Source organism: Balaenoptera acutorostrata, chromosome 7, assembly GCF_949987535.1.
Source record: "Balaenoptera acutorostrata chromosome 7, mBalAcu1.1, whole genome shotgun sequence".
NCBI classification, from domain to species: domain Eukaryota; kingdom Metazoa; phylum Chordata; class Mammalia; order Artiodactyla; family Balaenopteridae; genus Balaenoptera; species Balaenoptera acutorostrata.
In genome coordinates, this window is record NC_080070.1 from 46,572,168 (window position 1) to 46,716,346 (window position 144,179).

Sequence of the window (144,179 nt, forward strand, 5' to 3'; positions counted from 1 at the left end):
AGTAGTGTTTTTAGGGATAACTTCTCAAACAAACTATTTGAACTTGTATCCTTGTTTCAGGATCTAACTCTGAGATAACTCAAACTAAAAGAGTTTCACAGATTAGGTTTCCAAGGAAGCAGATTCTGAAATGGAGATTTAGAATTTATTAAGAGGTACTCTTGTAATTAACATCTGTGAGATAAGAAAGCAGGATTGGACAGAGGGAGGAGTTGGGCTGTAGTTACAACAAAAGTCTCAAGTAACCCCATGGAGAGCTCTGAAGCTGGAGTGACTCTTGAGAGTTGTCCCAAGTTGAGGTGAGGGGGCTTGGCTTACATTCCTTCATATCAACCAGTCATTAGATGCACATTTAATCTTAATTACCTCCTGTAACATCCTATCTCCAAATACAGTCACACTGGGGGTTAGGGCTTCAAGATATGAATTTTGGGGGATACAATTCATCTTATAATGTGTGTCTTTATGAAGAGAGTGTTATATGATGTAGTGCACTATGACTTTACATAGACATATCTATAAGTATGCCTCACCTTGAGCATAAGTGAAGAGAAATCCCTAAACCTTGTTTTATACAAAGCAAGGCAGTGCTCCTTAATTTATTTCAATAAGCATTTATAGAGAAGTGACTATGAGCAATATACTGTTATCAGATGTGAAAGATACAAAAGTGAATAAGATTAAGTTAGAAGTTCTTACTGTAATTTTAAATGACTTGAATATTTTACAAAAGGACACGCAAAATATTCTTGCAAACTAAAGCTTTTCAGAATGCAGACCACTCAACCAGAAGAAAGGAAACCTATTACCTTTCTAAATTTCAAAGAGCATCCCTATTTAAATAAAGAGTTTTCAGGGGAAGCAAATGTATGATTCATTGCTCTGCGGTTATTCAGATTAAATGAATAGTAGAGAGTTGTTTTCTGAAACAAAATACCAGAGCATACACATAAAGTGACCAAGTGCCAGACAAATATCCTACTCTACCACTTGTATACCCAGCTCTGGAGCCTCCACTGTGGACTGAAGAAGCAGCAGAGGGGTTGGTGGAGGTTGAGGCTGTAGAGAACAGATAAGTGGTAAGACTGGGCAGGAATGAGAGTTGAACAGGGCAGGGAACCTCCCCCTGTAACTCATCAATGTTATGCACTCATTAAAGCAATGGGAAGTTCGCAAGATTCAACAGTTTTCAACAGTTCAAGAAAACTGTGTCAGTGGATAATAAAAAATAAAAGTAAATTTTATTTTATTCATAGGAATTGCTAACAGAGCAATGCAGTTGACAAATGCCTACCCATTTCCATAGAAGAATACAGATGGTCCAATGTAGAAACATGTAACTTTTTTTGAATGGGTAAATACTTGGCTTTTGGGAAAGAAAGTGCTGGACACCTATTATATTCCTTAAGTCCTAGAAATTATATACTTATAAAATATCCCAAAATATTTATTTTAAAAAAGAAAAATATAGATGTTCTATGACTCTGGTACACTGTCATTAGCAAATAAGTAATTATTGAATGATAATGGGAATGAAGAAAATGTAGGTGCATTTGGGAAGTAGGTGCATTTCTTTCACTTCCATTTTCCTGGTGAATGAATTCAGAGAAGGACTGGCTCTGGCTGTTAGAGTGGATTACCAACATTGGATAGCACTGAACTCTTGAAGTACCCAAATGGGAAAAGTCTTCAATTTGATTCTAATGATTAGAAATCATTCGTGACATGGAAGTCTCTTTCTTTACATAATTGGGTTGACTCAGAGAGGGAGCATCTCATACTAAACTTCTGGTCTACTAATGTTTGAAAATTAGACTATTAGAACCTGAGTCTTGGGTTAGAGAAAGGTGCTACCAATATTTTGGCTTCTGTTCACATTGTCTCATTTTCAAGAAAGACGATTTGACATCATTTCAAATAATCTACAGTCCCTACAAATTATGGCTGTTCTTTGTTGTTCAAATTAAAATTTGAAATTAGATATGCAACCCACCATCTCACAATAAAACATTTTGAAAATTTTCTTCTCAAAAAAACTTTTATCCTTTAATCTCTGCACAAATGTCCTATTTTATGACCTCTGTTATACCACAGAAATTATTTCTCAACAAGAAAAAACAGTTATATTAGACCAGATTTTCAAGTCATTAGGACATATTCTGATTTTATTTTTTCTACTTTAGCAAAATTATTTTCTTTTGAAGAAAAGATGATTCTGGACCTGCAGACAAAAATGCATATATAAGGGAATATCTGTTAAACAAAATCTAATGGGATTTTGTGGAAATGTTTTCCTGTGGACTGAAAGATGGATATCCTTATATAAATCTACATAGCCTATGCATATGCTGTGGTTCAGAGCAACCTTCAAGGTTTTATCCTTTTGTCTCCTTTGTGCAACCTGGGTCTTCACTCATGCATAACGAAACCAAGGAAAATATATAACCTGAGTTTCCAAGTACTGTTTCTCAACTCAGTTTTCTCTATTCACACCTTTGGCTTTGAATATTGAAATGAAATCTGGATGGAATAAAATTAGTACAGGAAGGGACCCCTGTCCTTTGATGTAAAAGAGGTTAAATTGTTCCCTTGCCAACTTTTAAATTAGAAAATGATCAGGTGGTGTGATTTTTATTTTTTTTCTTCTTTTTCATTGAAATGGAATGACTCTAACCCCGAGCTGGGTTTCACAATTAAAAGGTTTTCTATGTTATTAACTTTGTACAAATATTTATTGCAATGATCTCTGATTTCAGATATGTAGTCTGGATTTTCCTGAATAAAGTCAACTTGGATAGGTTAACTTTGAAAAAAAGAGAATGCAGGATCTTGGAACTTGAAGACAGAACAACGAGATTCCCCAGAAAATCATTCAGGGACTGCAAAGGAACTCTTGCCATTATTCTTGGGCAATGCGACAAGCAGTAGTAAGCTAAGAGTTGCTAGGATGGTAGGTTCCTGAGGAGTCTTTGCGGAAGAAGTCATCTCTTTACATGAAAGCAACTCAGAACCTGCCTTTGACTGCAAGAGTCATTTGTCATTAACATAGTACAGTGCTTTTCAAACTTTTATATAGAATGAGATTTTTTTAAAGGAAAATCTCTGCTAAAGCTAAATTGATAATGCAGACAGAAGCAGTGTTACTTTGGTTGATTTGGGCCTATCAGTGGGCTCCACATAAGCCCCAAGGCTTGGCAGAGCCATAATGGTGAACCACTGGCAAAACATGGAATCAGAGAGTCAACTCAATCCCTTACTAGTTGTTGGAACTTAGACAATTTATAGTCTTTTTGAGCATGTGTGTGCACATGCATGCGTGCGTGTGTGTGTATTAATTTTTGCCTCTCAGGAGTGTTGTGAAGATAAGTGATAATGCACAGAAAGTGCTCAGCCCAGTACCTTGCATGTAAGTAGATATTCAAAAATGGCCACTACTCTTATTATCATCATCATCATCATCATCATAATCATAATGAGCCATACTCTGTATGGAATCATACAGGAACCATGTTCCAGGCTTGCTCTAAAGGGCTATATATGCATTAAGCCTTGTAATGTACAGGTGATGACACTGAGGCTTAGAAAGGTTAAGTAGTTTATCCAACACAGATAGTGGAGTTGGATTTAAGCTTCTGGATTTAACTCTAGAGCTTGAGTCCTTAACCCCAGTGTACAGTTGCTTCTCATTAATAATACGGCACAGGACTCAGTGTGTACCTGTGGAGATCATTCTCTCCATCTTAGCTTTCTCCTATTCAAATGGGGAATACTTCCCTTAGCACTGAGAGGCTCAAATGAGGGAAAGTCTGTCGTGTCACACGCAAAAGACTTCTATTTTTTATATGGCAACTTATATGGTCAGTTCCTTTTATGCAGTTTGATTATGTGAAATAACAACCATCAAATCTTCATTTGCATCTGTTTTGTGTGGAAGCAAGTCAGGTCAAAAACAGGTCTGAACTTTATCAACACTCCAAACTCCAAGATGGAACTTATTTAGCTTTAAGCTAGGTTCTCAGAAAAAAAAAAAGTTTTCCATGTCTAATGAACAGTTTTGCTGTGGGCTGCTTTTGAGAATAAGAGATTGTCATACAAGTACTTGGCATGGGGCATTGTGTATCACACAGAAATAAAAAGATAGATACTGAGTGAGATGTGGAAGCAAGTCTTCCAGCTGAAACTATCTTGTGGAGAGTAGAAAATGCTGGACGGGAATTCTGGAGAGAGCTGGGAACTGGGCTTCTAGAGTGAGTGTGTATATTGAGAAAGATGGTGTGGAGAGAGAAAAAGAAGAGAATTGAGGACAGAAGAGGGATGTCCACACTCCAAGTAAGTATAGTCAACAGAGGGAAACTGCAGGGTGGTCTGAAGGGTAGGAGGGCTCCCATGAAGCCGAAGGCTTTCTGAAGAACAAGGAGGATGAAGAAGGGAAATAGGCTATGAGATGGGTTCTAGTAATGGGTAGTTTCAAAAGAAATAGCTTCTTAGTTTCCTTGCTGGAAAGTAACCACCACTGGCCCATCTTATATAAATTATGCACTTCCTTCAAGGAGTTACTTTTCCACGAAGTTTTTCTGACTGTTCCATTCTTCATGCATTCCCCCCTCCTGAGAATTCCTGTAGCACTTAGAAACTGCCCGTGCATTCAGCCCTGGTGTACACCACCCCGCATTTCACTGGCGAAGGGGGGTGGAGGGCTCACAAGCCTCCCCAGCTGGATGGAAGCAACTTGACAGCTTTGCTTCTCCCTTCAGGGATTACACCAACTGCCTTGTAATGGGAGCTCCTGCACAGCTGTAAGTCCCCAATGGTACCTTCTCCACAAGGCAGTCAGCGTGATTTTTAAATGTAAAGCAGATCACAGGACAACCCTGCTTAAAACCTACAATGGCTTTCCGTCACACTTGGGAAAAACTTAGGCTCTCGGACTCCAGCCTACAGTTATCCCAAAGCCCCACCTCTCAGACTTCCACTCCCCCATCACTCACCCACGCAGCAATGCTGGCTGTTTCTGTCTCAGAGCCTTTACACTTCCCATTCCTTCTGCTTTAAATGTTCTTTCCCCAGAATTTCACATGGCTTCCTCTTCCTCACCATTCGCGTCTCACCCAAATAGCTTCCCTTTTGCAAGGCCGACCACTCTGATGAACGTGGTAAGCTTTTCACCCCACATCACTCTCTACAGTAGCATCACACGGTCTTCGCCATGGTGAGGAACTGACATGATCTTATTTACTTGTTTGTTGGTGCGGTGGTTGTTTCTCACTCTTCATCCGATGCTTTGTGAGTAGGAGTTCTGTCTTGTTCACAGCTCTGTCTCCAGCACAAGAGGAGCTGCTGACACCTAGTGGGTGCTTCTTCAATAAGTCTGGCTCGCCGACCAACTCAAGGCTTTTGGACAGTCTGCTACCTCTGAGGCCTGGATCTTCCTTCCTCCTTCAGGCCCTTCTGATACCCTGATCTAAATCAGACTCCCTGTTATTCTCTCTTTCATAAAACCCTGTTATTTCCTTCAAAGCCCTTTCACAGTTTTCAAATTCATACCTATTTATGTGTTTACATTCTGTCTCCCCCAACAGACTGTAAGTTTCAGCAGGGCAAAGACTGTACACCATATATACCTTGAGGGATATATATTATATACATCTTGGCCACTGCACCCTATGCCTGGCACATAGTAGGTGCTCACTTATTCTGTATCAAATGAGTATTAAAATATTCCTCCCAGGTTTAACCATAGAGTAGAATATTACAAAGAATAGCTGAGGAAGGATTGATACATTCTTCTCCTTAGGGAAAATTTAGATATTCTTGCTCTGGCTAGAATGTGCTTTTACATTTTGTAGAAAGGTCAACAAACCTGCCCTGACCTAGAGGAAGACATCTGTATCCTTTTCTCCAATAGGACAATTTGACAGAGAGGCTGGATCTGATTCTGCCCAGGCTGGAGGAGACATCCTGGTGCTACTCCCCAAGGTGGATGGAGGAAAGGCAGCTAAATGGGTCACATTGGAGCATGGAACCCGCTGGCCATCACTGGGAGGAAAGGCAGCCCCAGGGGCCATGGAGGGGTGGATCTTAGCACATGAAGTCTGGGCATTCTTTTCTTCGGTCCAGTTATACTGATGCAGATTTGTGTAGTGTTCAGGTGGTTCCCCTGTGAGAAGCTCAAGCTGCTAAAAGGAAAACAAGGACAAAAAGTGTGGACAAGTTCCCATATTTACACCGAGCAGCTAACTCAGACTTGTGGGAAAGGCACTGATGGGTGTGAGTTCTCTAGACTGGGCTCTGTGCGATGGCAACAGATCCTGGCAGTGACTTAGCCCATATTAGGTCAAAAGCTGTGTTTCTTGTTCTCATTCGGAAAATGGGCTACTAATACTTATCTCTTGTTTACAGGGCAGAGGAAAAGATGGGCACGAGGGTTAGGTGACCCAAGTTCTAGTCCTGAATCACCATCAGCTAGCTGTGCGGCCTTGAGCAAACCAATGTGCTTTTCTGGGCTTCAATTTCTTTATACCTAAAATGAACGTGTTGGCACCTAATCTTAGCATCTGGAATGACTGTACAATCAGGTTTCTCACTTAACGCACCCCTGCTACGATGGGCAGGATCTAGTGAAACCCCACACCCCATCGCCAGTACCAATGGCATCCCTTCTCGAATTTGCTGAGCCTGGTCTCCTAGTTGAAACTCTAGCTCCTCCAACTCCTGCTGCAGGGCTTCACGTAAAGTTTGCAGTTGTTCAGCCTCCTCCCTGCAGGTAAATAATAGAAAACAACCAAATTTCACAAGCACCTCCAGGTGCAATCTTCCATTGTCCCTCTCAAAATGTAGGTCACTCCTTTGACGGGTCTTAAAAGAGAAAGTCACCATCTTTATTTGTATCAGTTGCAGGCATAGGTTTATTAGGAGGGCAGGTTTCCTTTTTTCTTTTTTTTTAAACAACTCTGTTGCAGGATAATTTACATACCATAAAGTTTACCTATTCTAAGAGTACAATTCAATGATTGTTAGTAAATCTGCCAAGTGTGTAACTACCACCACCATTCAATTTTGGAACACTTCCATCTCACCAATAAGAAACATTGTGTTCCTTTATAAATTAACCCCTATTCCTACTCCCAGCCCCAGGCAATGACTAATCCACTTTTGGGACAAATACTTTTAATCTATGTGAAAATAGTGCAGATTTCCAAAACTCTAACAACCGCCAATATTCGCATTTGCGTGAGCCCCATTCACATTGATTAAAGATATCCTGCTGGCTAGTCCCCTCTTCCCAGCTGCTGCCTATTTTCTGACATCAAATAGCCCTGGCCTTGAAGAGTAAGTGTTGCTATCCAGCAAAGGGCTCTCACAGACTCCCACTGAGAAAGTAAGAATGGGAACAGGAAAGCAAAGGGAAAGCTGGCCAATTTCTCATTAGCCCTGCTCCCTGGTGCTCATCTGTCCTGCCCTGATTACCTTTTCTTGCTCCAGGTGTGTGGGCTGGTACTTACTTTTATGGCTCCCTTAGATAATTACCTTTTCTCCTCTGACATGTCCCTGGAAAAGGGTGCCTGTTGTTCTCTAAGGTGCTGCTCAATTTCTTCTAAATGCTTCTGGAAACTCTGGCATACCGTCTTCATTGTTTCCATCTCATGGACTGTGCACTGAGAACAATTAGAAAGAGCTGAGAAGGAAGGTCTTTCTGAATCACTGCAAGAGTTCACCGCAGTGGCACCTGCCTTCCCACCCGGGCTTCCCTGTTCGCAACGCAGCCCTGCGGCTAATGTGTCAGAAAGAGAACAGGGAAAGCCCAGCCTTTGGCTTCGTCAAGCAACTAGAGGTAGTATGTGGCTGGGACAGGAGGGCAGCCATTGTTGGATGGTCCTTGGCGACATTATGTCCCAGAGACAAGAAAGGCGCTCTGGAAGACTAGGGGGAGGTAGGGTGCAAGGATGTAGACAGGAGAGGAGGAGGGAAGGGCCAGAACAGTGCAAGCCTGTGCTTAGAATTGTTGAGTTTTTTTTGTTTGTTTTTTTTTTAAAGGAATTCCTTTATTTTTATTTATTTATTTATTTACTTATGGCTGTGTTGGGTCTTCATTTCTGTGCGAGGGCTTCCTCTAGTTGCGGCGAGCGGGGGCCACTCTTCATCGCGGTGCGCAGGCCTCTCACTATCGCGGCCTCTCTTGTTGCGGAGCACAGGCTCCAGACGCACAGGCTCAGTAGTTGTGGCTCACAGGCCTAGTTTCTCCGTGGCATGTGGGATCCTCCCAGACCAGGGCTCGAACCCGTGTCCCCCGCATCCGCAGGCAGACTCTCAACCACTGCGCCACCAGGGAAGCCCAGAATTGTTGAGTTTTGTTTAATCTTGTTTAACTTTGGTGCTGAGTACTGCCTCACTCTGAATCTCAACAACACTGAACACGTTTGTTCGGATGGTATGTGTTTGATTAGAGAAAGGCTGCTTAGAATCATTTTTCTTAGTCTTGGCTTTGCTTAACCACAGTCTCTGGTGGTTGAAATCTGTAGGATCAGCCCCACCCAGCGAACAAGCCCATTCAGAGTGAGGTAGGCATAGATTAGGCATCGCATCCTCCACGGACTGGAATCTCAAACTGAACTCTCTGTCCTCCCAATCCTGCTTCCCATTGTTCCTGATGTGAATCATTCTTTAAATCTTACTTTCTCTGTACGACAATGCTGTTGCCTTGGTTTCCTTATTTAAATATCTTCTTGCAGCCACCAAGCCTGGTCTATTTGTCAGGCACTCTGCTGGTTTGCTGAGTTCTTACCAGCTATCCTCTTTGTTTTCTAGCCCTTGTTGGATCATGCTTTGAATAGATCCATGATCCAGAACCCCAGAATCTCTACCCATCTGACTTTGAGTAATATTAATGCTGGCTGGACCCTAATGCTAGATCTACCGGGTCCTCCATTTTAAACCCCTCCCTGATGAGTGTGTAGTGTCTGGTCGTTGCCTACTCACTCTCTCCCTCCTGTATTCATAATAACAGAATTCTAATATCTTAGGGGCCCTGAGCATCTAACTAAAACCCTACATTTCCCAGTATCCCTTGCAGATAGGATGGCAATGAGATGGAAGTGGAGATGGTGAAGTGGGGCTTCTGGGAAACTCTTTAAAGGAAAAATTTCAATGGCAGGCCGCTTTTAACCTTTTCTTCTTCTTCCTCCTTCAGTGGAGACCAATCTTTCAACTATGTTAATTCCTCCCACCTCTTTTTCTAGGAAGTCCCAGATTTCTTACCTTTCACCCCCAAACCACATGGCCATGCTCTTAGCAACCAGATGGCTATTTTTACTGGTATTGTCATAATGGAAATACTGTCCTAAGAGTGGTATTTTGATATTGAAACTCTCCATCATTTTGCTTTGAGAGTTCGGTTTTGATTCTATCCTCATTTTTATACATGAACAACATTTTACAGAGCAAAACTCTCCAATTATTGTTGCTTCAGTGTAAGTGCATTTGAACCAGTTAGAGGAGTATTTGAAGGTTATTGATGTCGGCAACAGTGCTTGAAAGGTGACTACCGTTATGGTTCTTAAAACTAGAAAAGATCATACAGACCATGGAGGACTTCTTTTTATAGATAAGTGTTCTGACACAAATAATTAACTAACTTGTCTGAGGTCAAAACATGGTAGATTTCAAACCCAATTCTCCCGATTCATTTCTTTTCTTCTCAAGATCTAGCTGAGTCACAGCGGGGAATACAGTGTAGCTAGTCATACGGAGAAGTTATTTGTCCCTAAGGAATGAGCCGATTGGTCTTAGTAGATTCTTACAAGGTGACCAAGTTCTAGGGACAGTGAGGTCAGGGCCATGGAAATATGGTGCTCAAGTAGGCTGAACGCTATAAACATTGAATTTTATGCTTCATCTAGATATTTTGAGGTAACCCTTTGTGATTGGAAGGCATGGGGGCTGGGATTTAGGAATAACTGACGGTGTATAGCTCCCTGTGAAGGGAGCGATGTGGAAGATTCTGATATGCTGCCATCTCCCGGTCATTTGGAAACACTGAAACTATCAATACATTTCTGCTTTAGAACAGATACAGAAGTTTCAGAAAAAAAGGAAACCTTAGGCAAGCAAACAAAAAAGAGACTGTTTTGAACTCTTTTTTTTCCAATATAAGGGCTAGGTTATAACTCAAATACAATGCAAGGTCTACTCTACTGACCCAACCTGGGCCTTAAAACAAACTTTATTTTCAACAGTAAGAGCAACAATATTGACCCTTCACTTTTGAATTGGCTCATATTACTTTTTAAAATTTGTATGATTTTCTTTTTCTTTAAATCTAAATCATAAACATTATAGATGGATCTTCTAATATCCAAAACTCTTATTTCATATACATCTCATTTTCTTTTCTGGAAAGATTTTATTTCGAATTAACAAATTATTGTGAAGAAATCACTTATTTATAAGAAATTAATCATATCAGCAAACCATTATCATAGATAACCCACGAGAGCACACCCTCTCTGTGACTTTCTTCTGAAGTTTTAAACACCGTTTTGGTTTTTTATACTTTATTATTTTAAACAAAATATAAAACCAAATATGGTTTAATTTATATTTCCTTATAAAATTTATCTTAAAAATGTAAATTAGAAAAATAATATTTTTTCCAGGATATGTTAGATCAATAATCTGGTTTTCATCATGGAAATTGGAGTACCTAACTGTAGGATTTAATATTTTTCCCCTTATAGCCTCTTAAAATGTCACCTTCTCCAGCTGTCTTTCATCCCTAACATTTTCCTACATGAACTATATATATGGTCAAGTAAATGTTTATTCCCTTAGAGCTGAGTTTTTCAACTTTGACATTGTTGACATTTTAGGTCAGATAATCCTTTGTTGTGAGGGGATGTCCTATGTATTGTAGGATGTTTAGCACCATCTCTGACCTCCACCCACTAAATGCCAGTAGCACCTACCCCAGTTATGACAACTGAACATGTCTCCAAACATTGCCAAATGTCACCACGGGTGGGGTAAAATTATCCCCAATTGAAAACCACTGCATTTACAATCTCTCAACTAACATCAATGATGATGATGACTCCTACTATTCTCCAGGATTTGAACCCCGGTCTTTTTACTCCAAAGGACCCCAGCTATACATTAGCTTTTGTTCGTTTCTCCCACTGAAACTTAGCATAATATTATACCTAGAATTGATCTCAACACCTTCTTTTACTAGTTCAACCCTTATTTTATCTTTCGTATAATCGTTTTCTATATTTATATTACGTTTGTATAGATTTCTATATCTTGAAGGACCATGTAGTAATTTGCCTTATCTTTCAAATAATCACTTTCTCATGTTACTAGTACACTTACATAGATTTAGATATTTTAAAGTTGGACACATCTTTGGAGTGGATTGTCCAAGAATTTGGTGCCAGCTAAGTTTGAATGTGACTCTGGACTTAGGAGTTGTGGGAAGTTGGAAAATTAAACTCTCTCAGTTCTTGCTTCTTCGTCTGTAAAAGAGGGAGGACTTGGCACATTTATGGCATGGATGAAAATGGGGGTTATTTGGCACAGCATAAATAAAGTGCTTGGTATAGCACTCAGTAAATATTTGTGGAATTAACAGAATGGGAAGGTACACAGAAGGCACCAAATAGTAGGCACCCAGGAAATTATAGTTGCCCTTCATTCTCCTTTGTTTTTTTTTTACTTTTGGGTTTGTTTGTTTGTTTGTTTGTTTGTTTATTTATGGCTGTGTTGGGTCTTCGTTTCTGTGCGAGGGCTTTCTCTAGTTGCGGCAAGTGGGGGCCACTCTTCATCGCGGTGCGCGGGCCTCTCACTATCGCGGCCTCTCCTGTTGCGGAGCACAGGCTCCAGACGCGCAGGCTCAGTAGTTGTGGCTCACGGGCCCAGTTGCTCTGCGGCATGTGGGATCTTCCCAGACCAGGGCTCGAACCCGTGTCCCCTGCATTGGCAGGCAGATTCTCAACCACTGCGCCACCAGGGAAGCCCTCATTGAACTGTCTTGCTTCTGTTCCCAGTCCTGGTTCTGCCGTGGTAACAGGGTCACACGTAGTGCATTCTGAAGTTGCTTCTCTAGAATCCATTCCCAAGACCACAGCACTCTGAGCAGCTGTTGCCAGTTTGGAGAACATGTGGATTGTCACGGACTTGGAGCTAACAGCGTTTACCTTAGCATCTGGAGGAAGGTTTCCCATCTCAGATTCTGCTGTAGGTGGTATTTGACCCAAAGCACTACACCTTGGCCTCACTTGGGGAGTATCGCCAGCCACTTAATCTAGATGGGGAATGGACTTTCCAGATGTTTGGACAAGGTCGCCTGTGTAGGGCATGGCTTCACTGGGCTTGGGGACGTGCTGTGGGACACTTTTTTTGCATCAGTAAGGCGTTGTTAATATCAGGACAGAGTTTACCGCCTTCTGTTCCTCTTGGGGCCTCCGAGTCAACATGAAAGGACTTGTCTTGAGCACGATCAATTCCAGGTGACCTCTGAGACTCACAGTGGTGGCTTTGCACATATACTGCCCCAGCTCGCTCAGGCCTCAGGAACCCATCCTTCACTTCTGTGATGTGCATCACCATAAGACCCAGAGGGCAATCATATTTGGAGGTAACCGTGCCTACAATGGCCTCATATTCAGTCTGGGGCACAGGCGGATGCTGCCACAGATGGCTGTTTTTCCTCGGGGGTTCTCCCCCAGGGGTGGTCTTATCAAGGGCCAGATCTTGGGTCAACAGCTCTGGGGGCCCGTCCATGGCCTCAGACTGAGACTCTTTCTCTACCACAGAGGTTGAGGCTTTTTCTTCCAAGACACTCCAGTCTTGACTTGAAAAGGATGTCCTCACAGGAATCAGACTCCTGTGACTCTTGCTGACAGTCCTGGGATGACTGTAAGCTGTGGCTCTGATTCCTTGGCTTTCTATATCCATTCTCAGCAGGACTCTGGTAGCTTGACAAGCAGGGTATCTGTGGGAGAAATGGGAATAAAGGCAAATGGGTCAGAAAGGTGGGGGAGGTACTAGGTTTAAGAAATGCTGTGTCTTCCTTTTTTTTATCATTATCATTGACTTAGGAATCAGGAGACAAGGGTTACAAACTCAGGTTTGTGTAAGTTTACTACTTTACCTGGGACCTTCTTTCTACGAGACTCAGTTTCCTTCCTTAGAAAAATCAAAAGAAAATAAAAAGGAAACAAACACTAAGCTTTCTGTACTTGTCCACTGTGACTCCATTGTCCCCCATCTCTTGGGTGCCTATGGCGTGTCTTCTAAGCATTGGTTGCACTTTCCAACTGTGGTGACGCACTTTCATCTTATCTTTCCTTCTGCTCCTATTCCGATCCTCAAGGGGCCCTCTACCTGCAGGGGTGGTGGTTCCTCCAGGAACCCGCTGCTGTCAGCCTGGCAGCTGTTTGCTCTGTCGCCATGGCACCTGCAGAAAGATAAAGAGGCCTGAGGTCAGTAAAGTGAAAACAGACCGCCAGCAGGACTGGGGTCAAACACTCTCTGTGTCTGACACACTACAGATCCTCAGTAGATGTCCACTGTGTGGAAGTGTAAGTGAATAAGGGAATTTCAAGGATTTTTTTCTCAGTTATCAGAGGGTCCATGTAAAATTGAGTCACTGGTTTCCTGTTACAAGGAGTAAAACATGAAACAAAGGAAGAGGAATTAACATCTCTTAAGACTAAATAACAATCTGATTGTGAGATGCATCGTCACTAAGGGGAAGAAAATCCAGAAGGAAATGCATATGCCTTAAATGCCACACTGAAAAAACAATAAACACCACAATTTATATATCTGTGTATATGTATTGCAATGGACAGAATGTTATATTCCCCTTCCACCATACTATGTAAACATTAGGAGACCCAAAGATTCAACAGAAGGGTTGAAACTTGCTGAAGATGGACGAAACAGACTTTGCAACCTCTCACTTTTTCTATATTTGTTTTGGTGCAAGATTTGTGCCACAAGCTGTGAAGGACTCCCAGTACATCATTATTCTTTAAAATTTCCAGATAATGTCTAAGCAATTACTATTCTGGAATATAAGCTTCATATAAAACGGTTGCTCTTCCCTTTCTTGTAACTCTGCAATGAAATTATACATTAGAGCACTAGAACAAAATTATAGGTTAAAGCCCATTCATTCGTATGCTGGTAGGTTCAAGTCAATCTGGTCCAAATGAAAATAAACAACCACAAACATAAAGCGTCCCTAAAAAGTAGAGAGAGTGATTTCCTCTAAAAGGGATATAGTTATTATAACTGTTACCTTTAGTTAACTGTACTTTGTAAAGCACAAAAAACCAAAAACAAACAAAAATAACCTCTGAAACTCATTTAAGTGAATTTGTGAAGAAACCAGATTGTGAAAACTTCTCTTTGATGGTGAGATCAAATGGTGGAATTGGGCATATTTCTCTCAGGAGTAGAGCCTTATTTATCTTGTGTTTTAGAAGCCAAATACATGTATCTGAATCATTTTGAGCAAGTCACCAGGAAAATGTGGTCCAATTTACAGATGGTTTCGTTTCTTCCGGAGGCTAAAAATCTTTCCTGCCTATAAACCACCTTTCTGACAACTCGATAATAAACTCTCAAAATTGGGTTTGCAAATTCTTTTTTTTAAATAATTAATTAATTAATTAATTTTGGGCTGCATTGGATCTTCATTGCTGTGCGCAGGCTTTCTCTAGTTGCGGTGAGCAGGGGCTACTTTTCTTTGCGGTGCGCAGACTTATTGTGGTGGCTTCTCTTGTTTTGGAGCACGGGCTCTAGAGCGCAGGCTCAGTAGTTGTGGCACATGGGTTTAGTTGCTCTGTGGTATGTGGGATCTTCCCAGACCAGGGCTCGAATCCGTGTCCCCTGCATTGGCAGGCGAATTCTTAATCACTGCGCCACCAGGGAAGTCCCGGGTTTGCAAATTCTGACTATTCTCTTAGGGTTGTAGGAATTACATGATACAAAGGATAAGAAATCGCCTAGTCCAGGATGGCTATGATAGATGATTAAGCAAATAGACAAATACAAATGTGCATCGTTTAGCACTCCCACACCCTCACACCTAATATGTAATATGAAGGTTGGCATGACTTAGGGGAAGATGATATGGCCTCTGGCAAGAGTAATGGACTTAGTACCTGCACACCCAGGCCAACCCACCCCAGTTCCTGAAACTATCAAGGCCAAGACAGGTAGAACTTCAGAAGCCTCATCACCTCCAATAGGATTTTGTCTCTGCACTTAATATGCACAAGGAGCCATAGCTCTTCCTTACTCCACTAGATTGGGGCCTTGACTTACCCCTACCAGTCCCTTTCCCCTAGCTAGATCTTATTATTCAAACCCTTACCTACTGGGTGGATCCTCTACCAAACCACCACGAATCCCCTCGTGAGTTTGTCATGCCCCTTAGACTGCTGATTCCCCGACTCTGCCACTCCCGTAGCTCAGGGGGTTAATCTCTCTATAATGTATGCTACTAAGATCCAGTTTGCTCCCATAGCTGAGTCATCTAGAGAATCTGGGACCAAGTCTGCTGGGTTAAGATTCTGACTCTCCTACTTACTAGTTGTGTGGTCTTGGGCATGCCACTTACACTCTCTGAGTCTGTTTCCTCATGGGGAAAAGAATAAATATGCTGATGATGTTGTTTGTGGGGTTGTGAAGAGGATAATATCCAATAATATATACGTGAAGAATTTATGTACATGGAAAAGATGATGTAATTATATATACATTTTTACTGCAGAACATCATCTTAATATTATATCATCTATCAGAATTCAATCATTACTAATGTTATTAAATATCATTAATGAGTGTCATTATTAATATTAATATTTATTAGAAATTACCTTTTCCAGCACAGGACTGTCCTCACAGAGTTAAGATTTTACCCTTCCAATTAGGTAGACCCTGCCCTGGGAAGGTTTGCTTCGCCATCTCAAGGGTGTGAAACATTTCTGCCTGGGAGGAGAGTGATGCTGCAGGCACTTTGTCCAAATAGTCACCAGGTGGCAGCATTACACCAACCACAGCACAGAGGAGTCAGGGCCCTGACAAGAGTCTCTGGAATGGCTTAAAGCAGTAAGAGAAGTCAACCTGAAGGGTTGCTTTTCTGAGTTAGTGGTAAAAGCTCTGACTCCTAAGTGGGAAATTTTTACTTAATGTAGTCTGAGTTCCTAGAGGCTCAGGAAAAAAAAAAAAAGTGTGTGGAATTGAAACATAAACGAGGGGAGGGAGAAAAAGAAAAGGAATCTTTAAGGGTGTGGTGTATGCTGGAGTTGTGCAGAACAAAAGAAATGGTTCAACCTTAGGCTGTTTGGGGTTCCCATCTTCACTGAGCTATTCTGCTCTACCTCTTTGCCAAGTTCTTCTCTCTTCCATCCTCCAATGGCAGAAAATTCTGTGACAGCTCCGTGGTGAAGTTACATCTCAGGGGCAAATTATCTTCGAATTGGACTGGACATTACAGATTATGCAAACTCAAATGCCTTCAGGAGCTGGGCAGGTCGCATAGATATGTGAAGCAGCAAGATTCAAGACAGTAGGGAGCCGTGTGAATAGTTTGGACTCCAGAGTGTGTGTTCCCCCCAAAGACATTTAAAAAAATTCATTTGTAGAACAAACAAAACCTCTCTATGGGTCAGTCAGTCCCCCATGTTGGAAGCCTGCATGGTGCATCCTACCATCCAGGGCAGGAGTACCTTCCAGAACATTCCTTATAGATGGTCATCTAGCTGGTGCTTGCCCACTTGTGGTGACAGAGACCTACTCTTGTGTACTCAGAGGGTATCATACCTTTTAGAAAATGCCTTTTTATATTGAGCCAAACCTACTTTAGCACTTTCCGTCTGTTGCTCATAGCTCACTCCGTGGAGTAATACTGGACATGTCTAACCCATTTTCCTCCGGACAGCTCTCTTGTACTCTCCAGGCCTTTTCTCCTCACCTTAAATCTCCCCAGATCCCCTTAAATCAGCCCTCAGAGGGCAGGGTCTCCAGGCCATTTGTGTTTTGTATTTTGGAATAAGCACTTACTTAATAATGTTTGCTGTAAAACTCGGCGCCCAGAATTAGATTCCGTGATTGAGACATGGTCTTACCATCATGGAGTGGAGCAGGGCACCCTTTTTCCTTCTTCTTGATATTTCTCTTCTGTACACACAGTCTAAGGTTAGTCTAGTCAGAAGCTGTGTTTGCAGTGTTGGGTTGTACTGAGATCAGTCTCTATTTTGTAGTCTCACAAAATTGACCTAGCTAGTTTGGGACCATGTTTTCATCCAGTCAAGGATGATTTTGACCTTCATTCTGAAAGCTATTTGTGTCATCTATGGATTTGAAACACATTCTTGCTGTGGGCCAAGTCACAGTTAATATTCTGAAGAGAACAGGCCATGAGACAGAGCCGGGCAGGTTGCTCTACTGCAAACCCCCATTCTTCCACTTGATGCATGTTCACTGGCCCTGCAGGGCCCTGCACTGCTCCAGAAACTCCATGGACACAACAACAAAAGTACCTGGCCTCACACAGCTTATATTTTATCTTGACTGAATTCTAGAACTCAAGAAAGGCTGACAATATTTGTGATTGTGGCAGGTACACCTGAAGAGATTTAATTTTTTCTTCTATGCCAGCAGGCTGGAAGCAGAGGAGCTTCTATCCCATAAAGATTTCTACATAAGGAGTTGATAACTTCCATTAGCACCCTGCTGACATTTTTGTTTCAATCTCTTTCTTACAACCTGGAAATCCTTACTTTTCCTTTTTCCTTTTTCCTCCTACTCCCCTCCCTCTCCCTCACCTCCTCCCTCTTTTTTTTGTTTTTTGTTTATTGCTCCAGGTTTAGCAATTTCTCCTTTGTTCTTTAGTCAGAATAATCTTCCTTCATCATTACAAAAAAAAATAGCTGCTTCTCTAAAATCAGCTTCTTTTTGGCTTAATACCATTAGTTATTTTTTAGCATTGGAGAAGTAATACATAGCAGTGAAAAAAATTTGGAGAGTGAAAAAACATAAAAAAGAAAATAAAAATTACATATAATCTAACCATACAGGAAAGTTACTATAATATATATCTACTTCAATCCAGTACATTTTCTTTGTGCACATGTATATGTATGTTTTATAAAATAATCATCCTAACATACACAGTATATATTCTGCTTCTTTTCACATAATATATTGTGAATTTTTCTCTATAAAAAATTCCTTGTAATTTGTGTGTGTGTTCATATGTGTGTATTTGTAAGCACATGAATTTCTTTTTCAGATTTTGGTATAATGATTGTGCCACTTGTATAAAAAAATAACTAGATAGGTTTCTCTTTTTTTTTTCCTATGCTCTCAAGCAGTGTAGAAAGCTTAGGTAGTATCATGTCCTTAAACTTTTTAAAGTGCTCAGCCATAAAACCACTGATCATGGTGCATCTTAAAAGATGAATTCTTTGACAACTTTTAATTTCTACAATAGTTATTGACATTTTGGACTCCTGTTTCTTGAATTAATGGAAATACTTTCTTTTTCTTACTTATTTTCTAATGTTGTCAGTCAAATAAATCATTTGTTTTCATTCTACAGTCTCTAAAAAGAGCAAAGACTAAGTTTCTGCCTCTTGTCATAGCTTTGGCTTTATTTCATAAATTTTTGTATGTACTATTTTTTTTCTTGAATTATAATAATAATTCAAGAAAAATAATAATAATGTTGGAATTCCTGTTTTCTTTTTGTTTACTTTAGCACACTTTTTGGTATATTTTTGCCCATTCATTTTTAACTTTTCTATGATTCTTTATTTTAAATGTCGTTAAATTATTTTAATGACCTTTGAGTCTTTTCCTTTGTTAGATCCATTTATTATACCTATAACCATTTTCATAAAATATGAGCTTGGTCTTATTGTTCGTAATTTTATGTTATCTACTTTTATAATTGTGATTGATGTAGTAAGCATATGGCATACTTGATGCAAATCTTCTCTCTCTCTTTTTTTTTAAATAGGCATCACTAATAGTCCATGCTGGTCTTTTCTGCTGAGCTGAGATTCAGCCTCAGAATATTTATCAGTTCAACATTACTGAAGGCTAATACTAATCAATGAGAATTGGGACATAGTTATAATCTATCTGCTATTCTTGTTGTATTAATAAAGACCATAACTTCACATTTAAGCTGACCTGATTTCGAACTGTGTCATAAATAGCTATCTCAGAGACTTAATCGAGGATTAAAGGAGATAATGTAAAACACTTAGCCTAGTGCCTGGCACTCAATATTTGTTAGTATCATTAATATGATTAATTTTCAATGATTATTCTTTTGCCAGGTGGACTATATTTTCTTAGGTTGCTTTTTTCCTCTGGTAATTCATAAGGCATACAGTGTGTTTTTAAATTTAATTAGTGGTAACTTTAAAAGTTCAAACATATTTCACACTGCGATTTTCAACATCAAGAATTATACATGTCTATTGACTGCCCAATTAATCAGTATTTGTTGATAATTTTATTTTCTTCTGCATTCAGCTTTCTTTGATATGATCTAGGATTTTAGATCTAGAATGTTGTTGTTAAATTATTTTTTTCATGTGCCTTCTTTTTAAGAATTTTCATGACATTTGGATTACGTCTGTATAATTTACACTTCCTTCTACTTTGCCTTGCTCGTCCTTTTAAACAGCATTTCCTCATTTAGTAGGCTGGTGTATATCTTTGAGAAAGAAAATGTGGGTACTCTACTTCCTGAGAGTTTGCTTATCTGAAATGTTGCTTCACAATTATATGACAACTTAAAAAGGTATAAAATTCTTGAGTTGCAAAATATCTACTTTAAAATGAAACTGATGTGCTCTTATCCTCTGGTTTCTGCTGAGAGGTGAGTGTGAAAAACCTTCTCTATTGGTCTCATGGTCTGACCATATTTTAAAATATACATAATTCACATTGCTTCCTCTGGCATCTTTTCATATCATTTTTTTTTAGAAGCTGTCATGTAACACACTACCTAAACAATAGTTGAAAAGGACATTTTAGAGTAATCAGAGGGAGTGACTTATGTTTCTGTGCTCCCTCCTCCCCCGACAAGCTATGTTTCTACCCATAACGAGTAGAGGCCAGTGCACCTGGAGCTAAGTGGCATAAAGTAATCAGGGGATCCATCATGAAGAATCTTGGAATGAAACAAAGTAATTTTAATCAATTAAATTATTTCTGAAACAGAACATTTATATGAATCTATAAAGATTATATTGTTTCAATACACATATCTTCTTTGTGTACATAGATACTTATTTATTAGATATTCTTGAGAAAAAAAGAAGGGGTACAGAGCCAATTTTGAATTGTAAACCTGCATTCATCATTCGGGAAGAATGTAATGAAAAATTTTCATTTGGAACCAGTGCTTATCTCATATTTGAAAATAGGAGAATAGAAGTTTCTAGGACTAAATGAACAACGTCGCCATGACCATTTGAGACAATAGGTGGATTACAAATTTTGTGATACCAATTTCTTTGAAGTTTTAATTTCTGTACTGATTCAACTACCATAGTTTTGAAGACCACGGGTCCAAATGTTTTTTCTCTTGCGAAGCTGTCTGGGAGCAACATTATCCTTGCTTGACTTAACCAGCTGATGGGCAGCTGATTATGCCAACTGCTCAGACAGCAAGAGGCAACAGTCCATTTACATGGTAGCCTACTTCATCAAAAGTAACAATTTAAGTATCCAAATTGGATCTATTTTTCTTACAATTATAAGTAAAAACTGTTTATTAAAAATACAATTCTTAAAAATGTAATAATCCAGGATGAAAAAGGAAAAAAAAGTTTGGAGACACCAAGCTGGAGAACTAAAATTTTCATCAAGAATCAGGCTTATGATTTTCATCTACCTACGTTCTAGGGGACAGATGTAGGACTGGTGGCCGCATCAGGGGCAAAGGGGAAACTCTCAGGGAAGCCACTTGTGTGTTGGTTAGTCTCCATTTGCCCTTCCTTACTTTCACTGCCGCTACTCCAGTCGTTTTTTGCCCTGTCTTTCCTCCAGGTTTTCACTTGTGTTCAGTCAATGGGAGGCACTGGTAGAGATTGAAGGGCAGGAGAAAGAACACTGAGTACTTACTTACCACCACTTCCTTAGGGGTACTATTTGAAAATAGCTGCACTCCCTTATGGTGAGATCTCCAGGTAAAGTGTTTTCCTTCTAAAGCTTCCACTTTTACCAGGCTCCAGTAACATGATTCTTTCCCACTGTTTTTTCAGACCTAGGAGTAGTAATGGCTTTCTGCTCTTCCTAGCCTAGCAGTGCTTCCCCATCTCTTATTGGTTCCTTGAATTCAGCCCATCTCAGTAAATAGTTCCTTTTCAAACCTCTCTTCAGTTAAACTTTTTTGAATATGCTGTTGCTTTTCTGTCTGAGTGAAACATCCAGGACAATCACCCAGATAACTAAAAATGCTTTGCCATGGCTAATCTAGTATTCTCATAGCATTGTATCTTTTTATTGTATTTAAAATTTTTTAAAATATTTATTTATTTATTTATCTGGCCATGCTGTGTGTGCGATCTTACTTCCCTGACCAGGGATCAAACCTGGGCCCTCGGCAGTGAGAGCACAGAGCCCTAACCACTGGGCAGCCAGGGAATTCCCAGTAACTTTAAATTTTAATCCTAATTAATCTCCTTTTTTTTTTTTTTTTTTTTAAAAAGGAGGCTTGGGTTTTTAGGGACCTTAATCCACTGAAGCTTGTTGGAAAGATGGACAGAGGATTGAGACCCTGCCCTCCATATCTGTCATATTTAATCCCTTTCACCTCTTTGCCTTGTTCATTTTGATTTTTCTCTAAAGAATGTCTTTCATGTCACTTTTTTTTTTTGCACTACCAGTGTTATTTTTTACTACTTCAAAATCATTTTAAATTCTGGTAAAAATTATTTTATATATTCTCATTCATTTACTTGACAACTATATTACTGATTGGCTACTTTGTGCCAGGCATTGGATGAATAATGGAGTCATTATTACAGACCTGATGCACAGTCCAGGCTTTGAGGAACTTGTCTAGTCGACAGGGCACAGATTATGGGTAAAATAGATGGTAAAGAAAAATGCTAAAAGTGCCTTTTATTTATTTATTTATTTATTTTTAAATTTTTATTTATTTATTTATTTAGTTATGGCTGTGTTGGGTCTTCGTTTCTGTGCGAGGGCTTTCTCTAGTTGTGGCAAGCGGGGTCCACTCTTCATCGCGGTGCGCGGGCCTCTCACTATCGCGGCCTCTCTTGTTGCAGAGCACAGGCTCCAGACGCGCAGGCTCAGTAATTGTGGCTCACGGGCCTAGTTGCTCCGTGGCATGTGGGATCTTCCCAGACCAGGGCTCGAACCCATGTCCCCTGCATTGGCAGGCAGATTCTCAACCACTGCACCACCAGGGAAGCCCCCTAAAAGTGCCTTTTAATTTAATTTGATAGCAATAAAAAATACCCCAGAAGATCTTTTTCAACATGTTTTAGAAACACATAATTTACAAGACATGCCTCCTAAGCAATGAAATAAAATAATTTTAAAGCTGATGACTAGCCACCGTCTAGAAAAAAGCTTGCTGTATTTATTTATTCATTTCCAGAAATATTTATCTATTGAGTGCTTACTGTGAGTTAGGCAGTGTTCTAGATTCAGGGGATACAATGGTGAATAAGATTGTGTCTCTCCTCGGCAGAAGTTCAGTCAAATGTTCTGAGAATGAACTCTGAGGATGTTGGTAGCCCTTACAAAGAGTAAAATAGCCTTATAACAGTCTTTGTACACTTTAAAAACTAAGTTCTTTTAGCTGGGGCTCCAGCAGCACTGGCTCCTCTTTAAAGCATGGTTTCACTGACATGTGTAAACTATTTGGATTCAAATGCTAAAAACTACTCAGAAGAGAAATCCTGAGTACCTACTACAGGGGGAAAAATCAAGTGAAGATGTTGTATGCAGTTTTGTGATATTCATGATAGCAAAGGGAAGCATGATAACAAATGAGAAATATAATCACGGATCTATAAATAGTGAAACGCAAACACAAGTATATTAGAAAAACTTATTTCTACCTAGTAGCACCAGATAAGTGATGGCAATTGAAGTATGATTAATGGTAGTGCTCAGAACGAGGTTACACACCCAAACTTAAAGCATGATTGTGGTCACAAGGTGGCCTATTTCAAATTGACTTTTCAAAAGGAATTATATATCTGGCTTAATTTCAAACAAGCAATTTTAATATCTTTTGTCACACAAAGTATATTCCATTGCTTTATGTGATGTTATCATTCTTTTTTCTGGTCTTTGCTCTTACAAAAGGAAAACCAGAAGATGCACAGCAGTAACAGATTTTGAGGCTGAATTCTTTTTTTCTTAGAAGGACATGTTTTTGCCAAGTTTGCAACCCACTTGAACTTCTGTTTGTTCTTTGATTTTAGAATAAACTTGGGTTCCTTTTAACATTGGGAAAATTACAGATTTTGCCATAGATAAAGAAGTCTAACAAAGTTCACTCAAGATTTTTATCATCACCAAGTATCTGTAGATAAAGAACCTTCTTAATACAATCATTGTAGCTGAATCTGAAATATAGTGTCTTAATTTAAGGTGAAACCATTTTATTTTCAATTAAGCATTCATAAAATAACTTTGTAAAGGAAATATTTTTTAAAAGACATTCTAAGAAAAGCTTACTCTAATTTTTAACTGTTTGAAGAAGAGCTTGCCTTATTTAAAAAACTACTTTATCATTTGTTTCCCCAACAAACATGAGTGTTTGCTCTGTGCTAGGCACTGAGGTAAATTCTGGGGACTGAAAAGAAATCAGACATTATTCATGCCATCAAAATGCTATTACCTGCTTAAATTTACCTTTACACATATTGTTTAAACAAAGAATAATTTGGGAACATGTTACAGAGAGAGCTGGTTAATCATAAAATAATCAGAATTGAAGATTCAGAACTGAGAGTCTTGGGTCTGGATTTGTCACTAATCATCACTGGCATTGGAACGAGTCACTAACCTTGTGGGCCTTTCTTTCCTCATATGTAAAGTATGAGGCTTGACCTAGAAATGGAGTCATTAAGCCTTCCATTTTATAATGACAACAATTTGATTGCCTGAAATAACCATAACCTCATGCCCACCCCTAGATGTCTGAGCATGCATATTGGCTCAACATGGTCCACCAAAGCCTACCAAGACATGGAGAGGGTAACTTGCATGTATTTATAGACAAAGAAAAGGAGGGAAGACTAAATCTATTTTTTAAAATACATAAATTATTATGGTTAATATATACATATTACAGGTAACATGGGCATATTTTAGAAACTATAAGAAGATGAAGGTGAACAGGGAGTCAGAGAGGAGAGCAGAGAGGGTTTCCTCTCTCAGACATTCTACAAGGTGGTGAGCAATCAGGTTTCACAGAGTGAATCCTGAAAGGCTTTGTGTTACCCACTCCCTCATGACACATGTGATAAAACATTTTATCTGCTTTGGCTTCTAATGAAGTGCAATCTGCACCAGCAAAACTCATTTTTTTAAAAAATATTTTTTCTTTTCTTTTTTTTTATTTTTAATTTATTTATGGCTGTGTTGGGTCTTCGTTTCTGTGCGAGGGCTTTCTCTAGTTGTGACAAGCGGGGGCCACTCTTCATCGCGGTGCGCGGGCCTCTCACTATCACGGTCTCTCATTGCAGAGCACAGGCTCCAGACGCGCAGGCTCAGTAGTTGTGGCTCACGGGCCCAGTTGCTCCGCGGCATGTGGGATCTTCCCAGACCAGGGCTCGAACCCGTGTCCCCTGCATTGGCAGGCAGATTCTCAACCACTGCGCCACCAGGGAAGCCCGCAAAACTCATTTTATAATAAAGTTACATCCCGATAGGTTATTTGCAGCACAGAATTTGGGTAGGGCATTCCAACTGGAGTCAGAGAAATCTGGGTTTCGTCCTGATGCCAACACTTGCCAGTTGGGTGAACTTGAGCAAGTTACTTAACTTTTATGAGTCTTGGTTTCCTCATTCACAAATTAGAAATAACTGTAGGTAAGTCTTTATACTCAACTATAATTATGGGGTACTACGTTGTAACCAAATTAAGGAAGGGAAGTTTCTGAAATCTGCCTTTGGCCTTTCTTGACTCCCTTTTACTTTCTTGGCTCAAAGCCTTTTCTAACATCATCTCTACCTTCTCCAAGGAAAAAGGAGGACCCCACTTAGAAGCATTTTGTCTTGGAATTAGGCTATGGATCAGCGAAGAAACAAATATTTGTGAAACTTGGGTACAGCGAGTTGGCAAGACCCAGATGCCTCTAGCAGTGTCGTGTATCAGAAGCAAAGGGCATGAGAGGGATCCCCCCAAAGAATAACGTAAACTTGCCTTCCTTCCATTTCCCCATAAACAGCCCTATTATTTGTTATGAGATACTGGTCATACTGGGAAGAGGGGCAAATTGGGTGGTGATTGGAGAGATACACATAAAACAGAAAAGTTCTTACATTTGGGGAAATGGTTCCACCTTTGGTCTGGATACAGACTTCAGAGTCCTTGCTCCCATAACACTAATGGGTACCAAGAAGGCATATGAGTCCTAAAGGTCTGTGAGCCAGCTGGCTTCTGTCTTCTCCAGGATTCCTTAGGATCCCAGGGAGGCCACAACTACCAGGAACTGTCAGAAGAGCATGTACAATTTCTCTAACAACAGTAAATATGGTGCTTCTAAAATTATTTCCCCACCATTTCCCTTGCTACAAATAGAAAAGGAGCTTTATTTTCTTTCCCTACAGTGATTTTTGTTAGAAGTAAATTTAAGCACCTTTCTTCTGAAGTTAAATATTCTTTTCTGAAATTCAAATATTTTATCTTCGCTCTGTCAACCAAGTTTACTGAATTTATTTTAGGTCCCTAAAGCACTGTGGGAGCAGGAATAGGGCACAAACATAAACCAGAAAATTACAAGAGAATATGGTGATTTTTTTACTTAGAAGATGGGACATTGAATTATTTGTAAGGTAAGGGACTTGTCTAAAGAGTGACTGTTAATGGAGACCAATCAGAATATGTTTCCTCTGAAATAAGTTCGTCTAAACTCTGTTCTTTCCACTTACAGTGAAGTTTTCTTCACAAAAAGCAAGACGATTTTGATTTTATACTGATACACATTTTCTTTTAAGTAAACTGTTGGAGATATTTGGTTATATCTCAATGCCCCTCTTGTGTAACTTAGAAATGCTTAATATTGCATGGAGGTATGATACCTCGGCACTCTGAAACTTAAGGCTAATTTTATTATAGGTTATCAATGAAATACTTGCTATTGAGAAACTCCTTTACGTAAATCATCCTCTCTGCACAGGTCTATCACTTTTTAATTGTTGGTGTTGTCTCCATTCTAATTAGAGTAGTGCTTCAAATCTACTGAGGTTATAGGAGTAATAATAGGATTTTCCCTTCTCTAGGCTTTTCTTCCTGAAGGATGCCAAGTGCTTTAAAAATTGAATAAGTTGATAGACAAATTATACTGGGATGAGCACACCTACCAAGGATGTGCAACCATCTCCAGGGTAGCCCCCTGTAGCTGTTTACTACCTCCCAGTGGTGCCTAGGAGCAGTTGATTAAAAAGGAAAGAAGAATGCCACTTGGAATATAAGCAACAGGGGGTTTGAGGAAGAGCAGATATAATTATCTAGATTGGAATGTGACCAGGACAACCACACCATATATGCAAACTACTAAGATTAAAATAATTCCTTTTATTGATGGAGTAATCAGATTTGGAAAGGCAAAAAGTAGGCAGGAGAGGTTTGGGAGTCTGACAGTTGTTTGAAAGACAAGCTAGTGTTTTTATGCTGCCAACATATGCATTTTAGAAACCTTTTTGGTCTTGTGTTTTTTGTCTCATTCACTTGTACTAATCCTCAGGCTGTTTCTTGCTTTGGGCACAGAGGAAATCAGAAAAAATCCATTGAAAACTATTCTCCCAGCTATCTAAGGAATCTACTGTGTGATTTAAGGCACTAGCTATTTTCAAAGCTGAAATAACAGATAGTGCCTGTGGAATCAGAGAAGATGAAAAATTGGACCTTTGTCAGTGTGTGGAAGGGGTGTGTTAAAAAGTGTATTACCTCCTTCTGTCCCTAGTCCCACTTCACACTCCCCTACTGTTTTTCCTGGGAACACTTCCTAATAAATCACTTTAACACGAACCTTTTACCAAGGGCTGTTTCTGGGGAACACAGTCTAAGATAAATGGTAGGGATGATTCATAAATGAACTCTAGAACATAATGTTAAAAAAATCTAATTATTGAAAGTCCAATATACGTAAATATTCATCACAGGCCCTGAAGGGCTAATCATAAATAGAATAAATGAAAAAGAAGTAAATTAACAATAATTTACATTAAAAAAACCAAGAAAGAGCCACAATTGAAAACCATGATCAATTCAAGGTAATGTTACTAATATGTTGATAACAAACCATAATTCTTGAAAACTGTAAAAATTCCAAAAATTTACATGTTTGTATGTACAGTAGGCATCTTATAACGTTGTCAAAGCATTGTGTAGCGGCCTGGCCTCGTTATAGAAAACTGAATTAGAATTCTCAGTAAACTCTCATGTACCACTTGAATGAGCCCTTAATTAGTCACTTAGTATGTTACTAGTAATAGTCTGGATCATATCTGAAAATGAAAGTCTGTTCAATTACACATACTTTCCTTTTAAGAATCAATGAAAAGACTTCCATTTTTTAATCAGTTAATGTCTCATTTTTCTTAAGAGAGTACTAAGGACTATCTATTGATAATCACTTATCATGTCTTCATATCTTTGTCCATAGAAATGACAGAAGAGAATTTACAAATGACTTTCAAGATGAATCCACAGTAATAACTACAGTACTAATAGCCACTATTTATTGCTCACCACTACTGTTTGTGATGTTCTGTACACATTGTTTCTGATCCTTACAACTGCCAAGTTGGGTAGATTTCATCAGGCCCATCATAAAAAATGGAAACATTGGGGTTTGCGGGCCTCAAATAACTTACCATAGGTCACACAAACAATGTGACCTGACCTTATGTTCATGCTTTTTCCATTAAAGCACACATATCAAATCTTTGGTATTTCACCAGTCAGTCCTGTATCCATGTCCAAAGAAGAAAGGAGAAAATATTGGCATTTATTTTCTAAGGGCTAAATTCTGGATTATGGTAATTTCTAGAGTTTTGCTAATCAATATATACTTTCCAGAAGCCACTCTTATGCTCCTTAAGGAAATTAATATAAAATTAAGCTGAACTAAGTAACATTCTCAAGCTTACAGCTTAGAGTTTAAAAAGAAATATGTTTAGTCTCTTGGCTGATGGTGATACAAAACATCAGCAGTGGACCTGAAGTGAGGTCCAGTGTTTATTCCTGCCATTCTACTTCAGGGAATAAGAAACAACATTCCAGGGTTCCTTGTGATTTGAAAGTATAAATGGAATTTCTGCGTCAGGAGTTTTCTCAGTGATTGTTTCTGAAATAGGTTTCAAAAAAAACGAGCAATGAATATTCTAAAATCAGATGACAAGGGTGTCCAACCCCTCCTCCTCAGAGAATCTTTCCTAACCATCTAATAAAATATAACTCCCTGTGCCAGGACATTCTATACTCCATTACTCCATTTTATTTTTTCATAACCTTTAAAAACATCTAAGATTACCTTATTAGTTAATTAATTATATAAATGTGTATTTATTGAACACCCATTATGTATCAGGATCTGGGTATGTTCTAAGGAACTGGGCATACAGTATTGTACAAAACAGAGAAAATAACTCTATTCATGAGATATGTACACCTATTAATTGTATGTCATCTCTTCCTTTTGTGGAGACTTTGTTATTTATAGCTCTGGACACATAATAGGTACTCAATAAATATTTGCTAAATTACTAGAAAAAGTATAAATCTGCAAACTTGCATGCAGTTATTTTTTAAAATAAGTTATTGAGCTAAAGTTGAGTCTCTCTTCCCTTCCATACCCTGCTCCCCATCAAAAACAAAGATAACTAGCCCTGGTCTTCTCTTATAAAGCATAATTTTATTGGAAATATTTATGAACTGACCTCTCCATCCCCCTTACTTTAGATGCTTAAGAAAATACTGGAGGTTATGTAGGTATTTTAAGCATTGGATGGTTTGGACTAAATAACAATCTGAAAGTCCATGGTACCTGGAGTCGAAGACACTGGATGGTATAACGAAGAGGTCTCTAAATTTTAATACAGATGACCTGAATCCAACTTCCAACCTTGGTGCATACTAATTGGTTGTTTTGTGGCAAGTCACTTAACTTCTCTGAGCCAAAGTTTAGCATCTGAAAAATGGGGATAAGCCTAACTGCTTAAGCTACTATACTGGTGACTGTAAGGAAAAAACTTATAAGCTAGAAAAATATGAAGCTCTTATTAATGGCAAGAATAACACAAATGTAACTTAATGTCATGAGAAGCCATCTCTCGAATTCAGGAAGGTTCAGAATGCTGTCGGGTATACAACATAAATATAAACATAACCACTGAATCTAGCTTTACACGGAAACAAAACAGACTGCTGATCATATGGGGATTTAAAAGAAGGATGGTCTTAACCAAGAATATCTTTCCTTCTGGTGTGTCTTACTACCTGATATTCTACTAGTAGAAATGTTTCAATCCATTGTTACTGAATAATAAAACAAATGTAGACTCTGGACTAAAATGGTAGAATGAACACATAAAATTTTTTTCTTTGCAAATATCTTGCTAAAACTGTAGTAAAGAAATTTGTTCATATAGTAGCATCTTGGACATGGAATTGTTAAACCATCTTTGAGAAAGGTACACCAGGACTTGTTCATTAGGTTGGCATCAGAGGGGCAGAAGGAAGTATAAAAGGGAGGGAAGTATGTGGATGTGTTCCTATTTATATTTTGATGATAACCATTGATGTGTGTGCCTCTCTTAGCTGTATTATAGGAATATATTGTTAAGTAATTCAAGGGAAACATACCTCCTTGCTAATACTTTAATAGTTTAGATTGGATAATGAATCCTCTTTAAAAAAAAAAAAGAAATTTGTTTTATTACAAAGACATAAAAGGAGAGAAGTACTTCTGGAATAATGGAAAAATAGCCTGCCAAACCCCATTTCTACATAAAAGCAACAAGAACACTGGCAAAAATTGTCAAAATTAACTTTTTCAGAACTCTAGAAATTAACTCAAGGCTTGCAACAACCTAAGGAGCATTTATTCAAGGAAAAAAAAAAAGCTGGATATAAATAAGAACAGTGAACTTCGTGGCATTTTAACTTACCCTAATCCCATTATCCTTTCCCCAGCTCTGCATGAGCCTTGAAAACAAGCAGCCTTGGAACAACAATAGCTGTGAAAATCAGAAGACTTAGCAGTGAGTGGTAGAAGCAGAAAAAGTGTGAACCTCCCAGAAAAGCCCATCCCTGGAGAACTGTCACTAGTTGACCTGGCTGGCAGCTCTCTGGCAAAACCCCATTCACTAAGCTTGTCTTTATTTGATCTGACTCACAGGTCCTTAAGTGAGGAAAGCCACATCTTCAGGGTATTTGTCAAAAACAACCAATGATAATTGTTTAACATTGCAGCTACCTGAGATGGCGATACCACTTGGGGCAAACATGAAGCTGATTAATACCCGCAGAAGACTTTGAAAAGCTCCAGTATATTCCTATGGATCTAGAAGGTTGTACACATGTGCAAGGTTGTGTGCATGACAGGAAAGATCTGAGGAGACCCCAATCTTTCACCTCTGGCTGACCTTGAGGCTCTGAACAAGGAGGAAGCGAAGGCTAGGCTGAGTTGTATATAGTTGGAGCACTGAAGCTGTGCTCCAACATATGCACAGAAACCATCAGCAGTGCGTGGGAGACTTATTTGTTCAAGGCACTTAAAAAAAAATCTGCCCAATCATTAACTGACCACTAAGCTATCTGAGTAGAGACTTCAGTGACTGCACATGGCAAAGAAGACAGACTTCACAGAATTAATCCAGGGAAGTCACTTTAAAACCAACCAACCAACCAACCAGAAACAACAATAAACTATCATAACAATAAACCATAGGGAAACTCAGTAAGATTAACAGTTAACTTCCCATCAGAGACCATGAAGACCAGAGGCTGTGGGGTGACATTGTCAAAGCACTGAAAGAGAAAAGAATGCCAACCGAGAAATTCTATATTCAGCAAAACTGTCCTTCAAAAATAAAAGACAATTTAAGACATTCCCAGATAAACAAAATTGAGAGAATTTATCACTAGCAGACCTGCCCAATGATAAAAACTAATGGAAGTCCTTCAAGTTGAAGTGAAAAAACACTAGAGGGTTGGTGATGCTAAGATATCCTAAAGTGACAACTGTGCATCAGGCATTAAACGCCACCATCTTGTTGATTAGAAAGGCACACTAAGAGCGGAGTTTTGTTTTCTGATTATATATATTTTTAATCTAATGAAATCACTGGAGGATGTTCTCTGAAAAAAAAAGGGGTACCCAAAGAAATAAATGAGTTCTAGGAAAAGGATAATCCAACCCGAAAAGATGTAGGAAAAAGAAGGTGAAGGAAAATCCCTGAGGATGACAGTTTCATAGCAGGCTTAGAAATCATTCTATCCAGAGGAAAAAAAAAGGATGGAAATTACCATAAGAGTAGATGCCAAGAGTAAATTGAAATTATTAGATTTGTCAGTTTACCTGGAGTAAAAATTTATTTTATGAAAAAATATATTGAGAAGGTATTGGAAAGTGTAGGAAGAGCTGGTAATGTACATAAAAGAAAATAAACAAAAAGAAAAAAATACCTTGCCCAAAATATCTTGGTCCATTCTTCTATTCAATATCTCCATGTAAGCTTTCAATTTCTCTGATAAAATCCCAGTTGATATATTATTTGATATTAATGTTTGAAAATAATAGTCTGATGGGCATAAAATTTTTTTATTCTTCTAAATTCAAAGCTTTTTATCATTATCAAGTCAGGTCAACAGAAGTCCATACTACTGCACTACATTATCTTTGCAAAAATTTATTTAAGTGACGTTGATTTTATTTAAGCCTTTAGAGCCTGGCCATCATAAGTTTCTCCATCTCTCTCTTTCTCTAGCTCTCTCTTTCTCTCTCATATCATTGCTCTATGAAGACATTTAGATAGGGGCTTGATTTTGTCTTTTTATCAAAGGCAGGAATACAGCTCCTGAGAAATCTTTGTTGTCTCATTCATCCACTGAAGAAATACTTTCTGAGCTTTGAATAGGTGTCAGATCCCCCACTAGATTACCAAGGTATGCATGTCAGTGTCTTTGGACTGCTAGGAAATCACAATTTATTCACTTTATCGTTAACAAAGAGCAAATACTGGTTTTTGAAATAGTCATATTTTTCAGGAGGCAAGAATTTATACTAATAATATTACCTATTAATAAAATAAGAACAATAATGATAGAAACAGAACTTTGAATTTCCCTGTAGACTCTGCATATTTTTAAAAGAAAGTCATTTAATGAAAATAGAATATTTACAAGTTCATATCATGTTATTTATATTTTATAAAATAAAATTTAAATCCTATTGGTTAGTGCATCAGACCATGACCAAGGTTAAACCTGTGCAATTGCCATGCAGGTGGGCAAATTGCACATGCTGAAGGAAATAGACCATGTCAGATATCATCCTTGAAGTCTGTGTGGGCACCAGAAGCAGACTACAGTTGGCAGCAGAAGAAACCAATCAAATTCTCAGCTGCTCTGGCTCTGTGCCACTCTCTAACCTCTCTTCCCAGGGAGAAGAACCAGCCTCACCTCTGGTTTCAACTTTCCCAGGGAAAACTAAGAGGGGAAAATGCCAACTCTCTTTCCAAAGTGAGGAGAACAGCCAGAATAAGATCAGATATGGAAGGAAAAGCCCTAATATTCAAAGCCTCTTCTAGTACCAGTTTCCTTTTCACTTGCTCAGACTTTTCTAGAGCCTTGTGCTTACCATACAGGATAATGTTTGCTACACAAGACAAGTACTGGGATATTTCTTCCAGCAGATTCCTGAAAAGAAGGTGGGAAGCTATGATTTTCCCCTTGCACTCCCCTAAGCCATCGATCTTCATATCAACTTCATACTACCTGGGACTTTTGGCAAAACACAAACTCCCTTATTAATGGCCTAGTTTCTTGATGCAATATTCACCTTGAATGGTTTTATACTAGCACTTGGCCAGTAATTAAAGGAACCTAGAAAGGAGTGGGGGAAAAGTGGTGGGGCTGAGCTGGGGCAAGAATAGGGGATAAATCATGTGATAAAAAACATCTGAAACACGTTCTCTTTACCTTCCCTTTCTTCCTCTTTTGTGGCTTCTATCAACCACCTTGGCCGCACCCTTCATTCCTTCCATAATCACCTCTCCAGGCTCAAAAAAGGGCCTGTGAGAGACTGATTTTCTAATCCTCTTCCAAAACAACCTGTTAGGCTAAAACAAAATAAAGGATTCCTGGTTTCATATCTGATATAAGCTATCCTCTGAACAAACCCTGAAACACATCTCTTGTTAAGCAAAAAATTAATTTTTATAAGGGGCATAGAAGATCATGCTCTTGTTTATTTTCATCTAGCATAGTTCTGTGGGGATTTATATAATAATAACTGTTATTATTATTAAGCCTGAATTTAAATAAACTGAACCCCTAGTTAAATCATAAACTTTGGTTTGCTCCCCCTTTTTTGGTGTGGTTCATTTCAACCATATTAATATACTTTGATTTTAATATTCCCTTAGAAGTACAACAGTGTTTTCTCTGTTGAATTATAAATCTAATTCTACCTACATTTTAATATTAGGGTGGTATCTTGACTATTCTAACATAACATTAAAATTTTTGTTAGGGAAATAGAGAATGTTTTGGCAAGAATAAAAGTTTTTGGATCAGACAGATCTGTGAATCCTAGCTCAGTCACTCAATAGCTGGGTTACCTGGATCCAATTATTTAGCCTCGCTCAGCCTCAGTTTCCTCTTCTGTAAAATGGGGGTAAAATCCACTAATTCCTGTGGTTGTTTTAAGGATGAGTTAAGAATGTAAAGTGCTGTGTGTGATGCCTGGCCTATAGACTACTCAGTACAGGTTTACCCCCATTCTTTAAGCCCATTTCCCATGCTAAGTGCTCCACGGATGTGATGCCAACCCCCAATCAAGACATGACTGCAAAGATGTACGCAAAGAATCCGTAAAAGAAATACCAATTTAGTTAGAGACATATGCTTTGCACCAGCTAATTATAATTCAAGGCAAACTGTGTTCAGGCCTATGGTAAAGGCATATCAAAATTTATGGGAGCGCTGAAGAAGGGGTACTCCAGGGAAGAGGGTTCTTGGAGGAGATGATAGAAGAGGCAATAGCTGAACTGAGACCTTGAGGATGGATGACTTCTGGCATGTAGAAAAATAAACTGGAAGTGGATTCCATGAAAAGGGAGCAAGGCAACTACAAAGATGTAAAAGTGGGAAGTGCTGAGGGATGCAGAGCAACCCAAATACGTGCAGTTTGGGCTGTGGGAAAGGAAGTGAGACTGTCAGGATGTACTGAGGCCAGAATGGGAAAGACCTTGAATTAAATCCTAAGGATATATCCAAGTATAGACAATTAGGAGAAATGATATTTAAAAAACAATCATGAACGAACACTAGAGCATTCTTATGGAAGTAAAAGCTCCCAAACAAGTGTAGGGTTATAGCTATAGAACTTAGCATCAAGCAACTGCCCCTTTTATTCGATAGTGGATAATACCAGCCTTCATGCTATTGGAACATACTCAGTCAATTAAGAAAAGCACTGATTGCCGGCTGCAAAATATCCCCATGGTGCCAAAATGTCTGTGGAGTGGGTGGGGAGGGGGGAGGGAAGGTGTGATAATTAAAAGAATTGTTACTTGCAATGTCACAGGAGCCAATGTGTTAACTCTGCCTGCTGGAAGCTAGACTGCTCCCAGCCGCCACGGGGAGGGAGGACGTGGCTTGATCCCTGGCACCACTCGTTGGGACAAGATGAATCACAAATGTGTTAATAGTGAGGTGCCACGGCATAATGTGGCAGATGGAGGTGGTTACATCTCTGATTGATGGCCTCCTGGCCAAGACAGGGGTTTTCCAGAAGGCGAACGTCTCCAAATTGGTGTTGGAGCTCTAGGGATCAGCAGGTCTTTATTTTGGTCAACGTGGACCTGACATTCTTGACTTTATGACGTGTGGCTTCCCCAAGACACAGGCAGCCAGAAACAGTACGTGGATGAGGAAAGATGTGATGAGGGTGTGATATATGGAAGAAAGTTTTGCCCTGGACTAAGCGTGGCTGTTAATGAATCTGTGTATGCACTGGAAATAAGGGGCTGGAGTGGGGGTGAGGAGATGCACTAGACACCCTGCCCGTGAACGAACTCAATAACTAGAGAGAGGAAAGGAAAGAAAAAGAAGAGGAAGAGCAGGGAGGAAATGCTTCCCAGCCTCAGACACCAAATCCCCACAGCAGATGAACCCGCATGCCAGGCTGAGGACACCAGGCAGAACTACAGAGCAGAGTAATGCTGGGTGACCTTCCCGCCTGTTCCGTTCCTTTCCATTCACCCCAACTATAACCACCCAGCCCTTTGTTGTTGTTGATTTTTCTCCCCAATGCAAGCTTCCGACTATAAACAGCCAACTACAAGGGCAATAACTGTGGCATCCTACCGGGAGCTAACGCAGCCTCTCATGCAGGCGCTGGGTCCTAATACAGGACAGTGAATAAAGCTTCATTACAGAACAATGGAGTTAGCTGCCAGAGCCTACAGATTTGAATAAACAACAAATAAGCAACATCTGCTCCAGCATATGTGTATGGTAAAAAAAAAAGTCACAAAATAAAAGAATTTGTAAATGCCAAAAGCAACACGAAACTGGCAGTGCTACTGTAGAGTGAATTTTTAATTGCACATGCAAAGAGGCAGGCTGTGGGTATTAGTTTCACATATGTCTTGTTGCTGCCAACCTGGGAGTATAGATGAATTTAATTAAATAAGGATTATCCCTTCTCCCCAGTACAATTACTTATTTATAACAATGATAAAATTGCCTAATAAAAATTGTAATATCTCAAAAACAAGCCTAGAAAACACCCTGCTTTCTGTGTAAGTCGTTCAGGGCTGTTTGAGTTTGAGTGTGTCTTTTAAAATTAAGTCTTTGCCTACTGCCAACGAAGAAAACAACAAACAGTAACCCTTATCATAAAGCCCGCTGCAGTTAAACAGCCAAAGATGGTATTATGGAGAAATATAAAGAAGACACAGAGCAGCATGGGAATTGGCTTTCGTGGGGTGTGCAGAAAATCAAGCAATTGGACTCAAATTGAGGCCAGGCGACTGAGCCAAGGGACAGAGCCACTGAGACCTGTGCTCCACCAGTGTATTGGTCCCAACCTGTCTTGTGAACAGGCAGTCTCAAGTGATCAGTTCCCTTCATTCTGGCTACCCTTTTCCCTGGGCACTAATTCCCCCAAAACAAGTGACACTACCTAGGCCAAGCAAACAACCAAAGAGGTGGGCACTCCTGCCCCTCTTCTCATTGCCAATGGAGTCCATTTTTACCTTCAAGTTAGCAAATCACACCATCGGGGAGGTCAGTGGTGATAATCCAGGTATGAAGCCATAAACACCAAAGTAGATTCATGTGTAGGAGGTTATTATAGAAATCAGTATCTTCTGAGTCTCATGATCTAAGTTTGTTTTATATTTGAGCAATGTTGTTGTTTCAATAGACTTTCTGCACTAGGGTTTAAGGCAAGCGCTAAGAGCTCGTCACAGGGATTCTGTCAATGCCAATTTAGAAGGCAACAAGAAACAAACGACAGTCAGGGGCTCTGAGATGTGTGGCCATGGGCAACCACACAATCTCTGTACATCAGTTTCCTCATCTGTGCAATGGGAATGATAATGATAGAATCCACCTCCAAGGGAGGATTCAATGAATTAATAGATGGAAAGTGTCTGGAAGTGTGCCTGACACAGAGCACTCAAATGTTGCCAAGAAGTTACAATGATGCTTTATCAAGGCACTTAAATCTGTACCTGGCTGTTTCCGGGATGTTAGCAGCTTTCAATTCATCTTTTGCTTTTTCTTCTTGATACTTACCACAATTGTACATTAATAATTAATTAGTTTCTCCTAAATCTTGTATGCTCCAAGAGACTAGGCTCTGTTTGGCTTCCATCTGTAACCCCAGCACCTAGAACAGGTTCTTGTATGTATAAGTGATCATTGAATATTTGTTGAATGAATTAATTCAGTATGGAAGGAGGACAAGATCCTGGCTTGAATTTTGGTCCTTCCCTTGGCCAGCTGTGTAAACTTAGTCAAGTTAATTTATTGATGTCTTATCTCTAAAGAGGAAAGAATAGTGTGATCATTACATTAAGTAATATAATTAAAACTGCTTGGGACACTACAAATCTGTGTATTGATGTAAATTGTTAATTAACAAGGAAATGCTCCTTCATAATAATTGTAATTGATTGGAGTATAAAGTTCAGCAACAGATTTCACATATATTCTGATAAACCAACTTTCTGAGAGACGCTGCTGAAATGTGTGTAAAAGTGAAGTAAATTGTCTACATTACTTAGTACTAAATGCAACATGAATAAAATGAAGGAGCAATTCACAGATTTGAAAGGTATGTACAAATTGGATAAATTCCTAATTTACAAATATTGAAATCTATGACAGTAAAACCATTAAAAAAACTATGCACTACATTTTAAGCTAGTCATTATACTCTGCCCATAAGGCACTGTTGCAACATTAAATCACTACTGATGAATTAGAATTGGGAACTCTTTTGGCTAAGACAAGAGAAGCCCAGAAGGCGACATGACCAATGTGGGGAGGCAACATGTATGTATGGGATTCCCTGATGGGTCAGGCACTGTGCTAGGCTTACTGGGTGAATAGGACAAGATTCCTACCCCTAAAAGGAACACAGTTTGGCACAAGAGAGCCAGGTTACAGTTTTTCCAGTAAGTCCTGTGGAGGTGTCATTCACCAAGGGCAATAATAGCAAAAGGAAGTGGGTATAGGTAGAGAAAATAAAGGAGGAAGAATAGCAGGGACTACGGAATTTGTCTGCCTAACAAAGGAAATAGGCCATTTTTGGTGTTTTCTAAATTCGAATACCAGCCTCTTTGAAATAACAAAGAAAGAGGAAGAGAGAGGAAGAGGGAGAGGGAGAGAAAGAGAAGGGGAGGGGAGGGGAGGGAAGAGAAAGGAAGGGAAGGGAAAAATTGAGAGAGAATAAACGATTCTAGTTTAGTGGTAACTAAACTCTCTAGGAAGAAGACCAACCAGGAGACAGGATATAAAAGTTCTCTCTTCAAAGTTCTCTAAGTCCCCAAATATATTCAAATTATAAAATTAACATTTAGGATTATCTTCATTGAATGATTATTCTGTGTAGACAAATTAGAAAATACAGATAAGCAAAAGGAGGAAAAACCACATGTAATTCTATCATCTGGAGATTGCCATTGTTAATACTGTGATCTCTCCCTCTTTCTCTCTCTTGATTGATCAAAGGATTGATTTTTGTTGTTGTTGGAGTGCTAAGGGTTAGAAACTTGTTTCAAACATTTTCATTTGTATTGTATAAAATGTAAGAAGGGGAAAGACAAAATATTACCTGAAACTCATCACCATGAGATGGTCACCAAACTATTACCTGTAGTTTATCTCATATGTAATTTTTATGTGTATTATATAGAGTAAATAATGTAATTTTATATAAGCAAATTCAGATATTTTTCTGTAGGAACATGAGTTTTATTTTGACTTGTTTTTATCTCCTAACTCTAAGTCTTAACCACTGTGGCGTAAAATACCAGTTGTGTTCTCATTAATCACTGCATGATATGCAGCATTATTTATTTAAACAATCTTTTATGTTGGATATCTAGGCTAGTACTGATTTTTTTAAAATTTAATTTCTTTGATTGTTTTTATTTTTATTTTTCACACCTCTTTTATAACTGTTTTAGGATAACTTTCTAGAGGGTGCGCACAGCTCAGAAGGTAAACCATTTGCAATATTTCTGATCCATGTTGTTATATTGCCTTTGGAGAACAATGTGTATCCTTGACAACATTAGATTATATGATTTCTTAACCCTCCATCAATTTAGTAACTCATTTGTCTATTTTAGTGTAACTTAAATTTATATTTCTTAGATTACTACTGAGGTTGAAATTTGCTTCATTTACATTATTTTGTTGAGTAAAATTCCTACTGATGCCTTTGGTTTTTGTTAAATTTTCTCACATTGGGAAATATTTCAAACACTAGAGGGTATAGAAAAATAAAACAACAAATACCTATTCCTTGAAACCTTCCACCAGCTCTGTTAAAGCGCAACATTTAGCCATAGTTACTTCAGTTTTTTTTTTTTAAAGGAAACACCACAGATACAGTAGAAGCCCTCGGTTTATCTTGTCCTGATACCATTTCCTCAGTCCTTTCCTTCCTTCCCAGTTAACCAGGATCCTGAATTTGGTGTTTACATTTTTCCTTGCATATTTTTTTGCTTTTACTTTAATATGCATTAATACAGAGCAAATGTTGCTAATATTTGTGATATTTTCCCAAGTGGATAAATTAACTTGTTTATTATCACTGTTGTGTATTATTCTACTGTATGACTATATTATAATATCTTTAACGTTTCTGTTATTGATTTGATTGCCCTTAGGTTGTTTTAAGTTTTTCATTATTTCAGTGTTGCAAAAAAAATATTCTTATACCTCCGTTCTTCTGCATATATGTGAATCTCTCTCTAGGGCATATACTAAACATGGAATGGCCGAATCAAAGAGTCTGTGTATCTTAAACTTTACTAGATTTTGCTAAACTGCTTTGAAACTGCTTTACAAAATGGTGTACCAATTTATAATCTCACCAGTGGTGTAAGAGTTCTCCCCTTTCTCTATAGGCTTACTGGCATTTGGTAGTATCAAAATATAAAAATTCTGCCAATATTTTGGGTTTAAAATAGTATCTTATTTAAATTTACCTCCTTCTGATTATAATGGGATGAAGCATTTTTTCTTCTTTATTGGCCAACTTTTCTGTGAATTGTATATTTATATGTTTTGTCCATTTTTGTTTAGTCATTTGCCTTTTTTCTATTTTCCTATCAGAATTTTTACTGAAGTTGTGTTGCACTTCTAGATTAATTGGTGAAAATTTAATTTTCAGTAAATATACTGAGTCTTCATTTAGATATATTCCGAGGTACTTTTATAGGTTTACTGTTTTTGTTGAAATTCTGAAAGAAATCCTTTTCTTTTTTTCTGTTAATGTCTTCGTTTGGTTATTGCTGATGCATGGAAATAATACTGATTTTTGCATTTTGCTCTAGAATTCAACAAGCTTGCTAAACCTTATTATTCTACTAATATGTCTATCAATTCTCTTGAGATTTCTATGTAGACAGTCACCTTGCCTGCAAAGGTGAACAGTTTTTAAGTTTATACACTTCATACTTTCATGGTGTTGTCATTCTGCTTTGACTTTTAGTTCAATGTTGAATAAAAGCAATGTTAGCAGGTTTTGTTCCTGGCTAATGGAATTTCTTTAAGGTTTCTTTGCTAGGATTGATATTTGCTGTCAAGACTTGATAGATGCCCTTAGATTAAGAAACTTCCCTTCCATTGCAAAGAGTTTTTATTTCTTTGTTTTGATATTTAACCATTAATTACTTTTGCATTTTGTTATTTTCTTTTCTGCATATTTTGAGATTATTAAATGTTTTTTGAACTGTTAATGGATATGTTTTAAGTGATTTTACTGATGATGGTCCACCTTTAAATTTATGGGAAAACACTATTGCTCTTGTTAGATGTTTGATATGCAATAAATTTTATGTAGTTAAAAAATCATAATCCTCTCTTCTTTATGATGAAAATATACTTCCAGTTTGTCATTTACCTTTTCATTCTTTATGGTTGTTTTCACATGTAAGTTTTCAATTTTAGGTAGAAAAAAATCTATTAATTTGTTGTACTTTAAGTAAAGCTTTTAAAATCATTATTTCAAATGATATAAATATTCATCTATATTTACTTCTAGCCCTTTTGTAACTTGCTTTTTTTTTTTTTGCATTCAGTTGTCTATCTTAAATGTCATTTATCTGAAATTTCTGTTGATAGAGTGAAATGTTTCATAAACATATACATCTTTTTCATAATCTATCAAGTCAATGTATCATTTATTTCCTTTCATAATTTATCATGGTAGTCAATGATAAATTATATCAATTATATTTTTCAATTGTTGAAACATGGAAATCTTGGAATAAAAGTGAGTTATCCAAGGATTAGTATTCTTTTATATTTTACTTTATTTAAGTCACCATTATTTAATTAAAATATTTTGCGTCTATATTCATAAGTGAAATTTATCAATTTTGTGAACCATTTTAGTAACATTTTGATATCAGGTTTTTAAAAACCTGTATGGAACTGGAAAGATTGATAAATGCTTACATTATCTGAAAAATTTATATAGAAAAAGCAATTGCTTCTCAAAACATTGAAAGAATCTGGTCACATAATTTTTTTTTTTTGGTCGTTGTTGGTCACTGCTACTCTCAGAGGCAGTTTTTTTTTTTTTTTTTTTAAACATCTTTATTGGAGTATAATTGCTTTACAATGGTGTGTTAGTTTCTGCTTTATAACAAAGTGAATCAGCTATACATATACATATACCCCCATATCTCCTCCCTCTTGCATCTCCCTCCCACCCTCCTTATCCCACCCCTCTAGGTGGTCACAAAGCACCGAGCTGATCTCCCTGTGCTATGCAGCTTCTTACCACTAGCTATCTATTTTACACTTGGTAGTATATATAAGTCCATGCCACTCTCAGAGGCAGTTTTTGATAAACTTAATTTTTGCTTGTTTCTCCCTCTACGGTGTTAATTTACTTACCTATATTTTTTGTTAATTTTATATACATGCATACATAAATATAGGTAAATAATACCATTATATAATTTACTGATATAAATATTTATTTTTCTAAAATATCATCCATGTTAATTATCTCTGGTTTTAATCCCACTAGTAGTACTGGTGTTTCTTCATAATTTAAAAATGGGTTTGCATATTACACAATTTATTTTTTGTATCAGTGACCATGTATCTTTCCTCTAATTTTATTTTGATTACTTAATTCTGTCTGTATGCATTTTTCTCTTTTATTTTTTGACAGTGTTGTCTTTTTCTTTTTTGTTTTTCATTTTTTCCCCCAAAAATGAAAACTAGTACTTGGATTTTACTTATCAAATCACTTGTTTTCTGCTTCCCACATTATTCATTTCTACTTGTCTATTAATCTCTATCTTCTAATTATGTTTACTTTATTGTTTTTATGATTATTTCTTGAGACATGTGCTTAATTTTAGTTTTTACTTATTTGATTGTGAAAGCAATTAAGGCTATGAATTTGCCTCAGATCAGTGCCTCTGTTCCAATTCTCCAGTTTTATATGAAATGTTCTCCATCATTATTCAGATGATCTGAATTTATAGTGTTAACTTTGCATTTTCTGCACTTTTCTATAAGATGGAGGACTCAGTCCCCAAGTCTTGGATTTGGTATTGTGCTTTGTTTGGAGGAGGAAAGTGTCTCTTATATTTTTTCTATTGAATTCAAACATTACTGCATTTATATCTATGGCAAAGTGGCCTATACATTATGTGTGAGTGTGTGTGTGTGTATAAGATATAAATGAAATAATCTTTGCATACAGTTTGTTAGATATTTTAATAAATATTCCAAGAACACCAGCAAAGAATACTTATTTCAATAGTCTTCTATTAAAGGCATATTATCAATTATAATATTAATATCTTTTCTATCATATTTTATTATTTCATGCTTGACCTGTAAAAGATGAGAGGAATAATAAAATCTCCCAATTTGAGTGGAGATGTTGGTCAAAGGGTACAAAGTTGCAGTTATTCAGGATGAGTAGGTCTAGAGATCTAAGGTACTGCATGATGACTATAGTTGGTAATACTGTATTGAATATTAGAAATTTGCTAAGAGAGATTTTGGGTTCATTCATTACACACACACACAAAGTTAACTATGTGAAGAGATGACATGTTAATTAGCTTGAGCAGTCATCATCATAGTAATTATTTCACTGTGTATATGTACATCAAATTATCACATTGTACACCTTAACATATATAATTTTTATTAAAACAAAATCTCCCATTTTCATTGTGTCAATTTCCTATAGTATCACAGAGTTTCTTTTGCTAAGTAGTGTTATGAAAATAACATATACACATGGTAACATAATAAAAGATGCCAATTAATTAAAAACATGTGAGTTTCCCTTCTGTTAAGGTACTGCCATTAACAGTCCCTTATACATTCTTTCAGAAGCATCCTGCACATACTTTCCTCCCTCAATAGAAATATACTCTTTCAACACAAAGAGGTATGTACATAGACTCCTTTGCACGTATCTTTTTTCTTCTCCTTTAGCAGCTGTATATCTCATAGAGACCTTTCCGTATCAACATATAAATATCTGCCTCATTTAAAAAAATAGATTTTAATGTCAGAATACATGAATAGGTTTTAACGTCAGAATGTACAATAATTATTTGAAGCAAACATATTTTTGGCACTTAGGCTGCCTCTAGTTGCTTGTTATTATAAACATTTTTATAGTAAAAAATCCTTGCGTGTACATTTGAGTCTATTGGTAGGTCAAGTTTCAGAACTATAACAGTTGCACTAAAGTTACATACATTTAAAATTGTGCAACATCAACAGATTATACTCCAAATAATTATGACAATTTAGCTTCCAACCAACACTGGGTGTCTGTTTTAAATTTTTATTATCACTGGGTATTATATAAATCTTTAAATATTTGCTAATACGGTAGGTGAAACACATGTTATCATTATTGTTTACATTTGTATTTCTTTAGTTACAGGAGACATTGATCATGTTTTACCATTTTTATGGAGCTTGTATATTTCTTCCCTGGACTTTGTATCTATTTCCTTTCCTCATTAATCTAATAAGGTTTTGTTGTTGTTCTAATTGATTTCTAGAGGCTTTTTACAAATTCATAAAATCAGCCTTTATATATTAGATGTTAATTATTTGGTATGTAATGATTCATAATTTTTAAATCTTAAATGTGCTTTATAATTTTGATTAAATTTTTAAAGTCTTCTTTTTAATTTTTTTTACCTGGAAGTATACTTTATTAGATTTTAATATGATAAACCCTGATTAGTTTTTGTCTTTATTTCTCTTTTATCCTATTTCCAACCTTTCACTGTAGTTTGTTATATAGAATTTAAGCAAATTATTATTGTAAATTTTATTTTTATCCCAAGTTACTTTGTAATATTTTGTTTCAAAAACTTTGACAATAATTAATTAACTTTGTATGTTTAGTTGGTTTTTACTTGAGTTCACTTTTTCCATACCCTATTTGAATTATTCTAGAGTACTTTTTTTTTTTTTCTTGCAGGATCTTAGTTCCCTGACCAGGGATTGAACCTAGGCAGTGACAGCTTGGAGTCCTAACCACTGGACTACCAGGGAATTCCCAGGACTATGTTATTTTGAGTAACATCTTAATCAGTCAGGACATTGTCCTAGAAGGGTAGTGAAGGGAATACTTCATGAATCTTCCTTTGAGAATGACTTTAAGCTGCCCTTGCATACAGAAAAAATATGAATGGGTATAAAATCATTAGTTCACATTTTCCCACTTCTAAATTATGTATACATCAGTTAACTCCCATCTGCCATTTACTGTTCCTAATGACATGTTGGAACGTTTTCACTTGTAAGTAATCTGTACTTTTCTGTCTGGAAATTTATGGATTACCCCTTTCCCCACCTTATCATTGTATCTCGTACATTTTACTGTGATATTTAGGTGTTCTCATTTCCTTCATATACCTAGACTTAATGAAAACTATTTTTGTTGCAATATTTATTTATTTATAAAAGGTAAGATTTAGCTAATTTACACTGCTACTGCACTTCCTTTGTCCTTAAATTTCTATCATCTATCTATCTATTATCTGTCATCTATCTGAACATTTCTTAATTTCGCAGTCTATCTGCTTTAATCATTATCTTGCCAACCTTCTATCTAAGGTAAAGACATTAGTGTACTGTGCTGAATGTTTTCTGTTTGCTCTCCAGATCTAGTCTTCTTTCTTCCCTACTCTATGTGTCCCTTATTGACCATTATCAGTGAGCTTCCTTGATCTCTGGCATCATCTTGGGTTTGGCCACTGGAGATTGGAGGATAGCGAGAGAGGGAGTTTCGAGTATTTATTTTCCCACCTGCCTCCCTGCTGGGTCATCCACAGCTTGGCTGCCTCACTCTACAAAAAGCCACAGCTTTCCATACAGCTGTTCACCCCCTGGTTTCAGCCACTACTCCTTCCCCTGCCCCTGCAGTCCTAAGAGTGGTAATTTCTCCCTAATATTTCCAAACCTAGGATTAGGCACCATTCGTTGCTGGGTTTAAGCTTGCTCATACGTTTATGGAAACTACTTCTCAGTCACAAAGGTTGGGTGCCATCTGTTTTCTTTTTGGATGAAAGCCCCTGTTCTTTCCTCCACCTTTCTTCAAACTTTTCATCTACCACTTCCCAGCAGCTATAATTCTACCTTCAAAATGTTTATGTGACCAGAATTAAGTCTCTGTGTTTGCCTATTTGTTGATTCTCGAAGCTGAAAACCAATCAACAGCGTTCACATTGTTATAGCTGTGTACATATGATTCAATGCAGAGTCTGTAGTTTGGTCAGGTGGCATTTCCTTTTCTTTATGCCCATTGCCATCAAATGGTATTAGATACCATTAATTTTAAGATTTCTATTATTTATGTACCACTAAAAAAGGAAAAAACCCTCTGCCAATTAAATTATGACCTGCCATCAATTGTAAGATGTATCTTGAGTTCAAGGAAAAATTGTTCATCTTATAATTGATGAAATACAGTGGTCAACTCTTCCCTTGCCCTCTTGACTTGTTCTTGAGCAGTTCTCAGCCTAGAGTCACAATCCATTTCACAGCCTGCATTATTTTTCTCATTCACCAACCACATGTCTTCCAACTGCAGAGGAGTCATTTCAAAGTTGTATGGTATAGTATTTAAGAGTACAGACTCTGGTGCTAGATGACCTGAATTTGAAACCTGGAACCACTTTCTACTATCTGTGAGGTCATGGAAAGTTTCTTAACCTCTCTGTGCTTCAGTTTCTTCATCTAATAATTAGAAATAATAATAGTGCCTAACTCAATGGTTTATTTTGAGGATTAAAAGGTGTAATGCACGTGAAGTACCCAGAACATGTGAAGTACCTGTCACACTGTGACTGTCCTTGTTAAATATAATGAAATTGCTCTGTGAGTGGTCTCCTTTAAATGCCCCTTACTGCTTGGGTCTCAAAGTTGCATCCCCAGTCCTCCTCCAAGTGGTAGAAGGGCACACAACAGGGCATTACTGTTCCCCAATTAAATATCTTCACCAGTCTTTTCTTTCTCTCTGCAACTTGTCCCCTCTTTAAATACACAATGAGCTCAAGAGTTGTGCAACTGAGTCCTACAATTTCCTTAGAAAAGTTGCATATATGGATTTGTCACATGTTGACTTTGTATCTGATATCTTTTTTAGAACCTCAGTCAAAACTAAGACAGGAAGAGTCCAACTCTAACCACCTGTTACAACTATGTAATATACTCCTTGGATCTGTCTTTCTTGACATTTTGTTTATTATATCCATTTCATTTTTCTACTTGATTCTTAAATAATTTCTCACACATGTCTCCTACTTTTTAAATTCAGTTATTTTTCTGCAGTATTCAATCTGTCACTTATTGCCTTCATTGTACATTTTTGAATTATAATTTAATTTTTCTATTAGCTTTTTGCTATACATCTGTGATTGCTTTTACTTTTTTTTATACAGCAGGTTCTTATTAGTTATCTATTTTATACACATCAGTGTATACATGTCAATCCCTATCTCCCAATTCATCCCACCACCCCCACCGCCCCCCCCCCCCCCCCCGCTTCCCCCGCTTGGTGTCCATACGTTTGTTCTCTACATCTATGTATCTATTCCTACCTTGCAAACTGGTTCATCTGTACTATTTTTCTAGATTCCACATATATGCATTAATATCTGATTTTTATTTTTCTCTTTCTGACTTACTTCACTCTGTATGACAGTCTCTAGATCCATCCACATCTCTACAAATGACCCAGTTTCGTTCCTTTTTATGGCAGAGTAATATTCCATTGTATATATGTACCACATCTTCTTTATCCATTTGTCTGTCGATGGGCATTGAGGTTGCTTCCATGACCTGGCTATTGTAAATAGCGCTGCAGTGAACATTGGGGTGCATGTGTCTTTTTGAATTACGGTTTTCTCTGGATATATGCCCAGTAGTGGGATTACTGGATCATATGTAATTCTATTTTCAGTTTTTTAAGGAACCTCCATACTGTTCTCCATAGTGGCTGTATCGATTTACATTCCCACCAACAGTGCAAGAGGGTTCCCTTTTCTTCACACCCTCTCCAGCATTTGTTGTTTGTAGATTTTCTAATGATGCCCATCCTAATCGGTGTGAGGTGATAGCTCATTGTAGTTTTGATTTGCATTTCTCTAACAATTAGTGATGTTGAGCAGCTTTTCATGTGTCTCTTGGCCATCTGTATGTCTTCTTTGGAGAAATGTCTATTTAGGTCTTCTGCCCTTTTTTTTTTTTTTAACATCTTTATTGGAGTATAATTGCTTTACAATTGTGTGTTAGTTTCTGCTTTATAACAAAGTGAATCATTTATACATATACATATATCCCCATATCTCCTCCCTCTTGCGTCTCCCTCCCACCCTCCCTATCCCACCCCTCTAGGTGGTCACAAAGCACCAAGCTGATCTCCCTGTGCTATGTGGCTGCTTCCCACTAGCTATCTATTGATTTTTTAATGGTTGCTTTAAATCCTCAAAGTTTCACAGTGTACTTTATTTTTTTTAAATTTTATTTATTTATTTATTTATTTATTTATTTATATTTTTATTTTTTGGCTGCATTGGTTCTTCGTTGCTGCACATGGGCTTTCTCTAGTTGCGGCGAGCGGGGGCTTCTCTTGTTGCGGAGCACGGGCTCTAGGTGCGCAGGCTTCAGTAGTTGTGGCACGCAAGCTCAGTAGTTGTGGCTCGCGGGCTCTAGAGCGCAAGCTCAGTAGTTGTGGCTCACGGGCTTAGTTGCTCCACGGCATGTGGGATCTTCCTGGACCAGGGATCGAACCCGTGTCCCCTGCATTGGCAGGTGGATTCTTTTTTTTTTTTAATAAATTTATTTATTTATTAAACTAATTAATTAATTTATTTTTGCCTGTGTTGGGTCTTCGTTTCTGTGTGAGGTCTTTCTCTAGTCGCGGCGAGCGGGGGCCACTCTTCATCGCAGTGCGCAGGCCTCTCTTGTTGTGGAGCACAGGCTTCAGACGCGCAGGCTCAGTAGTTGTGGCTCACGGGCCCAGTTGCTCTCCGGCATGTGGGATCTTCCCAGACCAGGGCTTGAACCCGTGTCCCCTGCGTTGGCAGGCAGATTCTCAACCACTGCGCCACCAGGGAAGCCCGGCAGGTGGATTCTTAACCACTGTGCCACCAGGGAAGTCCCTCGTGGTGTACTTTAATATTGTACCATTTCACGTAAGATGTAAAAACTTTGAGCTATATTGATCCGTTTACCAACCTCCCCTTCCTCCATGCTGAAAGTGTCATATGTATTACATTTATGTATGGTATAAACATCACAGTTCACTGTCTATCATTAGTCTGAAGAGCTTCCTTTAGCATTGTGAGTGCACTGTAGAACTATACTAACAAGTTATGATCATAATTTCCAAATGAATCTAAGTTAACTCTCAGATTAGTCAAGGCATACCTTTCCTGTCACTATAATATCAGCAAACACAGAAAAATTACCACAGTATCTAGCAGTTCACAATTAGAGGCTATTCCAAGAAATGCCCACCAATAAAAGAATGACTACAAAGAATCATTTGGAATCCTCAGAAATGAATATTTTCAGTGAGATGAGAATTGTTATATGTTTCCCTCTTATATTTATATTCCCTCGTCATTCCAGTGATAATTTTTCAGTGATAAAGGGAGGATGGTGCATTTGTGGCCTTGGGTCCCCATCTTTCATAAGAAGAAATTTTGCTCAAATTCATTTAGGGAAATGCTTAAATACACTTTTTCTGCTAATATTCAGAGTATTGTGCTTGAGTAGATGAAATAGTCTTTAAAATATCTTTAAGTTTTAAAGGCATTTGAAGTGTTCATCACATGCCTTCATCTATTTGTATGTATATATGTGGCTTAAAACTACAATTCATTATTACTTCCATGGTTCTGTGGATTGATTCAGCTTAGCTATGTGGCTGTTGCTTGGATTCTCTCAGGCAGTTGCAGTCTGATGGCATCTGGGCTAGAGTCATTTGAAAGTTTGACCGAACTGGGTAACTAACATGGTTTATTCACAGGTGAGCTCATTCAAGGCTGTCCCACCAGAGTGATACCCACGTGTTGCACTTTTCACACAGAATGAGCTAGGGCTAGGTTCCCAGAAGGAATGTTCCAAGAGCAGGTATCTCAAGAAACAGGAAGCAGCCAGGTGGGTTAAAGGATAAGCTTGAAAGTGGCACAACATCATTTCTGCCATATCCTATTGGTCAAACAGTCCATGTGCTTTCATCTTTTGAGTAAAGTCATCTTTTGAACTTTGTGTAAACATTCATTCATTCATATGTGTATATATTTAATATGTACATATATAATTCATATATATGTGATCCATTCATATATATCAATCAAAGTAATAAATTTCCCTTTCCCTATTAATCAAACTAGTTTTACTTATTTTTTGTCAGTCCTATTTTTTCTTGGGTTAACAACACTGTTGTTGAAAGTAATAAAATCACATTTGCTTTACTATAATTCAGATTTTCTCCATTAGGCTAACCTTTACCCATCTTAATTTGTTCTATGAATTTGAGATTAAATGTAAATTAGTGCTTCTGCCTAACTTCCCAAATCATTTTTTGGAATGACTGGGGAGACTTACATGGTATCAGCAGACCTCTTAATTGAATGTCAAGGAAGGCAATTCCTATTGGCAGGGGGACCTCCAGCTTCACTGAGAAGCGCTCAATTAGATGGAAAACAGATGCTTATTTTTGTCTTATAAACCTCAGTGCAGGTTAGTGGTAATTACTTTGAAGAGCAGGATAACAATTTATGTAATCAGCAGGACCCTATAATTACTAATGCATAATTTCTAAACAGCGTTTAGCAAAATGAGGCCCATACATACACTTTGTAATGAAAAAAATGTGTTTGACACCACACTAAATTAAATTTTAAATTTGCATATTTTCTTCTAGGAAACAAGTGAGCTTCATCTGCTTTATTTTGCTTCACTAACCCCTGTCTACTTTTAGCTCTTTTCTATAAAAGAAATCATGGAAATGCTGAATCACAATGATGGCTGAATGGCAGCGTAAGAACCAGTAGTGTAGAAAGACTTCCTTCTCTGTTTTCTAGGGTAATATAACAGCAGTCTAAGAGATGATTTGCAATGTTACATCTAGGCAACTTGTTTCCACTGTGAGATTAATATGATGGTCATAGAATCACTTAATTTAGACTGTAAGTGCCAGCAGAGAACTTAAAAATTATCTGTACTTATCTCTTCATTACAGACAGAAAAACTGAGGTCCAGTAAAATATGACTTGTGCAACAGCAAGCAGTTGGCAGTAGGAGTAAGAAAGTATTCACTCAGTTAGTCCCAGGTCTGTGTAAAATCCATTTCATTAGCCTATTTGGGCCATATAGAGTTTTTGTTAGACAATAACACATACTACATTAGCCCCAGGGATACTGGACATTTCTGTAGTAAGTATTTTGAAATTTACATGTACATATGCCTTGCTAGCAGGTGTTTAATAATAGTAGGTCGAAGTAGTAGTAATAGTAGGTATAGCATCTCCTGAAGATAATTTAAGTTCTACATATTAAGAAAATTGAGCACTAGTTATTGACATTTTCTTTGTGAAAGACCATTGATGAAATTGTACACCTTGATGAATTCTTACCTACAGTTCCTGAGGTCATGTCAAGAGGATTATCAGCCTCTTCTTCAAAGCTCTGGACCTGAGACACCAAAATGCATCAGTCTCATTAGAAATGCTTTCATAATAAATTCACTTCATTTATTTAATCAACATATAATGAATACCTACTGGCTACTGCCAAGAGGATTAAACATGATTTCTGAACTCAGAGAGCTAACAGTCTGCGGCAGGCAGGTGGTATGTACAAGGCACTCATAACAAAGATTCAAAGAACTAAGGGAGTTAAGAAGAGGGAAAGGGAAAGATCACTTCTGGGTGGAAGGAATAGAAGCCCTGCCTGGAAAATGTGGCATTTGAACTAAACTTAGATAATATTATTACTATTAACCTAGAAATATTTTTTTTGTTCCTAAAGAGCTTTAACTATATTTGGAGCAAGCAAGTTATTTCCCATATTTAATTTTAGCTCTCTAAGGGATTTATTTACAACTTGGTAAATTTGTGGAGAGCAATTCAGGAAATTTCATAACTCAGTTGCTATATAAAGCTTAGAAAGCTCAAAGAAAATTTGATTTTCAAATTGAGAGAGTAGAATTTATTTTAAAAATTCTTCTAAGAAATTAATGAATATTACCCTATTAATGAGAATAAAATTATTGTTAAAACAAAATAATAATTATTTCTTTAAAAATAATAACAGCTTTCTATAGAAACGATAAATATAAAAAGTTAAAGAAGGTAAGAAAATGGTTACTGTTATTATTTTGGAGTATGTCTTTGCAGGTTTTCTTTTAATACATTAATTCTGGATATAGTAACATAGTCAAATTTTCACTCAAAATTTGGAGGGACCTTTTTTCCCCACATCATAAAATTTCTTTGAAAATACCATCTTCAATGAGTGCACAATAGGCCATATTCTGAAGGTACATTAATTTACTTAATGATTCTCCTAATGTTGGAAAGTTTTCTAAATTTTGCAAATAGAAATGATGCTGAGATGAGTATCTTTGTACATAAATCTATTTCTACATGTCATATTATTTATTTGGGATTCATGTCTGAATACTGAAGGCTGAGTCAAAGGATGAAAACATTTTAAACATTGTGGTACATATGGCCAAAAATTACCTTTAACCCAGGAATAAACAGAGGACTATGAGGATATAGCTCAGCAATGTAAGAAGAAATATTTATTCCCTCTTTTTAATCCTTCATCTCTCTTTTCACAGAAGGTACTTTATACTTGTAATTGATTAGACATACTTCTTAACATTATTTTTACTGGTTTTGTAACTCAAACCAGTGTGCACCATATAAATTTTTCAGTATAATAAGTAAATTTTTTCTCTGTGACCATTATCCTGGAGAAAAATCCACTTAGCGCAATGTAAAGTACCTATTCATCTATTAAAAAAAAGAACAAAAACAAAAAATTCCCAATAATGTAAAATGGAAACCAGGTGTATTCCTGGGTTATTCCACCTGGGCCAAACTTATTAATTAAAAAAAAAAAGAAATAATTATAACGTTTGAAACACTTCTCACCTAAACAAGATGCTGACTGGCATTGTTTAATAATATGGGCAACATTCTTACATAGGAGTTCCAGAGAGCAGGATCCTTGTATGTAAGCGAGAGGGAAGGTTAAAGATGTTATATTGTAGATACAAAGAAGCATCCTAAGAGAGTCTACAATTACAGAAGTTTCATAAGTATTAAATTCTCATAATATATTTGGGAATTAAAAAAAGAAAGGAACAGACTCAGTTTAACTCAGTAAAATTAAACACAAAAATGTTGATTTTTGCATTAAAAATCTATGTACAACTTGGTTGGAATCATAATTTTGAGAAGTGAGCCAAATATTACCATATTCAGCCTTTAGTAGGACTTTAGGGAAAGCATCATAGAGTGATCTGGAGGCAGAATTTGGCCAGAGTTGAAATTCTGATAGGTAGATATTTAAGTACATTGGCTTATGTTTTAACTGCCATGAAAATCTGCCAATTTCACACATCGTTTTCATTTCTTATATTTTAAAATTTGCCATTAAAAAATGACTATTAAATCTGGCATTAGCTCCTGTTTAAGCTACAACCTACCCAAGTTTCATTTACTCATACATTGGTATTGAGTGAAAGAAATATTTTTCTCCCAGTCTGTGTGATGAAGATTTAATATTTTAAATATACATTTTTAAGAAAACAAAATTCGGGACTTCCCTGGTGGTGCAGTGGTTAAGAATCCGCCTGCCAGTTCTGGGGAAATGGGTTCGAGGTCTCGTCTGGGAAGATCCCACATGCCGCGGAGCAACTAAGCCCGTGTGCCGCAACTACTGAGCCTGCGCTCTAGAGCCCACGAGACACAACTACTGAGGCCCCCGCGCCTAGAACCCATGCTCCGCAACGAGAAGCCACCACAATGAGAAGCCCGTGCCCACAATGAAGAGCAGCCCCCGCTCGCTGCAACTAGAGAAAGCCCGCGCGCAGCAACAAAAATGCAATGCAGCCAAAAATAAATACATAAGTAAATAAATTTATTTAAAAAAAAGAAAACAAAATTCAAATAGTGAGTTTTTAAATATCATTTTGAAGGCTCTCTCTGCCTTATATATACATATAGCCTCTTACACAAATCTGGGCAAATATTAAAGAAACACCACAAAGTTGGCTTCAAAGTTCAACAGAATATTTTGTTTTTATATGGAAGCCACCCACAGACTAAATTATCAAATACTTCTAATATTAATTTACTCGTTTATGAATATTTACCAAGTTCCCACTATGTGCCACAAAACGTGAGGTTTTTATTTTTATTTTATTTTTATTTTTGGTGTCTGAGTGTGTTCTCCTTACCACACCTATATATACTAATACATATTGCTTTTCCTTGAATAATTGTCATATAAGAGTATCTGAAAGTTTGCCATGCAAGGACTAACATTCTCTTCTTAGTTCTTTATGTTTAATATGATGATATTTATCTCTCCCTGTACTCTCACATATAGACGACATACAAGGAACTTTGTTCTCCTCTCTAAGTCAGTATAGTTTGATGCAGAAGCAGCTTAGTAAGGGGACAGTGGAGTCTAATGAGGCTTGTCAACAGGCTGGCGTTTGGTGAAATTTCCTGTTTGGATCCTAGGAAATAGACAGCAGACTGAATAATGACTTGCAGATTGTCTTGATAGTCTTTATAGTAATTTAACTATTAGTTTGGTAATTAAATAATTTTTACAAGATTGAATAAAAGAAAATACTCTTTTTTAGTGCCACCTGCGATTGTATTCAAATCACGGCACTTGACCAAAGCTCTGTTTTTTTCTCCATTTATAATTTTTATTCATTTTTATGCTACTGTTTTAAAGTCAGATTAATATTTTAAGGTTCTTAAAGTAATTTCTGACATAAGACATATGCATACAAAAACATATACACATAGATATTAGGATCATTAACAGCTATATATTTTGAGGCAATTTTTATCTCTTTGTGGGATGGGGAGACCTACCAATAGGCATTCTCAGACTTCTTTTAAAGTTATTGTTAAGCTTTAACATCCTACGATTTCCTTGATTGTCTCAGCCCCCTGGCTGATTAAGAACCCCTTTTCTTACTCCCCAGATATCCAAACTTGTCTCTTTAGTGACATGAAAGTTTATCAGCAGAGCTGTCACTCTCCCTACCATGTTATTGGTTTTTGTGCTTATCCCTGCCACTACACTGTGGTTCCCTTGAGGGCAGAGTCTGTGTCCCAGAGCCTCACATGTAGTGGGCTCACATGTAGACTGTCTCACCTGTAGAGGGCTCGAAAGAGAGTGGCCTGACCTTGGGATTGGCATATAAATATCCTACCCGACTTCTAAACAATTTACATGAAAAGGGGGAAAAAGCCTTGCTCTTCTATACTTTCTCTGTAATCAAAGAATAAAGAGATGAGTGAAAATGTGTATATATTTTTTTAAAAAGACTTTGAAGTACAGTTGGGTGTGCCATCTAAATGACAATGAAAATTAGCAAGTGTGAATGAAGGCGGGATGAAGAGGCAAAGAATATGTGTGAAGTGGAGGTCAAGCTATGTATCACTAAATCCCAAAGCAAGCAAACAACTAAAATGCTATCAAACCCAAGTCCCTACTTTTTTTGTCCAAGGCCCTGCATTAGGCGTTGCAGGGGAAATATTCCCAAGACATATTCCCTTGAGGATAAAATCTAATCCTCAAGGAGCTGACAGTCCAGCGGGGGAGGTGTTATCAGCACACACACACAATCTTTACTGTAACAAGCTCTCCCTGCCAAGGCTACGAGAATACAGAGGAAGAGTGGTGGGCTAGCTTCACTTAGCGGGAAGTAGTTGAACTGACCCTCAAAGAGGTGAAACATGAAAAGTTAGAGAGTAGATGAAAGTATACTGAGATGCATAATAAAACATTGAGGAAAAGCAAAGTGAAAAATAACCTGTGGATTCAGTTGTGAGCAAAAAAAGGAAAAGAAATGGGAGAAAGCAAAGGCTGGCTTCATACTAGTTTAGTTCTGACTGAAGTAACTAGAATGACCTTAAGTGTCCTAGATTAAACAGAAGTTTGGAATGATAAGATGTAATGCTGAAGGGTTGAAAGATAAAGGGGTGAAATGAGGGGTGGAAGGCAAAAGATGCCTTGGTGGGAGTTACTTCCCTTAGAAGTTGAGTACACTGACCTCTTCCATTTCGAAGGAGTCTGGTGCTTTGCCTGCAAGACAAGACAAGCTCTTGAGTTTGTTAGTCTGAAGTGAGTTCTCCTTTTGAGTTCTGTCCTTGACTGACCCCTCAGACACACAGGAAGGCAGAGCCTGCTTGGCCAGCATGGATGAGTGAGGCCACTGCTTGCTCAGAAGAGCTCGGGGAGGATCACAAGGTGTCAAGTCATCACAGGCTTGAAGAGACCAGTGCTCTGCTGAAAGAAACAAATGACTTTGGTCGTGTTTGTTTGTCATGGCAACTCTGCTCCACACCCTGCTTCTGCAGAGACGATGGAAATTTTGTTTCTCATCTTCAATGACTATGATGCTCCCAGGCTATCATCCCTTCTAGTGTTCTGCTTTGAACCATTCCCCAAAAGTTCACCCATTCTTCTTCGATGCTCCTTGGCTTCACTCACTGAGGTTCTTTGCACACTTTTTCCTTCATCTTCCTCTTCAGCTTTGTTCTGCAGGATGTTGACATCATTCAGCAAAGATGAGAAAGCACTGGCCACATGATCCAATAGTTCCAGCTGTTAGAAACGGCCTGAACCATACAAGGAACACACAATTTTTAGTTTCAACGAAACTGCATTCATGTAGTAAAAACTGAAGAGATTTGTTAACACATGTGATTTTCAAGATGGGAAGGACTTTAAGTTTCTGAAACTCAAGTTTTCCTTAGTGTGTGCCATTGATTATTACGGAGGAGATTCCCCCACATAACAAGGTATCACTGTATTATAGGGAAAGAGAATGCCTTTTATATTTAGTTGAATATGCGTAACTATATAGATTCATATAGTTTTTATGTGTTAATCTATAAAAACTGTAGGCAAGGATGAATCTTGAGATTAATGTCATGTGTTAAAGTAAATGTCAGAGAGTGAACCCAGCTCTTTCATAGGAAGTGAGCTTGGAGATTCTTCCATAGCTTGAGGCAGTCACCATCCTCATCACCTCCATCATATCCATCTATACCCTTCACCTGAGAGTGTGGAAAGATCATGACATATAGAATCAGAAGGACTGGATCCAAATCCCAGATCAGCCAGTCACTGAAAGTGTGACCACAAAGTAAATGAATTAATAGATTCATGGTACTTAATCCTGTGCCTGGCACATAGTAAATGGCCAGTTTCTTCATCTGGAGAATGAGGTAATAATACCAGTCTTACATATCTCTCACATCTGTTGTGAAAAGCACAATGCTATATAAATATCAGTTAAAATAAATGTGCATGACTCAGGAAGGGAATGTATTGTCTTCAGTCTTCCAAGAGAAGATAGTCATTAATGTGAAAACCCATTTACCTTTCCAAACAAACCAGCTCCTCAACTTGTAAGTCTTTCTGAACCACCTGGCCTCACTCATTCGGGCAATATGCAAGAATTGGCTTAATTAGTATGTGGGAGAGATCTAATGTAGCAAGGGCTATTTTGAGGATGCACTGCCACTTTGAAAAAATTGTGTAAAATATTTTTGGTATCTCCAGACAGTAAGACCACAGTAATGGAAACAGAACATTTTGTTTTTATTACACAGCCTTCTCTCAACCCCAGTGATAGCATGAAGGGTTGCATAGCTCATCAACGGCCAAAGGCCCATTGGTGTGGAAGGATGCTGTCCTCTGTTCTGTTGTTTGCATCATCATAGCAATGCTAAAGACTCCTGCATGAGCAAATCATGGTGCCTACCTGTTTCCTTCACCTGAAAGTGGCAGATATTGACCATTCATAATTCTACTCCAAAAAAATGTGATGGGTGTCTTATGGAGGACTGTGATATTCTGTCAAGACCTAGAGGAACTCTTGGGTTCCAGATGTTTTCAGAAATATTCTGATTATGCTTCCCCCTTAAATTTAGTTGTAAGCTCAAGAGCATGATTGAATCATAATTCCACTTTTACGACTGTCTTAGTATCCTTTCTATAGCAGTTTTTTTAAAAAAAAATATTTTATTTATTTATTTATTTATTTATTTATGGCTGTGTTGGGTCTTTGTTTCTGTGCTAGGGCTTTCTCTAGTTGTGGCAAGCGGGGGCCACTCTTCATCGTGGTGTGCGGGCCTCTCTTATTGCGGAGCACAGGCTCCAGACGCGCAGGCTCAGTAATTGTGGCTCACGGGCCCAGCTGCTCTGCGGCATGTGGGATCTTCCCAGACCAGGGCTCGAACCCGTGTCCCCTGCATTGGCAGGCAGATTCTCAACCACTGCGCCACCAGGGAAGCCCTATAGCAGAGTTTTATACTTAGACTAATACAAAACCTATCAATTTAATTGGTTCAGGCAATTCAGAGAACATAATAGTGTGAAGTGTTGGATGGGGCGTTTTGTTTGTTTGTTTTGCTTTGAGGTACACTGAACAATGAACCAACTGATTCTCATCCCTTCAAGTTGGAACGTTTTGTACTGACTTTGAAGGAGACATACTTTTCCATTCTGTCTATGGGACAACCAAGTAATTTTACTATTGCTTGTTTTACATTTGACTTTCTCAGTTTTCTCGAGTTGAAAGTGTACTGTAAGTGTTGAATGAGAACAGTTACCGTGCTCTATTAGCACAGTTTTAAGTGGTGGAAATAAGAAGGGGCCAGCAGTCACAGGATCAGGGGCCAACTCCTGGTTTCCCTATAATCCATGTGTCAATGTCATCTGTGAAATGTTTACTTCACAGATCTGCTCAATCACTCCTCAAATATTGGTAAGTGTTATTATTCTCCCCAAATAAATAATTGATCAAAGATTTTTTGCATCTCTGTGGGGCTTGGAGAAGGAGACAACAAAGAACAGTATTAATTTCTTCTAAAGGTAAAGAAACATTACATTGCAACACCTTCAGTTTTGCATACTCTTTTTAAAAAATGTCATTGCTTAGATTTCTGAGACCCATTTCACCCATATGAAAGCAGGGGAAACAGAAACTGAAATGAAAAATCTAAGTAAAAACCTCTGTTCCTGATATTTGTTTGAGAGAAACACTTCATCTCACTTGACTTTCTTTTCAGTGAATTTATTTATTTAGAAGAATTTATTTAACAGAATTTTGGCATGTTCCCCAGTCCAGAATTCTGCAAACTCTATTCCACGGAGGAGATGTTCTTTAATGCTCCTCTAAGAGAGGTTCTGTCCTGAAATGATTTTGAAAACGCTGCACTGCATCCCCTCTAGGAGACTGAGAGTGCACCTCAGCATATTAAACAAATCCTGCAGTAAATAAACCTGTTTAACTGTAAGCCATCTTTCTCCCAAATTATTTGAGCACAGTACACATATTCCAAGAATATCCTCAGTAGTGTCCTAGAGAAAAGTATTCCATTGACCATCAGTTGGAGAAAAATTGCAGCATGCATGATAACTATTAAGATTTAAGCACAGTTAATCCACGAATCTGAAGATATGACAGATTTATAACTACCAATTACAGCTTGGGGTGGAAATAAGCAGTGTTCTAAGCCTCACAGATGAGGAAATTAAGGTTTCACTTAGTGACTCATGATAAGCCTTGCCAGATCCTGGTTTCTCTGACCTCTGGGTATGTGGCTATGGTATGTATTAGTGCCGTTCACCAGTATTGTCTTCCTTCTGGGCATGTGGTAGGATTGCATGTTGTCACCCCTTTGGAGGGAAGTGTGGCCACATGATTTATTTTGGACAATGAAATCTGAGCACACTTGATATGTGTAAGTTCTGAGCAGGAGGCTTTAAGACCCAAGTATGGTTCTCTATTTCCACCTTTTCCCTGTCATTACTATCAGTGATGTTCCAGATAGTTGAGCCAAGTCCATGGATAAGGAAAACATCATGGAACAGATCTTTCTTCCTCCCAAAATATACACCAATCCGCAGTGGACATGGAGAGCGATCGTGACATAAACCTGTTTCTGTTAGAAGCCACCGAGATATTGGGGTTGATTGCTACTGCACAGATCTCCTGGCCCATCCCTCCTAATACTGTGGCTCATCTGACTGCTCATTGCCATTGCTGAGATTCTGACGCCATGTGGTCCTCACTTACCGTACAAGTTAGTGTTCTCAATGTCCATTCGCTGTTTTTGAGCTTCAAGAAAAACACGGATGTCGATTCCTCTGGCTGCTGAGCCACAACCCAGGAATCTGGCTGGGATTCGTGTGTAGATGTCTGGCTCGTCAGCACCAAACCCCAGATCCAAGAGAATCTCCACTGGATCTTTTTCCCAAAATTCCAGCCATTCAGGAATGCTGCAGTAAAAATATGAATATCTTTATCCAGTAACAGTTCACTTAACCGAAAGCCATTTTTTTTCCTAGTCACCTCACCCACCCAATCTTCCAGAAATTGAGTAAAGGAGGAATCTGAATAGACAAACAGATGGTGCATTTACTAGAGCTCATATATACTTCCTAAAAGGACAGTCCTTCACCCCCGCTCAGGGACTGCTTGTCTGTACTTTAAAATGAGTTCACTGAACAGGTTTTCCATTTCACAACAGGCAGATGTTAAATTAGATATGGCAGGGAGACTGTGGGACAAAAACCAGAGGCAGTGAAGTGATAACCACAAAAAATGGTAGTTGATGGCAATATGAAACAGAAGAAAAAAAAAACAACCCTGAAAACAGTAGACTGAAAAAAAGAATATTTAAAAAGTGTATCAGTCTGGGGCATCCCCAGTCATGCAGATTTGTTGAGGCTATCACTAAATGGAGACTACAGGACTGATGTTCACAAATAATGACTTTAAGTCCCTAGGTGAGGTTAAAATATGTTCTGTATTTTTTTGGACTTGGCTGAGAAACAAGAAGTACTTTTTTCAACTTGTTTTATTCGGTGCTGGCACTTAAAATGATACCCTTCAGTTATGTGGAAATTATATTTATATATACCAGCTCATTTCCCCCTCACTGACTACCCATTTACACAAATATTTATTGAACGTCTGTCATGTTCTAGGCTCTCTGGTAGGCACCCAAGGCACAAAAAAGAACAAAAATAATATAGTCCTGCTTTCTAATGGCTCACATTCTCATGGCCAAAAATATAATTATTGATTGATTTGTCATTAAAAATACTTTCAATATTATTTACTTTTTTAAATCTATATTTAATCAGGTAAGAAAGACATAAAATACACTCACCTTGTTAAAAATTGTTATGTCCTACATAAGCGTCTCTCTCCCCTTGGCCATTACCCCTACAAATCCTGACTGCCTTCCTACTGAATTTATGTGTATCCTTCCAGACATTTTTTTTTTATGTAGTTACACATATGCTTTATAGTTTTCACTTGTTGGCTTTATAAGCAGTAACATATTCTATGTATCTTTCTGCATCTTGATTTTTTTCCTCTTAAAATATGACTTAAAGATCATTGTAAGTTAGTATAGTTATCTCTACCTATTCCTTTTACCACTGTATAGAATTCCATAAAATGGGTGGGCCAATAGTTTAACTGGCCATTTCCCCATTGACAGATATTTAGTCCACCTTCACTGAATCTTTTACATCGTTCTTGCAAGTTGGGGTTCCGAAATCCTTTATTCATTCTCTCATCCATCCATTCAACAAATATTTCTCAAGTGCCTATTTGTAATTTCATGAACTCCATCATTGAAGAGAATGATTTTTCTGGATGAAAAGTGCCTGGAAATCACATACCTTTGTGGTATACTTGCAGCAGAATGGCAAGAGTTGAAACTGGTCCCTCTGGAGAGAGTGGGAGTTTCTAAAAACTGATGCAGAGATCTGCAGTCGGGGGTGGGGGTGGGGGAAATACCAACGATGAGATGTGTTGATTTAGATAGTCCCCTGGGAGGTCATTGTGACTCTTTCCCTTCCAGAGCAAACATTTGCATTTCCTCTTTCTTTCTAATAATCTCCTAATGGCCACACCTTTGAAGAAGAGAGAGTGTGCAGCAGAGGAACTGCCCCTCTCTTCAAGAGCGTTGCGTTACAGAAGGTGTAAGAATCTAAGTGTTAGGTGCCCACAAGTGCTCATTATAAAGGTGACAGAATGTCTCACTTTGGACAGATGGCAAATCATTGGGGAACCTTTCAGAAATACAGCTTTGCCAGGCACCAACTTTCAGGAAAAAGTTAAAATTATGTGATGAAAGAGGTAGAGCAAGCAACCACTGAAGCGAGTCTGCATGAATTCTCATAATGGTGGAGGGTTTCATACTGCATAGTTAACACTCTCTAAGTGCCGTCTCCTGTGGTCATCCATATGCAATGCTAACAAACTCCTTTCTTATGGCAAAGGCAAACACAAGCGTCTCTCTCTCCAAATAGGCCTGCAATGCAAGTCATTTGAAAGGGTTTCCAAACGGAATGGAACCCTGTTATAATATAGTTCACTTTTATATGGCTCAGATATACCATAACATATCTAGCTTCATCAATAGAACAGCAAGTGGGCACAAAATTGGAATTTATCAAAGAATACAATGTTGATATCAGTTCTCCCAAGGAGACCAAGTTATCTTACATGGGCTCCTGAATTTGCCTTAGCCTGGTCCACATTTGGTAAGAAGAGCTGGGCCCCGCCTCTTCTTTGTTTAGTTGCTTCTCTGTATTAAGGCCGGCAAAGTGCACATTTCTGAATAATAAAGATTCTGTTTTAGCAGATGACTGAGCTGGCTGAGAGCCTTGGAAGGCAGGAAGAAGATACCTTTCACTTACTGCCTCCCCTCAGTTTGCATTAGGTTTGCCATAATTTTTGTTTCACTCTGTGTTTGAGATTCACACTTTATTTTACAATGTTCAGCAGAGCTACCCAGAAACTGCCCTGACCTTGGATCCAGGAGAATCCATGTTCAGTCACAGTTCTAATCAAGCTGTAGGAGCGTGGGTGAGTCACTGACCTTGACTTGTCATTTTCCTCTTCAACAAAACGAGTTGCCTGAGGGATTTCTGTGGTCCCCACGCCTCTATGATTCTGTGAGTAGCAGAAACATCTAATCTTCTAAGAGGGAAAAACTATGCCAAAGTAGCATTTTAGGTGTGAATCGGTAGGAGGTAGAGGGATACAGTGTTGAACGTTTGGTTTTCGACAAGTTTGAATTATCCGGAGAAGGCAAGAGTGACTAGAGCGTGGGAAGCAGAGTTCCCAAGCCCCAAAAGCACACTGTCTGTTCTGGTGGTTCTTACATTAGAGTGGGCCTCAGAATATTTGAAGGGCTTGCAAAAACGTAGATTTCTGATCCCTACGTCCAGATTTTCTGATGTGATGTGACTGGGGTGAGGCTTGGGAACCTGCAGTTCTACTAAGTTGCCAGGTGATGTTCCTGCTGCTGTTGGGACCCCTTTGGGACCTAGTCTCTCTCCTCATATTAGGGACACTCAAAATGCTTTCTACCTGACAGTGGAAACCGTAGGCATTCTTGTCCAGCAAATAGCGTGATAATAACGGACAATATGGAAACATGGTTGTAACTACTTTATGAACAGGTTCTCATGACTAGCTGAATTTTAGTAGAATACCATTTACACAGATGCTTTAATTAAACTCCTAACACTGGAAACTGTAGGCATTCTTGTCCAGCAAATAGCATGATAATAACGGATAATATGGAAACACGGATGTAACTACTTTATGAACAGGTCCTCATGAATAGCCGAATTTTAGTAGAATACCATTTACACAGATGCTTTAATTAGACTCCTAACATTGGAAACTGTAGGCATTCTTGTCCAGCAAATAGCGTGATAATAACGGACAATATGAAAATAATGAATGTAACTACTTTATGAACAGGTCCTCATGAATAGCTGAATTTTAGTAGAATACCATTTATGCGGATGCTTTAATTAAACTCCCCGCAACCCAGCATTTGCTGAGGTAATTTGCGCACTCTTTTATGACAATTAAAGAACCTCTATCTCTCTCGAGGCTGGTACAAATGGTTTAGGCACTGTGGCTAAACCAGTAACAAGATCCCAAGATCCATGGCATTATAAAGAGACCTCCTCACTTCCACTTCATTTATGAAAGACGTGGCTGTAAAATCCTGCAGTGAAATAACAGTGACTCTGTCACCTACCTCGTGTAGTCTTTCACAGTCATTTGAACCATTCCTTGTTCATGAAAAGGAACTGCAACAAAAAAGAGGAGATGAGCTTAATTTCCTTTTTTTCTAAAGGAAGAGTTTCTCACCTTCAAACGAACCAACATGGCACTGATTTCCATATCCAAACTGTATCGGCCTGAGATACAAGGCATCTCTGTAGTGAACAAGACAGAATGTAATTAATGACTAAACTGTGTGACAAGCACTTGAAGAAATGTGGTACTTGCTCAGTGAAGGGGGAAGTCAGTGGCAAATGAAGTAGTCAGCAAAGATTTCATGGAGGAAACAGTACTTGTCTTGGATTTTTAAGAATGGGGAGAATTTGATAGATGGAAAAGAGGTGTCGTCATGAAAGAAGAGTGTCTATAGCAAGTGCCAAGCACAGTGATAGGGCTAGGCTGATTAGATCACAAGGCATTTTGGAATACTCTCTCCTGGTACAAAAGGTTGAGGAGCAAGCATGGGGACAGGCAAAAGAATACATGAAGAACCCAGCATTCACGGAGCAGTTTCCATTAATTTGTATCACCTAATCCTTACAACAGTCTTATAATTTAGGACCTATTCTTATTCTTCAGATAAGGAAACTGAGACTCACAGAAGCTGAGTAATGAGCCCATGACCACACAGTCAGAAGTAGCAGATCCAGGAATTTATCATTACATTTATTATTGATTATAACAATAATAGTTACTATTTATTTAACATTAAGTTTGTGTGAGGTAGTGTGCTAAGCATGTTACATGCACAATCTGTTTATCCGTGAAATAGGTATCATTCATCCCCACTTAAGAGAGAAGTAAACTGAGGCTCAGAGTAAATAAATTTCCCATGGCCAGTAGGATGCCACAGCTTATTTTTATTTGTTGCTGTTGTTTCTTTTCAAGACACTACGCTGTCAACAGATTGTCTTGTTGCTTATTTGAAAGCCGGAAAGAAGAGTTTATTATGTATGTGTTAGGACATGGAAAACCATAAAAAGTTTTTGAGCAAACAAGTAAATGTGAGAAGGACGATGTTGAAAGTCCATTTGCCTGGTTAGTGGTGCTGAGGACAGAATAGAAGAGCTACATATTGGATGTCAGAGAGGCCTATTCAGGGGCCGAAGCAGTACTCAGAACCTGTGTTGTGAGGTAACGCTGCGGCAGACATCTGCAGAAGGAAGTGTTCAGAAGACAGGCAGTTCCTCAGAAGTCCCCCACTCCATCCCCAGGGCTTCCAATTTCCTCTCACTGTGGCTCTCCTGGGCGCAAATGTGTGACATGTATCAAACTGGAAGTATTACCACCCAGCACTTCTATGAGAATGTGAAGTTCTTCACCATAAGAAATATAACACAGGTTGGGAGAGATTTTGGAAAAACAAGCTTAAATGATTGAAACATATATAAAAAAGGAAAATAATAAAGGGCTCTTCAGTCTGGAGCCAGAGTTCCTCTCTGGGTAGGGGGTCTCTGAATAGATCTCAAGGTATCTGGAAACTTGTCTCTTAATACCAAATTTTGAGGGTGAAGATAAGAATACTCATAGTTTTCAGCTGTTTTTTTTAAGGCTCAGTGACCCTGCCAAATGGAAAAGGGCAACTGGTCTAGAAAGATAAAGACTTGAGGTATATTACTGAGGCATGAGCAAATAGTGGATTCTTAATTAAGTCCGAAATACATAACTACAATGTTAAAAGGTAATGAGAAAACAGATACAGTAAGTTCTGCCCTACAAAACAAATGGAATTCTGTCACCAAAAGAGCTATATAGGGTGAAAAATATTAATCTATGATAAAGGTTTAAAAATAAAGTATATATATCTCCATGCTACCACTCTCAATCTCACTCTCATAGCAGACATCATTAATCAATTACATCACTTTCTCATAGAGCCTAGATAGGCTCTCAAAATTGTCAGGAATTGAATGAGATGAAGCTTTTATGCCATCCTTTGTGTAGAGTAAACTTCATGAGTGGCTTTTTTTTTTTTTTGAATAAACAAACTTCATCCTTTGTTTAGAATAAACTATGAGTTTAGAATAAACTGCTTCATAGAACATTATAGGGAGCCACTACCAAGGATGGAATATCAAGGTGAATGACCATTATTATGATACAAATGTGACATTTATTAAATGTGCTATGCGGTATCTGGTGACAGTTATTCATGTAAGTTAAAATATCTGACTCAAACTTATGCACCAATTTAGAAATGAGCTTAGAATCCAAACTCCAGTCTTTTGCCCATTACATCAGTAGTTTTAAAACTGGGTTTTAGTGAGGAATTCTTTTGCAAATTTCTAGTAATTTAAATAGCTAAAAGGAGTGCTGTTCTGGGCAGAGTGGTCTCCCATTTAGCTCTTCCTTCACTCTGTCAGTCACCTCCACAATCCAGAGTTTGAAACACATCATCTATTCAACACCAAATCTCTCACCTAGGCAGGCATTGCTAATCCACTGCAGCACTCTTGCTCACTGAACTCAGTCTCAAAGCTTCTCAAATCATAAAGCCAATGCCAATTGATTGAAGTTGTCACATGGGAGAAAGCCTATTTGCCACTTTATTAATCATGTTATAGATGCAAGCACAGTATAATTTTTTGGCAGTCATGTTGTAATGACTTGATGAATTAAATAATAGGTTGCCCAAAATGGAAGGTTTAAATAAATATTTATCATTTTCAGCAATTTTTTGTCTATTTCTCCCTGCCCCCACCATCTCCATCTATTGCTTTGCATGTATCTCACAAAGGCAGGCTCCATTTGTGCTTAGTTAGCTCATCCAGAGAATTCTGGAATTTCTGAGCAGCTCTTGCATAAAATACTCCGGGGTTCTAGGACATGTGGCTTCATAGTCTGCCAGTACTGCCACTCTCGCCACTGCCTCAGTCTTTTCTGGTTGTCTGCTATTGCTCTGGGTTTCCTAGAACATGTGAACGGATGTATACGTCCAGGCCAGGGGTCTGGCATTGTGACCACAGTGAATTGCTCAAACTGTCAGAGAGGAAATGAACCATTTTCAGATATTGATGAAAAGAGTTAGCACAGTCTTGTTGAGTTTTCAAAAACCCTAGCCCCACAGAAAATCTAAGTCATCCATAAAATTCCACATCCCTTCACTCAGGGCTTCTTCATGAGATTCTAGTGCCCACACAGATCTAGTAGCCACATTCCACGGATCACACCCTGCAGCTCTGCCGTCCAGGTTCAGGAGCAATCTGGTTGCCAGGAAACCAAGGGCAGCCTCAAAGGGGAGAAGAAGCCCCTGAAGGAAACATATTTTCTAAGGAACGTGCAAAGTGGACCTGGCTAGTTCACCGTGGCGTTGTTTTCTGTTCTGATGACACACATGAAAGCCTTACACAGTTTTAGCATCAGCGGGCCCCGTAAGGCCCAGCCGTCGCTGACAGCTAGGGGCTGGGCAGGATGTTTGACCCCCCTCACCTGAATCTCGCCCTCACTGATAGACAGATATAGCTTTTACATCTTTTGTTAGACTCTTTATACTCTTTCTTTTTGATCTTGTTTAAAATGACACAAATGTCTATCTCTATCCAATATAGACACATAGCCTTCTCTGCTGCCAAGCTTAGATTCTGGAGAAAATGTAGCCAGGGAAAATCGATATAATTTTTTAAACTCACAAGACAAGCGTGATTTTTAAAATTGTAATATAATTATCAAAAATTAATTAGCTTCACTGCTTCATTTCCATTTTTCACTCCCTGGACACCCTGAGTCCTGGGAGACCAAGGGGCATTTTCAGCGTTACTACGTGTTCACTTCCTGATGACTGTGGAAACAGGAACTGGCCTTCCCAGTGTTGGACGCTGACAGTTGAGTCTTGCACAGGACAGTGTGAAACTATTATTCCTTGCCTGTTTGAGGTTTTTTTGGTTTTACTTTAGTTTTTTTTTTTTCCACTTTGTTAATTTGTAAGGTAAACTTCCTGGAACCTGAGGACAAGCTGGTCAGGGTCAGGCCCTTGCTTCTTTGCCTGTTTTCAATAATGAACCTGAAGCTGGTAGCCCAGTTCTCAGCAGCATTGGTATTCCTAAGCTTTTGTTAAAACCCAGAAGATCCAGCAGCCCTGGCTCAGGTCTCTTCAGGGCAACATCTGCTGGAGGTGATGCGCTCTGCAATTCTCTGCAGTCTGCCCGCCTGCCAGGCTCACAGAAGCATTTAAGTCTGTGACCTCTGATCAGGGCACAAATTTGACACCTAGGGAATGCCATCATGGGACAAACAAACTGCTCCTGTTACCCCGGATTTCCCCAAGCTTCTGCAGGTAGAAGGTGGGATCCTTACAGATGCACCTGTGTTCACCACATAAGCCTGCCTGCTAAGCCTCCTCAAATCCACACTGGCTTCTCTGGGTGCTTGGCTCTGATATTATCTCCATTTCTTTGTCCTTCCAAGATAGCACTCTTATTAGGTTTTTAAAGCCAGATTTTACTCTCTAAAAGCATTGAGGGAACAAAGAAAGAGAGAAAAAATTAAAGTCCTCCTATCCTCAAGTTTCCTAAGGGTTGGTCTGAAGGAAAATTAAAGTGAGAAAAAAAAAATTCCCTGCTCTACTCAATACATCCCATTGCATGGGTTAAAACGCCAGTTCTGATTCCCTTTTAGATACTTGAGTCCACAGCCACCCTCCCTACTGTTAGGTGGACTTCTGCCATCTGAAGCAGCAGACACTGCACTTAACCCTGCAAAATGTATTACTGGAGAAGATGTAGTGAGATATGCAGAAGGCACTAATTAGCACCTTTATTGGCTTGGAAAGCATTTTTTATTTTGGTTTTCCTAAGCATTTCTGACTGATTCATGGAAGACATTTGGTTCTTTGGAATATCGTCCAATAGACTAATCAAATTGCATTTTCACAGGGCTCTAAAATAATAGCATTCTGCAGCTTTCTGTATATTTAACTCCTGCATGACCAAGACACGTAGTAGAGGCAGTCAGCAGGGTTTATTTGTCTCAGTTGGCAATTTATTAAACTATATTCTTACAAAAAAAAGAGACTCTGACATTCTCCCTGACCCTCATGCTCAGAACTTTAAAGCCAGTTGTGATGCTTTGCTCTTGTTAACCCAGATAGCTGTTTATTTTCCAGATGCTGTGGACTCTTCTTCTCTATTCCTCTGCTGACACCCAGCCCAAGCCCTCATCACCCCAAGCCTGAGGTCATAATAGCTTCTTCCCAAAGGGTGCACCTTCTTTCCATTGCCAGGATAAACACTGGAATCTGTCATCTCTCTTCTTAGAAACCATTCATAACTCATTACAATAGAGATGGCAAATGTGAAACACACCTGCTTCAATTCCCCAGTGCTGCACCTGTGGAGTTATTACTTATTATTCATGACCCTTTATTCAGGTGAACAAAGATATGGCTTCACAGTTCTACTCAACACAGACCCCAGCTGTAACTACCCATCCTTTGGCTGGAACTTGAGATGACACTTCTTTGCCATCCCTGTCCTAAGATGTCAAGCGTGATTCCCTCTTTCTGGACTTTAAGGCATTTATAACCTGACCACACCCTATTTAACAGAAACATGTCTCCCTTTGCTCCTTAGCATGAAACCTTTTCTCTAGTCTTATCACCCTATATGTTTTCCTGCACACATTGTTTGCTTCTCACTCTGTGCCTTTATTCAAGCTCCTATTGCTTCCAGGAAATGACTTCCACTTGCTTTGTCTCTTTGTTTTTTCAAAACCATATCTCTCTTTGATTGACTAGTTCAAGTCTCACCTTTTTTTGAAGATTGCCCAATCTGACTAAATCATGTTTATTATGGACCAGTTTTACTAAGATCTTTTTGTTGACTAGCTTTAGGGAAATCAGATGTGTTAGAGATGATTCTTGCCTCAGTGGCCTTTACAATTTTGTTAATGAGGCCGATCATATACTAATAATTTGAGGCAGCACAGGCCAAGTGTCATATGGGTAGAACCCATGATGGATGTCACTGATGTTCAGAAGAGAGACTGAGTCTCTTAGTGCAGGTGTCAGGAAGGGCCTTACAGAGAATATGGGACTTGGGTAAAGTCTCAAAAGAAGGGCAAGAGGTAAACGGAACAGGAAAGACTTTAAGACAGGAGGAACTGGATGAAGAAAGAGAAAGAACTAGGTATAATGAGAGGAGATAAGACTAGACAGTCTTGTAGAAAATTGGAACAGGTTATATTCACATTGTAATGGTCCTGGAAAGTCAGAGTGACATACTTGAGAGCAGGAGTCATATATTCTACATCTTTGCATTCTCCACCTTGCATAGTTCTCTGCTTTGAATGTTTCCATTTGATAAACATTATGCTTTCATATTATAAACATTCTTATAATATAGACAACAAATTTAGAACTTGATCTTGTAAGTTCTTATTATTTAATAATTTTTAAAAAATTGATTTATTGATTGATTGATTTTTGGCTGTGTTGGGTCTTCGTTGCTGTGCGCGGGCTTTCTCTAATTGTGGCGAGCGGGGGCTACTCTTGATTGCGGTACTTGGGCTTCTCATTGCGGTGGCTTCTCTTGTTGTGGAGCATGGGCTCTAGGTGCGCGGGCTTCAGTAGTTGTGGCATGTGGGCTAAGTAGTTGTGGCTCGCAGGCTCTAGAGCGCAGGCTCAGTAGTTGTGGCATGTGGGCTTAGTTGCTCCATGGCATGTGGGATCTTCCCGGACCAGGACTTGAACCCATGTCCCCTGCATTGGCAGGCAGATTCTTAACAACTGTGCTACCAGGGAAGTCCCCGAAAGGGGTAAGTTTACTCTTCAGGGACCTCTCTGAGAATCAGAGAAGAAATGTCTAAATATTAAAAAGGACAAACGAATTAACCACCCGTCAAGTAATCAATGGCACCAAGCAGAACTTTGATAGAAACTGTCTTTTTGCTGTAGGAGATCGTTCTAGTCTTTTCACTCGCAGTTATGCGTGGATGTGTTGTTGAACAAGCACACATGATATAAACCCACATGTTGACACATGCACTCAATGTATGCGTCTGCCCTTGCAGCATCAGGATGGTATGCTCCACAGTCAGGCAGAGCCGATGTTGCATTTGTTCTCTGGTGGTGGGAATGGGTTTGCCACAGTCCAGCTCCTCTCTCCAGGCTTTCTTATACACAATTTTAATATGAAACCTGGGATTAGGAATGAGTCAGCAGCCTGAGAAGAGGAAATTTAACATCCATGACCTGATCCCTTTAGTACCACCGCTGACCCCAAAGAGGCTCTGAATGTCCTATTGTGTTTGTGATTATAGGAAGGTCTGTGGATCCTTACTGAGCTCAAACCAAGAATCAAACTTGTTTGCTTGTGAAGTTGGTGACCAAGAGGAGTTAATCTGCACCCAGTGGTGGTGGTTCTTGGAAAGGGAAAAGAGAAAGAAATTGAACGATGCCCATGAGGCTCTTTCCTGTCCTGAGCACATGTATCCTGGAGATATATCAAAAGGAGACTGTCAGACCACTCAGCTAAGATACCCTAACGTTTGTCAGAAGACAGGGCAGAAGGTGAGAAACCTTTGTGAAGTGCATTAGTGAGACTTGGGATTCAAGCCGTATGGGCAGTTGTCCAACTTTTTACAGTTTTGATGTTCATATGGAAGGAAGGAGCAAGGGAAGTTATTTTTCACAAAGAGAAGCCCAAATGACTTCTATTGGTAAATAATCCTGGGTAAGCGATGTTTCAGTGGAAGAGACCTCAAAGCCCCAGGAGGCAAGGTCCCAGAGCGGAGACCCAGGCTCTGCCAATGGCTCTGGGAAGCCAGGGGAAGGTGCCACGACCACCTCAGTACTTCTTGGCCACTGGATCATTCCCATCATTCCCATCAGCCAATACACCTTGCCTCAATAGCTCTCATTCCCGGAAGAGAATATCTTTTGTCTCCACCTCTCCTCCAGCTGTCATTTTAATTCACTGCTCCCTTTTACCTCATAACTCCTCCAAATACTTTTCTGTTTCTACTTCTTCTATTCCCATTTTCACTTGAAAGCAGTACAATCAGGCTTTCTCCTCCACTGTTCCTCTGAAATAGTTCTTTTCAAGGTCACCAATGACCTAATTGCCAAACCTAACGGTCAATTCTCATTCCTCATCATATACGACACATTAACAACAGTTGACAGTGTTGATCACTCCCTCCTTGATACCCTAACTTCACTCATCTTCCAGACACTTTTCTCTTGGTCCTCTTTTTACTTCATGACCTACTCATTTTCCTCCTCCCTTGCTGGTTTTTCCATATCTTCCTGACTTCTTCTCTGTCTCTGTGCACTTGCTTGGTGATCTTATTTGGACTTCTGGCTTATCATCATCTATATGCCAACTCGACCCAAACATTTATCTATTCCCGGACTTTCCCCTGAACTCTAGATTTGTATTTCCAATTCGTATTAATGTATACCTATTTACTAGCATCTGCTTGGGTATCTATTAGGTATTTGAGTCATAGCATGCCTAAAATTGCATCTCTTACTGCCAGCCTGACCCTTCATGTTCTTGCAATCCCAATAAATAACGATGCATCTTCCCAAATACTTGTGCAAAATCCACCGCATTCATCTTTGACTTCTCTCTCTCTCTCTTTCATACCCTACATCCATGAGCATATCCTGTCCTGCCTATATTCCAGATATATCCAGAATCTAGCACTTCTCTCTGCAACAACTGCTACTGCCCTGGTCTATGCCCCCATCCTCGCTCCTCTGAATTATTTCCTTAGCCTCCTAACTGAGCTCCCTGCTTCAAAATTTTCCCCAGCAGAGTTTATTTTCCAAGTAGCAGCCAGAGCTGTCCTGTTAAAAAGAACCAAGACTATGCCACTCCTTTGTATAAAACATGTTAAAAGTTCACTTTTCCCTCAGAATAAAAGTCAAAGTACTTACAGGGATACATATAGCCCTAAATTATTTGGCCTCTGAATAATTCTTGAACTCATAGCTCTTTACTGTATCCCTTGCTCATTTAGCTGCAACCATTCAGGCCTCCTTGCTGTTCTTGTAATACAGAGGGTACATTCCCACCCCAGGGCCTTTGCACATGCTGTGTCATTTGCATGGAGCAACTCATCCTACAGATAAGCAAATGTCAGATAACTTCACTTCTTTCAGGTAGCTGCTCACAGGTAACCTTATCTAAGATACCTTCCCTGGCCATCTATACTCCTGGCATATTACATATTTATTTATTTATTGTGTCTATCTCCACTGCATCTTTCTTCTTTGCTATCTCCAATCTTAATGGAGTGTCTAGTTTGGAGGAGGCATTCTATACATATTTGTTAAATAACTGAAGAATGGAATAAAAGGGAATTTGTCAGAAGTGTTGTGTGCTTATGGACAAGGAAATGAAGTTGATAGCATGTTTGTTCTCTAGTCTCCAGACTAAGTCTAAGGCTCAAGGAGAGATATGGGCTGCAGGAAGAAGCTGAAAGTTTATTTCCATCATGAGTTTTGTGTGACACAGAACACTAGTCATGCTGCCTAGATCCCTACATGCAGTATAATAGAAAAGAGTGTTTCTACAAATTCTGCAAGAACTAGAGCACTATAAGGACTCAAAGGCAGTACCCAGAGGAGCACAAGAAAAACTAATGCTCAGGGAGGAGCTTCAAGATGGTGGAAGAGTAAGACACGGAGATCACCTTCCTCCCCACAAATACATCAGAAATACATCTACATGTGGAACAACTCCTACAGAACACCTACTGAATGCTGGCAGAAGACCTCAGGCCTCCCAAAAGGTGCGCGAGGAGAGGGGATTCAGAGCGCCACTTAAAAGAGCTCCAGAGACGGGCGCCAGCCGCGGCTATCAGCGCGGACCCCAGAGACGGGCAGGAGACGCTAACGCTGCTGCTGCCACCACCAAGAAGCCTGTGTGCGAGCACAGGTCACTGTCCACACCGCCCCTCCCGGGAGCCGGTGCAGCCCGCCACTGCCAGGATCCCGTGACCCAGGGACAACTTCCCCGGGAGAACGCACGGTGCACCTCGGGCTGGTGCAATGTCACGCCGGCCTCTGCCGCCACAGGCTCGCCCAGCATCCGTGCCCCTCACTCCCCCGGCCTGAGTGAGCCAGAGCCCCCGAAGCAGCTGCTCCTTTAACCCCGTTCTGTCTGGGCGGGGAACAGACTCCCTTAGGCAACCTACACGCAGAGGCGGGTCCAAATCCAAAGCTGAACCCCGGGAGCTGTGTGAACAAAGAAGAGAAAGGGAAATTTCTCCCAGCAGCCTCAGGAGCAGCGGATTAAATCTCGACAATCAACTTGATGTACCCTGCATCTGTGGAACACCTGAATAGACAATGGATCATCCCAAATTGAGGAGGTGGACTTTGGGGGCAACGATATACATATTTTTTTCCTTTTTCTCTTTTTGTGAGCGTGTATGTGTATGCTTCTGGTGTGATTTTTGTCTGTAGAGCTTTGCTTTTACCATTTGTCCTAGGGTTCTGTCTGTCCATTTTTAAAAATTTTTTTATTACTTAAAAAATATTTTTTCTTAATAATAATTTTTTTAATAACTTTATTTTACTTTATTTTATCTTCTTCTTTCGCGCTTTTTTTTCTCCCTTTCATTGTGAGCCGTGTGAAGGTCAGGCTCTTGGTGCTCCAGCCAGGTGTCAGGGCTGTGCCTCTGAGGTGGGAGAGCCAAGTTCAGGACACTGGTCCACAAGAGACCTCCCAGCTCCATGTAATATCAAATGGTGAAAATCTCCCAGAGATCTCCATCTCAACGCCAAGACCCAGCTCCACTCAACGACCAGCAAGCTACAGTGCTGGACACCCTATGCCAAACAACTAGCAAGACAGGAACACAACCCCACCCATTAGCACAGAGGCTGCCTAAAATCATAATAAGGCCACAGACACCCCAAAACACACCACCGGACGTGGACCTGCCCACCAGAAAGACAAGATCCAGCCTCATCCACCAGAACACAGGCACTAGTCCCCTCCACCAGGAAGCTTACACAACCCACTGAACCAACCTTAGCAAGTGGGGACAGACACCAAAAACAACGGAAACTATGAACCTGCAGCCTGCGAAAAGGAGACCCCAAACACAGTAAGTTAAGCAAAATGAGAAGACAGAGAAACACACAGCAGATGAAGGAGCAAGGCAAAACCCACCAGACCTAACAAATGAAGAGGAAATAGGCACTCTACCTGAAAAAGAATTCAGAATAATGATAGTAAAGATGATCTAAAACCTTGGAAATAGAATGGAGAAAATACAAGAAACGTTTAACAAGGACCTAGAAGAACTAAAGAGCAAACAAACAGTGATGAACAACACAATAAATGAAATTAAAAATTCTCTAGAAGGGATCAATAGCAGAATAACTGAGGCAGAAAAACGGATAAGTGACCTGGAAGATAAAATAGTGGAAATAACTACTGCAGAGCAGAATAAAGAAAAAAGATTGAAAAGAATTGAAGACAGTCTCAGAGACCTCTGGGACAACATTAAACGCACCAACATTCGAATTATAGGGGTCCCAGAAGAAGAAGAGAAAAAGAAAGGGACTGAGAAAACATTTGAAGAGATTATAGTTGAAAACTTCCCTAATATGGGAAAGGAAATAGTTAATCAAGTCCAGGAAGCACAAAGAGTCCCATACAGGATAAATCCCAGGAGAAACAAGCCAAGACACATATTAATCAAACTATCAAAAATTAAATATAAAGAACAAATATTAAAAGCAGCAAGGGAAAAACAAAAAATAACACATAAGGGAATCCCCATAAGGTTAACAGCTGATCTTTCAGCAGAAACTCTGCAAGCCAGAAGGGAGTGGCAGGACATATTTAAAGTGATGAAGGAAAAAAACCTACAAGGATCTCATTCAGATTTGACGGAGAAATTAAAACCTTTACAGACAAGCAAAAGCTAAGAGAATTCAGCACCACCAAACCAGCTTTACAACAAATGCTAAAGGAACTTCTCTAGGCAGGAAACACAAGAGAAGGAAAAGACCTACAAGAATAAACCCAAAACAATTAAGAAAATGGTAATAGGAGCATACATATCGATAATTACCTTAAATGTAAATGGATTAAAGGCTCTAAACAAAAGACATAGATTGGCTGAATGGATACAAAAACAACACCTGTATATATGCTGTCTACAAGAGACCCACTTCAGACCTAGGGACACATACAGACTGAAAGTGAGGGGATGGAAAAAGATATTCCATGCAAATGGAAATCAAAAGAAAGCAGGAGTAGCAATTCTCATATCAGACAAAATAGACTTTAAAATAAAGGCTATTACAAGAGACAAAGAAGGACACTACATAATGAACAAGGGATCAATCCAAGAAGAAGATATAACAATTGTAAATATTTATGCACCCAACATAGGAGCACCTCAATACATAAGGCAAATACTAACAGCTATAAAAGGGGAAATCGACAGTAACACAATCATGGCAGGGGACTTTTAACACCCCACTTTCACCAATGGACAGATCATCCAAAATGAAAATAAATAAGGAAACACAGCTTTAAATGATACATTAAACAAGATGGACTTAATTGATATTTATAGGACATTCCACCCATAAACAACAGAATACACATTCTTCTCAAGTGCTCATGGAACATTCTCCAGGATAGATCATATCTTGGGTCACAAATCAAGGCTTGGTAAATTTAAGAAACTGAAATTGTATCAAGCATCTTTTCCGACAACAACACTATGAGACTAGATATCAATTACAGAAAAAAATCTGTAAGAAATACAAACACATGGAAGCTAAACAACACACTACTTAATAACCAAGAGATCACTGAAGAAATCAAAGAGGAAGTTAAAAAATACCTAGAAACAAATGACAATGAAAACATGATGACCCAAAAACCTATGGGATGCAGCAAAAGCAGTTCTAAGAGGGAAGTTTATAGCAATACAATCCTACCTTAAGAAACAAGAAACATCTCAAATAAACAAGCTAACCTTACACCTAAAGCAATTAGAGAAAGAAGAACAAAAAAACCCCAAAGTTAGCAGAAGGAAAGAAATCATAAAGATCAGATCAGAAATAAATGAAAAAGAAATGAAGGAAACGATAGCAAAGGTCAATAAAACTAAAAGCTGGTTCTTTGAGAAGATAAACAAAATTGATAAACCATTATCCAGACTTATCAAGAAAAAAAGGGAGAAGACTCAAATCAATAGAATTAGAAATGAAAAAGGAGAAGTAACAACTGACACTGCAGAAATACAAAGGATCATGAGAGATTACGACAAGCAATGATACGCCAATAAAATGGACAACCTGGAAGAAATGGACAAATTCTTAGAAATGCACAACCTTCCAAGACTGAACCAGGAAGAAATAGAAAATATGAACAGACCAATCTCAAGCACTGAAACTGAAACTGTGATTAAAAATCTTCCAGGACCAGATGGATTCACAGGCGAATTCTATCAAACGTTTAGAGAAGAGCTAATGCCTAGCCTTATCAAACTCTTCCAAAATATAGCAGAGGGAGGAACACTCCCAAACTCATTCTACGAGGCCACCATCACTCCATCACCAAAACCAGACAAAGATGTCATGAAGAAAGAAAACTACAGGCCAATATCATGGATGAACATAGATGCAAAAATCCTCAACAAAATACTAGCAAACAGAATCCAACAGCACACTAAAAGGATCATACACCATGATCAAGTGGGTTTAGCCCAGGAATGCAAGGATTCTTCAATATACGCAAATCAATCAACGTGATACATCATATAAAGATGCAGACCTACTAGAGAATGGACTTGAGGATACAGGGAGGGGGAAGGGTAAGCTGGGAGAAAGTGAGACAGTGACATGGACATATATACACCACCAAACATAAAATAGCTAGCTAGTGGGAAGCAGCTGCATAGCACAGGGAGATCAACTCGGTGCTTTGTGACCATCTAGAGGGGTGGGATAGGGAGGGTGGGAGGGAGGGAGATGCAAGAGGGAAGAGATATGCGGATATATGTATATGCATAACTGATTCAGTTTGTTATAAAGCAGAAACTAACACACCATTGTAAAGCAATTATACTCCAATAAAGATGTTAAAAAAAAAAAAAAGAAAACCCAAAAAAGAAAAACTGATGCTCAGGGAGTGATGAAATATGAATTGTCCATATGTTGACACCCAGGGGAATCTGTTGGAGTAGAAGCAGTGACAGTGGAAATCAACTCATTCATGAAAACGTCTGAGGCATCTTCTGATGAATCCCAGAAATACTTACGGGCGATGCTTTGCAATAGACCCTGTGTCACCAGGATGGAGGCAATAATCTATCAAATTTGGGGTACTAATTTCATTATAATTTAATTTTTACCCACAAACTTGTGAAACCTGAGGCAAATTTGAGTTATAGGAGTTATCTATAGGTTAATTTCAGAATAGTTTTATATGTCTTCCTCTACATTTTTTTTTCTATACTAAAAGCAAACTATTTAATGTGTTTTTTTTTCTTTTTTAATTTTGTTTAAATTTAATTTAATTTATTTTTTTATACAGCAGGTTCTTATTAGTCATCCATTTTATACACATCAGTGTATACATGTCAATCCCAATCCCAATCGCACAATTCATCACATCACCACCTCCACCCCCACTGCTTTTCCCCCTTGGTGTCCATACATTTCTTCTCTACTTCTGTGTCTCAATTTCTGCTCTGCAAACCGGTTCATCTGTACCATTTTCTAGGTTCCACATATATGCGTTAATATACAATATTTGTTTTTCTCTTTCTGACTTACTTCACTCTGTATGACAGACTCTAGATGCATCCACGTCTCTACAAATGACCCAATTTCGTTCCTTTTTATAGCTGAGTAATATTCCATTGTATATATGTACCACATCTTCTTTATCCATTCGTCTGTCAATGGGTATTTAGGTTGCTTCCATGACCTGGCTATCGTAAATAGTGCTGCAATGAACATTGGGGTGCATGTGTCTTTTTGAATTATGGTTTTCTCTGGGTATATGCCCAGTAGTGGAATTGATGGGTCATATGTTAATTCTATTTTTAGTTTTTTAAGGAACCTCCATACTGTTCTCCATAGTGGCTGTATCAATTTACATTCCCACCAACAGTACAAGAGGGTTCCCTTTTCTCCACACCCTCTCAAGCATTTGTTGTTTGTAGATTTTCTGATGATGCCCATCCTAATCTGTGTGAGGTGATACCTCATTGTAGTTTTCATTTGCATTTCTCTAACAATTAGTGGTGTTGAGCATCTTTTCCTGTGCCTCTTGGCCATCTGTATGTCTTCTTTGGAGAAATGTCTATTTAGGTCCTCTGCCCATTTTTGGATTGGGTTGTTTGTTGTTTTAATATTGAGCTGCATGAGCTGTTTATATATTTTGGAGATTAATTCTTTGTCCATTGATTCATTGGCAAATATTTTCTCCCATTCTGAGGGTTGTCTTTTCGTCTTGTTTATGGTTTCCTTTGCTGTGCAAAAGCTTTTAAGTTTCATTAGGTCCCATTTGTTTATTTTTGTTTTTATTTCCATTACTCTAGGAGATGGATCAAAAAATATCTTGCTGTGATTTATGTCAGAGAGTGTTCTTCCTATGTTTTCCTCTAAGAGTTTTACAGTGCCTTGTCTTACATTTAGGTCTCTAATCCGTTTTGAGTTTATTTTTCTGTATGGTGTTCAGGAGCGTTCTAATTTCATTCTTTTACATGTAGCTGTCCAATTTTCCCAGCACCACTTATTGAAGAGGCTGTCTTTTCTCCACTGTATATGCTTGCCTCCTTTATCAAAGATAAGGTGACCATATGTGTGTGGGTTTATCTCTGGGCTTTCTATCCTGTTCCACTGATCTATATTTCTGTTTTTGTGCCAGTACCATATTGTATTGATTACTGTAGCTTTGTAGTATAGTCTGAAGTCAGGGAGTCTGATTCCTCCAGCTCCGTTTTTTTCCCTCAAGACTGCTTGGCTATTTGGGGTCTTTTGTGTCTCCATACAAATTTTAAGAATTTTTGTTCTAGTTCTGTAAAAAATGCCTTTGGTAATTTGATAGGGATTGCATTGAATCTGTTGATTGCTTTGGGTAGAACAGTCATTTTCACAATATTGATTCTTCCAATCCAAGAACATGGTATATCTCTCTATCTGCTTGTATCCTCTTTAATTTCTTTCATCAGTGTCTTACAATTTTCTGCATACAGGTCTTTTGTCTCCCTAGGTAGGTTTATTCCTAGGTATTTTATTCTTTTTGTTGCAATGGTAAATGAGAATGTTTCCTTAATTTCTCTTTCAGGTTTTTCATCATTAGTGTATAGGAATGCAAGAGATTTCTGTGCATTAATTTTGTATCCTGCAACTTTACCAAATTCATTGATTAGCTCTAGTAGTTTTCTGGTGGCATCTTTAGGATTCTCTATGTATAGTATCATGTCATCTGCAAACAGTGACAGTTTTACTTCTTTTCCAATTTGTATTCCTTTTATTTCTTTTTCTTCTCTGATTGCTGCAGCTAGGACTTTTAAAACTATGTTGAATAATAGTGCTGAGAGTGGGCATCCTTGTCTTCTTCCTGATCTTAGAGGAAATGCTTTCAGTTTTTCACCATTGAAAATGATGTTTGCTGTGGGTTTGTCAGATATGGCCTTTATTATGTTGAGGTAGGTTCCCTCTATGCCCACTTTCTGGAGAGTTTTTATCATAAATGGGTGTTGAATTTTGTCAAAAGATTTTTCTGCATCTATTGAGATGATCATATGGTTTTTATTCTTCAGTTTGTTAATATGATGTATCACATTGATTGTTTTGCATATATTGAAGAATCCTTGCATCCCTGGGATAAATCCCACTTGATCATGGTGTATGATCCTTTTAATGTGTTGTTGGATTCTGTTTGCTAGTATTTTGTTGAGGATTTTTACATCTATATTCATCAGTAATATTGGTCTGTGATTTTCTTTTTTTGTAGTATCTTTGTCTGATTTTGGTATCAGGGTGATGGTGGCCTCATAGAATGAGTTTGGGAGTGTTCCTTCCTCTGCAATTTTTTGGAATAGTTTGAGAAGAATGGGTGTTAGCTCTTCTCTAAATGTTTGATAGAATTCACCTGTGAAGCCATGTGGTCCTGGACTTTTGTTTGTTGGAAGATTTTTAATCACAGTTTCAATTTCATTACTTGTGATTGGTCTGTTCATATTTTCTATTTCTTCCTGGTTCAGTCTTGGAAGCTTATACCTTTCTAAGAATTTGTCCATTTCTTCCAGGTTGTCTATTTTATTGGCATAGTGTTGCTTGTCATAGTCTCTTAGGATGCTTTGTACTTCTACTTCTGTGGTGTCTGTTGTAACTTCTCCTTTTTCATTTCTAATTTTATTGATTTGAGTCCTCTCCCTCTCTTTCTTGATCAGTCTGGCTAATGGTTTATCCATTTTGTTTATCTTCTCAAAGAACCAGCTTTTAGTTTTACTGATCTTTGCTGTTATTTTCTTTGTTTCTATTTCATTTATTTCTGCTCTGATCTTGATGATTTCTTTCCTTCTGCTAACTCTGGGTTTTGTTTGTTCTTCTTTCTCTAGTTCCTTTAGGTGTAACGTTAGATTGTTTACTTGAGATTTTTCTTATTTCTTGAGGTAGGCTTGTATAGCTATAAATTCCCTCTAAGAACTGCTTTTGCTGCATCTCATAGGTTTTGGATTGTCATGTTTTCATTGTCATTTGTCTCTAGGTATTTTTTGATTTCCTCTTTGATTTCTTCAGTGATCTCTTGGTTATTTAGTAAAGTATTGTTTAGCCTCCATGTGTTTGTGTTCTTCCCGTTTTTTTCCCTGTAATTCATTTCTAATCTCATAGCGTTGTGGTCAGAAAAGATGCTTGATATGATTTCAATTTTCTTAAATTTACTGAGGCTTGATTTGTGACCCAAGATGTGATCTATCCTGGAGAATGTTCCATGCGCACTTGAGAAGAAAGTATAATCTGCTGTTTTTGGGTGGAATGTCCTATAAATATCAATTAAATCTATCTGGTCCATTGTGTCATTTAATGCTTGTGTTTCCTTATTAATTTTCTGTTTGGATGATCTGTACATTGGTGTGAGGTATTAAAGCCCCCCACTATTACTGTGTTACTGTCGATTTCCTCTTTTAGAGCTGTTAGCAGTTGCGTTATGTATTGAGGTGCTCCTATGTTGGGTGCATATATATTTATAATTGTTATATCTTCCTCTTGGATTGATCCCTTAATCATTATGTAGTGTCCTTCCTTGTCTCTTGTACCATTCTTTATTTTAAAGTCTATTTATCTGATATGAGAATTGCTACTCCAGCTTTCTTTTGATTTCCATTTGCATGGAATATCTTTTTCCATCTCCTCACTTTCAGTCTGTATGTGTCCCTAGGTCTGAAGTGGGTTTCTTGTAGACAGCATATATATGGGTCTTGTTTTTGTATCCATTCAGCAAGCCTGTGTCTTTTGGTTGGAGCATTTAATCCATTCACATTTAAGGTAATTATCGATATGTATGTTCCTATGACCATTTTCTTAATTGTTGTGGGTTTGTTTTTGTAGGTCCTTTTCTTCTCTTGTGTTTCCCACTTAGAGAAGTTCCTTTAGCATTTGTTGTAGAGCTGGTTTGGTGGTGCTGAATTCTCTTAGCTTTTGCTTGTCTGTAAAGCTTTTGATTTCTCCATCGAATCTGAATGAGATCCTTGCTGGGTAGAGTAATCTTGGTTGTAGGTTCTTCCCTTTCATCTCTTTAAGTATATCATGCCACTCCCTTCTGGCTTGTAGAGTTTCTGCTGAGAAATCAGCTGTTAACCTTATGGGAGTTCCCTTGTATGTTATTTGTCGTTTTTCCCCTGCTGCTTTCAATAATTTTTCTTTGTCTTTAATTTTTGCCAATTTGATTACTATGTGTCTTGGCGTGTTTTTCCTTGGGTTTATCCTGTATGGGACTCTGTGCGCTTCTGGGACTTGGGTGGCTATTTCCTTTTCCACGTTAGGGAAGTTTTCGACTATAATTTCTTCAAATATTTTCTCGGGTCCTTTCTCTCTCTCTTCTCATTCTGGGACCCCTATAACGTGAATGTTGTTGTGTTCAATGTTGTCCCAGAGGTCTCTTAGGCTGTCTTCATTTCTTTTCATTCTTTTTTCTTTATTCTGCAGCAGTGAATTCCACCATTCTGTCTTCCAGGTCACCTATCTGTTCTTCTGCCTCAGTTATTCTGGTATTGATTCCTTCTAGTGTATTTTTCATTTCAGTTATTGTATTGTTCATCCTTGTTTGTTTGTTCTTTAATTCTTCTAGATCTTTGTTAAACATTTCTTGCATCTTCTCGATCTTTGCCTCCATTCTTTTTCCGAGGTCCTGGATCATCTTCACTATCGTTGTTCTGAATTCTCTTTCTGGAAGATTGCCTATCTCCATTTCATTTAGTTGTTTTTCTGGGTTTTATCTTGTTCCTTCATCTGGTACATAGCCCTCTGCCTTTTCATCTTGTCTATCTTTCTGTGAATGTGGTTTTTGTTCCACAGGCTTCAGGATTGTAGTTCTTCTTGCTTCTGCTGTCTGCCCTCTCTACAATTATTTTTAATTAATAATATTTAAATCTTCTTTATGTACCTCAAGTGTAAATGAAATAAGGTTTTATCAATACAAAAAAACCCTTAAATGGAAGTGTCCCTTTTTGCCATCCAAGCTTGGCTCACAGAAATAAGGAAAAGCTAGGGATAAAATTAATGGCCATGGATTTACACCAGTATGCAGTATATTGGTTTCTGGTAAAAAGAGCATGAACTTTGAAATCAAACAGAATTCAAATCATGTGTCCACCTCTTTGGCTTTATGTGGTTTTAGGTAAATCTCTTAACTTTACTGAGTCTCTGTTTCTTCAATATTTAATGAGGTTATTCAATCACCTTGTTTGAGAAATACTTCATAATATTTTTAAAATATGCAACAGGCAATCGATATATGATAATTACTAATTATTACTAATTATAATTTTGAGACTGAAATGTATAGGGATCAGAAGCCTAGTGAACCTCAGGAAAAAAAACAATAACCATGGAATTTTCCAACTCTTAAGCGCTAGTATCTCACTCATGTCAATTTTCCAAGAGTTTAGTTTCTTATAATTTAAAATTTCTGGAGTTAAGGTAGAATGGGCTTCTTATGACTTTCTAGAAAACTAATTTGATGCATCTTTTTTATTTTAAGATCCAGATGTGGCCATTTTGCATTTCTAATGATACTTGACTGACATTAAAAAAATTAGCGTTGTCCTACTTCAAAACATTTAAATTCAAGAGGACTGAGTTGTGGCCGTAAAAGCTGGTGCACAAGAGTCAGAAGACCTGGAGGGAGAAGTAGATGCCAGTGAACTGACCCACATTCTTCATGCTTTGACTTTTCTAGCAGGGACACTGATGCAGAGCTTTCCTCCCAGGATACTTCCAGGAGTGTCCATGCATAACACGGATAGTAAATTATACTATAGTCCTCTAGAGAGGAAACGTGGCTGTAGAGTCAGAGGGACCCATGTTCAAATCTCAACTCACTTATCTACTAACTGGGTTACTTTGGGCAAGTTACTTAACCTTTCTGAGTCTCATTTTCCTCTTTGCAAAAGTTAATAATGATAATATCCACCTCAGAAGATGGTTCCGGTAAATGAGATAATATACATAAAAAGTACCTAGGCTGTGTGCCCTCCACATGTACTAATTTCATTCCCTTCTGGGAGCTCTACCTAGCATAATGGTGGTGAACAAGATACGCCAAGCAGATTCCAGTTTAATAAAAATTAGACTTAAAAAAATATTAGACTTTAGGTAGCTGCAGAGCAGTATGAAAGCCAAAAAAATCACCATTAGAAGCCAAGACCTGACCTTGGCCATCTCAAAACATAGCAGGAAATCAGCAATAGGGCCACTGAAGCCTTATTCCACCTCTTCATTTTATTTGAGGTCTACTAGAGGTACCTCCATGGGAGGTACTGGGTCACCTGGAAGATGAGCAGTCACTTGGATCTTGTTACTACTTTAATGTATAAAGCCTAAGAATGATCACTGAGGGAAACCAGCCTCAGAGTGATTTCTACTTGTAGTCAGTTGAATAGTATCCCCCTCAAATTTCATTTCAGTATCTGAAATTTCATATCAGAATGTATCCTTTATCTGGAAATAGGTTCTCTGCAGATACAATTAGTAAAGGTGAGGTCATACTGGATAAGGGTGAGCCTTAAATCCTAAAGCCAATGACTGGAATCCTTAAGAGAATAGAGAAGACTCACAGAGAAAAGACAGCCATGTGAAAACAGAGGCAGAGCATGCAATGATGTAGCTACTAGTCAAGGAATGCCAGGGTTCGATGGGAACCACAAGAAAGAGGCCAGGAAGGATTCTTCCCTTAGAACCTTCAGAGAGAGAATAACCTTGCTGACACTTTGATTTCAGACTTTCAGCCTTCACAACTGTGAGAAAACCAATTTCTGTTTTAAGCCACCAAGTTTGTGGTAATTGGTTATGGCTTACCTAGGAACGAATGCACCACTCTACATCATACTGAGATTGTGGGAGTTTTTACAGGATTTTCCCTCCAGCAGAGACTACTTTTCTTTCTCTTCTTCAGTTCCTTTTTGTCTCACCACAGTTTTCTCTCTGACACACCCCTCATTACCTTCAGGTCTCCAGTTTCTGCTACTACTGTTATAGTTTCCACTTCCTGGTGCGGTCCTTGGCTTCCCTAAACTCAGGGTGCCTTGAGCTCATTGCAGCAAAACCAGCACACAAAGGGGCTGAGAGAATGCCCAGCCACAGGTCCCTCCACCCACCTCAAACCAGCTGTAACTAAAAATCGTGGCACTTGACCACCCAGATTCTCCACCTGCAAACACACATGAACACCAGCCTTGCTACCACACAGGTTACTGAGTTTAAAATATGATAGATGAGGAAGGGCCTTGTAAAAGTGAAGGCTCAATTAAACTTGTAAGAAGCTATTCCATTATTATTAAAAACTTCGCTAAAGACAAAGGACCTGGCAAATAGAAACTGTGCATGTCTGATCTCAGAGTCATCTTGTTACCCTTCTTTCCTCCAACTCTTCACCTCACGCTTTTACTTCATTGACTTGATTCAAAGGAGGAAGGGCCATGATTTGTCTTAATTTCTGGGAAGTGAAGCTTTTAATATAGTTACTGACAACCCCAGAACTGGTGCCAGGCCTCCTACTATAACCTGGGCAAGATGAATTATCAGAGGGATATGAAATGCTGGCTATATTTCTTAACTTCCTGCCTTTTCATGAGAATAAACTGTCAGGAACAAAGGTACTTAAATTCAATTTATTGGCAAACATCTTCAGAGATTTTTGGCATCATGGAACTTTTATATTTAAAAAAAATAAAGAAGCTTGGCAAAGGAGGATATTTGAACGATATACCTAGATTTTTAGAGTAAAAATTCCTAAATTTAAACTGGTTTGTAGCCAATGGTCAATCTTAATTTAAGTGGCAGCGAAGGAAGTGAAATAATTAAAACCAGCCAAGTAAGTAGCAATTAGACTAATAATTTTCCCTCTAATCATTAAACTCCTTATTTATGTCACTTTTTACATGCGTTATTTATGGCATTACATCAATTTTAAAACACACTGTTTTCACATTTTAACATCTATGAAATCAGGATGTGTCTAGTAGTCAATGTTGCCTACTATAATGCCTAGTTATAACTGACAGGGATGACAAGGATGGTTGCTTTATTTTCCTATTGGAGTGGTACTTAAAATGTGGGTGCACTTTATGATTGAGGAGTCTTACATTCTATGAAATACCGTATTTGATTTAATGAAGATGTAAACTGTAAGACCTGTAGTTAAATTTCTTTTTCTTCTTGTAATGTTCTTATCAAATCTCAGTAACAAATGTGATACATTTTCTGCCTTGGAAATACATATTTGTACTGTTTGCTATAGAATTCAGTCACTTGTTGTTTCTGAGAACAAATGCATCATTAGAAAGAGAGGATATAATTTTAAGACTGAAGAATAGAAAGAAACTAGATTTAGAAATAAAAGTACAATACAGTGTGAGGAAAAATTAAACAATTTCAATTTCATTTCCATAATTACATCCTTGCAAAACGTCTTCACAGACCCAGCGAGTTTTCTGTTAGAGTCTGAGCTAATGATATGGCAAGAGTCCTTGTTTCTAGCCCCCAACCTGCTGCTAGATAACATCTATCCTTTCTGAGCTTGCCTTAAATATTAAAGAAAGTGATTGAGCTGAATGGTTTCTGAGATTTTTTTTTCCATTTCTAGGAACCTCTGATAATTCTCATTTTTAAAAGATTTATTCACACAAACATTTTAATACATCTCCTACTCAGGTCCACAAAGCATAACTGCTTCTGGGTTCTCTGGTCTTACCAATGTGGCTGATGACTGGCTGAAGGTTTTCATTTACAGAGACACTATAAAGAAACAAAAGTATTGTGAGTCAAACAATGTGTGTAAATAAATTATGCTAAATTGCTCCTTAATTAAACAGAGTTATGCAGTTAGGCTTTATTACAAGAGGACTTTTGGAAACCAATGAACAGCTGGGGGCTGAAATAATATTATTCTATTTGTACTTTTAAACCGATATATAACTTTTGCAATAACAGAGTAATCTTCAAACACCCAGTTAAAATGAAAATCCCTACATGTCACACCTGTCCCAGAAGGATTACCCATAATGTTTTCATGGATCTTTGCAAGAAGGATGCGTAAGGGCATAAAGAAACACTTACAAGAATCCAGAGTCCAGCCAGTGCGGAATACTTTCTTGTTTGGAATCTTCTACTAATGAGAAACAGACCAGTCAGTCAAAGCAGAACCAGCTAAAGTGATCCCACCCCGTTATTCAGCCACCACCCAATAGGTCTGTTTCCTAGTATTTAGTCACATGTTTCTATAAGCATATTCATTTTTTCCCCAAGGCAAAACTTCCGGTTTTCCATAATCAGTTTTTCCTGAAAATGAAGTGTAAACTTGCCAGAAGACTAACTTAAAAAAAAAGAGAGAGAGAGAGAAAAAAATGTGAAAAGGAAAAAAATAAATCACCAAAGAGCAAGAGATGTTAGAATAATTTTTAAATTACCTGGTGTGAATACAAAGGGTGAAAAAGCATAGGAGACTTTTGCCTTTCTCTTGTTGGATATAAATCACATGGAGCCTCTCCTTACTGAATCACATTTACATAAGGCAGCTAGCCAGTGATGTTCATTTGCAAGGAGTTCTCTGCCAGGTTAGAAACCAAATTTGCATTCATTCCAGGGGCAAATTGCACTACAGTCCCAGAATTGCCAAAGGCACCCAGTCTTTTAAGGTGTATCTTTATCACTGGCTCAACAAATAGTCAACAGGCAAAAAGGAAAGGATATAAAAGTAGTTTTCCTGTAAATATTTGTTTCCATTCTGGTTGGTTACAGGTTACTCTGGGCTTATTTTCTTTGACTTTATCCTACGAAGCAGTGAGGTACCTGAATTACCCCCTCACAAGGTGTCTGGTGAACCAAAAAGGCCAAGTAGACATGGGAGGTGCTTAGTCTTCAACTGAGATACTGTGAAGGGATAGAATAAATTGGTGGTGGGCAAAGAAGAAAAGCCATCAAACAGTTACATCATAAAAAATCAAACAAACAAAAAATCATAGTGAAGGGAGAAATGTTTTCTTACTTATTACTCTTTATACAATTAAAATTATTATCAACAGCTTGTGCAAGACCCAGCAAATAAGAGCCTTTCAATAAAATGTTTGATGTCCTACAAGAAGCTTTGTGTCTCTGGCATGGGCTCCACATAGCTTTATGATCCTGGGGACTTAGGATGAGGGGATCTTGGAGTGGAAAGGAAGCAGAGTTCATTCGTTAGTTGGTCTGTTTCCATCAAGAAGGTCTGTGTTTTAGGTGTCTGTAGGGGAAGTCAGATGTGCCCATTTCATAGAAGTTTCTGGTATCATGCCAGGAATACTGGTATCTTCAAAGTCAAGTCTTTGTTCCAAAATCATTTGCCCCCAGCCCCAAGCCCCCATATCCCTCACCACTCACAGTAGGTTGGATTCAAATAGCCCTGAGGGCCCGTTCTCACCCAGCATGGGGGTGGTGAGACTGTGGCTCTCCTCCTCAGAGCCAGGGGGCAGCTGCTCATCCAGGGGAGCCCATGTCCTCTTGGTGGACCTCAGGATGTCTTTCCTGCTCTTTTCCTGGTCTCCTTGAGACTTCTCCGCCATCTTTAAGAGAGTAATTCAACAAGCTAATTAAAAAAACACACACAAACAGTTTAGACACAAAGAGCTCAGCTTTCAGGCTTGGCTCAGTGAGAGGGAGAGGACGACAGGATTCACAATTCAATGAGTGGACCCAGCTTTACAATTTTTGGGAGCCTGGCTCACCTACCCAAGCAAGGTCCCTGTCTCAATGAGATAATTGTTTCTTTCTCAATGGAGAGGCAGCTGGAGACCAAGGACTAATGTGGTCTCACCCTTCACCAGGCCACATCCACACTCTGGAGGATTCAATCTGGTGGTCTGGGATGTGGATGGCAAGCAAAGAAATTGGACTGGAGGACCTACCCAGCCAAGGAGAAAGTTTAAAAGCATTGATTAACGTAATAAGTATCCTTCAAATTCATCCAACAGTTACATCTATAACAATATGTTTAGAGACCCAAAATGTAAAAAATGAGGGCTGGCTGAGTCTCATCTCTGCAATTTATTGTGTGGCCTTGAATAAATTATATAACCTCTCTGCATTCCCTTATTTTTAACTGGGGATCAATTGCACTGAACTTTAATAACTGTTAACCTCAGCAGAAGAATACTTATTATGTGCTAGATTCTACGCTGAATTCTATAATCCATTATTTAACTTAATTGTCAATGAAGGAAGTAATCTAATTGTTTTTTTAAATGAATTTATTTATTTATTTTTGGCTGCATTGGGTCTTTGTTGCTGCGTGGGCTTTCTCTAGTTGCCACGAGCAGGGGCTACTCTTCGTTGCGGTGCGCGGGCTTCTCATTGTGGTGGCTTCCCTTGTGGAGCACGGGCTCTAGGTGTGCAGGCTTCAGTAGTTGCGGCACGTGGGCTCAGTAGTTGTAGCTCACGGACCCTAGAGCACAGGCTCAGTAGTTGTGGTGCACGGGCTTAGTTGTTCCGCAGCATGTGGGATCTTCCCGGACCAGGGCTCAAACCCGTGTCCCCTGCATTGGCAGGCAGATTCTTAACCACTGCACCACCAGGGAAGTCCGGAAGTAATCTAATTGTCACAATTTTGTAGTAAATCTAAGAGCAGTGGGGTTAAATTGCTTACCCAAAGTCACACAACAACCAGGATTCAAACCCAGGCTCTGGACCCTAAACATGTTCCCATGACAATTAAGCTGCACTATCTGCCCTGTAAGATGGTTGGAACAACTGGGATATTAATAAGTACATTATTTACATGGCACAAGAAATACAGACTGTCCCCATCATCTCATTTGACCTTTATTAATATAGTTGTGGGGCTCACAGAGTAAGAAAGGAGACAGAAGTTTAGAGAAGCTGTGTAAATTGTGTAAACTTCCCAGACTATCAGCACATAGAGAACAAAGGCCTCCTTCTTACTAGTTGATGTGTCAGTATTTGACTGAATTCTCAGCATATAGTAGGTGCTAAATAAATATGTACAAAACTAAAGTAGCAAAGCTAGAGTTCAAAACCACTAAACCGTGACTGAATTCTTTCCATGGCATCTACTTGAAATTGCATTAGTTTATTCTTCCAAGTTTAGAGAAATGACTGAATAGTCAAATACCTACTTCAGCAGCATGTCTTGCATCCCTAAACTTATGCATAATTACTGATCACATGACATGTAGATAATCATTTCTAATCAGCATTTTAACAAGTCAAGTTGTTCAGATTTATTATAAACGTTTGAATATTTTCATTTAATTACAGATGAGCATTCCAGGTGCAATTGGCAATAAGGGTCTTCCTATATGATTTATATATTAAAATTCTGTCATTCAGTTGAAGTATAAATATACAATTACTGTTGCAATAATAAATTACTGCAAAAATTAATTGTGATGACTGTTAATTTTATGTTTAAAAAAGCAATTATTAAGAAATCTCAATTAATTAAAATTTAAGGCAAAGGGTGGATAGTTAATATCTATACTAATGGTAGGTCTTTTAGCCAGCTAACTTTAGAAAGTTAACTTTAGGAATATCTTCTGGGAGCAAATAAATGTTTAGAAAAATTTCTATGATAACATAAGACAAAAATCATACAAAGATGATTATATTTCTAAAATTTACAGAATTATTTCATATGCTAGAATTCATAACATGGCAAAATAAAGTTTAGAAACTACATTTAATTTTTAGTTGTTTAATTTTTGAGTAAAAAAAAAGTTCTCTTTGGTAATGCCTTGTATCTTGTATGTGTGAATTATAATAAAAGCATCAACTCTGACAGTACAAAATCTCACAAGGAGGAAACCTCCAAAATCATGCTCAACAACATTCATTAAATATCAGACTCCATAAAGGATCAGGGCTTGAAGGAAAGAATAATGTATTACAAAAAAATAAGATTCCCCCAATAATCTTGCTCCTCCACTGACCTCAGCTGAAAGTCAGTTTCTGTTTAGCACAAAGATTTTGCTTTGTAGTGGGAGCAAGGGCTGTCAAGCAGTTCAGTCCTCAAATTGCTGCTTCTGCACTATAATGTTGAATTTTCACCTAGCTACCACTTTTTCAAACACAACACTGTAAAGTCATCCAGATTTTAGATAAAGGCGCTGCTTTATTCATACATCCCCAAACTTCCATTCTACAATGGCATGTGTGACCTCAGCCACCAGCCTTGCACAGCCAGTGAGGATACGCTCCCTGCCTGCTCAGTTGTACTTGGCTTTAGAGCAGGAAAAAGCTTGCCAAGGAAAGTGGGAACCCTTGCTAAAAGCAAGGGTCAGGGACAGGTTTGTAAAGAAAAACTCGTTTGTTCCCTCTGTTATAGTGGATGCCTTCCCAGTTAGTAAACAAATCTGCTTCTGGAAATGTATTCTCTGATGCTTGAATGACCTTGCTTTGGCATCCACTGGCTTGACCCACAGACAGTCCTTTGGAAAGGGACACAGATCAGGTGGCAGGCCCAAATAGTCCAGTGGACTGACAGGGCAGAAGTTATGGCATGTGGCCTCTGCTGACTCCTCTAGTTAACCCCTCCCCAGGACCACTTGGAACCTAAGTCTTGCCAACTCTGACTTGGCCCAAAGTGATTCCTCATTCTGTATTGTGTTGTCTCCTGTGCCTGAGAGGCCCTTCTCTCTCTTCAGTTCCCTTGTATTATGATTACTATGTCATTAATCGTTATGTGTATAAAGAACTGCCATTAACACGGGAAATTTCTTATATTATCTAGTTTAACTGAAAAAAACAAGAGGATGTGTAACTATATACACATCAAGAACTCAATTTTGCAAGAACAAAACAAAACAAGACCAAAACCAATGTATTGAAGAGACAAAAAGTAACGTACTGAAATGTTATCATCAGAGTTTCAAAATTTTTTAAATAGACAAAATGAGAAAAAATTGGCTTTGTTACATTAATATTACATCACATTTTCTTTCACTTGAGCAAATTCAACCATACATGATACTCAGAGCAGTGATAATGATTACATCTTTGTCCTCTGGAATTATTTAACTTTTTGCACCTCTACACAAAGAGGTTGTCTTGCCAAATTGGTAGTTCATACTGCGGAATAGAGACTGTGCTTTATTTACCTCTGCATTTCTCATAAATCCCAGCACAGCATTTTACTCAGAGTAAATAATCTTTAACTATTAGTTGGTTGCTTGGTTATTTGGGAAAGGAACGTGCAGTTGGCTTAGCTAGTATTCTTGGTTGGTATGTGGTTAAAAGAGCAAGTGTTTTCAGATCAGATAACTCCAGATTTTAATCAGCTCTGCTGCTTTTCTGACATCTCCTTGGGGAAATTTTTGAATTCCTCTGATAATCTGTTTCCTCATCTCTGTAATGAGTATGAAATAGTAACTTCATAGGGTTGTTGGGAAAATTTAATGAAAAATGTATATAGAACAATCAATACCCATATTGGTCAGTTTTTTTTTTTTTTCTTTTTTCTTCTTTATGTTGGCTCTTGTCATTGTTCTGGCAAGAACTGTGAAGTAAAGAAGATGAATCAACAACCAATGCAATCGTTTTTCTCATAGGAGATAAATTTGACACTTACTTTGTAGCTAACCCATGTCATCTTGAGATTACTTAGTTTGTATAATTGAGAAGTAGATACATTTGGGGAGTATGAGAATAAAATAATTCTGTGACCATGAGAATGCAGATTTCCCTGAGACTAGTTAGAGGTTCATGAAATTCCCTTAACTATGGACTTAATTTCAAGGTTATAATTATAGGCCGTAGCTCTAGCCTTGGCCACTGCTTCTGAATGAGCCCTGTGGTCAAGAAGAGAACTTCATAATGAGAGAACAGCTCCAAGGCATTCTGGGTCCACAAGGGATCTCTATGTCTCCCTCTAGATTCTTGTTATCACAGCCTTGGTTCAAGCCTTCGTAAGATCTCACATAGTATCCAGGCTTGCCTTTCTCCCCTCCATCTTCCATATGTAATGCCTTCCCTAGTAGCAGGATTTAAGAGAAGTCTACATAGAGCCATGAGCTCCGGGAAGACCTGTCCCTTTTCCAGCTGTAATGCCATTCATAGACGTTTGAAAAGGAAGCCCCCAGAGCTCCTTATATTCTCATAAAGATAATTACCATGAGCCTCAGTACCACTCACCTCTCTTCACAAACTAAGAGATCAGTACTGAGAGGCTGACACTCAAAGAGAACTGATTTACACTTCTTGCCCTAGGAGACCACAGGATTAATCCCATCATGCCCTAGAGCCATGCTCATATGGCAGTGCATGTTGCCTCATCTGGCCCAATCTCCCACCCTTTCAGGACTCTCCTAACCCTTGTGCCCTCTGGAATTCATGGATTGGAACCCACCAAATCCCCTTTATCTGAAGCTCTTCACTGAATGTCCCTTCAATTCTTTCTCTAATTGAAACCTGGACACAGCTTCCTTTGTCACTGTCTCAAGTTGTGGCTTTTTCTTTTTTGCCCATTGAATTAGGAACATAGTCTTGAAGATGGTGTAAATTTCCTTCATGTTCTTCATTGCTGCTTTCAGATCTTGTTTCCTCTGTCCTTTGAGGAGCATGCTATCAGACTATGTAGGACATCAACATCTAGGACATTTGCCCCATTTACTGAAAGTTTTAAGATGGTATTTCTGTCATCTTTCTGGAAGATTTCTTTATCAATCTAGATGACTTATCAACATCTGAGCACTCAGTTTAATAATCTGACCACTTTTCATATCTGGAGAAAACCACAATTCGAAAAGATAATGCACCCCAATGTTCACTGCAGCACTATTTACAATAGCCAAGACATGGAAGCAACCTAAATGTTTGACAGATGAATGGATAAAGATGTGGTGTATATACATACAATGGAATACTACTCAGCCATAAAAAAGAATGAAATAATGCCATTTGCAGCAACATGGATGGACCTAGAGATTATCATACTAAGTGAAGTAAGCCAGACAAAGACAAATATCATATGATATCACTTATATGTGGAATCCAAAAAAAAAAAAAGATAGAAGTAAACTTATATGCAAAACAGAAACAGACCCACAGACACAGAAAACAAACTTATGGTTACCAAAGGGGAAAGGAGGGGAGGGATAAATTAGGAGTTTGGGATTAAACATATACACTACTATATATAGAATAGATAACCACCAAGGACCTACTGTATAGCATAGGGAACTATACTCACTATTTTGTAATAACCTATAAGGGAAAAGAATCTGAAAAAAAATACATATATATATTATATATATATGCATGTATAACTGAATCACTTTGCAGTACACCTGAAACTAACAATATTGTAAATCAACTATACTCCAATTAAAAAAAAATCTGCCCACTCTCAACAATCCTTCACTCTACTTGATTCTCATTCTTCAACATTGTAAATGAACATCTTTTTAAATCCCAATTTCAAGCATCCCCTGTCACCTCTATTCTGCTCACATCTTTGCCTGGGCACAATTACCGGGTCATTCCCTTCAGCTTACAACATGGTATAATGTTTCCCATCTTAAAATAATCCTCCATTGACCATTTCAATCTCTCTCCAACTCCTACTCTACTTTGCTATTCAACCGACGGTGATTCCCAAATTCACGTTTCCAAATCTGGTCCATAGCTTCAGAATAAGGTCCCTGAGACTCAGAATGGGGTATTCCCAGTTACGTGACATCTCCACTTAGATATTTATAGACATCTTTAACTTAATATGTAACGCACTGAATTCTTTGCTCTTTCCTTGACTTCTACATGACCCTCCCACATACCTGCATCTATTACAGTGTCCGTCTCAATAAATAGCACCACTATTCAAGTAGTTGCTCAGGTCAAGAACTTGTGAGTCTTCCTTGATTCCTCTGTTCCTTTCACATCGCACATCAAGCCATTAAACTGAGAGAGAGAGGCAGGCAGACAGACAGACAGACAAAGGAGCCCTTGCAATATATCTCAGACCAACCACCTTCACTGGTATCAACCTGATGTGAATCAGAACTTGTAGTTTCATGTGAATCATAGCAAAGATTACCATCCACACCTCCCATTCTCTTTATAACCCACTCAAATCAGCATAATAATGGTCAACTATCAGTTCTTATCATTTTAGAATTTTCAGCAGCATTTGATATAGCTGACCCCTTCCTCTTAATGGAAACAATCTTTTCATTTGTTTTTTAATACCACGATTTCCCAGATTTCCTCCTATCTCACTCAAAGCTTTTTTTTTTTTTCCAAGCTCTTTTGCTGGTTTTCTCCTTTCCAACCTCTAAATTTTGAATGGTCTATACCACAGTCCTCAGCCCTCTCTTATCCTCTCTATCTACATGCTCTCCCTACATGAGTGTGGCTTTAACTGTTACTCTCTAATTCCATAGTTCAGTGTAAATCACTATTAAAGTATTTTTACATTGTTTCATAAGTCTGCTTAATGTCTGTTTAACAACTCTGCTTAACCATCTCTGTTCTTCAGGACAGAGATCTTAGCTCTCATATCATAATTATGTGGAAAAGATAATGTATGTTTGTTGAATGAATGAATGAATGCCAACAAGGGATTGAGAATATCAAAGAAAATCTGGTTATGAAATCATTAAGAATGGTTTGGTATTTAGCAGTTAAACAACTTATCAGAAGGTGCAACTTGCCAGGAATAGGTATACAGAATCAGGGAATAGTGCATTGTGGATCTGAATTTTAAAAGTGATAAGATTTTATATATATATTCATATATACACACACACATGCATGTATATATATAACATCACCATTTTGAAGCAGAATTTTCTGTCATCACTTGATGTCCAGTTCTGCCATTTTGACCAAAACTATCTGAGTAGATACCTTTTTCTACTCTTCTCTTATGAGCCTTCCAACAGCTAACAAGCAGATGAAAGATATTAATTCATCACCAGGGAAACAAAAGTTTTAATTAATCAACAAATAGTTAATTGGTATATGACATTGGGCATGTAGTTTCAAGTTGTCTTGGGATGTAATTTCTTCTTGCATGATATGAGAGAATTGGATGAGATGAGATAATTCCATAAGTTGATTATTCCATTTCTAGCCTCCACACAGACTGTTTAAAATTTGACCAATGGAGCTCACATTTAAAAAATATTTTAAAGCTATATTCATCAAAACTATAAAAGTGAGAAGAATAAAACATTGTTCCTATTACTCACAAGTTTGGAAGACCACTCAAAAACTCAAGCAACAAACCCAAGCCAGGAATGCCCTTCTGCTCTTCCTACCTATCCAAGTATCAAAGTCCCACAAATACTTGTAAATGTTCCCAAATGATTCAGTGAAGTAGAGGCAGAGCCTGGGGAATAGAGTGTTCTGTCATCACTCTGCTGGGAGGAACAAGCAGTCTGTGATGACTTGTTCTGTGGGTGGTTTCCTCCCACCAGGAAATATGTGAAGGGTGTTCACTCCTGCCATTTAGGAGCAAGCTGGATCTAAAGACAAGGCAGTTGTGCCCAAGTTGGAACCCAAAGTCAGTTCTCTTGCACTTGGAGTTTTCCTCTTTTGCTGGGGAAAATAAGCAAAAGATTATTATTTCAAGAACCTTATATACAGCTTCCTGGAAACTTGAAATGACTCTGAGGCTGGTAAAGTTGGATCGAATGATCCATCTACTGCTAGCTCTGTTCCAATCCCTTTCCAGCTTTAAAGAGATTTTTATTTCTCAATGATCCCCTCCTTTGTCATCATTTCTACTCTTGTCTTCTAAACATTTGCTTTGCTTCATGCTAGGGAAGGAGGATGAAAGGATGTGGGGGCATCTATGCACTACTTTTGGTCTCCCATTTCAACCTCATTGCAGCCTAGGTTCCTTCATGTACTTCATATTCTGGATACACAGAACTACTTGTTCCCAAATGTGCCCTCCTCTCTGATCCCACTGGGTACAGATCCTTCTATAGTGCTGCCCCTTCTCCTTACTGGATACCATCTCATTGAGTTCAAACAGAACTTATTCTGTAGAACTTTTTCTCCTTATCACTCTCCACTCCCACCCCAGCCTGCTTCCGGAACTCACAGCAAACTGTGTGGCCCCTTATTGTAGCACTCTTCACACTCAAGTAGTTTATTTACACTTCTGCCTTTCCCACTCAACTAAATGGACTTGTTGGGGACAAGGACCATGACTTACTCATTTTTGTATCCATGATACTTAGTCTAGGACATGGATAATAATAGGTGATTAGCAATAACTGCTTAATGAATGTATAATTACTTCTGACCCTGGACTCTGTCTTTGCTCAAAATTGTGGGAATTGTGAGTTACTCATCTTTGTAGTCTTCATCATTTCAGGCAAGGTACTGTACACCTGTAGTTGCTCATAAAAGCACATGGTATAAATGAACCTATAAGTTAAATAAATTCAATAATGATATCTACTAATTCAACTCAGTTCAATATTTTACTGTCTACTGTGTACAAAGAAACTTTGAGGAGCTTACAGTATAAGAAACAGCATTTATTAACTACATATTGTGAAGCAGAATATGCATTTTAAAAGAAGTACAACTGAACTCAAAAATTAAAAGAGGAAAACGTTCTTTTAGGGGCATAAGAAAATGCCTCTTGGAAGCGAAAGTATTCATTCTGGATCTCGAAGAAGGGATAATGGGTAGGCAAGCATTCTAGACAAGGGGTTCAAAATACATGTAAGCAATGATAGCATAAATTTTACCAAACGGCTATTAACTGCTGACTTTGCAACAATTAAACAGATGTTCTTCAGTGTTAACTTACTGAAATCTTGTGTCATCTTATCTGATGGTGTGATGATTAATTTTATGTGTTCACTTCACTGGGCCACAGGGTGCCCAAATAGCTGGCTAATTATTATTTCTGGGTGTGTCTGTGAGGGTGTTTCCAGAAGAGATTAGCATTTGACTCAGTAGATTGAGTAATGCAGATTGTTCTCCCCACTGTGGATGAGTATCATTCAATCTGTTGAGGGACTGAACAGAAGAAAAAGGTGAAGGGAAAATTCTTTTTCTCTGCCTGATTGATTGAGTTGGGACATAAGTCTCCTCCTGCTTGGGAAGTCGGATTTACACTATTGATGCTCCTGGTTCTCAAGTTTCGGACTCAGATGGGAACCTCACCACCAGCTTTCCTGGGTCTCCAGCTGGCAGATGACATATCATGGAACTTCTCAAGTTCTGTTATTGTGTGAGGCAATTCCTTATAATAAATCTCTCGATAGATAGATAGACAGACACATAGATAGGTAGGTAGAGATATTTCTTTCTCTGCATATATCTATGTCTGTATCTATCTACGTATCTATGTTATGTTTCATTTCTCTGGAGAAAGCTGACCAATGCAAATGTTTATTTCTCTTTTTTTTTTAAATCTTTTATTTATTAAAAAAATTTTTTAATAGATCTTTATTGGAGTATAATTGCTTCACAATACTGTGTTAGTTTCTGTTGTACAACAAAGTGAATCAGCCATATAGTTGGGCTCTATCACACTTTTCTTCCATTTAATAACTTTCCTTCCTTTCCTAATAACCTTTGCAAATGACTGGTCCAGCAATTTGCTTTAAGATCTTCAGGTGCATACATCTCAAGTTTAAAAATACACTGTTACACAATAAAAATTGCATCATATTTCAGTTCAATAGGAAACTAACACGATGGTAAAGATCTTAATTATATAAATGAGAAAGTATTCACAAAGAAATAGCTGATAGTGAAGAGAAGAGATCAAGATTTAAGCCAACTCCTGTGTCTAAACCCACTTTCCTCCTAGACTTCCTACAGAGGCAAATTCTAGCAGTGTTCTTCACTCCTTTGGTATGAGAGGTGTCATCATTCTTCCTTTCCCACTGTGATCATAACCATAAAATCTCAGGGAATGTAGCAAAGGGAGTAGATCTTATTCATTATAAATGATCTTAAGAAACTGTCATGACATTACAGCTTTGTACCCACTGACTGTTGGGAAGACAAACTCTTCCTGGATAAAATCTGCATATGCAGAAATAAGTTATGTATGCATTGTTAAAAAGATTCCTGCATTAAGGCAGGAAGACTTTGTACTATTTCTTACAACCAACAGTATGTGAATCTACAATTATTTCTAAATTAAATATTAATTAAAAAACAAAAAATAGGGCTTCCCTGGTGGCGCAGTGGTTGAGAGTCTGCCTGCCAATGCAGGGGACACGGGTTCGAGCCCTGGTCTGGGAGGATCCCGCATGCCACGGAGCAGCTAGGCCCGTGAGCCACAGTTGCTGAGCCTGCGCGTCTGGAGCCTGTGCTCCGCAACAAGGGAGGCTGCGATAGTGAGAGGTCCGCGCACCGCGATGGAGAGTGGCCCCCGCTTGCCGCGGCTGGGGAAAGCCCTCGCACAGAAACGAAGACCCAACACAGCCATAAATAAATAAATAAATAAATAAATAAAAATTAAAAAAAAAAAATACAGGACACCAATACAGGCCACCCAGTTAAATTTGAAAAAACAAAAACAAAAACAAAAAAACAAAAAATAAAACAAAAGAAAAATAGAGTCCTAAACAATTCATCAAAATAAATTTCAATAGTGTTAATGATTTAATGTGAAAAAATGAAATACAAATGGTCCTAGAATAAAATATTGTGAACATTTTTTCTAATCTTGAGGTGGTAAAAGCCTGGAGAGAAATGACACCAAAGGCAATGAAAGGAAATCATGATGGATTTAACCAGATAAAATTTTCAAATTTACTGTGGCAAAAATAGTAAACATGTCAAAATGTTTAAAAAAAATGTAAAAATATTTGCAGTATATGTGACATTAAAAGTTTTCATATCCTTAATGTATGACATGCAATTACAAATCAAAAAGAAAAAGATACATGGAAGTAGAAGCAGTGTAATGATCAGGCAATTCAAAAATAGAAAATCTATGAATGACTAAAAAATGTAAATGTAAGGTCTTCTTATTATTATTTAAGAAAAGGAAAACTAAAAAGAGAATGAGTTACCATATTAGATTTTCAGATAGAAATTCATTAGCATGAGAATAGCTGACTCATTATGATTATTTTTGACTATTGCTTTCTCCTTTTAAGGTTTGAGTCCCAGTATTAAATCATTTCTAACATATTATAATAAGACTTATAATTAGGTGATCTTTTGATGGAACTTTTTAGTGAAAGGTTTATAGTGAGAAAAATGCATACTCTTTTTTTCCTTACAATTCTTCAATTTTCATCCCTGAATCAAATTGCCTGGCTTATCAACTAAAAAATACAGGGTGTTCTGTTACATTTATATTTCAGGTCAAAAATAAATAGTTTAGCATAAGTATGGGTCATACATTATTTGGGACCTATTTATACCAAAAAAAATTGCTGTCTATTTAAAATTCAAATGTAACTGGGTGTCTTGTATTTATCTGGCAAGCCTATCCTTGAATCAGCTTTCTCTACTCTTGCAAAAGAAGTTTTCACTTCTACAGCAGTTTCCACCTGTACCAGAAAGCCCACATGGCCTGAGCACATCAAGCTCAGTTTTCATATTTAGTGAATTAACTGATTAGTTAAAAGCCAAAGAGTTTAACTCTTTTACTTCATCTTAATGAATTAGACTTCCTTCAGATAGTAAGGGAAAAGTGACACAAATGATCCAAGATACAAACAATAGACACAAAAGGAAGGAAATATAATTTCTGCATCTTAAAAACATTGCTTGAAATAATATTCACAACATAGAAGAAAGAAGCTAACCATTTTGAGCCTAGAGCATTCCCATCCCCTGTGTTGTAGACCTTTCTGCGTTAATGGCAGCCACCCAGGCAGTCACAGGGATGCTGAAATCATCCAGGCCAGAACCCATGACAATTAGATTTCTTACCTTATTGCTAATAGTCTCTCTTCCCAGGAGTCACTCCGTCACACAGCTGCAGGTAAAAAAAAAGTTTCAGAACATGCCACAGCTGCCCTTTCATTCCAACTGAGAGAAAATGAGAACAGAGAACTAATATCCCCTCCCCCACAGGCTGGAAACAAACAAACAAACAAATGATAAAAGTTACTCTACCAGAAGAAAGGAATCTCAGCAGAGAAGTGGCCCTTGTAGTTAGTTTGCTGTAGTTGTTCTCAAAAAGTGTTTGTAGTAGTCTTGGATGCCTTCCTGTCTCCTTGAGCATCACAGCTGCTAACATTAAAAAGCCTTTGTGACAGAACTGTGACCTAGGTTTTTATTTGTGCCTATTTAAAAGTTAGTCATAGAAGGCCAGGACAGTCTGCTTGCAAAGATCCATGGTCAAGTTGGGGAGAAAGATATGTAGTGACTCCCTTTACCCTCCCCTTTAAGGAAAGAAAGCAGCAAGAAAGTACTAGTTAGAAATAGCAGAAGTTATTAGTAAGAAGTCCTGGACTCAGAGGAATGCGTGGAGAATGGATACAATGTTTCCAGTTGTGTTTTTATTTCTATGAATCCTCTTGCTGTCCCTTTAATGCCCTCTGACCTGTTGGCAGTAGCATCAGGTCTGAATGCAAGACTGGAAAGCACTTCGCTGAGGAAGTAAAGCAAACTTGTCTTCATTTGGTTACCATGGTTATGGTACTGTGTGTTACCAACCTGATGATTTGCATTGCAAACCATCACTGGAAATGAGGACAGTGGAACTTGATATTCCAGGTGGAGAGGTTCAATTCACAGGAACTTCTATTGGAAAGTTCAGAGCAAACAGAACATAAATATACACACATACTCCCAAACCCATAAAGAAGAGGACCAAACTGTAAGGGCTAACAGTCAGTCTTATCCTCCATGGAATTTCAGTATCTATGAAGCATTTTAGTTGAAAGATCAGACAATTTCATTTTAGAAAGGTAAATAAGCACATTATTGGCCTCATTTTAAAAAATTAAATTTCACAGTCACATTCAGCGTGCATTCTTGTGAAAGGCATAATGCTAAAGCACTCCCTAAAAATTATTCTATCCTGAGTCATGCATGCCAACAACTAGTCTTCATTTTGAAAAGCTGCATTAGCAGAGTTTGAAATGATGGAAAAGACTGTGTGCATTTCAACTTATATTTAACTTCAAACAAACAGGAACCCCAATATATAAAAGGAAAGTGCTGAGGTTGTCTTCAAGAGGAATGAGGGGAAAGGGCCTCATCAAATCTTCCCTCTCCCTCTATGACAACTAGTGAGGTTCCTCTGCAGAGCTCCTAATATTAGTGGGCAGAATCCAAATAGCCCTATAAACTGGCCTGAAACCTATCCTGGGAGAAACTCTTGTCTCTTAGGCTTCTCTCACCTCTTCACCACCAGGTTCTAAGACCCTTACTCTCAGAAGCCCAGGAGTCTCTCGAGGCCTGAGATAACACCACAGCCACCTTTTCCTCCTGTGGCATCTACAACCCACTCAGCCCTAGGAAGAGCAGAACCTTTGTCTTGGGCAAAGGCTAACTGGCAAAGCATACTTGAACTGAAGTATCACGTGCAGAACTACAGTTGGAAAATGGAGTCCATATTTTAACAGTTTTCATTTTAATAAAAGTGATTTTTTCATACAAATAGACATTCAATTGCACCCACAAAGAAATCCTCAACTAGCCATATTTTAGTTGCCTATTAGTTATATATGTACTATTTATGTAGATCATTTATTGGGAAGTTGCAGTACACAATGCATTGAAATCTGCATTAGAAATTGGGAGACTAGGACCCTATCTTAACCCAGTTCCTACTAGAATGGTCTTGGGAAAATCAATTCCTCTTCAGAGACATAGTTAATTCGGAAAAATAATGGGTACATCGCTGAATTTTTAAAAAAGCTCTCTGCGTGAAAATTAAAGATATCATATTGTATCAAAGTCTGTGAAACAAGGGAAATTGATAGCCAATGCATTGTTATTCTATGAACAGTCTTCCAAATAAAACCCATTCCTTCTAGTTCTGTTCCCTAGCATGCAGAATAATTTCTTCCTTAGTAATAAAGAAATACTTAAAGTTGAATTAGTTCACTGTCTAAGGGAGAGGCAATAAAGTAAATCAAAGTGACAATAGAGTTGCTAAGTTTTGGGGGGTAAAAGGAGAGGGTTCTATGGAATCTCATAGTTTGAGGGTTTGAGGGTTTGGAAAAAGCATCCTGGAAAATATGGCGTCTAAGCTTGATCCTAAGGGAGAACAGAAGTTAGTTAAGGAGGTGAAGAAGAAGGGAAATAAGCTAAAGGGGGTGCTCCAATTAGTAGGGAGATGAGGGTAGGGCAAAAATGAGACTGGAAAAATGAATCCATGTATTTTCCATATTTTCAATAAGTATATCATTCTCTTAACCTTGATCTCTTTGGAAATTCTGTAATACAGTGGCAGGGATAAGGAAAGTGAGACCCAGAAAAACTAAGTGATTTGAGAATATCACAAAATGAATTTTTGGTATATTAGGCCCTGGAATTAAGGTCTCAGGAATCCCTTTCCTAATGCTTCCACCATTAATGGGTCATCCTGGGAAAACAGGTTAAAAGAAGAGGCACAAGTTTAATGTCTTTCCAATTAACTGAGTTTACCTGTAGTTCCATTTGTCTGGGGGTAGCCTTCTTAAGAATGCCAGTAAGTAAACGTAAGCTCCTATCCTCTGCATGGGGCGGGGAGAAGGAGGGTGACCCAGGCAGAGGGAACAGCATGTGCAAAGGTCTGGGGGCCAGAGAGAGAATGGTGCACTTGAAGAATTGCAAGAGTCTAAGTATGGCTACTGCATAATATATGAAAAGTCAATGTCAAGTGATATAGCTGGTGAGAAAAGGAGTAAGCAGATCATAAAGGTTTTGCATTTCATTAAGAGATTTGAACTTTATTCTGAGAGTAGTGAGAAGTGACATGATCAGATTTATATGCTAAAAAGGTCCTCTTGCTTTAATATGGAGAATTCAATGAGTGGAAGGAACATGACTAAAGACAGGAGGCTGGGGACCAGGTGAGATGCAATAGTGACTGCAGCCATAGCCCCACAGTTAAGAGATAAAGACATGAGTTACTTTAGAACCACGTGTGAGAAAAAATCAGCAGGTCTTATTAACTGATCCACTCTGTGGGGGAAGACAGTGGTCAAAGATTTTTCTCAAGTATAGGTTTATAAAGGGATCTAGTGCGTTTTGTTTGCAAATATAGAGTTTGGGGTTCCCATGGAAACACCAAGGGGAAGTATCAGTATGCAGTTTGGATACATGAGTCTAGTGTTCAGTAATGAAGTCTGGGTTTACATGCATGTCCAGTAACAAAATAGCTTCTAATTGAAGCCAAGGTGACAGGTGAGTTCACTACAGGAAGGACTGTGGAGTGAGAGTAGGTCCTAGACCAAGATGGAGATACAAGATGAAGGGAAGAATTAAGAGTGCCAAAATCAGAAGCAGGCTTGTAAGCTCTGGAGAACTGAAACCTTTGATCTACATGAGAAGCCAAGTTACAATCATCAGGCAGCTTGATGAATCTAGAATAGAGTCAATTGTATTGTTGAAATGTCTAATGGGTTCAAACTATCAGAAGGAGACACAACAGACAGTTGATACTTTTGATTCAAAGTTTCTCAAACCTAAAAGTGCATGGAAGTCCCTAGTGCTAGAGATTTTGGTCAGTAGGTCTGGGGTGGGATGAGAAAATATGCATTGTTAGTGATCAGTTCTCCAAAGCAACTCTGATGTAGCGTGTCCCAAGGGAAGAATTTCAGAATCATTGTTTCTGGTTAGTGCATCCTTTCTCCTGACTGGCCAGTTTTGCTTCTTGACATTGTTCTTCTACACACAAGTACTCACCTTCTATTATTAAGCTTTTAAAAGATATATTGATTGTTGAGCTATACATGGAGCTTGTGTTTTCTAGTACATTTCCAGCTCATTGGGAACGTTCCCACTTTTACTCTTCTCACTTTTACCCTGTGAAAACTTCACTTACAGAGAACATTTGAATGATGATGGTGGTGGTGGTTTTTAACGATCAGAGGTAGAGCCTGGGGGAGGGAGACAGACCTTCAGCCTCCCTAGAATCTCATCAGACCCACATTCTTTAGTAAGATCAATTGAAGTGTTTTCCAAATAGCTCTTAATGTCCAGTAGATGGACATTAAGATGGTGTTTCACTTTAGTAAGACCTTTAACGATGCTTATTACTGTTTTTTACCCCTTTGAGTTAGATTTGTCATATCATGCGTGCTCAATAAATATTTGGGTATTCATTCTTATCACAATAAGTCCTGCTAGGTCAATTTAATCTTTCTACAGTAACGATCCAAATCAAATGCTGCCTCCACCGGGAATGGGACTCCCCTATTTTACTCTCATTTTGCTTATGCTTGTCACGGAGCACTTACCACATTGTGCCTGCTATTAGATGACTGATTCTTAAATGGAATTTATTTTGCCCCCAAGGGGACCTTTGCCAATGTCTGAAGACATTTTTGGTTGTCACAGTGGGATGGATGATGCTACTAGCGTCTCATGGGTAGAGGCCAAGGATAGTGTTAAGCATGCTATAATACACAGAGCACCCCCCGTCACAAAGAACTTTTCAGTCCCAAATATCAAGAGCACTGAGATTGAAAAAAACTCTGTATTAGACAAAGGAAAGACATAAATTGCTTAGGACTTAGAGCCACAGGTGCTTAGTTCCAGCTCTGGCTCCAATGTTTACTACCTGTGAGACAATGGGCAGGTCTCCATTTCTGAATCTGAGTATTCTCATCAGTAAAATGTAGATACTTATTTTACAGATGCTCCTCTCACAGAAATATTGTAGGGTTCATGGCAATAATGCATAAAAATGGCCTGTAAACTTAATAAATCATCATTGGATGCTTTGAGAGTGTATGTATAATGATGACTATAATAATAATAATTATGCAGGGAGTTTGGATATATAGGTCTAGAGCTCAGTAATGAAATCTAGGCCGGATTTCAAATTTAACTAGAATCTTACTCATTTTAATTTCATCTCAATGAGTATTTATTGAGCAGGATCTCTGGGCTGGCATTCTTCTAGGTACTATAGATAGAAAAATGAGACATTCTCCTTGAATTAAAGGCTCTTTTTTAGGATGGAGATGATAGAGACATAAACAAAAATTATAATATCATGTAAAATAGCCTAAGATAACAGAGGATAGGTGAATGAAGTTTTTTTAGAAAAATAGCAATTCAAGATATATTTTAAAAGTTTATGGGTTGCATTATTACTGGCAACAAAAAAACTTTCTTTACTATCTCTCTTTACTGATCCCCACGGGGAAAAATATACATTCTAATGACTTAGATTACCCACTCTACAGAGTAGATGAAAGTCAGTAAGGAACTGAAACTGCTTTTTAACAATGAATATGTTAAATCCGACCATACAGAAAAGTAACAAAATGGAGGCAGCTCTCTAGTCTTTAATCCTAAAATGGGACCACTAGCCATGACTCAAAACAGTGGCGTATGCTGTGCATTGCTCATTGCTCTAACTGAGGCATAAAATGCTCTCAGAATGCAAACTAATGGTATTTGGGGAATGCAAACTAACGGTATACTTGAAGTTTTCTAGAACACACCAGGCAGCTGGACACTATTCCCAGTTATCTTGCTCATAGGAAATAAGTAACTGCTCAGTAAATGTCCGATAAACTGAACGGGATTACTTGACAGTAATAGAGGAAGTGGGCACTGATTTTGCCCCTTTCTCTACAAAGCCCCACAATGTTTGGTTGGAAGGGAGAGTACCAAATACCCAGGGATATCTCACTGAAAAGAGTGAGTGGACTCATCTTGTCTCTACACTGTCTTGGGTACTCAACAATTTCAGCATAACTGAATAGTTGATATATTACTAACATGTACTTCCTACACTGTCCATTGTCATATTCCCTTCGTGGATCTCCTAACCTAGAATGTACTCAGTATTGCCTAGGCTAATAGCTCCAAGCCATTTTAATCCAAAGGGCTACTCAGTGGTTCAAGAAGAACCAACACCCTTACAACTACCATTTACATCAACAAACCTCATAGAGTTAGTAAGTAAAAAACCCTACTATTCCACACCATGAACACAGAGAATATGACACAGTTGGACAGCACCTAAGATCTCTAAAGGATGCGGTCCAAGAGAATCTCTTCCATTTTTGTGAACTTTACCTTCAGGAAACCCAACAGGTCCTCACAGTGAGGATGCAAGAAAGAGACTCTCATGGCTCTGGGAGCAGTAGGGGAAGAGTACTCATTGTGAAATATGCTCAGATCCTTCTCCATAACAAAGGCCTGTTCTCCAAGAGAAAATATTTTGCCAGAACCTTACCCCAGTTGTGGAAAAGCATTCCTCCTACTCTAGACCACTTTAGATTTCTTGTCTCACCTAAGAAAAACCATAGTCAATAGGGGTCAGGGCTTCAAGGAAATAGATTGGGAATGCTGCTGCCAGGTATGGCAATAGGGGCAGGAAGGAAGAAGCTATACTATTGGAGAAACACTTGTGAAAGTCTCAGCCCCAACACAGAGACCCACTAAAACTCTGAGATCTAATCAGAAGATTGCAGAATGTATCCTCTCCCCCACATTCTACTAACATACCAACAGAGTTCTGATATAATCATAGTGGATTACAACTTAAAAATCTACAATCTCTCTCTCTCTTTCTCCCTCTCCTCTCTTTTCTCTCTCTGAGGAGTACTTGGGGAAAATCAAAGTCAAGATGGGAGACAAAAAACCAGGACACTAGAGGAATTTGAAAGCCTCTGGCATCTATAGCCACAGCTAACATTAAATACAGCCCAATCTCTGGTCAAATAACATAAATTCTTACACTAAAGGCTATTTCCTTCAGTTGTTATTACCTGATACAACATGTATTACTTTCAACAAAAAATTACAAGGGAAGAAAAAACACAGTCTAAAGAGGTAAAACAATTATCAGAACCAAAATCAACCATGATACAGATGTTGGAATTATCAGATAAGAAATGTAAAATAACTATGATTAATATGTTAAGGGCCTAATGGAAAAAGTATATAGCATGCAAGGAAAGATGGGTAATATAAGCAGAGAGATGGAAACTCTAAGAAAAAATCTAAAGGAAAGTCTAGAAATCAAAAATGTTATAACAAAAATGAAGAATACATTTGATGTACTCATCAGTAGACTCACAGCCATGAAAAGAATCAGTGACCTTAAAAATAGGTCAGTAGAAACTTCCCAAACTGAAAATCAAATGAAATAATGACAGACTCCACAGATTTAGGAAATTTAGAAAGCACTAAGTAGGATAAATACTAGAAAACCATAACTAGGCATATTATTTTCAAATTATAGAAAACCAAAAACAAAGGGAAAAGTTTGCAAGAAGCTGGGGGGCTTGGGGAGGTGTACTTATAAAGAAACAAGTATAAGAATTACACTGGACTTCTCACCAGCCATAAAAGCAAGAAGAGAGTGAAGTAAAATATTTCAAATATTGAATGAAAACCTCCCATCAAATTAGAATTTTATAATCAATGAAATTATCCTTCAAATGTGAAGAAGAAATAAACGTATTCTCAGAAACACAAAAATTAAGAGAATCACTAGCAGGACTACCCTACAAGATATGTTAAAATTTTTTCTTCAGGTAGAAGGAAAATGAAACAGGTCAGAAATTTAGATCTACAAAAGAAAGGAGAAACATTGAAGAAGGAATATATGCGTGTAAAATAAAAATTTTATTTTTCCTATTCTTAATTTATGTAAACTACAACTGCTTGCAGTAATAGTAGTAGCAACGTATTGGATGATTAAAGTATATGAATAAGTAAAATAAAATATATCACAAGGATGGGAGAGAGGAAGTGGGAATACCCCATTATAAGTTACCTGCATTACATGAGAGGTGGCATAATGTTATTTAAAGGTGACTTTAGATTAGTTAAAAATGAGTAGTATAAACTCTAAGGAAACCACTAAGTATGTTTTAAAATAAGTATACAACACGCTAAAAGAGAAAATAGAATAGAGTCATATAAAATCTCAATAAAACTGGAGGAAGCAGAAAAAAAGGGGAAAAAAAGAAACCAAGAACAAATGCAACAAATAGAAAACAATTAACAGACATAGTAGGCATAACATAGAGACATTATGCCAATTATATCAATAATCACTTTAAATGTGAATGCTCAAAATACAGCAATTAAAAGACAGAGATTGTCAGAGTGGGTTAAAAAACAACAACCCCCAATTTGTAGATGTTATCTACAAGAAATCCATTTTAAATATAAACACTCAGATTAAGAGTAAAAGGGATGGAGAAAGATACACCACACTAATCAAAAGGAAGCTGGATTAGCTATATTCACTTCAGACAAAGCAGACTTTAGAACAAGGAAGATTATCAGGGGTAAATATCGGCATTATGTAATGACAAAGGTATAAATTCTCCAGAAGACATAACAATTCTAAATGTGTATGTGTGACAGGGAACAAATCTGACTCCGTATTGGCTCAATTCCTTTAGTTCTAACCTTTGTGCTCTGTTGCCTGTGCTTAGTCACGATGTCTCTGCGCCTTTCTCTCTTCAAACAGTATAAAACAATGTTGCCTATAGCCTGAAATATACATAATAACCCTTTCTCAAGGGTCTGCCTCCCAGGCTTGACCTTTAAAGGCATAACACTTTTCATTCATATAGAGATAAAAAGTTGCAGAACAGAAAATAACATTTGTCTTTTTGAAGGTTTATAGGAACATTGTGATCAGACCTATGTGTGCAGCTGTACGAACAAAGAATTATCACATCCCCTCCAGAGTCTGGCTGGCACCAAGATGTCTGAAACAACCAGCCACACCCTCTCCTCTTTTAGTATAAAAGAAGCCTCACTTATAACTCAGGTGAGATGGTTGACTAGTCCACCACCTTCTTGGTCTGCTGCCCTCCTGAATAAAATCGCTATCCTTTGCCCCAACAACTTGTCTCTTGATTTATTGGCCTGTCATGCAGTGAGCAGTACAGCTTGGACCAGGTAACATATGCACTTAACACAAGAGCATAAACATACACGAGGTGAAAATTGATATAACTGAAAGGGGAAATAGGCAAATCCACTATTGTAGTTGGAGACTTCACCACCCCTCTTTCAGTAATTGATACACAAAGCAGGCAGAAAATCAGTGAGGATACTGATCATGACTTGAACAGCACTATTAACCAACTTGATCCTGTTGAAATGTATAGAAAATTCCACTCAACTATAGGAGAATACATATTCTTCTCAAGCTCACAAAGAGCATTCAACAAAGTTGACCACATTCCGGGTCATAAAATGTACCTTAATAAATTTATAAGACTAGAAATCACATAAAGTGTGTTTTCACGCCACAATAGAATCAAACTAGAAATCAGTAACAGAAACATAACTATAAAATTTCAAAATATTTGAAGATTGAACAACACAATTCTAAATAACACCTGGGTTAAAGAAGAAATCTTAGGTTTAAAAATATTTTGAACTAAATGAAAATGAAAATACAACTTACCACAATTATCAAAATTTGTAAGACGTAGCAAAAGCAGTGCTTAGATGGAAATTTATAGTATTAAATACATACTTTAGAAAATAATAAAGATCTAAAATCTATAATCTAAGCAACATAAGCTTAAAGCAAGCAGAAGAAAAGAAATAATAAAAATAAGAGCAAAAATCAATGAAATTGAAAAACAGGAAAACAATAGAGAAAAATCAATGAAACCAAAACCTGGTTATTTGAAAAGATCAATAAAAGGGATGACTCTTTAGCCAGGCTAAGTGAAAATAAAAGGGAAAAGAAACAAACAATGTGAGAGCCAGGTTTCTCACAGTTGGAGTGGAAATTTACAAATAAACAAGGGGAAGAGGCTAGAACAACCCAGGTGGTAATGGATTAGAGTTGAGGACAACAGTATTAACTCATGGTTAGCTTAATATACACACAGATGGTTACATATGGAAATATTTATGCATATGTTTATATAGATGAGTTAGCATACACATTATATTTCCTCCCTCTGTCAGCTGAGAGGGCCTAGAAGCAAAACACCCAGTAGTAATAAGCATGTATAGTACCCAGATCTTGGTTTCTAATATATCATTCTCCTGTAAAAGGAACCAATGCACCTTGAGAGATTGAACTATAAATGATAAACTCATAACATCTTAAAGTAAGGAAGTGCTAAACACACACACACAAACACACACACACACACACAATGATGTGGTATGTCAAAGAGATACAAAAGCCAGCTGAAAAAGCTCCTAATGGCCCAAGCTGGTACAATTTGAGCACACAATACATAAAGCAGTATTGGATTATAACCCAAAATTTAAAATAAATACCCACGAGTCCATAATCATATAAATAAGTGATTTATATAAATAAATAACTGTGGGAGAATAGACAAATCTCCTGTGCAGAAGAATTCCAAATAATTTATTTAGATACTACACTTTCTAACTTCTTACTCCTTGAGTGTGGGCTTAGCATAGTGACTCTCTTCCAAATAATAAAGTATGGAAAGGTGGGAGGGAGAAACTTTACAGATAAGAAACCTGACAAACAATACCTGAACCAGGTGATCAAGGTTAACATCAACAGTCATGTCATGTTGATAGTTTGCACCCTTGATACCATGCGATGAGAATGCTATTTTACCTCTGTGACCTTCCTCCCTCACACCCATAACTCCAGTCTGATTATAAGAAAAACACCAGACAAATCCCAGCTGAAGGACACTCTACAAAATATTTGATCAATATTCTTCAAAAATGTCAAGGTTACCAAAAACAAGGAAAGTCTCAGAAACTATAACAGTTAAGAGGAACCTAAGAAGATGTGAAAACTAAATGTATGTGGTGTCTTGGATGGCATCATGGAACAGAAAAAGAAGAGTAGGTAAGAACTAAGGAAACAAAGGTACAGACTGTAGTTAATGATGATATATCAATATTGATTTATTAATTGTAATAAATTACCATACTAATGTAAGATGTTAATAATAGAGGAAAGTGGATATGGGGAACTCTGTACTATCTTTGCAATTTTTCTGTAAATCTTAAACTATTCAAAAATTTGTAAAAATTATTTATTTGACAGTTGGACAAGATGGTATTTAGTATATTTATTCTAACTCTGATATTCAGTGATTTTAAAATAAGATATTTGTGATCTGCTAAGTGACAAATAGCAGCAGCATGCATATATATATATACATTAAAATTATACATATATTGAGAGAGACTAGAAATATATACATATATGCATGCTTGTGTGTATATATCTATGTAGATGTAATATTACTATATTAGGATATATAAGACAATGTTAAGAATAGTTATCTCTGGATGATATGATTATGGACAATTTTTACTTTCTTCGTTTTATTGACAGTATTTTAAAAACAATTGACTAAGGACACAATTATTTTTGTAAAATAAAAACAGGTCAGTAAAAGTTTTATTTTAAAAATCAGTGAGTATCCATGATGAGTGATGCCCGTCTGGACTATGTGCCCCTCCTCCAAGCCTAACCAATTCTTCATGCTTACTTCTATCATTGTATTTACAAAATAAATTATATATGTACGTTATTTGTCTGTCTTCCTTCCTAGATTATAAAATTCTTAAGGACAAAAAAATCTGTCACTTCTGCATCACTATTGCCTAGTACAGAGCCCAGTATGTTGTGCATTTAGGGGCACAAGCAGAGGGCAATGCAATGTGAAATCTTGGGCAAGCAACTGAAGTAACTAATCCAGTTTTCTCATACATAAAATGAGAAATCTGGGCTACTTCCATCTCTGGGGTTCCTTCCAGATTTAAGATTCAACATTCTCTGCCTGTCTCAATGAATTAGGCATAATTTCACAAAATAAGAACTCCAGGGAAATTATGTGACTTGCCCAACTTCTTCTTTTGCATCTTCTGGAGGATGATGGAAGATTGAGATTCAGGAAATGTCTGCTCCGTGGGAATTGGTTCAGAAAGCCTTTTTCTGTAGGTTTTAAATAATTTATTATTTGCAGTTAAATTTGTCCTTGAAAATTTACAAAGGTTTGAGCAAATCAGAGTGGTTAAAATATGGAAGGATTAAACACAAGGATAATTATTTCATTAAGACCTTACTGAAATTATTCTTTAAAAAATTTCTGCAATATGCAGAAAATACTCTGTGTGATAAAGTGAACATATTGCTACATGTGTGTCATTCTGATTATGCTGCTTTTTCCTTGGGCCTGAGATTAAGGAAGAATGATGAAAAAGGACAAGTCACCATCCATACATCTTGAAGTCAAACTCTGAGACCCTTCCACCATCAGTGGTTCTGCCATCTCTTAATCAGCAACATTTTCCAGTTTTCCTATTCCTATTCCCCACTGACACTGATCCCTTGAAACATCAAGTTCACCTAGAAGAGCCTATTACAATTTGTTTTAGTTTTCTATCGAGCTACAACAAAGTACTACAAATTTAGTAGCTTAAGACAACACAAATTATATTATAGTTCTAGAGGTCAGAAATCCAAGATTCGTCTCACTGGACTAAATTAAGGGGTTAGCAAGTCTGCACTCCTTTCTGAGGGCTCTTGGGAAGAATCCATTTCCTGCCTTTTCCAGCTTCTAGAGGCTGCCCACATTCTTCAGATCCTGGCCCCTCCTCCAGCTTCAATACCAGCAGTACAGCATAGTCCAATCTCTCGGACATTGATATTCTACTCCTGCTATCACATCTCCTTTTCCGACTCTGACTCTCCTCCCTCTCTCCAATAAGGACACTTACAGTCACGCTGGGCCCACCCAGATAATCCAGGATAGTCTCCCCATCTCAAGATCCTTAATTTATTCATATCTACAAAGTCCCTTTTGATATGTAAGGTAGCATATTGACATCTTTGGTATGGGGGCCATGTTTCTGTCCACCATGTATCTGTCTTTCTCTCAATATCCAACAGAGTGGACACCTCTATTTTCATGGCAATCTCTGAGTTAGGCACTTTTTGGTACCAGTCACATCTTGTCACAGAGAAGTCACTACTTTGTCAGTTCTATAAGACGACCCTTTTAGAAAGTGTAAATGGATATGTGAGGCTCTAATTAAAGCATGCAATACTTTTCTATTCAGATAAAATTTGTTTTTTCTTAAGAGTATAGCTTTGGTGAGATAGACTCAGATTTAAATCTGGGCTATATCATCAATTATCTGTGTCACTTAGAATAAACTGTTTTCTTTTTCTGAGTTTGCCATCTCTAATTCAGCCACATTTTCTACCACCTAATTAAAGACCCCATCATCCCTGAGATTTTTTCTTTAACGTGAGATTTGAAGGATATACAGGGTGTCTTAAATTATACAGTAACAGTCATAATTGAGCTTCATAGACTTATTAGAAATAAATGAGTAGAAAATAAATAAGATCTTATAATTTGGGTGGGCTTTTTACTTGAAACGTCTAAGGTTTGATATATTCATTCTCTTCTCTGAAAATATTTTCAATATCTATTTTCTAGAACCTATAAACACATGCCAAAAAATCTTAGAAAAACCACCTAAGTGTCTAACAAGACACCCAGGTGATGAAGTATTATGCAGATTATAAGATATGATGTTTATAAAAAGAGTTTTATTTTTAATCTCCTGGTCCCTTCCTCTCCTAGCCCAACCCTTGTGTCTCTGTGATTCTCTGAAACTTGTCCAAGTTGCTCTGCATGCCCTATGGTTCTGGGAGTCCAGCTCTTTTTTCCTTTTTAAAAAATTAAACTAAGTTCCCAAATGTACCCTCCTTCCTTCCCCAGTGCCCCTCTTTAATAAAATTATATTAAATCTGCTAAAAGTTCAATGTTTAACTAGAAACCTAGTATATTATTAGCAACATAACTTATTCAGGATGACTCAAAATATATAGACTATTTCTTTTCCTAGCACAATATCAATGGCATCTTCAAACATGACAGAGAAAATCATTAGTCCTACCTGTAAAGACTGTCACACCTTGATCATATTCTTGGGATCTGTGCCCTGCTTCCTTCATTCTCTTTTCTCATTCTCTCATTTACATTCCCACCTTCAGTCATTCTTTATTTAAAAATGTATCAGTCTGGCTCATTGCAAACATTTTAAACAATACATATTAAACAATATAATGTGTAAAAAATGAAGTGAGAAATTTTTCCCACCTTCTCAATCTTGTGAGGTAATTATTATAAAAAGTGTTGCCGGGCTTCCCTGGTGGCGCAGTGGTTGAGAGTCTGCCTGCCAATGCAGGGGACACGGGTTCGAGCCCTGGTCTGGGAAGATCCCACATGCCGCGGAGCAACTGGGCCCGTGAGCCACAATTACTGAGCCTGCGCGTCTGGAGCCTGTGCTCTGCAGCAAGAGAGGCCGTGATAGTGAGAGGCCCGCGCACCGCGATGAAGAGTGGCCCCCGCTTGCCGCAACTGGAGAAAGCCCTCACACAGAAACGAAGACCCAACACAGCCATAAATAAATAAATAAAAAATAAAAAGTGACTAATACTCTAAAAAAAAAAAAAACTGATAAATGGTCAATAAATGTTAACTATTAAAAAAAAAAAAGTGTTGCCAATCATTGTCCTCCATAATTTTTCACTTATGAACACCTGCTGGACATCACGCCATGTCCAAGCACGTAGATCTGACATTTTTGGTGGCCACATAGCAGTCATTGAATGGACATACCATGATTTGTTTCTCTCTAATGCTCTCTTTATTGTTGCTGCAGAAAGCAGGATGTGTCCCTTGTTGCATTTATCACTCCATGTAATTTTCAGTGGAGAAATACCAAAAAATGAAAAAAGCCGTCCTTAAAAATATCTTTCCCCCCGAAATTTCTCACTTCTGGATCTTTTGCCTTGGAGGAGTTTGGGGAGTGGTCTGGTAAAGTTATTATTTAGCTGCACATTATCAAACATGAATAGAGGGCTTCCCTAGTGGCACAGTGGTTGAGAGTCTGCCTGCCAATGCAGGGCACACGGGTTCGAGCCCTGGTCTGGGAAGATCCCACATGCCGCGGAGCAACTGGGCCCGTGAGCCACAATTACTGAGCCTGCGCGTCTGGAGCCTGTGCTCTGCAGCAAGAGAGGCCGTGATAGTGAGAGGCCCGCGCACCGCGATGAAGAGTGGCCCCCGCTTGCCACAACTAGAGAAAGCCCTCGCACAGAAACGAAGACCCAACACAGCCATAAATAAATAAATAAATAAATTTAAAAAAAACAAAACAAAAAACAAAACATGAATAGACAATTACTAGAGCCCAATTCCCCCTCTCTTACCAGTTCCTTAGCGATAGTGATTGAAATGGGCCATTCTCATGTCAGAACCAGAAGTGAGAGGGAGTCCTGTGCTGACTTAATAAATGTATCTGCCGAAAATACAATTGTTTTTATTCTACAGGGGGGCAGACAGACAGACACATATATATGTGTATATATATAAACATATATATAGCAACTGTATTTATATATGTTGATATATAAATATATATCTTTAAATATGTTCTCTTGTCTGATTGGAACATTCAATTTCATTAGTATTTAGTATGTTTCATTAATTAACAACTGATATTAAAGATGAGGTACTAAAATACCATTCTGATTATGGCATTTTGAACATTCTTCTGAATGACATCCTCACACAGAAATATCACTATCTGGAAACCAGAAATGGAGCATCATGCTTAATAAGCAGTTCTTACCTCCTGGACTTTCTCTCTCTCTGTCTCTCTCTCCCTCTCTCTCTGTCTCTCTCTCTCCCCGCCACACACACCCCTCTCCTTCCCTGGAATTAGCTCTCTCTCATGACCACACATTTATTTGTCAATTCTCAGCTGCAACTCTAGATTATCATTTTGATTTGCACCCATCCACAGAGAATTACTTCTCCTTCTTCTGTCTCTTTCCCAGTGAACTCTTCAACCCCCTCATCATCAATGGCATTTAACATCATTCTATTTGTTTCTAACAGCTGCAGTCCCCTCAATTTCACCTGCATTCAACTCAAGTCTGTTGGCTTAGTTTCAGTCAAAAGATTCTTACAAATAGGAAGGAGAAAGGAAGCTGATTTCCTGTGTCTCTCCTTTTAATGATCAGGGAGAGCAATTAGGTTGCTATGGCACAAAGAAAAGGTCCTGATAAACAGTCTTACCTTCTCCACTTGGAGTGAAGCTCAGGGACAAGCAAAGTTCATCCCCTAAAGAAGCTGACTGTCATAGTCCCATCCACCGGCCCCATCCACCTGCAACAAAAGCTTCACTGCTGAACTGTCTGAAAGTTGTATACGTGGACAGTTCCTGCAGGAAACAGTGTCGCATTTGCCTAATATTGCATAACATTTTCATAATCCATGCCCATTTGTCATAAGAAAAAACCTGTTTTCCTGATATTTTATATCAGGAAGCATTTGAAACAGGGGAGTGAGACAGTGAGTCTCCTTCACACAAATGAACCAGACTAGAGGAGACTTCTTGCATTCCTTGGTCCCACAAGATTTTTGGAGGTCTACTTTGTGCCAGACCACGGGCTAGGAAAAGGAAATGCGAACATGAACAAATCATTCTCCTCTCCCCCAAGAAGCTTGTAGCCATTTGAGGGCCACAGCCAGTAACTCCCAGGGAGGAACAGTGAGGGCAGAGAGGGAGAGGGCACGTACTAGCTAATGGAAATTTGGGAAGGCTTCACCAAGGACATAATGCATGCCATGAGTTTTGAAGCATGAGTAGGAGCTTCCCTGATGAACAAAGACTGAACTAGGCTTGAAGCTGTGGGGAGGATGCATATACAAAGGCACAGAATTATTGAATGGATGATACCTTTGGGGAACTGCAAATTGTCTGCATGGCTGAAACACAGAGTATGTGGTAGCAAAGGGGAGAAATGAGGCTGAAGAAGAAGGAAGCCTCACCTGGTGGGCTGACTTATGACTTAGAAAACTGTGAATTTAGCTAATTATAATGATTCTACACTTTAGTGTCTGAACTTAGCATATTATTTGTAATTGTGAGAGAGAAGCATTGAAGGCAAGAGTTCAATATATATTTGGTTACTCAGTATACTCAGAAAATGAGTAATTTGTTTGGGCAAATGACCTAGTTTGAATTAGGGCACTGAATACCAACTTCCAAATAATTAGAATAATTAAAGTACATTAAATATTAAAGCTGTCACTAGTTCATAGGAATATTCCTTTGACACTTCAGAAGGATCTTCAAGGCTTTAGAAAGGGTCGGGACTGTGATAGCATGAGTAGCACTCTGTGTGAGGGCCAAGGTGATTGCCCCCAAGATCTGCTGGGGAGGAGGTGAGCGTAGTGTTCTCCTATTCTAAAAATCACTTGCATTGAGAGTATTTTTACACTTTTGTGTTCTGTGAAGCCTCCTGACAGATTGAATTTGGGTCAGCATAATAAATGAAGCACTGCACTAATAATGTTAATACAAACAAATAATCAGAATAAACCACATTTACCCACATGATCTAACAAACATTTGGTCTTGTGGTTGAAACTTGGCAAGTTAATTGTCATAAGAACTCTGAAAGGAAGGTGGAATGAATTGGTAATTTTATCCCTACGTCAGACCTCTGTTCTTGATATTTCCCTGTTCCCACAGACCGGCAAACCCTCGAAATAGCAAGCACATTCTATTGTTAACATTTCTTCCTCTGTGAAATCGAATTAATGATTATAACTTGCTCCATTAATATTGGCTTTACAGCTTCATTAAGTGCTTTCACATGCATTATTTTACTTTGTTTCTAAAGATTTGTTGGATACCCAGGGCAGGAAAGTTGTTGTTTTTTATTGTTTTTTTTTTCCCCCCTCCTACATCTAACATGTAAGAAGCTAAGACTCAGAAAGGTGACTTGCTTTGTCCAAGGTCACATGACCTGAACCACAATGCTTGCTTCTATCTCCAAGTCTGAATACCCTTTTGCAATCATACTGCCTCGAGGACATTTCCTTAAAAGGGAGTTGCACACGGTTAGTAACTTGTACTGTTTGGACGGTCTCCAGGAACTCCTGACCGTTTTCCAGAGCTCCCAAGTGATTCTGGATGGCGCAGTGTCCATCTTCCCTAGCCGCCTTCAATGTCCTGACCAGGATATCGCCTCATAAAAATTGGCTTGCTCCCTTCCACCTTGTCTTTGACCTCTCTTGTACTCACCTGGCTTTCCCAGGTTCTGTCTCCTGCTTCTACTTGGACTCTCTCTCTCTCTGTCTAGCATCTTAGAGTTTCACATCTCTTTTGAATGCCTGACTGTCCTCAATTTATTTCTTTTATCAATACTGCTCTTTTATTGTTTCTATGAGGACTCAGGACTGCAGATGATAAAACAAGTACTGTCTCAATTTTATGTCTGTCCCAGTTCCATGCTCAGCATCTCAGACTTCCAATTACCTGTCAGGGAGGATGAGTCACTGAGGGGTACAGGCACGAAATTAACTGCCCCCAGAGAACAAGGGCAGGGTGAAAGCCTCCTCCATTCCTCACCAGAACCAAAATAGGCATTCTGGGACAGGTCAGTCCAAAAGGGTTACTTACTCAAGATAGATTGGGTGGATGGCATAAGAATATAAATTTGGTCAAGAGGAAACCAAGGCCATGTCTAGAAATATAATGCAGAAGTTCAAGTCTGAGGATCAATGAGTTTTTAAGACTAAGATTCTGAGGAATGAGGGAGTCCTATGGTAGAGGTGAGATTTGCTACTACAAGAACCAGGTATGTTGGATAGGAGATGTTTAAGCAACAAGGATTAAATTTGATTTTGGCTTTGGGATTAGTTACAGGATGCAGGCATGAATACAGAGGGGCAAAGTCTTAACAAAATACACAGATCCATGAATAGCCATCTGCAAGATAAAGACAGCAAGCAGAAAAAGGAAAGGATTTGCAAGAGAGAAAAGGTGACAGGCAGTGGAAAGAAGGATGACAAAGAGTAACAGAGTCTGATTTCATAAACCAGAGCTTCATAGGGCTCCAGTCCCTTTCCAGCACTGTCTACCTCTAATACGAGACACAAATAGAAACCTCCAGCTACATGGAGCTAGTCAAATCTCCCCAGACTCTCAACTTTATCTTCCTCCATGACTTTGCATATGCTTTCCCTTCTCCCTGACATCCTCCTAGTTAGTCCACTTGAAAAACACCTAAGCACTTATCAGGGCTTGACTTATGGATGATCTCCTTTATAAACCTCTCCTTGATGCCTTACTCACCAATTTATTTAAGCACTGTTTGTGTTCCCAACATTGTTCTAATGAAAACCTCACATTAACCCTATGGTATAGATGCTAATGTTATTCCCATTTTGCAGATAGATCATCTAAGATAGATCTAAATCATCTAAGAGTAAATTACAGACATGATACCTCTTTATCCCTAAAGATTTCAGTGTTTAATGTCTAAAAGCAAGAGCAATCTCCTAGATACTACTATATAGTGTTCAAAATCAGGAAATTAATGTTGATAGAATATTATTGTCTAATCTATAGACCTTATTCAGCATTCACCAATTTCGTTGCCCATAGTGTCTTTTATAACAAAAGATATAGATAACAAAAGATGGATCATGAGCTGCATTCAGTTGTGATGTCTTTTTATTCTCCTTTAATCTGGAACATTCCTAAGTCTTTTGAATACAATGGCAGCAACATTTTGAAGCATTATCTTGCAGAATATTCCTCAATTTGGGTTTGTCTAATGTTTCCCTATGATTAGATTCAGGCTATGTAGTTTTGCAGAAATAACACTAAAGTGATTCTGTGTTCTGTGTTCTTCTCAGTGTATCATATCAAGAGTCATATGAAGTCAATTTGTCCCATTACTGGTAATGTTAACTTTGATAATTTGGTTAAGGTGGTGTCTTGCCAGATAGGGAGTCGTTTTAAATTCTTCTCTGGCTTATTAATATTCCTTTATCCAGTATAGGCTGTTCAAGTTGCTCTCTTCCTCTTAATGCGGTTTGATCCTTAGCTATCTTTCTGTTTTTCCCTCTGAGTTCACATTCCCTTGGATATAGTGGACATCTCAGCTGGTGATATGAACCTGTAGGAAAGCGCTGAAGCCTATATCCTTCCTTATGTCCACAGGAGTTTAAATAGTAGGTGGGGATAAAGGAATCCCCCTCAGACAGGAGAGCCTCTGGTGCTACATTCATGTCTGTGTGCTGGCTCTGCTCTTTTACAATAGCCCTTTCACTCATTTGTCATCACCTAACCAACCTCTTGGGGTGGGGGAGCTTGGTTATTAAGGAATAAAAGTCCAATTACTGAATGATCCAGTTGTCATGTATCTGTTGGTACTGGCTCTGACTGTGGTCTCCTCCAGCCCTGCCCTGACTAGGTATCCCCTAGCCTCCCTGGGCTGGCTGCTGATATTGACTTTCAGAAATAATAGGGTGGGTAGCAGTCTGCTCAGGGTAATGTAGGGAGAAAAAAAGATCACATGCAAAATCCCTTCCCTACCCAGTCACTCATCTGTGGTGCTTGTCCTTCTGTTGTCTAGGAATGTCTTGTGTTTTATGTAGGTTGGTTGGGGCTATCTTTGTTTTCCTTTATCATCTGTGGTAGCTCCAGGGTTGGATCTCAGAAAGGGGGCCACAGGCCATGTTAGCTTTTCATCTTGTCTAGTGTTTTTATGAGGATTAAATGAAATAACTATACAAAAGCATCAGGAGGACAGTATGTCACCGGTAAATGTCACCACACTAGGATTATTATATGATTATTATTATTGTTCTCATTAGTTATAACTTTTTCATTTCTCATCATAATAAATATTCTCATAAATATATATTAAGCCTCTTCTACACCTTAGACTCCATTCTTGATGAAAAGCTATAAAATGTATTCCACACAGACCTTGCTCTGTAGGTGACACAAACTACTGAGTATTCTCAATGTACACAGCAAGGGGGGCACTTGTCCACATGGGAGAGAGAGGGTGTTCATAAAGCCTCAGAAAGGAAAGAGCTTATAAAATCCCTGTGAGTTTTCCAATAGCTCTTACTACGTTTGGCAGAGACACAGTCATGGACATCAGTCTCAAGGAAATGCAGGGCCAGAGAGCCCGATGGACACTCAAAGTTTCACTGATGTTGGGCCTAAGGATAACACATTGTGAAGAGCGCTGTAAAAAGAGGCTGTTCCAGGGCTTTCATTATCATAGAATTTTACTTGTGAAAGGTTTTCCCATATGCAACAGGCTTTCTTTCTTTCCTTTCCTGCTCCTACCAAACTGGAATGAATTTGCAACCTTTGCACAGAACAGTAGTGTTGAGTAAAATATTTCTTTACAACTTAAGAAATGTAAACCACTCTGCAAATATCCTCCTGGGTCTGTTGACATAGCAGGAGTGGCAGTAAACCTCCTAGCTAAAATGTATTAAGACATTTCTGGATTCCCTTATCCCTTCTAGTTGTTTTAGGAACAAAACTTTAGGCAACCTGACCCTTTTCATGGAAGTAGAGCTGGAGGCACAGAGCTGATTATGAAGATCATGTATGCAGGATTAGGGAAATGAAGGCTTTCTGACCTTCAGTCCCAGGAAATATGACCTCATAGTACTCTCCCTCTCCACTCTCCAAATATTTTTTCCATGACTATGGCCATGGGAACATCAACTCTCCCTACCACAATATGTAACCTAATTTTATGACAATGTTTCCCACGACCAAACAAGTGATACATGGTGAAGCTGGAGTGCAAACCTAGGTCTTTATTACTCCAAAGCTGAGAGACTTTCCATGATGTGCTAGGTGTTTAACATGTGTTGCTTCACACAGGTCCACACCAGGCCCACAGCTTATCTTCCTTTAACTATCTGAAGCCCAGACTAAAGGGACCATATTTCTTCAATCAATAATCAAGACAAAATTACACCTCTATGCATAATGAGATAGAATGTTTAAAACAAAGAAGGTTCTGGAAAAATCTAGTAAGCATGGTCACCACACTCCTTGCTCTTGGGCTCCAACATCTTCTGTAAATATTTACTAAATGTCTGCTCTCTTCCTTAGTCTCTGTTAGGAGATAAGTGAGTTCAAAATATGAGCAATTAGAGCCAGCCATAGGCAAAAATTGTGGTTTTCACTTCCTGCTTTAGGAGTTCCAGCACCCATCTTACCAAGTCCTAGCAAAGGGGCCCAGAAACAGGACCTGCACTATAATTCAAACCCAACTTAAGGTATTCTTTTTCACTCTATGAGTCACTAAGTATTACGGTTCAACAAAGCCAAATCTCTAGAGCTTTCAAGAGCAGGGATGTATCAGCATTGTGCTCAAGAGAAGTTTAAGAATCAAATACGTTTTTCTGTTTTGAAAACCTCAGTGGAATTATTCCCTTTAGGCTTCTCAATGGAGCAACACACCAAGACCACAGCACAAAGCTGATGGACACCTGAGCCCTGGAAGGAAGCAAAGTCATCCCAAACCAGTGGGCCTGAGCACAGCAAAGTGGTCCTCAGTGGCACTGTCAGGTCCCACAGGCCTGTGACCCACATGGCTGGCATCTCCACTGTGCAGGGCTTGGAGAAAAGCCAGGAATCAGGGCCTGAACTTCTGGGAAAATTCTACAGTCTTCATAGGATTGGCTTTTCAAATAAAGCAAAGAACAATAAATAATTCAGATAAGCTTGTTAAAAGTAGGCCAAGGAGGGGGAACAAAGGAGATTGGTGATATGTATTTCCCTTATTAGTGAAGGCTCACCCTCTGGGGCAGGCAAGGAATGTTCATAAGAGGTGTGGTAGGTGACAGAGCACATATACAACTTGGCAAATGTTTTCTGTTTCTCTCATTCTCTACAGGACACTTTAGGCTTGTTTGGAGTCAAATTTCCTCTCAGGTTTGTAAAATAGTTTACATTTCTTACAAAAGCAATTTGATCTGAAGGGTGAGGTACCACTTGGTAATAAAAGCTACTAAGAAAAAAATTCAATCTTCTTTAAATTTCATAACTGACCTTTCCTTAAGCTGGTAATATGACATCCTCTTTAATACCTATCCATATCTGACACTAAAACAAACAAAAATGGTCATCTTCCAAAGACTTCCAACATTTAGCACTTTAGCTGGAAGCCAAAATCCAAAAACTCAACCTGGTTTATTTGGAAATTTTGCTATTAATTTGCTAATGCTTTCATAGATTAACCATTTGTTATTAAGTTCTAGTATTATTATTGCATTAGGCCAGAGATCAAGACATTGAGGCCTGTACTATTGCTTTTTTGGAATTTTTGATGCTGTCTATATGAATTAGCTCATATAGATTGATTTGTGTACATGTTTTATGGGCACTGATATTTTAGATCCTCAGTTTTGTAAGAATGTAAGTGTGGGATTATATATACATATAATCATCTTATTAATTATATTATTATATATATGTATATATAATATATAATATATATGTATATACATATATACATATATATGTATATACATATATATACATATATACATATATATAACATATATACATATATTATTATATATATGTATATATAATATATAATATATATGTATATGTATATATGTATATTATATATACATATAAAATCATCTTATTAATTATATTATTCCCTTCATATATAATCTTGCTTATCATTTTATATATATAAAATATTAAATTATATATCTACAATATATAAAATATTTTGCATGTCAGTTCTACTCTCTTCCAATGTAAACTTCAATGGTACTATTAAGTCTTTTAAGATTCCTTGGAATGCTATAGTATCTCAGTTAAATATATAAATATATATAATATATATACATATATGTATATTGTGCATTTGTTCTGACAAAGAATTGTGTAAACAGGCCAGCAAGTACTCAGAATCACTCCTTTTATATTATGACTTCTTCATTCTTGAGCTCTTGAGCTCTGAAGTTTGCTTTACTTCCTGGCTAATTGGAGTGGATCTGGAAATAATTTTATTAGGTAGGGTAGGTACGTCATTGGTATATTTTATGAGCTTCTGTTTATCAGAAAATACATTTATATTGCCTTCTCACAATTGTCTGAGCCTAAAATTCTTGGGTCTAAAAACTCTTCACTGAGAGAGAAAAAACATTGCTTTATTGTATACTGACATTTAAGGTTATAAATGAGAAACTGAGCTAAATTAATGTTTGTTTCTTCGCAGAAAACCTGTTTTTCTTACTTGGATCATAATTGATTTTTATCTTTATCCTAGTTGTTTGTCTTTATCCAAATGTCTACATGTATGTGTCATTTCTTTGACTTCACATGGAATTTGCAGAAAATGTTCTATTATTATAAATTTATGTCTTTTCTACTTTGTCCAGGGTTTCATTCAGAAATAATACTTATTTGCAAGTTGGCCACCTATGTTTGCCCTTAGCATTTATAATCTTTTTTCCCCAGCACTGTACTCTTCCTTTTGTATATTGTCTCTTCATTCTGGAAGAATTTTACAAACTTGTCATTTATATCACTGATAATTCTTTTACACATCAGTTCTACTCTCTTCCAATGTAAGTTTTAATGCTGCTATTGTCTTTTAAGATTCCTTGAAATTCTACATTATTTCATTTAAGTCTATTTTCATCTCACACTCCAGACTTCTAATCTCAATGTGCTCTCTTAATGGCTGTGTCTGCTCATGTTTCACATAGTATATGTCTTTTTGTTCTGTACTGAATATTCCAAATCTCTTCTCCCAATTTTCTTTGGGATCATGAATAGATGATTTGTAGAAATACCTTCCTTTTCTGGTTTTCTCCAGCAGTACACCAAATGTCCTATTTGGAGGTTATTTTCTATCATAGTCCCCATGTTGTTTCCTTACTATTATTGTCTATCCTTAAAGTAAGGTGAGATCTAGTAATTCCCCATATTTATTTTCAGACAGGATGAAAGGATAGGCCTTGTCTTGTTCAGATTCCACTGTTGATTTCCCTTCTCAAATCTAAAATGTGAGGGCAGGTCAATGGGCACATCTTCCAGATCCATGACCAGTCTCTAGGAAGCTTTTAACTAGTATCTAATTTTCCTGCCTTGGGTCTCCTCTCTCATGCTATGAACCCAAACAATAGGTGAAAATTGACCATGCCAAGCTTGTTGTGCTCTGTAAGTTTTTCCTTCCTCAGCCTTGGGCTTCACTGTTTTCTTCATAGGATGGAATTTTCCAGAATGCACTCTACCCAACCCTGCCCTCTACATCTCCTAGTTGAGTTCTAAGATTTACAGTCTCTTCCTGAGATTTTAAAAAGTGGGAGGGAAGGACTGGGGGATAAACACATTCCCAATCTGGTGGGTACAGGTCCTGGTTCTTAAGTCTACAGGAGATGATATAGAAGGAAGACAACATCTATTATTTCTTTAATGATACTGTTTCATGACATTGAACCAGGTCATGACACAAACTGATAGTTTTTTTCCTAAAATAATTGCATTTGTGTTTTATTGACAAGGCATTCCAAATCCTGATATGCTGTCTATAAATTTCAGTTTCTAATGCTTTGGATTTCCTCTTATTCTACTTCTTCATAAGTATTTTAGAAGACTCTTGGAGAGCCTATATTGGGGGCTACTTGCCAAGCAGCATTCTGAACAAGAATGACATAATGATCAATCTTTAGTAACGCTTTTGAAAAGATGGTTAAAATCGTCAAGTCATGGGGCATTACTCTGTTAGCAACCTTAAATATCATCCAGTATAGTCTTATCTATCTGAGATATGGAACCGTGGTAGAAGAACTTACACCCAAGCAGACTCTTCAAAATCTGCAATTCCATCAGAGGAGATCCTAAAATTTTCCTATCAGCCTCCCTCTCTACCTGTAGGTCAGGGGTATATATGCAGTGGCTCAGAGAAGCTGGGCCCTAATTGCCCTGCCAACTTTCCTAAGAGAAGCTGGTACATTCTGTCATATCCCAGACTTCAGCATCATCTGTCCACACCAGGAAATGGATTCATCTTTACCTTCCTTTCTTCCTCCCACCCTTGCCTATTCGCACCACTCCCAGAAAACAGGCTAATCCCTGACAAAATTACTTTCCATTAAATTCCCATTTGCAATATTCATATGACAATGGGTAAGAAGAAAATTTGGGGCAATCGTTGAGCCTACTTGTAGGGAAAAGCAAGTGAAGTGACAGAACTTATCTGTATTCACCTGCTCCCTCTTCCTAATTAGGCATGGTTATAGGACTCAGGCTCTCTCTCTCTCTCTCTCTCTCTCTGGTTCTCTTATGCACACACACACATACAACACACACATGTGCACAACACACACACACACACACACATACACACAAAGAGAGTATTAATGATTGTCTGTCCCTACCATGACTTTGATTTCACCCTAAGAGCAGAATAAACCAGGGTTTCACAAATTATAATCCAAGGTCCATGGAATGTTAACATATATTACATGGAAACAAAGAACAACCACCTGAACAGCAACAACAATGAATGGTGGTAGGGAGAGGCTTTGTGGTCAAATACCTTTGGGAAATGCTGATTAAGCACAAACAGTCCTCGTAGCAGGAATTCTTAGGATGTCTACTGAGTTCATGTGCTCACTGAGAATATCCACATTCAGTGTGGAATAAGCAGTGTTTCCCACCTTATTGAATCATGATTATCTCACAGGGATCAAAGCTTTTACCCAGAGAAAGTTTTAGAAGTAATAAGCTAAATACCTTCCCCAGTCTTCCCCAAACCTTCCAGATATGGGGGTTCTGGAATTACAAAGACCTGTATTTAAAACCAGATTCTAGGACTTCCCTGGTGGTGCAGTGGTTAAGAATCTGCCTGCTAATACAGGGGACACGGGTTCGAGCCCTGGTCCGGGAAGATCCCACATGCCGCAGGGCAACTAAGCCCCTGTGCCACAACTACTGAGCCTGCGCTCTAGAGCCCATGAGCCACAACTACTGAGCCTGCGTGCCACAACTACTGAAGCCTGCGCACTTAGAGCCCGTGCTCCACAACAAGAGGAGCCACCGCAATGAGAAGCCCGTGCACTGCAATGAAGAGTAGCCCCCTCTCGCCACAACTAGAGAAAGCCTGCGTGCAGCAAGGAAGACCCAACACAGCCAAAAATAAATAAAATAAATTTATAAAACAAACAAACAAAAAAACCCAAAACAGATTCTGCTACTTGCTATGTGGCCTCCGTTAAGTTGGTAAACCATTCTGAGCTTTGGTTTCATTTTCTATAGGAATTTAAATAATAATATGTATTTCACTGCATCATTTAGAGGATTAAATAATAATTCTACTCAAATGCCTAGCAGAGTGTCTGTCTCCTTTTTCCTGAAGATGCACTGCTCATAAAACATTTTCAAGTACGGTAATGAACATGGTTAGACCCTACCCAAAATGCATAGATCTCCAACAAGTGGCTAGTCACTGAGGAAAATCTCCCATGCTCCCTCAAACCTCTATGAGGTTGCCAAGGTGCCCAAACACTTCACATACTATACGTTTGTGTTAAAGCACTGAAGACAGTGCTAAAATATAGGGGTCCCTGGGAAGCCAATAATAGCATCTAGAATTACTGTGTGAGTCAGCTTCTCAGATTAACATTTACTAACCAACTAGACCCCTAAAAAGAGCAGTGGCTGAGAGATACTATGTGCAAGGACCAACATTAGGGGGACAGGTTTTGAATACCTGATCTACAACTCACTGGGTGGGGATAGGACTGAATGATGTGTGAATCTCTTAGCATAATACCTAGTACATTGCAGGAACTTGATTGGAAAAGCATGCATGTATGTATGTATTATTATTACTCACTCATTAATTGAGAAGTTTCTCTGTGCCAGGCACTGGGGATACAATTCTTGCTCTCATTATATGGATGTGTTCACTGAGAAGCCCATGCACAGTTTAAATAACATTAAATCATCCAAGCCACTTTAATCCACTCCCTACCATCCAGTGGTTAAATCCATTCCAAATATTCACCTGACAGTCACCTGGGTTCTGCTGGACACGTGAATGGAAACGGGGAGCTCTCTGTTTTCCAAGGCAGCTGATTCCAATGTCAGAGTCTCTGGTAGTAGATCACCTCTGTCAGTGAATCCGGGTCTCCCACACTGCCGATTTTACTTCACAAGAATAACTTCCATGCACATTTCAAATAACCTTGACCAGCATTAAAATCATAGCCAGCATCTTTTCCCCATTTCTTTTAGAAACAGTAAGTCATAGCTAAAACATTCCTCTTTACTTGCCATTCCTTTTGCCTGGTACTGCTAGTGACCCCTGCCCTTCTTTTGTTTCAAATAGAGCTGATGCTACAATATCTGACATGATTAACTACGATGCCTCCTCGAAGGCTTGATTAACTGCAAAGTCCACTTGCCCTCCTGAGCAGCAAGGACTCCCTTTCCATTGTCACCACGGGATGCAGCCCCGGCAGACCGGGCAGTTTATGCTCACATCAGCGGTGAGGTCCACTTCCCCTGGGGACAGGTGGCTGTTTATTGCTGTTGAGCAGAAGGAGAGCTGTTTGTCCTTGGCTTCATCTGGGTCCCCATGGCCCACATCAAAAGGAGCCACAGAATTTCTATTTCCCGCTTAGTGAGAGCACTGGAAAGTGAAGGTAGGGGAGATGATCCCATGCTAAAGATACTGGATTATTCTTTCTTTTATACTTGGAGGGGACAGACTCAAGTCCTCACTTATTCAAGATAAATTTTATGTCAAGACAGATGTGAGTCAATGCTCTGCTTCAGCTCCTATTTTCTGCTTCTCTACTCTCAGACTCAACGCCTGGTGAAAGTCAAGGACTCACTTCATCAAGTCCCTTTTCCCTCCCTCATTCCTCTTCATTTTTTCTAACAATGAGAGGGCAAACCATGGGGTTGGCTGAGTGAGCAAATGAGATTTAGGAGGACTGAAGAATTTCCGGTCTCATTCTCAATGTTATTATCTCACAAGGGCAAACTCTAGCATTAGTGACTGTGCTCAAATTCTGGTTTCGCCCTTTGCTAATGGTGCGAGTTGGGGCAAGTTAGTTCTCAAACAACTCTAGAAGACGTGTTAAATAAATTATTTAGGAGAAGAGAAAACTGTGACTCAGAGTGAAGTGACTTAACCTAAAATCAAAAGATAAATGTGTTCTAAGGCAAAGTCTTAAACTTAAGGCTGAGTCCAAAATCCATGTCTTTGTTACTTGCTCGAGCTCCCTGATCAACTAAAAGATGCTGAATGAATCCATGCCAGTTGCTAGATAAAGACTATTCCAGATTTCGCATTCATGGATTTCCCTTGTCAGTGACAGGTTTTGCCTGTACAGTTGTTTGTTCTTTTCAGTGATACTGATATAGGAAACAGCTCCCAAGGGGACTGAGTTTGAGACAAACCTCCATTTTGCCTCAACTCAGTTAAATTCTTTGAGCCTCAACTTTCTTATTAAAGAAACAAGAAAGTAGTACCTGTCTTATGTGTTAGTGTCACGATTAAAAGATGATGACTATCAAAGTACTTTTTAATCCCTAAAGCACTTTATATAAGTGTAAGGGATTTCTAGCATTGTTGTCATTGCCATGACGCATCCAGGACTCTGGGGGCAGGGGTTTCTGTGCATCAACATGAGCTCCCCTTTTGCCAAAATGATAAGGAATGTGTAGAGGAAATGGTAGAGTCCCCACTTCCAGATGTGAATAGAAAATGAGTGGTCTTGGTTCTTCCTGACACTTTGTCATGTAAAAGCTATTTCTGTTGCAATGTGCAAAGAACAACGAGGGGACAAGGAACCTTTGAGGCAATGTCATTAATGAACATTCCCCAACCCCTGGCAGGAGTGGGCAGCCTGAGTTCTTCAGAAGGGGAAAATTTGACTAGCAATTCGGCCAGAGGTCAGGAGCAAAGATATTTCTGCCAATAGAGTTAAAGCTCAGGTATTCTTTTGATGGCATCTTTAATCATATTACCTCTTCCTCAATTACTCTACCATCATTATTCATTCTGCAGGTACTAAACAATGATTTATTATGCTCTAAGCCCTCGAGATAGAGCAGTGGACAAAACCAAAAAGGACCCTCACCTCATGGAACGGACCTTCCAGTAGGGGGAAGAGGAACAATAAGTAACCAAGCAAATAAATGGTAAGATAATTCTAGGTGGTGGTAAGTGTTATAAAGAAAATGCAAGGTGATGGAGTTGAAAAGGATTGGTGAAAGTTCCTTTAGACTGGGTGGTAAGGAAAGCCATTCTGAGGGGATAGAAATGACATAACAAGAAGCCAGGTGAACTGGTGGTTCTCCATTTGCCCCCATCCATGCTCTGCTTTTCTCTATTCTGACTCCCTTCCCAGCTTATTTCCAATGGGATTTAGCCAATGAGACACCAGAGGGCAGGAGGAGGGAGAGTAAGTAAATCTTTCCGTGCTTAGAGCCTGAGCCTTATCAGACAGGTGGAGACTGTGGTCCTCTACGATGGCAGCTCTCCTGGGGTGGCCCCCTCCCTGGTTCCAGCTCCAGCAGGGCCCCAGTAACATGGTTCCTCCCACCCCAGCCCCAGTTCTTCTGGCCTTAGAGGGAGCAATGGCTTCTCAGTACTGGTACCGTCTAGGTTTCCCACCTTTCCTGGTTGTCTCCTTAACCCAACCCACAGTACAGTCCCTCAACCAAAAAATTTGGGATGGACTCTGTTTCTTGCTGGAATCTGAAACAACACACCTTGCGAAGATGCAGGGACAGACCATTCCAGGCAGAGGGAACGTCATTATTTTATGGACAAAGTGAAGAGGACGTTATCAATAATTAACCTTTCTGTGATTTTTTTTTTCTTTATAGATTAGGAAGTGTTTTCACATGTATAATCTCATTTAAATCCCATGACGACATAGACAGTTTGGGCAGCTATTACTCCCATTTTACAAACAAGGAACGGGAAGCTCTAAGAAGTAAATGACTTGCCAAAGGGCGACATGAATGGTCATTACTAGAGCCTAACCTCGAATGAGGTTTCTGGCTCCAAGTCTAGGCTTCTCCACTTCCACCCCTGTCACCTAGCAGGCAGGTGGAAAAGAGAATCCAGGGACATTTCCCAGGGACCAGCTTACCAGCTTCAGTAGCAGCTCACAAAATCCATCACACTCAGCAAATAGCCAACTAGAATCTTTAATTCAGCCATAGAGTCCCATGAAGTGCAAAAATCCCCCCAAGATAAAAAGTGACAAAGATAATCATCAAATCTTATTAAAGGGAAAGCCATGTGATTAAATCTTACAAGTTGATACTTTTGTTTCAGAGAACATATATTCTCCACCTTACTCAAAACATTACTTTTCCCTAAATATATGTAAGTAGTCACAAATAATCTACCTTAAAGGAACTGAAGAAGATGGATGTTTATTAGAATCATTCGATGGAAAAATGTATTAATAGAATTATTTTGAAGATCAAATAACTAGTGTATACCTAATGTGTCTTGGAGTTGAGAATTTTGTATAAATGGTTCTCAAAATGGGCACATTTATAGTCATAACACCACCTGTATGAGCAATATAGTATAGATCTAGGATTAACAGTAGAATTTATTCTTAAAAGTAGAGCAAGCCACAGAAAAAATCCAATTTCCAGCAGTAGATCATTCATTCCAAGACTCCTACAAGCCACCTTCCTCATTAACTTATCATTTGCAGTTTAAGATATCTACATGCACCTCTGTGACACACCAATAGTTAGTCCTCTGGGGGTTTCTAAGCCAGATTGAACATCTGGATTTGCAGCGAATCCTAAAGATCACCAGATGCAGTGTGGTAGAAGGAGATGGATAGATGGGCACATGACAATAGACAGCCACCAAGACAAACTGCTCCTGCTGGCCCAGGCCAGCTCTGAAAGCTTACACACATTAAGACCACATGGATATCTGCTGAAGGATGAATTGTTATATGGCTTTGGAAAAAGTCAGCGTTTCCATTTCTTTCTCTCTCACTTGGCATTTTGGAGCCTGCTGTCAGGATTCACACCGATTTTTGGCTTGGTTTTAGAGGCTTTTTTTCCTCTTACTACAGTTGAGTTTAAAGAAAAACAGCACAAAGAAATTGTTAAGAAGAAAGGAAATCATGCTCCAGATGGCTTTGAAGAACTCTAAACTGACCCAGAGCCCAAGAAAAGGCCTTTCATTTATAGAACATTGAGGAAAATGATATTCCTTTTATTTGGTCATAAAAGCAACAACTGAAAATGCCCTGAGCACCCATAAGAATGCACTCCAGCATGCGTGCCTTTGTGTGTCTGTGTGTGCATCTGTGTGCATATCTATGAGGATACGGTATGTGTATGTCCAAACTAGAAACTCATAGACACTATGGGGAATATTCACTTATGAACTTCCAATTCTCTAACAGCTGCTATGATAAAGGACATCTCCAAAAAATTGAGAAATGGTCAAATTCAGTTTTCCAATGGCAGAAAGTTTCTGACAAACCCACTTTGGGAAACATGGACTTTCCCTCACTGTATTTAAAATACGTGAAGGGAGATGAAGTCCTGCGCAAGGTGGGAGTGTGGAAAGGGACGGGCCCTGGAGGAGGTCAAGAGTCTGGGAGGCTGCAGTTGTAATGTCTTTTTAGTTACAGGTCACAGAAACTGTACTCAAACAAGCTTAGGCAAAACAATAAATAAAAAGGGTTTATTAGAAGGTTTCTAGGGTAATGAAGGAACCAGGGCAGTGTAAAGGGTCAGAGACTGGGACCTGTGACTGATACTATTCCAACTTTCTGTCCATCTATCTTTTATGTCAGACTGCCTCTTTTGGACCCTATTCACTCCAATGCACACAAGTTTTCTCCTTGAGGTGGAGAATGTAGTCACAGGCAGTTGGAGTCCAGTCACAAAAGACACATACTGTTTCCTGTTGGTTCTAGATACAGTAAACCTCAGAAAGGTAACCTGATGAGTTCGGCTTTCATCACACATTCTTCTCTTGACCCATCACTGAGTCCAAGCAGATTATGCCTGCCCAGCCTGATTCCCCAAGATCAGAGTTTGTACAAAAATAAGCAACAGTGCAGGGAGGAGCGGTCATGGAGGATGGTGGTGGACGTGCCCTACACAGATGGGAAACACTGTCCCACACAGCAGCTAACAGAGGCTTACCAGGTTGAGTCGGATCGTGTTACTCACACTTAATATCCCAAATAATATACAATTCAAAGATGGGGTACAAGCTTTAAAGTTGGGGACAGACTTCTCATTGCATTTAGAGCGGAGTGCAAACAGCTCACGATGGCTGACAGATGCTATAGGATGTGGCATGCTACCTTTCAACCTCACCTCGTGTCCCTCTGTCCAATCACACTGCTCTACTTTCAGGTCCTGCTCTACTTTCAGGGAAAGAGGGCTCTTTCCCTCCTTTGGATTTAGTGCATTTTATTCCTTCTTCCTATAAATGTTTTTCCCTTGCTATTTGCATGGTTAAGACCTTGTCGTACTTCAGAGCTCCTGTCCTCAGAGAGGGCTTCACTGAACACCCTGTTTAAGGAAGCTTTGCTCTCTAATTCATCAGAGCACTTTGTTTAGCTTTTATGGTACGTCACCTGTTTGTAACTGATATATTTATTTGTCTGTGTAATTGTTCATCTGGTCTCTGTTCTGGACTGTAAGCTAGGTAAAAGTAGGTACCATGTCTGATTCTTTCATCACTATATTCCCACATCTGTAAATGTGCCCCACCCATAGTAGGGGCTCATAAGTATTTGTTGAATGAATGGATAGATGGATGGATACAATGCCCAGATGAATGCAGCAGCAAATGAGGAATAAAAAGGGAAAATGAAATACAACCTGAAAGGTAGGAAAGGGATACAAAGCGCAGATCCTGGTCGGCTGTGCAGGACCCACACAGGGCTGCTATGCTCAGAACACCAGGGGGCGCCATTTGCATAGACTATAATGATGCTGGAACCACCCCCGCCCCCCGGAGTTAGTGGTTTCTAGACCACATCTACCCAGTTTGGTACATCTCCTTGCTAGGAACAAATAAACCAATTCTAGAAAACCACAGACCTTTTGAGCTGTCTCAGACTTGAGGTCAGTGATTCTTAAATTATCTGTGATGAAGGACCAGTTTTGTAAAATAATTTCGAACCTTTTGTAAACTACAATAAAAATGAATTGCTAAAAAAGAAAATTAAAAAACCTAGAAGACATGCAAAATAAAAGCCCAAATTTGTAAATAGATTGAGCATAAAATCACTGTCCAATTACCATAAAAATATATAAACACTTTTAACTTCTGTACTTATCTCACTGTAGACTAACAATGGTTTACAGATCAGCACCGGTCTGTGAGCCACACTCAGGGCATCGCTGCTTTAGAGAAAACTCAAGTCAGAGTGAAAGGCCAACCAGCAGGCTAGGTGGCTGTTAACACCCGGCACTGAGTCCTCACAGTTATCCTGTCAGAAGGGCAGGATGAAGAGAGTGAGGTGAGTTGTGCAAGTGCAGGGGAGATACCATTTTTATTAGATTCTGAAATTGCATTCATCATGGATTTTTTGCATTAATTTTGATTTTTAAAAATATTATATTAAAATAATATTTTCTTGATTCCTGAGTTTTTTGGTGTCCCCTTAAATTTTGCATCCAAAGTGAATCCCTCATTCACCTCTCCCTAGTCCTGGCCCTGAGGAAGGGCATAATATTTGCTATTAATTTACTATCATAGATTAATTACTATGAATTAATCTATGTGAATAAGTGGCTGAGACCTGAACACAGGTCTAACTTTTCCATTGCACTACACTACTGCCCATGCTGAGCATCTACCATTCACTAATGCATTCACTCATTCATTTATTCACTAGCAATGCCAACAGAGATTAAGTGTGTGCTACGTGTGTAGCTGGAAATGAGTAAGTTCCCAGCAGTAAGCAGGGGCCAGGTAATACATGACCTTGAATGTGAAGTTGAGGAGTATGGATTTTATCTGAAGTTACTGGGACATTCTAGAAGTGACATGGTCAGATTAAATATTTAGAAGGTTCACTCTGAATGCAGTGGGGTGACTTGGCAGACAGGAGTGAGCAGAACTGGAGAGAGGTATCCAGTTAATGGAAGGATACGGCAATCCAGGGAAAAGAAGAAAAAGAAGGCAAAGATGCTGGCCACATTTGGAAAAACTCCTACCGTTGGCATTTTGAGGGTTCAAGGAAAAAAACAAAATCACCCCTGCTACCACCAGGCTATGCTCTATCATGCTCCCTGGGATAAGGAAAGACATAACATAGGTCTACTGGAGAAACCAAGCAATATAAAACTGTGCATGGGGGATGGGGAGGGATAAGGAAGAAAACACAGGGATAAGTGAGAATCCGGAGAGAGGCAAACGGGTGCAAGGAGACATGGAAATACAAGAGACTGGTAAAGGAGAGAGCAGAAGGCAGGCAGCATCTGCGTGCTCAAGGACAGGAGGAAGGGGGAAGGCGGGAGTAGGCGGAAACAGCAGTCAGATTCTCAGCAGCACTAAAATTGTCCCTGCCACTTGGCAGGAGTCAGTTCAGATGTCCCAGATCCAAGAGCCAGGGCCTTTTCCTCATTCATATAACACAAGGAGCAAATTAGTGAGATTCATGGACCAAAAGATCCCTTGGCAAATATTGGTTCTATCCTTGGGGGTGTTTTAAGCCCTCAAAGCACTGTTTATCGAAGTGATGGCAATGGCAATGAATTATTTCTGCCAGAATGAACTATAAGAAATTTAGTCTGGCTGATTAAAAGAAAGTTTATAAAGCACAGTTCAAACATGCACGATGCCTTTTAGGAAGAATTAATTTAACATTTAAATTAATACATAATTGATACTGTGATTCAATCTTTAGAGACCTTAAAGAGCACTCTTTTCATTATTGACCATTTTTGTAATGAAAAAGAGAGACCCTGATACTGTGGACTTTACAATCCTCTATGCTTTTTCACTCAAATTATGCATTCATTTTTGCATTTGCATTTGCTTTGCACATTCATTATGCAATTGTTGATTCTTTCAACAATTCTATAAAGTATAAAGGGCAGGAATTATTATTCCTATTTTGCAAAAGTGAAGACTGAGGCCCAGAGTGGTGCAGAGATTTGCCCAAGGTCACACATATGCCAAGTGTTAGAGCTGACCCTGTAACCCAGCTCTCTTGACTAATAGAACTCTTTCTACTCATTTCTATCATTCCACTCTAAACAGCCTATGTTGTGTGGCTTTTCTGGAAGTGCAACATGATGATCATTCCATCATCTTCCCCCAAAGATCTACTGAAGGACAATTGTGAAGGAGGATCACGTACTTCCTAAAGAAGGCAACTGCAGAGACTTGGGCCTGGAGTCAAAAGGTTTAGACACTCCCACACTGCAACTTACCACCCCTATGACCTTGGGCAAGACATTAAGCCTTGAAAGTCTCAGTTTCCTTAGCTGAAAAATGGCTGCCGTAGTCCCTATTTTACTAGATTGTTGTAAAGCGTTATGTCCAGTAGAAAAGAGAGGGGTAAAGGGATGGGACACAGGTCGAGCAAATGAGATTGGAGGAAAAAAAGAGGAAGAACCCCAGGGTATTTAGGGTCCATAAGGAGAAGCAGACCTGGCAAGGACGTATGAGTGGAGAAGAGGGCATACAGAAATAAATTAGAAATTAGCACGAGTCCTGTAAACATCTGGAAGACAGAAGAAAGCTCACTCCTTGAGTACCTGCTGTGTGCCAAGCACTGCTAGACACTTTGGAGCATATCATTTATTCAATGACTGGTTTTGACCACTTACTATGAGCTGAGCACTGGTGCTCAGAGCCAGATTGCATGGCCCTGGAGGCTCACCTCCTCTCCTCTAGTGGTCCAGCAAGGAGAGTTAGCTCCCTGGGACAGGGACCAGAGCAGACATTCATGGAGCTCTGAGGTTCCGCCTTTCTAATGAGGACACATCTACCAGGAAGCTTCTACTGTTACGTGGTCGCCCCCTTCCCACCGTTATAAATATGTAGAATTTCAGAGGAGTGGAAGATTTCTCTCTACCAGAGCTGTTTTAATGGTGTGCCTGACCTGGATACCTTTCTCTGGAATAATAAACTTTGGAGGATCATGTACACTCTATTCCCCATCTGCTGGTAATATTTTCCCCAAACGCTCCAGTCTATATTTATATCACACGATAATAGTGGCATGTGTGCCAATGCCTTTTTTGCAGAACACAAAGATTCTATTCTCAAGAAGCTAACATTCCTGTGGACAAGACAGACAATGAACAATTAAATAAGATAATACTCTGTCATGGGCTCCATCCAACTTTACCATAACTGCTCAGGTTTGAAGCCCTGCAGGCGATCTGTGACTCTCATCCAACTACGGCTGATACACTCCCCTGGGTGCTCTCGGCTACTCTTGTGGCTTCGACCATCATCCACAACTACTCTTGTGGCTTCAACTGTCATTCCCCAGACCTTTATCCCCAGCTTAGGTCTCTCTTCTGAGTACCAGACTCTTCCTTTCAGCGGCTTCCCTGCCGTCTCCACACGCATGCCAGAGGCGCTGCAAACTCCTCCTTCTCCATTTTCAGTCTTCACTGGTCCTGCCGCCCAGGCTGAGAATCAATCAGTCTCAATCTTTCCCTCACCCTTTCTTCCTACAACCAATCTGTTGCCATGCCCTGTCAAGTCTTGCATTTCTGGCCTCTTAATCTCTCTCCTCACACCCTCTCTGACTTAGATTCCACACTAAAATCTGAGCTCATGCTCACAATAGTCTGTTGATTGATTCTCTCCTGCAATTACCCCTCCCTCTAGAACTCTCTCAACCCTGCACCACTGTGATCTTCCTAGAGCAGACATTTAAGCAGATTACTCTCCAATTTCCAAAAGCTTGTAGGGAAAGGACCAAACTTCCAAGTATGGCTTGGCTCTTTCTCTCCCACCTCCCCCCCCACCCCCCCACTTTGACTCCTTTCCCTGGAAATGGCCTATGCTCTGGCCACACTAAATTTCTCACCGATTTCCAAACATAACTTGCCATCTTGAGACTATTTAAATCTGCAAACCCTTCCTAGAATGCCGTTCCTCTCATCAACCTGCAGAACCCCAAACCTCTACCAAGACCCAGCCTCAGGCCACATACATTTCAAATGTCTTCCCAACTTCCCCTAGCTAGAGAGGGTCTGGGCTCTCAAAACCCTTCGAAAGATTTATCTTAATATGTCTTCTTTATATGCCTAATTTTCCACTAGAATGTGAACCCCTTAAAGAGCTCCTTGTATTCTTAGTGCCTAGAAATTGATACATAATAATATTATAATAATTATATTAATAAAATAACAATAAATAATGATAATATCTATCATTACATAGTGCTTACTGTGTTCCCAGCAGCAAATTTGTGTATGCGAATATATGCACACATATGCATGTATATTCAAATAACCTTCAAAAGAAACTTTGAACTAATGCTATCATTAGTTCCATTTTACAGATGAAGAGACTGAGGCACGTTAACTGACTAGGCAAATATCACACAGCTAGTATGTGGCAAAACTGAGCTTCGAACTCAGGACCAGAGTCCTTGGTCATTACCACTAAGCTTTACTGCCTCTCACAGGGCATTCTGCACATTATGGATATGGCTGGCAGACTGAATGAATGATTAAAACGCAAGGCAAAAGGTAGTGAGAATGATAAGAATGGTTAAAACCAAGAGACCAAGACCTATGATGCAATCTAACAAAGGCACCGAGGCAGATGACACTACAGTGTTTGCCTTGTGGAGAAGACGGTGAGGACAGAGGGCATGCTGTAGACAACAGGAACAGCATAAGCAGACAAGACTCTGGAGAGATCACAGTGCTTTTAGGAGAACAGTACAGAGCCGAGAGTGGCTGCAGAACTCCAGAGCAATACTGAATCCAAGTGAATGAAATGTTTCCCTTGGAAGTAAAAGAATTTTCATTGCGTGGTACTTTTCTCAGGCCTGCACAGGACGTTCTGGGCCTGAGGCACTTTTGCCTTTGTGGGCCCCCTCCTTCATAAACTGTATTAAAAATTATAATTTACAACTACATTGGTGTAAAGATGAACTTGTTAATATGATATATTAAAATATTTCATTTGATCTAAAAGTTTACTTTTTCCTTTGGATGTTAAAATAAATTAAAAATAGGCCCTATGTAAAATCTGAAAGAGAAATTAAGGAAACACTCCCATTTACCATTGCAACAAAAAGAATAAAATACTTAGGAATAAACCTACCTAAGGAGACAAAAGACCTGTATGCAGAAAACTATAAGACACTGATGAAAGAAATGAAAGATGTTGCTCCGCAACAAGAGAAGCCACTGCAGTGAGAAGCCTGCGCGCCGCAGTGAAGAGTGGTCTCCGCTCGCCGCAACTAGAGAAAGCCCACGTGCAGCAACCGAGACCCAACGCAGCCAAAAATAAATAAATAATAAATTTAAAAAAAAAGAACCTAGGGGCAGGACAGGAATAAAGACGCAGATGCACAGAATGGACTTGAGGACACGGGGAGGGGGAAGGGTAAGCTGGGACGAAGTGAGAGAGTGGCATGGACTTATATACACTACCAAACATAAAACAGATAGCTAGTGGGAAGCAGCCGCATAGCACAGGGAGATCAGCTCGGAGCTTTGTGACCACCTAGAGGGGTAGGATAGGGAGGGTGGGAGGGAGACGCAAGAGGGAGGAGATATGGGGATATATGTAAACGTATAGCTGATTCACTTTGTTTCAGCAGAAACTAACACAACACTGTAAAGCAAATATACTCCAATAAAGATGTTAAAAAAAAAATTAGGCCCTGAAGTCCTGTGTACTTTACATACCATACCTTCTGTGCCTAATGAATAAATTGGCCCTGACTTCTCTCTTAATTGTTTAAGTCAACAGCCCTCAAATGTTCTCTCAGGGATGAATGGAGGATGACTCTGACAGGGTTAGTTCTCAAAGATCATTGTTTATTATCAATTTCCTTACTTGCAAAGTGAGAGAAATAGTCTCTATCATCTCTGAGGGGGCTTCTGACTAAAAATTAATGTGCTATCTGTTGTTTTTGAGGTGTTTAACAGCTCACAAATATACTTCAAGTTTATCATCCAATTTGATTCCACAAGTTCCCACTATTCATATAAGGAAACTGAGGCTGCCTGGTTTCACAGCTCATACATGGTGGAGGGTGAGGCAAGCCTAAGTCTTCTAACTCCCATGCACTGCTCACATTAGTGGTGTGTTCCAGGAAGTAACCCCTGGGGTAAAAGAGAGGCTTATATCCATGTGTGGTTTACACAGTTATGTACAATAGGTCATGAACTTGGAGCTGGCCACATGGTGTAGTAGAAATTGTCCTGGGCTTGGAGTTAGAGACATGGGTTCTTGTCTTGGCTTCACCATTTCCTAATCAGGTGCCCTTGGGCATGGTATTTAATCACTCTGAACATCAATTCTTGTATTAGTCAGCTCAGGCTGCCATATCAAGACACCACAGACTGGATGGCTTAAACAACAGAAATTCATTTCTCATAGTTCTGGAGGCTGGAAGTCCTGTATCAAGGTATCAACCAATTTAGTTCCTGATGAGAGATCTCTTTCTAGCTTGCGGATGGCTGCCATCTTGAAGTGCATTCACATGGTCTTTCTCTGAGCACTGCATACAGAGACAGAGGTTTACCTCTTCCTCTTCTTATAAGGCCACTAATCCATCATGAAGGCTCTACTATCATGACCTCATCTAATCCTAATTATCTCCCAAATGTCCCATCTTCAAATACCCTCACATTGGAGAGGTAGGGCTTCAACATATGAATTTTGAGGGGACATGATTCAGTCCATAATGTTTTTCTAATCCAAGAAGTGGGCATAATAGAATACTTGGGAGAATAAACTACAATTCAATAAGAAACGATATATATATATATGCTACTTTCATAAAGACAGGATATTTGGCTTTAAAAGGTTTAGAGTCTTAGATTTTGTCTTTGTTCCTGTTTCTGTGGCTTAGCAGGTAACTAAACTCTGGTACTGACTCCTCATCTGGTCCTCTTCCAGATCAAATGCAGAATTATCGGTCAATACAAGGGGTCCAGTCTGTTCAAACACACACACGTTTTACTTTTCAGTACCTACAGTATTTTGGGCACTGGGCTGGCCCCAAGCAGGGCAGGAAAAGGAGACAGAGGTGCACAGCCACACAGTAAGACTGGTGTCTAGTCCAATGGTGTTTAGTTTAAACGGAACACAGGTTTGATACGAAATATGTGGCCAAAATAGCATAGGATGCTAGGAGACAAAACAGAATGAGGAGGAAGGAAGTTGAGAAGAAAAGCTGAAAATCTTCCCGCTTTCCTTGGGGCTGGTCAGCTCTCCCCTTCTTGCTTCTGCACCCACAAAAAGAAAAATCCAGAATAAAACCTCTTAACAGGCAAAGAAATATTTGTTTGTATAATTTCCTATTAAAACTAAAAGTTGGCCTGATTCTAGTCAGCTGAACATTTTCCACCCTCTCCCTTACCCCATGTTGGCCAGGCTAATAAGAAAAGCACTGTATTGAGGAAGTTTGGGCATGAATTTTATCACTCCCTGAACAGTTCTGAACAATAGAAGGGGAGGCATTACTACGAAGTTTTAAAACTCATACTACTTTGAAATTATTGCGTAGGAATTGTCACAGGGGAACGCAGTAAGACTGAGATTTCTTCTTGTTTTACACCACAGGACTGAAAAGGGAGTTGAAGGAGATTAATTACATTCCCTGCTAATCAATGCAAAGACATATTTTCTGCTCCTCCATCTCATAATTTTTATTTCATCTAGTTTGGGCTTTTTTAGGGTTGCCAGATGTCCCAGTTTCAGTGGGACAATCCTGCATTTTGAAGGTACGTCCCATCTGCTCTTGAAAATATTTCTGCTCACTGCTCTCTCGTGGACTGCAGGGTTTTTAGAGCTGCCAGCCAGAGTACGGCTGCTGGAGAGAAGATGATAAATTATTGTAACACTATAAAAAAAATCACTCGCATCCACCACCACCCCACCTTAGCAATGCTGTGAATTAATTCTGCAGGAATCTTTGTCATGAAAGGTGAATCTCCAAGTCTCCAGATGGGAATGTGAAGCTCTTTCCACACTGGCTTTGAGAAGACAGAAGAAGTAGGCCGGGCGGGAAAGCATGCATGGACTGATTCTTGGATTTGCTGTCAGAACACCTGGCTCTGTCATTTTCCACAAGAGTGACTTCGGTCCAATTGGTTAAAAGAACAAACTATTTTTTGAGCACCTACTGTCTACCTGACTTGATGCTAGGCACTTTTGATAAAGTAGCTGATTAATTTCTATAATAGTGTTGGATAGTATAGGTTTTATCCCCATTTTATAGACAAGGATGTTGATG

General features: G+C 38.7%; 1 protein-coding gene across 1 annotated transcript; it reads right to left on the reverse strand.

Annotated features, from left to right (window-relative positions):
- Positions 1-5,870: 5,870 nt before the first annotated feature.
- Positions 5,871-118,047, reverse strand: ITPRID1 (ITPR interacting domain containing 1). Its single transcript, XM_057549649.1, is given in 19 exon segments — positions 5,871-6,176; positions 6,646-6,757; positions 7,528-7,655; positions 8,383-8,513; positions 12,002-12,395; positions 12,397-12,868; positions 12,870-12,988; positions 13,381-13,438; positions 51,357-51,430; positions 56,052-56,332; positions 56,335-56,619; positions 60,090-60,292; positions 61,709-61,795; positions 64,093-64,144; positions 87,524-87,567; positions 87,889-87,937; positions 89,228-89,369; positions 101,686-101,731; positions 117,966-118,047. Coding segments are annotated over 17 exon segments (2,937 nt in total). The 5' UTR covers positions 101,686-101,731; positions 117,966-118,047.
- Positions 118,048-144,179: the final 26,132 nt, after the last annotated feature.